The 144,179-nt window shown below is 43.2% G+C and overlaps 1 protein-coding gene across 1 annotated transcript; it reads left to right on the forward strand.

Annotated features, from left to right (window-relative positions):
- The first annotated feature begins 9,777 nt into the window (after nucleotides 1–9,777).
- On the forward strand, nucleotides 9,778–111,716 carry FNDC1 (fibronectin type III domain containing 1). The gene is made up of 23 exons (XM_055268595.2): nucleotides 9,778–10,101; nucleotides 37,681–37,875; nucleotides 40,244–40,330; nucleotides 40,762–40,830; nucleotides 55,184–55,390; nucleotides 62,212–62,310; nucleotides 64,129–64,246; nucleotides 66,151–66,338; nucleotides 67,083–67,190; nucleotides 70,439–70,627; nucleotides 72,210–74,807; nucleotides 76,531–76,631; nucleotides 78,875–78,986; nucleotides 79,831–80,274; nucleotides 86,914–86,982; nucleotides 89,077–89,220; nucleotides 91,335–91,565; nucleotides 96,456–96,564; nucleotides 101,122–101,201; nucleotides 104,881–104,910; nucleotides 105,991–106,152; nucleotides 107,704–107,826; nucleotides 110,933–111,716. Exons 1-23 carry the CDS (start codon nucleotides 9,975–9,977, stop codon nucleotides 111,046–111,048), a joined length of 5,706 nt encoding a protein of 1,901 aa, XP_055124570.2. The 5' UTR covers nucleotides 9,778–9,974; the 3' UTR covers nucleotides 111,049–111,716.
- The last annotated feature ends 32,463 nt before the right edge of the window (nucleotides 111,717–144,179 follow it).

Below are 144,179 nucleotides of genomic sequence, written 5' to 3' on the forward strand. Positions count from 1 at the left end.
GTGTGCCTGTAATCCCAATTACTAGGGAGCTGAAGCAGGAGAATTGTTTGAACAGGGGAGGCAGAGGTTGCAGTCAGCTGAGATCGCGCCACTGCACTCCAGCCTGGGCGACAGAGTGAGACTCTGTCGAAAAAAAAAAAAAAGTTAAAAAAAGATTTGAATACGTGTTGTAAAACATTGTTGGAGTAAACCGATCAAGTGAGGGAAAAATGAGTGGCAGCCTTCCAGGCCAAGGGAAGTATGTGACAGCATGCAGAGGAGGGGTGATCTATCAGAGCAGTAAAGAGGGAAATCTGCATTGTTTCCATCTGCAAACACTGCACAGGGGGTCCCACTAAATGAAATGAGGCTGCAAATGGAGTCTGTCCTGGATGGGCCGCTGCATAGGATTTATGAGCTGCAATGTATGTCATATTTTATGAACACAGAAGGATGCATGCTATAAAATCAAATAAGGTTATAATCTAGTCTTATGCATTTATGTATTTATTTATTGAGACAGAGTCTCACTGTCATCCAAGCTGGAGTGCAGTGGCATGGCCACTGTTCACTGCAGCCTTGACCTCTTAGGTTCAAGTGATCCTCCTGCCTCCACCTCTTGAGTACCTGGGACTATGGGTTTGTGCCAACATGCCTGGCTATACTCTAGTTTTAAAATATTCTCAGGGACACAGAACAGGGACACACTGACAGAGAGGCACCACAGGCCAGGGTGTAAATAAGAGGGAAAAGGCCCTAGAGGAGCAGAATTGCCTTCTTGCAGAGGGCAGTTGTATTAGTCCATTTTTGCACTGCTATAAAGAAATACCTGAAAGTGGGTACTTTATAAAGAAAAGAGGTTTAATTGACTCACAGTTCCACAGGCTGTACAAGAAGTATGGGTGGGGAGACCTTAGGAAACTTACAATCATCATGACCCACCTGGAGCAGACCTGAGAGGGCTGTGCAAGCGTGTACCTTCCCCAGCAGCAAAGCCTCAGCTAGAACAAAGGTGAGTGAGCCCAGAGGAGAGTCAAAGGAAAACAAATCATTTGGTTCAGTGAGCCGGAAAATATGCAAGAAAGCAGGGGTCTTGTTGTGGTGTCAGCCTGTGGCAGTAAGTCTCCATGTTCGTCCTCTATGATCCACCAAAGGTCTTCATGCCATTTGTATAGTCCACTCCCATGTTGAATCAAGGCTGGTCTGTGTCACCAATAGAATATGGTGGTAGTGACAGTGGGTGACTTCTGAGGGTGGTCTGAAAAGGCATTGCACTTCTGCCTTGGACTCCTGCATTACTTGCTCCAGGGAAAGCCAACTGCCATGCTCTGAAGATATTCAAACAGCTTTGTGGAGAGCCACTGAGGCCCCATCTTGCAGCCAGCACTAACTTGCCAGCCCTGAGTGAGTTAGCCAGGAGGTGGATCCTCCAGCCCCAGTCAAGCCTTCAGATGATGACAGCCCAAGCCCATGCAACTCATGAGGGACCTCCAAGCCAGACCTACCCAACCAGGCCACTTCCAGCTTCCTAACACATGGAAACTGAGAAAGATAATGTACAATTATTGTTTTTAGTCACTACGTTTTGGAGTAAACAGAACACAAATTTTCTGAAAACAAACAAACAAAACCTGTCACATACTTGGGTAATTGTTTAAGCATGAACTAGAAGAGAAGGAGATGGTCTGAGAAGTCTCCCTCAGTTGGTGCCTTTCTAATATGACCTGTTGGCCAAGGTAATTGATGACATTATACGAGTTTAAAGAGTTTTTCCTGGGAGCGATGGTTAATACTGCATTTGCCCAACCAGCTGCACAATCTGATTAGAGAAGTTATGATGTCAGCAAATTGCAAGGCATTCACTGTCTAACTGTTGAATGAATGAAAGAAACAACAAACAGGGCAAGTGTCACTAATTAATAAAAAAAATTTGAATTTGCTACAAAATTACTTGCATTTATCCTCCTTCACCTTAGAAACAATATATAAATATCCTTTTACAAATTGCTAGTCTCACTACCAGTAGCCCAGAATGAGAAATTTAACATTTTTAAACTGTATTTGCCAGAGTGTCTCTCAGCCTGAGGACATCTGCCCGCCGAGTTGCTGCTTACGCATGCTGGGTACAGCCAGGGTCTGGGTAGGAGTGGGCTGCAGCAGGGAATAGGTCCAAGCTTACACTGACTTCTTGCAAAGGGCAATTGTATTAATCCATTTTTGCACTGTTATAAAGAAATACCTGAAACTGGGTACTTTATAAAGAAAAGAGGTTTAATTGACTCACAGTTCCACAGGCTGTACAGAAAGCATGGCTGGGGAGGCCTTAGGAAACTTATAATCATAGTGGAAGGCAAAGAGGAAGCAAGCACATTTACATAGCAGGAGCAGGAGGAAGAGAGTGAAGGGTGGGAAGTGGGGTGCTACACACTTTTAAACAACCAGATCTCATGAGAACTCTACCATGAGACAGCCCTAGGGGATGGTGCTGAATCATTAGACACCACCCCCATGATCCAATCACCTCCTACCAGGCCCCACCTCCAACACAGGGGATTACATTTCAATATGAGATTTGAGTGGGGCACAGAGCCAAACCATATCACCAATTCTACCAAGCTTGTACTACTGAATAAAGAAGATCCTTCATGTATGCATGCTGTACACATCAACTCAAAAATGTTTACTGAGTTCCTGCTATGATTCGGGTCACATGCCAGGCTATAGGGATACAAGGTGAGCAAAAACAGATGTGATCCCAGTCCTCATGGAGCTTACAGTCAACCTGGGTGATGGATGAGTAGCCCTGGAGATAAGCATGAAAATTCAGCCATGGGAAGGGCCACAAAAGCAAATTCTATGGTGCTGTCAGTGAGTAGAAAGGGGAGATTTTACCTGGTCAAAGGGTTCTAGGGAAACTCTAAAAAAAGTTGAGCTTTGAAGGATAGGTAGAAAGGCAGAAAGGAACAGGGGAGGGGATCAGTTGGTGCAAAAACCCTGTGAAGAGGCAGCAAGACCCCAAGACTGAAGGGGCAGGGTGACTGGAGTGACCGTGGATGGGATCTTCTATGGAGAAGGGGGAAGGAGACTTGAAAAGGGCTCAGCACTGCAGAGGAGATGGAGGAACAGAGGCAGGAGAAGCAGAAGACAGGTCAGGACAGGCTCCAGTGTCAGAAGTCAGGGAAAGATGCTTCCAGAACAAGGAAGAGGCCTGTAGGCTGAATGTGCTGAGGGCTCACAAAATCATGATTGACTCTAGACAGAGAGTAAGGTCCCCTCCCAGAGTGGAAGCTACCTATAAAACAGCTCAAGCCTGCTTTTTCATTTCAGGAGCATCATATGAATAACAACTCGATACTATCTGTGAGCTGTGTTAGGGAAGCACATTGATTTGGATGCTACAGAATCACAGAATATTTTCTCATAGATGCTTTTGTGCAGATTCTAAAGAATGTAAGGAAAATCGACTTCGCTTCTCAAGTGTGGCCAGAGAGCAATAGTTATAATGTGGATGCAGAAGATGGTGCTTTTTCTTAAGTCAGGGAAATCTAACTGTAAATAAAAGAGGCCCTCATCCTAAATGCCTCCCTGTCAACATTTTATTACGTACTAATTCAACACTGGAGAATTCTTGTTTTGATGGCCTATTGTGCAAAGAGCACTGTGTTTGCAGGTTGAGTATCAGGGTTTGCCTCCTAGCTGTGCTATTCCTTAACTGCATGAACATTGGCTGGACACAGAACCTAAGTTTCTGCCTCTGTGAAATGGGCATAATAAAGTGTCATCCTCCGTGATGGTTCATGTGGATGAATGAGCGCACACGTTGTGACTATGTGAGTTGCAAAGTACCACATCCTTATGGAGAAAAGACCACAAAGCCTTACTAGTCACTTATTTACATCCTAGTTAGAAGGAGGTGATTGGATCCTTGAAGGAAGGCTTGATGGGTAGTGAGAAGGGGGCAGTATGAAAGGGCATGATGTGCTTGGGTAGGTGCCTTAGAGGGAGACATCAGCCAGGAGGGAAAGGGGCTGGGATCACCACCGGTGAACTGTCTACTTCATCAGTTCCTCCAGGCCAGTCACAATGCACAGATGGCAAAGCCCCTGTCAGCTGTCAGCTGGTGCAGATGCCATTTCACAGGTGACCACTGTCTGTGCTCTGATCATGGGCCAGGCACACAGATGGGGTTCATTATGGGACTACTGAACAAATGATGAATGTCCCCATCTCCACAGTGAGTGCCTGTCTGTCCTCATGCTATCTGAGGCATGAGCGGCTTGAGTGGCACGCCCCGTGCACACCAGCATGGGCTCGGGTGGGCAGCTCTGCACTGCTCATGGACTAGCAGTTGTGGTCTGCTCTTGACAAGACGCTGGGAACCAGAAAAATGCAGCCTGGGAAGGTGGCCAGACATATGTTTTCTTAGCATAATGCTGGGCCAGCTTTTCAAACTGCCAATTGCAACTTCAAGACTACATTTTGAGCTCTTGTTCCACTCAGATTTACTAATGTCTCCTTTCCAAACTGTGCTCTTTTTAATTCCATAGGATTAGTGTGATTAGAGTGAACGTACCCCTGTGTCTGCCTATGGGAAGTAGACATAGGGTTAAAAATCTCCTTGGTGGGAAAATAAGTAAAATAAAGGAAGTGTTGGGCAACATTTATAAAAATTCCTTTAAGCTCCATGGCCTGAAGATTACAGCACTTGTCACGTTGGATTGTGATTGTTTTCAGTTGTTTGTTTGTTTATCTGTTGCATTTGATTGTGAGCACTTCGAAGCATGGGCTGTGTGTTTCTTAGTCACATTTGCACCCCTAGATTCTGCAACATGGCATGGAACAAAAATAGGTGTTCAACAAAGGATAGATAAAGGAATAGATGAATGAATGATTTATCTTGTCCTCATTGACAAGCAGTAGTTGGCAGAATTGGAATATCTTCTTCCATGTGTGGAATGTAGGCTGGGTTGACCTGGGCCATTCAACAGAAACTTAGAACACAAATCCGTGAGTTTTTTTATTTAATCATGCCAACCATGCACATGTGAGGCTGGTGTCTGACACCTTAATCATTTATGTTTCACTAATTCCTAGTAGATTTGTACAACAGAAGAGAATTGCCTTGGCACTGCCTTGCAGTGGAAACACGTTAGAACTTCTATGCAGAGGAAGTGTGTTTTGGGCAATGATAGATTCATGGCAGGGTTTTTTTTTAAGAAGCACCATTTCTTGTCTGCATCTTTGAAACTCTAAGAACATGAGTGATATAACATTGGGGTCTCATGTAGTTGTTTGCTAAGAGGGATTGGTCACTATCTGGATGATAAGGAAGTGTCTCCGATAAATCTGCAGTGGGTATGGGGACACGGGGTGTGCAAAACAGACCTTTATTTGTCCTGTCTCCATTAATCCTCATAGTTTTAATGAAAATGGGAGAGAGGGAAGGACCTTCTGAGGGTCATGTGTGGCGGAGAGAGATGTGCACTTGGGGTCAGAGGCTCAGACTGGACTCCCAGGCTCACCAGTTAAAGGGCCAAGCACATGCCACACAACCTCTTGGAGCTTTGATTTTCTCCTGTAAAATCAGAACAGTGCCCCTAAAGTTGTTGTGAGCATCGGAACAAAAGGAATACTGTTCAAGAAAAGTAGTAAAGCATTATTTTATTATTTTATTTTATTGCCAGTTAGAAGCTGTTTCTATCATACTACTCCCAGGTCAAGGTGAAATTGAGATGGCAGCGTCGACTCGGCCTGCCTCTATTTTCTTTTCCCTTTTCCCTCTGTTCATAGAATGCTGGGGACTGATTCCTCCAGATCTTCTGTGTCTGATTTATTGAGCTCCCCACAATCACAGCAAGTGCTATAGGTGCACACTCTCTTTTGTTCTCCTATGTAGTCTTTTAAAAACACATCGCTATTGTGTAATGGGTATTGTGTAGTGTCCTGCAGCGGTCACAATATGTGCATATATTCAAATGTGGTGCTTAAAAAGGAATTAAAGAGCCACACGAGCCAAATTGAAGACTGAACAAGATTTGATGTCAGATGAATAATATGAGACACGCACTTTCAACGCTCTACTTGAGTCCTAACTGGAAGGTCATTTGAACTTGCTTCCCATTTATCCATATGAAACACGAGAATAGCAATTTAATTTACCCTATCACATAGGAATGCCATGACAATGTGTATGAGGAGTGCGGAACTCCTTGGATGTATGGTTATTTTAAAAACAACTAGAACCAGAAATAGGGTATATGAACACAAGCTGATCTGTAAAGCCAGATAAAACCACAGAACTAAGGCAGACTGATAAGGCATTGATTTTAATGACTGGCCATCCATCTAGCCCCAGAGCAACCTCCACTCTGCTTGGTTTTGATGAATAAAATAGAAGCAACAATCAGGACATTAGGAAATTATGTGGAAAAATCTTAAAATCTTAAAATCTTTCACAGGACAACAGTATTGACATTGGACTCAAAACTGACAAGAAGGAAGAAAACTTCTGTGTGCTCATATTTTTGAGATGACCACGTTCAGAACAGATGACTGACTCCTAGTTCCAGTTTCTTTAAGACCTTTTAAACCTAAAGGTAATAATTCCTTTTGATTAAACACACACTCTCAAATTTGTAATGAAATCAGAATCAGAACTTATAAGTGTCAGTAATTTCATTTAATATCAAACAGCCCATGGTTGAGGGTTCTGAAACTCTAAAATTGGAAGTAATTTTGCATTGTGCTTCACTCTGAAATGTACCCCTAAGAAAGTTGCTCTAATAAGTATCATTCTGGGGAGGAAGATAAGTGCACAGGCATCTCTTGAGGATGCAGGGAAGGAAACTGGTGTCTGATGAGCTTTCACTGTGTGCATCTACAGATTATGGAATATGATTAGTTCGTTAAAATGAAATTAAAGAGTGACATCCTGAAATTACAGAAGTCACAATGGAGAGTTAATGAGCAGCATGAGAATAGTGTGACTTGGTATATTGCAAATCCTCTTTTTCTCCACATCCAATGAGTCAGAAAATCTCCCATGCCATACTTTTAAGATGCATCCAGAACCTCGTTGGTTCTCATGCCCCACTGCTGTCCATCATGTCCAAGCACCGTCTTGCCTCACTGGGATTGTAAGAACCTGCTTACCCATGTCTCCTCTGATCAGAATTCTCCAGTGTCACCCTTCACCTCTCAGAGTGAAAGCCTAAACCCTTCCTGTAGCCTGTAAGGTCCTCAGTGCTGCCTCCCCTTCTCTGCTTTTAACTTACCTCCTGCTATTCATCTGCATTTAGTCACTGCTAATCCCTGGGGTCTACAGCAGTGTTGGGGACAGAGTAGATCACAATAAGTATTTGCTGAATAATGAATGTATGGCAATTAACCTCAGCATTTCCCGGATGTTACTGTGTTTTGTTCTGTGATGGCCTCTTTTGGGTGACAGATGAGCAATAAAGATAAATCTTGGTTCTTGTCCTCTTAAGAACAGCGGGGAGTGCACTAGTCAAGACTCATTGGTTATAGAAAATAGAATTCTCATTCCAAGTTAGCAAAAGGGAATGTGCTTTCCCCAGAACCAGCGTTCAGAAAGCGCAGGGGTGAGGCTGGAGCCCGGGACTCTCGCACCTGCCCGGCACTTTTCTACCCGCTTGGCCGTTCTCCATGCGTGGCTTCCTTCTCTCTGGCTGGTGTCCCTGGAGGCTGGAGCCAGAGCCACAGGCCCATCCTGGCTACTGCATTGGTATCCTGTGGCCGCTGTAACAAATAATTACAAACGGGGAGGGTGGCTTAAACAACAGAAATTTGCTCTCTCACAGTCTTGGAGACCAGAAGTCTGAAATCAGTTCCACTGGCCTGCAGTCTAGCACAGGCTCTGGAGGAGCCTCTTCCAGCCTCTAGTGGCTGCCAGCATCTCTGAGCGGTGGGTGCATCACTCCCATGGCTGCCTCCGTCCTCACCTGGATTTCTCTTGTGTGTGTCAATCTCCCTCTCCTCTGTTTTATAAGTCACATACATGACTGCATTAGGGCCCACCCAGATAATCCATGATAATCTCTCTGTCTCAACATGCTTAATTGCTTTTTAATAAACCATGTAAGGTGACATTCACAGGGCCAGGGACTGGGACGGGAATGCCTTTTTGGGGGGGAAGGCTGTGTTTCAGCCTGCCATGGCTACCATCCTTCCAAATCCACGAATGATGGGAGAAAAAGACCTTTCCACCAGCCCACGTTAGAAGAGTCCCAACTCTGAGTGACCCTGTCTAGGCCACTGCAGAGCCCTGAGCCAGTGGGGAAGTGGGGCTTTGGGAAGGAGTGGGAGTAAGGAGGGGGCCTGTCACTTGGTTGGAGTTGGGGAGGGAGCTACCATTCCCCCAAAATAGGCAGAGCCGGGTGGCTGCTGGTGAGACAGAAACCACACAGCTCCATTAAATGGCATGTGGGGAAACATGGTAACATAAGGGAGTAATGCAGGAAAGTGTGTTTAGGCTGGGCGTGGTGGCTCACGCCTGTAATCCCAGTACTTTGGGAGGCCAAGGTGGGCAGATTGCTTAAGTTCAGGAGTTTGAGACCAGCCTGGGCAACGTGGGGAAACCCTGTCTCTACAAAAAATACAAAAATGAGCTGGGCATGGTGGCTGAAACCTTTAGTCCCAGCCACTTAGGAGGCTGAGGCAGGAGAATAGCTTGAGCCTGGGATATGGAGGTTGCAGTGAGCCAAGACTGCACCACTGCACTCCAGCCCGGGCAGCAGAGGCAGAGGGAGACCCTGTCTCAAAACAAAAAGAAAAAGAAAAAGAAAAACAAACAAACAAAAAACCTTTGTTGGGAAGCAGGAGAGTTTCCTGGAAAGGAAGGCGGTAGGTTTACGCCTTTCCTGGGTGCTCAAATTCAAAGAGATACTGTATTTCCAGTTTTCATCTCTTTACAATTCATTTACCTTTTTTTTTTCCTCTCTGCAGAACACAAATCCGGTCAAGTTTTGGGTTGTCATGAGGGAGAACTGACATAGCGCTGGGCGGTGAGTTCAGCCAGGTTATCTCTGCGAGGACACCGGTCGGCGGACAGCAGCACGCGGCGTCCAGGACCCGGCCTTCCTAGAGCTCGGGTCGCTGTAGCCTCCAGGGGCGCTCCGAGTCCATCTGGAGGGCCGCGAGGCTTCCAGGTTGGAAGGAGGAATAGGGAGACCTGGGACAGTGTTAAAATTACAGAAAAGGGAAAGGCGAGGTCCGCTGAGTCCTTGGCCTGGGCAGCAAGGCACACTGAAAACTGGGTTCCTTTTCGACCGGCATCGTGCGCGCCCTAGAAATAACAGCCAGACGGAGCAGGGTCTAAGGACGCTGAAAACCCCTGACGTGGGCGCGCTGGGTGCGGGTAGGGACGTGGAAGGACTGGGCTACCACAGGAACTACAGCGCTGCGGACCGGGTGAGGGGTCCTGGCCCGAGTCCCCACGTGGGGCGCAGAGGTGTTTCTGTAAGGGGACAAAGGGCATTCCTCGGCGCGATGGGCGACTTCCCCAGTCAGAAAATGAGAGGGTTAGACGAGGGGAGGAACTTCCTCAGCCACTTGGCCCAGCACAGCGACCGCCGCAAGTTCAGAACGGCTAAGTCAGTCCGGGGCGCTCCGGCCCCTCCGTCCCGCGCCCCTCCCGCCTCCAGCCCGGGCCCCACCGCCCCCGTCGCACCCGTCGCCCACGTCGCCCCGGTCGCGCCCGCCGGCCCTGGCCCCAGACCCGCAGGCCGGCAGGGGGCGCCCGAGTGCAGCTAAAAGGCTCGGCGGGAGGTCGGCGGCCTCAGTGGCGGAGCGCGGCTGCCGGTGCGCGGCCGGGAGCGATCGCCGCGGGGCAGGGGCGCGGCGGGCACCGCGCAGAGCGCGCAGAACAGACAGACGGCGGAGGGGACCCGACGGCGGCGCCTCCGCACTCCCCAGACTCCGGCCAGCGCCCCCCTGCCAGCCGCGAGCACCCAGCCCCGGCCCACCCCGGGCTCTCGATGGCCCCCGAGGCCGGGGCGACCCTGCGCGCGCCGCGCCGGCTGCCCTGGGCGGCGCTGCTGCTCCTGGCCGCGCTGCTGCTCCTGGCCGCGCTGCTCCCCGTCGCCTCCTCGGCAGGGGCCCCAGGTACGCGCCGCGCCCGGGCCCCCGGCGCTCCTCCGCTCCCCGCGCACCCTCCTGCGCTCGGGCCCCGTCCTCCCGCTCAGTGCTGGCTACGGATCGTGTCACTAGCCTGTGCGTCCTCGTCACTCGCGGGTCGGGGCACTTGGCGCCCTGTGCGGGTGGCGGGAGCGGGGACGCCTTGGTGCCCGAAGACCGCAGCACGCTGGCGTTTAACTTTGCCGTCGCTCGCCCTGGGGTCGGGAGGCTCCAGCCGTCTAAGTGTCCCGGGAGATTCAGGCACAGTGGGGAAAAAAGGAAAAGAAAGGCGACTTTCGGCGTGCGGGCTGGGGTAATGCCTTTCTTTGCCCAGAATTTCCCGGGAGCGTAGGTGGTCATCCTTTCTCCGCGTTCACCTCTCCCGAGGCAGGATGACGGGCGCACTCGGGAGACCGGAGGGAGGCAGAGCGGGGCTGTTCTAGAAGGTCGTGGGGAAAGGCTGCGAGCTGCCGCAGGGCGTCGGGTGCCTCTGCGCTCCGGAGGAGACGCGCTCCAGTGCCAGCTCGGCTCCAGGCGGCAGGAGGCCCGCGCGCCTGGGGGGAACGTTCAAGCTGGGAGAAAATGTTTGTCTTGAGAGGAGGGACAGGGAAATGAGAAAGCTGATTCCAGAGAAGCTCGCCCTTCCGCGATGGCTGAGGCTGCAGCCAGGATGGATGCTTCCTTTGAGAGCAATGCTTTTCAGAAAATGCTAGCGCGCTCTTGTCAGATTTCTTGCAAGTTTCCTGCAGAGAGAGACAAGTTTGTGGCGAGGTTTTCATTCCTAAGCCTTCGGCTGCCCTTGTTCCCACCTCCTGTGCAGGCATTTTTACACTTGAAACTGGCTTTTAGGTCATTGGTTTGTAGAAATCCAAGAAGCAGACAATGATTGTCAGATACTATTCCAACGAGGGTACCAGTTTTATGATGCTATTTAGTGTATATATTGTTCTCTTACTTCAGCGGTAAAGGAAGAAAAGTTGGGGATCACATTACTTTGTGACTTTTTGGTAGATACATCATTCCAATGCTTGGCTCAGGTTTATGCGAGGTATTCTGATGCCAATGCCACTTTCTCATAAAAGGCAGTGCCTGCCGTAGGGTGTTTTTCTTCCCATTAGTGATCTCTAGGAAAGTATTCACTGAATATTTTGCACAGTATTTGAGAGGAATAAAACTAAATAAAGTCTTCCAACTTCCCCACCTACAACTCCTGGCTTTTGTTTTTCTAAGTGAAAATTTTCCGACTGCTGAAAGAGTTTTTGTTTCTGAAAATGGTCTGAAACTGGAACAAGTGCTGCTCTGGCTTTGTGGCGATTCCAGCCTCCTGCCTTTCCGATTCCTCTGCCACCTGCGCGTGGGTTGCATGTGAGTGGGTCCGAGCGGGGTTGTTTGTGAGAGCTCCTGGAATCCCACCGCGATCTGCACTCTTGCTTCTTTCGCCTTCTGCTCTGTGAATCACTGTGCTGAGGAATGCTGGGGCTGGACGGCTTCCCAGCCCTTCTCTCTACTGTGTTGACGTGGGATCTACAGTCAAATGTTGACCAGACTAGAAGTGGACAAAGGAGGACAAGCACATTTCAGAATGAAATCTACTAAATTTAAATTAAGTAATAGAAGGATAGAAACAGACATAGCAACCTATATGTAGATAGCTCCCCATGCTGTGGATGAAATTATGGGCTACATAATTTCTTTCATGGGCTCCCTTTGACAGCAACGCCACGGACAGACTGCTCCCTCTCTCTGGTTGAACTAATGCATGGACCAAGCAAGCTGCTTGTGTCAAGCTCTCCCCCTCACCACCCTTTTGGGGCCAGAATCTCTGTAAGGAAATTACCCACGGTCACATAATAGTGGCTCCGAGGGACTTTGCTTAAAGCAGGACACATTGAAGATCTGGATAAGCCCTTCAATGTAGGGTCAATTAAACATAAAACAAAATAAGCAAGCAGTGCCCCCTCCTCCACACATATCCATCCCTACAATAGGATACTATGCAAAGATTAAAATTATGATGGCCTTGACAGTCTGGCATGATATATTTTTCTAAACATATGTGGATGTACTCACACATGCACATATTTACAGTGGCTATCTTAGGGTGGTTAGGGATGATTTTTATTTTCTTTAAAGATGCTTTTAGGGAATTCTCCGTGTCAAAACTGTTTTCAAAGTAATACTAAGATTACTAAGATGCTATTTTCCTTTTTCACAGTTGACATTTGCACTCAGGGTGCAAAAGCTTGATGGGTAAACTGCGGTGCCTTACTGAGAATCAAGGCAGGGACATCGCCATGCACTAGAAGTCATTGAATTTTGGGGGGCCTTTGCAGTTAAAAAAATATTTGCCAGTTTCATTAAGAATGTTCTTGATGCCACAGTAAAATTATTAATTTTACCAAATCTTTCTATCTTTGAGTGTATGTCTTTTTAATAGTGTAAATAAATGGGAAGGACACATAAGTTACTACTGCTGATGACCAAGTTCGGTGGCAACCCCAGGGGGAAGCACTGGTGTGATTGTTTGAGTAGTGCATTAAGCTAACTGATTTTTAAAAATGGAATGTGGTATTTACCACAAAGAATGACAACAGACAAACTAGAGTTATTCTGACTTGGGTATTTGGCCGATATTTTCTCAGAAATGAACAAAGAGAACCTGCTACTTCTAGTAAAATAACTGCTATTATTGCTTGCCAATGATAACATTTCAGCTTTCAAGTGAAAATTAGAATTTTGCCAAGCTGTTTCCACCACTGTAAGCTTGAAAATTTCCCAATATTTAAGTTTTTTTTCTAGTGAGATCAATGGTGATATAAATTAATGGGATTTGTAAATGTCATCTTATAAAATGTGTCAACATTTGGATGATCTGCATAACCAAATAAACCAATAGATCCAAATGACCAGTGTATAGCCTTACAACAATCTTGCATGGGTAAAAGATCTTTTCAAAGTGCATGATAGCCCAATGGATTTTTAATGTAACAAAATATGAAAAATTCTTCATATGATGTCCAATTCTAAGAATTGGCTACTTGATGAATTTTGGTGTAATATCAAAGATTTTTCAAAATTATCCAAAAAGGCTATTGAAATAGTTGTCCAGCCACACATCTGTGTGAGTTTGGGTTTTCTCCAACCAAAACAACATACTGCAATAGATTGAATGCATAAGCAGATCGGAGATATTCTATTAAAAAGATTTGCCAAAATGTAGAAACAAAGCTGCTCTTCTCACTCATTTCTCTTTGTTTTGGAAAACAGTTACTTCTCATATAAATATATTTGTATGTCAACAGGTAATGGTTTATTATTGTTTTTTAAAATAAATAAGTACATATTTTAGTTTTAATTCCCAGTAAAGTCAATAAGGATAGATAAAACTCACAGAAACACAACCTCCTTGGCATCCTCATAAATTTAAGAATAGAAGATAATTCAGACACCAAAATGTTTGAGACACACTGGTATATACGGAGGGAAGTAGGTTAGAAATCAGGATGCCTGGGTGTGAGTGGCAGTGCTGTCCTGCACTCCTGGGGGCCTTGGGCTAGTCTCTGCTTCAGAATAGGTCAATTGAAGGAGGCGCCTTCCATCTCTGGAAGCCTTTAGAAGCTTGCCTGTGGCTCAACCTGCATGTGGCTTTATGGGGTTTCCCTGTTACTTCAGTCCTCTTTGAGAGAACGTGGTGAGACCCTCTCTCCTTTTTTGTGCACTGGAACCTGCCAATGGCAGATGTAAGAGCTGTTTTGTTCATCAACTGATCATGAAATTTATTCGTGTGGACTCAGAGGTTGTAATAGGATTGCAGGGTGACAATTCGCTTCCCTGGAAAGTTATCACCAGACAGTTCCAGAGCATGATCAATATACCCTACCAAGACCATTCACATCATACTTAAGTTCTAAAGGCCCGTTCCCTGAAAACAGGAGGGGAAGGAGAGTGTATTCATTTCCTATCGCTATAACAAATTGCCACACACTTAATGACTTGAAACAATACAAATTTATGATCTTTATTATAGTTATAGAGATCAGAAGTCTGAAATGTGCCGCACTGGGCAAAAATCAAGGCCTGCATTGAAACTTTAGGGGAGAATTTATTTCCTTGCTCTTTTTACCTTCTAGAGGTGCCCACATCCTTGGTTCTCGGGATTAGGACAAGGACATCTTTGGGGGACCATTATTCTTCCTACCTCAAGGGATGAGGGGGGGCAGGGAGCCTGGAAGCAAACATTTCGGGAGAGGCTCCATCACCCTTGCCTGATTAAGGAGCAGACCTCTTTTCATTGCCCCCCGTGGAACTTAGGGATTTCTTGAGTTATAATTAAACTGTTATCAGAAGCTTTTATTTCAGTTAAAAAATAGAGGTATTTAAGGGTATAAAAGTAAAGTAGAGAAAGGAATATGTACGTGTATGTATTTACTTGTAACTGCACAGGACGTTTCTGTTAGAATACCCATGAAACTACAAACTTTGGTGCCTTTGGGGAGGAAAGCTGGGTCGCTGAGGGACAGTGGTGGATACTGTTTCATCCATCTCTTTTACCAACTTTTGTAGATGTATGTTAGAACATTTGGAATCAGGGAGGTATGTGAACTGGTTATTCACATTCGTGAGCACCCTGTTTTCCTCCCTCCTAAAAGTTATCTTTGCCTATGAAAAACCTGCGTCTTCCTCCCTCGGCCCGGCCTGGGCAGCGCTTGCGCTCTGAGGTCCTTAGAGGGCGCTCCTGGACTTCTGGAGCCGAAGTCACCACCCGCAGGCCTGTCCGTGCAGCCCTAGTTGGACTTAGCTGTCTCTGTGGCTTTATAGAGATAAGCAAATTAGGACAAACATCCAGTTATCTGTCTTGTTTCTCCCTTAGTGCTTGCCTTTTGGCAATTTTTCTACTCATTGGCGCTTCCTTCATTTATTAAATGGGAAAGGACAGATCACTCATTAAGGGTCGAAATGGCTGCGTGTTAGCAAATTCAAATAAGCACTGGTGAGAAAGGAAATTGCCTGGACCTGCAGCTGGGGTCAGAAGCCCGCTGGCTGTTGGGGTGCCGCTGATGCCTCTGCAGGCCTCCACCAAAGATGCAGCAGCTGGAAGATGGGGTGAGAGTAAGGGATGTCGCAGGGGTACCAGCCTTGGTAACTGAGTAACTGCCTCCTTGGCCCTGATGGGTCCCGTCTCAGCCTCTCCCCTCCACCATCAATGTTAATTTTTGTATCAAGAGAGGATAATATTACAATTATAATGTCTAATTATTATAATTATATACTGTGTATTCTAGTTATTATAATAATGCTACACTTGTGATGTAGCAAAATAACTTGAGAGGTGTTCATGTTAATTACAAAGTAGGTGCTGCTCACATTTCTTTACCACGGTCTCCTATATGTGGAGTAAATGACTTAATTATGGCATCCTTATAATCTATAAAGTACAATCTACATAATTCTATTTTCAGTTTTATGAGGAATTCCTAGGTGTACATTTTTACTTCCTTTTAATAATAACTGGCAGTTTAAAGTGTCACGGAGTTCACCATTTCTCTCTGTTATTTAATTTAATTTTCACAGTGACCTTGTGAAGTCAGTAACATCCTCATCTTGCTACTGGGGGAACTGAGGTCAGAGAGGTTAACTGATTTTCCCAAAGTCTGTAATCTAATACTCAGTCTTTGGGGTTCAGATCCCACACTCTCCCTGCAGACACCCCTGTTCTGGTTGGTTTGAGCGTTTACTCTATCTCCTTGTTTTCTTCTCTAGGCTGGATGTGAGTGCCAACACTCACATCTTTGATCTGCTAAGAATGCCTTCCTGAGTTTACTTTTGTAACATTGCTGTCGGCTGTTGAAAAATGATTATGTGAGGTACTGAAATGTGTTGAACTCCAGCAGGGCTTAAGACAAAGTGGCAGTGAATGTAGCCTCTGTTACAAGATGGATTTGGCCTGTGGATATGAGCAGGGTCCTCACAGCAGGAAGACCCTTTCCTTGGTGGTCCTGTTAAGCTCGCCTGTCAGCATCTTGAAGCCGGGGCTCAGTGTCTAACCTGTTACCCAAACTCTTCGCCACTCTCTGTGAGTGCTTGATCTTTACCGTGGAAATCACAACTTTGAACCTTTGAGACTGTATTTAACCAGAAGGCTCCCGGAAGTGCTACCACCTTGTGCTAAGACATTCAGTTTTGTTTACTGGACCATTGAAGTCAAGGAACAATGCTGAGAAACATTAGTGGCTAATCTATATGGTTGACAAGTCCCTACATCTCACAGAGGTGGTGAGGCTGATGCTCACAACGTTAAAGTGTCTTGAACTTCTCAGGAGAAATGTGCCATTTAAATGCTGGGCTCTGCTATTTAGGGACTGTTTTATGGTGTCACGTCCCTTCATCTGGTTTATTAGGTCCTAACTGAGCCACCAATTTGGCTGTGTGACCTTGGGTGGGTCATAACTCTTCAGGCCTCAGTTTTCTCATCAGCAAAGTGAGGGGATTGACCTAGATATTGTGAAGGGCCCCCCAGCTCTAACTTTGTGTGAGTCTCCATTTGAAGGATGTCCATTCATTCATTCATTCATTCATCCATTCAGCAAGGGTTACTAGGAGTCAGACAAAGACACAAAGTCAGATGAACATAGTGCCTGCTGTCAGAGGACACACAGGCAAGGAGGGCTGGATAAGGATAATGCAGACAGGTGATACATCCTAGGACAGAGGTGGCACAGGTGTCTTGGGGGTGAATTGACTGGGAGGTCAAGGCCAGCTATATCTGAGCCCTTGTGAGACGGGTATAGGCATTAGTTGGAGAAAGACGCCGAGGAAGGACATCTCTGGTCGAGGAACAGACCCTGCTGCACATGTGAAGTCACATGCAAGGAACCAGGAACGTTCGGGGTGGTTCGTGCTAAGTGCTGCTCTGGGTCAATGGTGGCATTCAGGGTTGGAGGTGTAGGAGGCACCCAGCTCAGGAAAGTCCCGGGGTCCGACCTTGATCCATAGTGTTGGTGGCCATCAAGGGAGTGCCATAAGTTGGCACATCGCTGGGTCAGTGGGAGGTCAGGTAGCAGCCAATCCCAGTACTGCATGGGCTCTGGCCAGAAAGGGCCATTGAGGCTTTTGTTCATTGTTTGGGGCTTCTTCTATATTTGTTTACTTGTTTGGGGCTTTCTTCATGACAATATAGACCAAATACCTACTTGTATCACCTCCAGTCATATCTCATTTGAAGAATCATCTTTGTTCCATGTTTTCTGAAATGGCTTATATGTTCTGGAACAGTCCTATTTTGGAAAGGGCTCCAGGGTAGCATGAGTCTCATGTATTTATATGTGGGCAGTCTGGTAGGATTGATTTATAGTGCAAGTCTTGAACAGTTGAGTATATTGGCTTTGGGGCCAGGGGTGCTTCTGTGCCGAATTCAGTGTGGTTCCCGAGGAAAGACCCTGTGTAATTTTAGGAGTTCATGGGCGGGGAGTGGTAAGTAACTTGGCTTAAAGGGAAATGAATGGACACAATTTACTGAGACTTCCACTAAGTCTGCAAACAGAGTGGAGATGAGCATGTGCCGCTCTTGAAGAAGTGTGAATAGCGGGTACCTTAAGCCCTAGTGCTGTGGCTGGAGTTAGCTAGCATTTTAATAAAGTACCTGAGAAAGGTGTGCAGTGATGTCTCCTAATTTTTCATGACCCCACATTTATCTGGAGATGGAGTCTCATCCACAGTCACCCATGGTGGAACTCACGGGGCTGGATGGGGTGTGACAGGTGTGGTCAGGTGTGGTATCCTAGGAGCTCAGGAGAAGCTGCCCTAGCCAGGCAGGGGAGGGCAGGACCTGGGGCAGGCGGGCTCACTGTGAGCCCCTTCTGAAGAATCAGGAGGAGAAGCTGCTTTTGACAAAAGCGCTGTGAAATTTATGGGTGCTCTGGGGGATGGTGGGGAAAACTGCCATGGTGGCACAGAATCACATATACAATAAAATCCCTGTGCAGAGAGGGCTCGGCCTCCTCTGATGGATGTGTTCTCGTGATGACGCATCAGTCACACTTAGAGAACAGAAAGCTCAGTTGTGCCCTTCACAGAGAAGCTGGCGTGGCTGTGTTTACATTAGCACAGTGTTGTGGGGTGCTTTCAGCGATCATTTCTTATGGCCGATTCTGTTGTGCCCATTCCCCCCCCTCAGACATAAAGGTCGGCGGTTTGGACTTCACTCTAGGCATAAATGCTATTTTTCAAAAAATGTTTTAAAAAAGTTTTAATTTTGAGATAGTCATAGATTCCTGTTCAACTATAAGAAGGATGAACGTTGTCAGAATTAAAATGGAGCCACTTGTGCTAAAACCCCTGACAAACAGAGCCATGGAAGGCCAGGAGGGGAGGGTTCTCACTCACGAATGCCTGATAACAAGAGCTCTCAGCAAAGACTACAAACATTACAAGCTTGCAAAAGGCCATGACAACCTGACATCTGCCCAGCAACTTCCTGTCCATCCTCAGACTGGCACTATCCTCTTCATTGATCCTTGTAGCCAAGGATAATTATCTCAAGACAGTTGCTGTCTTCCTTATTTTTGCTTTAAAAGCCTTTGTCTTCCTTTCACTCCTTGAATACGCATATAGTTCACTGTGGCATACAAATTCCCATGGCAATATATACTCCTAAATCAACATCATTTTCTCCTGGAGTCTCCCTCTCTGTTGTTTAGGTCGACAGAAGTAAGGTGGACGTACCATGTACCCTCCACCCAGTTTCCCCTAAAGGCGGCATTTGCGTAGCTGTAGTGCCGCATCCCAGCCAGGACAGCGAAGACGCGGAAGAGTTCTCTGAGAAGGCCCTGGTGCTACCTAATGTAGCCACATTTACCTTCCTTCCTCCCATCCATCCCAGACACAAATCTGTTCCCCCATTTTATAATTTTGTCATTTTAAGAATGTCATATAAATGCCGTTCTACAGTATGTCACCTTTTGAGATTGTCCAAAGCCTGTTTTGAAAACTATTTTGCCCATTCTGCTTGTGATCACTGCAGTTAGCTTGCAAGTGTTGTTTTTTTTTTGTTGTTGTTTTTTGTAAATGGAGAAATCATGGCATGCAATTTGGCATCTCAGGGAAGTGCGGCTACCACCCTGGTCCAAGCCATATTACCTGGATTTTTGCAGTGACCTCTCCATAGTCTCGCTGCTCCTGTCCTGTCCTGCAACATTCCAGTCTCAGGACAGCAGCTGCAGTGATTCTCGTGATGCACAATGTCACAGAACCTTCCAGTAGCTCCCTGACTCCCTCAGATACAAACCAGAGTCCCAACAAGTTTTCCAGACTGTGCATGATCCTTTCCACACCACGCCCTCCCTCGCCATCTGCTTTGGCCCCTGGCCTCCTGGCTGGTCCTGCGATGTATGAGGCCCCTTCCAGCCTCAGGGCCTTTGCACTGGCCGTTCCCTTTGCCTGAGCAACCCTCCAGTGGGTGGATTGCCGGGTGCGGTGGCTCATGCCTGTAATCCCAGCACTTTGGGAAGCCAAGGCGGGCAGATCACCCGCCTGAGGTCAGGAGTTCGAGACCAGCCTGGCCAACATAGTGAAACCCTGTCTCTCCTAAAAATACAAAAATTAGCCAGGCATGGTGGTGGATGCCTGTAATCCCAGCTACTCAAGAGGCTGAGGCAGGAGAATCGCTTGAACCCAGGAGGTGGAGGCTGCAGTGAGCCAAGATTGGGCCACTGCACTCCAGCCTGGGTGACAGAGCGAGATTCCGTCTCAAACAAAAACAAAAACAATCTATGGGTTGACGCCTCACCCTCTTCAGGTTTTTTGTGCAACATCTTCTCAGGAGGCCTTCTGGACTTCTCTCTGCCTTTAACAGGGTAATCTTATCCTTACCCCCAGCACATCTTATCACTGCCTTATTTTGCTCCATGCCCTCGTCAACATCCGGCATTTCATATATTTTACTGGCTTATTTGATACTTGGCTATCTTCCCTTGCTGGAATGTAAGCTCCATGAGGGCAGGACATTTTGTTGGTTTTATTCCCTGCTGTAGCCTCCATGTCTAGAATGCTGCCCGCAAATAGCAGAGGCTCAGTGACTACTTACTAAATGACTGGATGTGCTTTCTTTGGTATTAGTTACATATGATATACCTAAATATATTTATGTATGTTGACCGGCCTCCAGCAGAATAAGGGGGTGGTGCCGAGTGTGGGACAGTGTCCTGCTTCCCTCCCACCCTAACTGTGTGGTGTCAGCATATGCATTAGTGACACAGTTGCTTTGTGTTGGAAGTCCATTTTCATTTGGAGAGAAGAATTGTAGTTACACAGTATGTGAGCGTCCTAGGGCTGCTGTAATAAAGTACCACAAACTGAGTGGCTTTAAACAACAGAAATGTATTATCTTGCAGCTCCGGAGCTGGAAGTCTGGAATCTGTAGGGCCAGTCATGCTCTCTTGGAAGGCCCTGGGAGAGAGGCTTTCCTTGCTTCTTCCTAGCTTCTTGTGGTTTCCTTGGCTTTTAGACACATCAGTCCAACCTCTGCCTCCACGTCATATGGCATTCTCCCTGCATCTTCTTTTATAAAGACACCGGTCATATGGGATTAGGTTTGGCCATCTTAACTCTGTAAGACTGTATTTCCAAAATTTCCCAATAAGGTCACATTCACAAATACCAGGGGTTAGAATTTCAATATATTTTTGGAAGGGATACAGTTTAACTCATAATGTGTGGTGTGCTTACCAACATGATTCCTTTTCTTTTTTAAACTTTTAATTTAATTTTAACTCTAAGTTCCAGGGTACATGTGGAGGATGTGCAGGTTTGTTACATAGGTAAATGTGTGCCATGGTGGTTTGCAGCACCTGCCAACCCATCACCTAGGTATTAAGCCTGGCATGCATTAGTTATGTTTCCCGATGCTCTGCCCCAACTCCCTGTCCTCCCCTGACAGGCCCCAGTATGTGCTGTTCCCCTCTCTGTGTCCATGTGTTCTTATTGTTCAGCTCCTACTTATAAGTGAGAACATGCAGTGTTTGGTTTTCTGTTCCTGTATTAGTTTGCTGAGGATAATGGCTTCCAGCATCATCCAAGTCCCTGCAAAGGACATGATCTCATTCCTTCTTATAGCTGCATAGTATTCCATGGTATATATGTCCCACATTTTTACAATCCAGTCTATCATTGATGGGCATTTGGGTTGATTTCATGTCTGCTGTTGTGAATAGTGCTGCAATGAACATATGTGTGCATGTATCTTTATAATAGAATTATTTATATTCTTTTGGGTATAGACCCAGTAATGAGGTTGCTGGGTCAAATGGTATTTCCAGTTTTAAATCTTTGAGGAATCACCACACTGTCTTCCATCATGGTTGAACTAATTTACATTCCCATCAACAGTGTAAAAACATTCCTATTTCTCCATAACCTCGCCAGCATCCATTGTTTCTTGACTTCTTAATAATCACCATTCTGACTGCCATGAGATGGTATCTCATTGTGGTTTTGACTGGCATTTCTCTAATGATCAGTGATGATTCCTTTTCAGTAGGCGAAAGAGTTCGTCAGCTTCCAGCACTGGGCCATAGCTCAGATGAGGAAGGGATAAGCCCCTGAGATGCATTGTGTGCCGAACGGTCAACCTGGAGTTCCAAAGACCTATGGACATTCAAGTGGTCTTAATTATTTGATCAAGCCTGGCTAGGTCCTTCACTGATAGATTAAATAATAAGTAATTAACTCACATCTTCTGTGGGCAAGGCACTATGCTAGGCTCTGGGGTTACAAAGATTTAGTAATAAAGAAGTTGGGATTGCTGAGGCCATAAATGACAACCAAATATGATAAATGTAGCAATATAGGATTATCTTGGACTTTCTAATCAACTTCTACTTGCCAGATGTAATGTTTTTACATTGAAACATAGAGAATTGTAAGATCAGGAAGAGGAACCACCAACTATGTCTGAGGACTTTGCCTGGTGGGCACACTTTGGCGTTGACTCAATCTGAAACTCAAAAAATCAGTACATTTTTTTTCCTATTCTGTAAAATTTGGAATGTGCCTTTCTCTTTTTTTCTGTCTAGATTGTATTTTCTAGCTGAGACTTCCAGGTCATGAGATGAAGCAGTCTTGTTTTACCACAGACAGTCCATGGGCCATGGATCTGACAGCCTTCGACCTTCTTGATGATATGGAAAACCACCACGTTCTCTTTTCCTGTAACATGTGCCCTGGCTCCAGTCTGTTTTTTAATACCACTTTCCACTCCACCCAACAATTTCCTTCTATTGCTTTCTGATAGACTGGGAGAATTGAAGCATCTTGTTTTGGCCAATAATTCTCAGAATCCACATATGTACCTGCTGATATTCAAACAAACCACACCCAAAAGATGTGAGGCCTTGGGGTGATCTTATTTTCACAGCTGCATCATGACTGCACTTTCAATGCTAGCACCTAGGGAGGATGAGATTCAGGAGACAAACACCAGATATTATCTGAGCAGATTGTGTGTCCCTTTTAACAAGCATGCGGAATCTGACTTGGGGTCCTTGGGATGAGTTCCGTGGGGTCCACTGGCACTCTGAAATTGTAATGCAGTTTCATTACAGGAAACAATTCTCAGCATTTTGAGGAGTCAAATATAGGCTAGGCCACAGCCACAGAGAGGGACAGACTATGTGTCCTCTTGGAATTCAAGCCCTGGAAAGCAGTGAGTGACCCGGGGCTTCCACACATGGGGAAAATCTCTAGTAAAAGCGCTCCTTGAATTCCATTAGTGCCATATTCTGTTCTCTGATTATCCTAGCTTTGGGAGGACTTCCTTTCCCCTGGGCCCTGATAATGTTTCTTGTTAGTGGCACTCAGCTGATAGTAAATGCCTGATACCCTCACTCTTTCGTGTGCCAATGTAGTGCTTCCTTCAGTAGATTGAAGCCCATTGCCTTTCTTACATATCTCCAGATTAATTCACTTGTATTCCCAGGGGAGTGGCTTGCTTAGTAACTCTATGTCACCCAACTGAATAGCATATTCAAAGATGTTTACCTTTGAAGGTAGGGAAATGTGTTGGAATTTGACTGGGTCTGTCCAGTCATGGAAATCATTGAAGACTATTTTGGATTTACAATCAATAGGCAGATGGAAGAGGAGAAGCTGAATCAGATTATCTAAGTTTTCTTTCAACTGTCAAGATTTAAAAATTCCAATTAAAAGTATATTTTTGAGATGGAAGGAAATGAGGACCAAATGCCAGTTCTGCTGTGTGTGGTGGGAGAATTGGCCAAGAGCTGAGATACTGGGAATCAGGCTGGGTCTTTTGTATTGGGTTGTGATTGGGGATATCAGGTGTTCTGTGGCATTTATTCCTCATATTGATGTTATCTCACTTGTGTGGAGTGTTTTATGATTTTCTTTCATATTTTATTCTTGCATCAATCCTATGAGGTAGGTAGGATTAGCTACATTCATAGAAAAATGGACTAAGTTTGATATTTGTAGAGAGAAACTTGAGTGGCATATTTGCTTCTTTGAGGGCCTTGAATGGTGGTGGACACTCTCTTTCAAGAGGAGAAAAATGGGCTCTTTTCAGCCTTGACTTGACTTGACATGACACTGGTGGACATTCCCTTCTTCCTGAAAATCTCTCCTGCTTCCGTGATGCAACTTTTTTCTGGTTCTCCTACCACTAAAATTTCAGATTTAAACTGTCATCCCCCAGACCTCTGTGTTCTTTGGGTGTAGATGTCGAGTAGACAGTTGGACACACTGGAGCTCAGAGGAGAAGCCAGGGCTGGAGTTGGGAATTCAGGAGCCTTCCACTTATGGATGGTCTTTGCAGTCATAGCACCAGGTGTGCTACATGGATGGAGAAGGAGGGAGTGCAGTAGAGAAGAGGGAAAGCCAGAGCTGGGCTCTGCAGTGCTCTACCATTTAGAGTTCTGGCAGAGGAGCTGACAAAGGAGACCAAGACGGAGTGGCCAATGATATGGAAGAGAAACCAGGGAGTGGGTGTCCCAGAAGCTAGTCTAGTGGTCAGGGAGGACCTGAGAAGAGTTGCTTCTAGGAGGAGACACTCACTGTTGTTGGACATAGAGTAAGCTGAGGAGCAAGAGATGAAGATTTGGCAGCATGAAATCTTGCATTCACAAGATCCATTCAGGGCACAAGCTCATGTGTCCTTATGAATTCAGCTGCCACTGTTGGCTTTCAGTTTTATATCTTTGGTTCTGATTTATCTCTAGGTTTATGCTTATTGCCTTTAATTATAATTACAGCTGAGAGGAAACAAAGTATAGTAGAAAGAACATGGTCCATGGTTTCTGATGGGTCTGAGCTTGACTGTCACCTACTAGGTGTGTGCCCTTGGGCAAATCACTTAACTCTCTGCGACTCAGTTTCCTTATTTATAAAAACGCGAACACCAAAGTGCAGTGCACAGGCTTTGAAATGGGGATCAAAGAGAAAATAGTTATGATAACACAGCTCATTTTAAATCACTTCTATATTGCCAGTTCCTTGCTTAGAATCTGACACATAGTAGGCACTCAGTAAATATCTGTTCCATAAATGAATGAAATGGCTGGCACTAAGTAGGTGGTCAGCAAATGTTCCTTTCTTTTCTTTTTTACTTCCTTAAATATTTTTTTCTATATTACAAATGGATCCAAAACTTAATCTCTTAGCTTCTTAGGTGTGTAGTGTGTTTTCCCCTTTTTATTGATAATTTACCTATGCCCATTCATAATCATTAAATGAGTTTTATTATCTGAAATGTTTTAAAAACGGCTCATTAGCAAGTGGGGTTGTCACTGGGTCTATGTGGTAGCTGGCTCTGGGTCATGTCTGTTTCATTCACTCTGTTTCAAACCTACCTCTCCGGAACCTTTGCTTGGCCTCTCTTCTAAGGGTGTTTTTCAGGGAGCTTTCTGAGTAATATGAGTGGTGATTTTGGGTACAGTAATGCCCAAGTGTTTAACATAGTTAGACAATGACTTTCACATTTTCGGAAAAGGAATAAATTTTCAGGGAGTGGTTTTTGGTCTGGCATGCCAAGCAGTTTATAGTAGGCTGAGACTAGCTGGACTAGCAAACAATGGTCATTCTTTAAGAAACTATTTCTTGGTTACAAATTGAATTTGAAGAATGTGCGAAAAAATTCCACAAAAACCTGCAAGGTACTGGCTTCTAGTTGGGTCTCTGACGCCTGCCAATGGAAGGCATGAGCCCTTTCCAACTATAGGCATTTGCTCTTTAGGGCCTGTTATTTCTTATGATTGTTATAAATAAATATATCTATGGAATTCCTCCAGTTCCATTTCCCTAAACCATTCTGGAAAGCTGGTGGTTTATATGGAGGGTGGGGGGGAATCTTGTTTTTGCTCTGAAACAGTAGCTTTTGCTTACACTGGATCCGAAACAAAATGACCAAGAACTTTAAAACCTCAAATCCTAATGATTGAATTCAGCCAGATCTGATGGTGAAGTTCAGTCTGATTTATGGCTGCATCATTCTCTGGGCAGATGTAATTACTCAAGTCAATGGCCTACTGACAAATAAGCATTGAAATTGTCAAAATTAAATTCCCAGAGGGGATCCCTTAAAAATAACAAACAGAAAGTAATGAAAATTAAACCAAAGCAGCTCTCATTTAAACATCAGGAAGATGATTTGATTTTACAAATCCAGAAGTGATGTTAGGTAGCAGTGGGTTGGGCTGCTGACAACATGATATCTGATTAACAGTGGCTAAACAAGTAAGAGAATTGTTTATTTCATTCACCAGTAAACTTGGGAGCAGAGAGACCAGGACTGTCCCATGGTTTAACAAGGTTATGGACACATAGCCTTGTTCCATTTTTCCACTTTGCTGTCATCATTCTCAAGATTGTCACTCCATGTTTTAAGTTGGCAGCTGCATCACCAGGTATCATGTTGACATCCCAAGGGGTAAAAAAGGAGGAAGGTACAAAAGGCCACCAGCCCATAACAGCCAAACCTAACCCCTTTAAAATGCTTTCTGAGAAATGGCAGGACGAACCTCCCTATGTCTGTCATTGGCTAGAGTTGATCATATGGCCATCCTAGCTGCAAGGGAAGCTGAAAAGTCATGACTGAATGTTTAGTATTCCAGCCTCTGTAGTAGAAGGCAAGGGAGAAAGAAGCTGGGAATAGCTTTTGGGTAGCCAATCCATAGTGTCTATGGTGGTGGTTTCTGAATTTAATGCAATCTGCCAGACTGTTATATATTAGTTGGGAAACTGGACTTGAATGGGACTAATAACAGACTGTTATATATTAGTTGGGAAACTGGACTTGAATGGGACTAATAAAAATCCAGCTTAAAATGTCTCAGAAACATCTTGAGGGATAAGGGAGATTTATTTTAAGAATATTCTCTGAGCAAATTACAGTCAGTTCCTATTGGCTTGAGAGTTTGATTTTAGTTTTGCTGCTTGCAGTTTATTTTGAAACAGAATTTCATCATGTTTCATTTTACTGTTCCATTTTTGTATTTTTCTGCTTTGTAGATCTTTTCCAAGTTGGTGGGTGGTGGGGAAGGAGGGAGTAAAGTAGGAAGATAATGAAAGGGAATAATGAAAGATGAACTATATTAATGAATATTCTTTCTCTTTGCTCCAATTTCTCCTGAAATGCAAATATAGAAACAACCTAGAATCTAAGACATTCTAGGCAAACTTTGTCCATAAGGAGCCATTGACCCTTGAGACAATGAGAGTGCTTCTGAATGAAAGGCTTAGTTTGCCCACATTGTGCAATGGTGCAGGAGAACTTGTCTGGAGGTTGGGAGCCAATTCCTGAGGTCCCTAGAGGCAAAAATGAGCCGCCCAGGCACCATGGAAGCTCTTTCCATGGGACCTTTTCATGTGTGGCAGCATGACTGGCAGTCGCCTGCATGACAAGCTGACATGCAACCCCAAGCCAGAGCCCTGCACAGGATGCAGTCTACTGAAGCCCAGGTGTGAGGATCACCCTGACATGCAGCCACTTGAAACTCACCAGAGGTGGAAAGCGCTGGCACAGAAATGGGTGGAGGTGGTGGTGGTGCTGACAGTCTGGAGGGGATAGAAATGGATCTGACAAATGCTATTTAAAGATTGGCCAGTGGTTCCCCTTTGGAGATTTGGATGGCTTCACCATTCGGCTTCTTTGAGATGGTGAAGAAAAAATGTGATTCACAACTGTATTCAGTGACTATCCAGTGTACCCTTATAAGTACATTGGTATGCATGCATGAAAATTTGGCCTTTTCGTCTGAATAAAATGATGTGTTATTATCAAAATGCTGGAAGAACAGCTGGTGACAACCACAGGGAATTTAGGTGGGGCTGGGGTAGCTGGAGAGGTGAGCCCAGGGGTGCAGCTGGCTCTTCTTCTCAGGAGTGAGCATTGGCTGCGGCCAGCAATGGGGACCTGCAGCCTAGGGCAGAGCTCCTCACTCCATCAGTGTCCACCCTCCCCAGGTGAACATAACAGGGCGCTTTGGGGCCTGGAGTAGAATCCAGTAAGTTAGAGTTTCATGGGGAAATGGATTGGGCAGTGAGGAATGTGAACCAGGGATAAAGTCTGTAGGACATGATCTGCTTCCATTGCTGTCCTCCATCTCCCGTGGGACCTGGGACACCTGCTTGCCTTGATGTTCCTCTCTGACCTGACAAAGCACCGGGTGGTGTCAGAGTTTTGTTTGTAAAGCTCTTTCCATTCCCTAGTGTGTTTTATAATAAGTTCAGACTCCAAAGAGCTAGGGTTTGATTTTATTTTTTGTACAGTTATCCTTAAAGAACCCAATGCCAACTGTGGAAAACACTTTTATTGAACCCCATTGCATATTGAGAAATGTCAGAAGGGGACACAGGTGGTTATTTTCATACCCAGACTGTGTCTACCCAACAGCAGCCTCCTCGGGGAAAATTCAGTCCACCATCTGCAAATTTTACTAGTATTAGTTTTACATCACAGAACCACAAAACAACCTGGACTTCCAGGGTTTTTTTTTTTTCTGGGTGGGGTCTGGGTCATAAATATTTGCCAAATATAATTCCAACATCCATTTGAAAAAATATTTAAAATTTGGTCAGTCATTTGACTCGTTCTAGTATTTTGCCCATGTGTTGTCAACCATCTGATGTTTCTGAATTTCTGAATATTTCTGTGCTGTCTGGTATTGTATGAATGATAGCTGAATTTTTCCACCTTTCCTCTGAATCCTAGTCTCTATGTCGTATATCACATTGATTCCTACCACCAAGCTATACTGCTATTGTAGTACATCCTAACCTTTTCTGGCTGATTATCTGTTGACTTTTTGGTCCAAGACGTGTGGTTACACTCAGATCTGTGTTTTCTTCATTTCAGAGTCTGAGAATTATTTGGCAGTTTCCAATGGAAAGTAAAACTTGAACTTCAAACAAAGATGAAGTAGGGAGACTTACATAAGCATGAAGGGTTTGTTGCATTAAAGAGCAATCTTTGGTATACTTAAGAAATAACCAGCATTTTTGGGGTTTTATTGGACCAGTGTATTTCCAAAGCCCTTAACATTCCTTTGGGAGTTTCTTTGTAACTTAGGCTGTCCTCACTGGCTCCTTGGCATTTGCTGCAGGCTGGGTGGGCTGCCATGAATGCTCCACTAGGAATGGCAGTCGTACCAGGTGGTATCTGCCTCAGTTTCTTTGAGTGCGTCCAAATACACTGGCTGTAGAGGTAGTTTCAAAAATGTTAATTTTTACTTTTTTCTTTTTTTTTTAAGATGGAGTCTCACTCTGTCATCCAGGCTGGAGTGCAGTGGCGAAATCTTGGCTCACTGCAACCTCCGCCTCCCAGGTTCAAGCTATTCTCCTGCCTCAGTCTCCTGAATAGCTAGGATTACAGGTGCCCCCACCATGCCTGCCTGGCTAATTTTTGTATTTTTAGTAGAGACAGGGTTTTACCATGTTGGCCAAGCTGGTCATGAACTCCTGACCTCAGATGATCTGCCCACCTCAGCCTCCCCAAGTATTGGGATTATAGGCATGAGCTGCTGCACCTGGCCAATTTTTATTTTCATAGAAGATCTTGATTAATAATGTCCTAGCCCATCAGGGTCTGACTACGGATGGCAAAAACCCAACTTGAGCTCATTTAAATTCCAGAATTCATTGGTTCTTGGAGCTATACCATGGGATGGGCAGGGGGCCAGCTGGCCTTTGGAATGCCTAGAACTAGGGCTGTAAGTATCATTGGAACTCTCTCCTCACCTCTGGTCTCTTCTCAATGTGACAGCAAGAGCTGGTCACTAGCAATGCCAGGATTCTTCTTCCACAGCCTCATGAGTAGAAAATACTGGCCATATCTCCAGTCCAGCTCCAGTTAGAACAATTCCTGGGAAGTTCCCTGGGCAGTCTGGGGTCGCACGTCCATTACCAGAAGAATCAGGGGAGCTTTACTGGATAGACAGAAATGATGTGTATTCTTTCCACAGTACAGTGTGGATTAGCTTCCTTATGGAGATTTTGTGGAGGACTCTAAGAATTTAGGCAAGCAGGATGCTTTGGATTCATTTATGCTTACTTCAGGGAACCCTGAAGAAATGGCACCCATTTCAGTGAATGATGGCAGCGGCCACAGTTGCTGAGGGAACTCTCACTCCTCCTGGGTATTGGAAAGACTCTTCCCTGGCTGAGGCCGAATAGTATAAGAAGTAAAGGAGGAAAGCTATTTGGACTTTAATTTCTTTTGGTTTTGAGCTATAAGACAAAGAAAGCACTAATTTTGGACGTTAAATTTCCCCTGGGAATTTTGTGATGGGAGGGATTTCTGTGAAAATCCGGGTGTTTTTATATTGCTTGTATTGTGTTATGAACAGATTGAACAGATTGTCATGCTGTTATGTCATCTCATTCCTGGGACTGTGCTGGGCTCTTTTGGACAGCATAAACTGGGCAAAATTTGGCATTGGAATAGGTCAGGACAGCAGTAAATTTTCAGCCTGGAGGTCAGCTTGACTTTGGAGTTGGCTAAAGAATGAGTTTTACCCATGTCAAAGCCTTCTGTGGTCCTGATAGGGGCGGTATTCCCATCTTTAATCCCAGGAAGATACACGGCAGGTCACTGATGAATCCAGGGCATCTCCTGAGGGTGAGGCAAGGTCGTCCTCATCCTCACCCTGAGGGGCAGCCACAGCTTGACCACAGGTTGACCGTTGCACCCAGTGGGGTCAGGGACAACCAGCTGGGGATGTTCAGGGAGCTTCCAAGGAGAGGAGCTGTGGTGACAAAGAGCACAACAGAGGACATTTCTGGCCTGTCCCCTGTCCCCTACTCCATGCTGCAGCCGAGGGCGATTGGGAGGAGTACAGACTAGTCGGCCTTCTTTCTTTACCTGGTGGCATGAATGGATTAGAAGCCACAGGCATATGAGAACACATGGACACAGGAAGGGGAACATCACACACCGGGGACTGTTGTGGGGTGGGGGGAGGGAGGAGGGATAGCATTAGGAGATATACCTAATGCTAAATGACGAGTTAATGGGTGCAGCACACAAACATGGCACATGTATACATATGTAACAAACCTGCACATTGTGCACATGTACCCTAAAACTTAAAGTATAAAAAAAAAAAAGAAGCCACAGGCATGAGTGTCTCCTCTCAGGTCTGCCTTCCTACGGGAAAGTTCCATTTGGTTCCACTCCCACGTCCCTGTGGGAGTTCATGGGGTGAGGTCTAGGCCGGTTGCTCTCTGTCCACAGCTGGGAAGCTGCATGCTAAGTAGTCTGCCCTGCAGGCTCCTTCTGGGTCCTCCAATGGTCCAGAGCTGGAGCAGGGAGACGAGGAAGTAGGAAGCACAATGGTGACCACACGTTAGAGCCCACATTCTCCAGTTCAGCTTTGTCAGCAATAAACTTGATATTCTGCTTTCTGACTCTTTTATCTGTTTGTTCAATTTTGTTTTGAACTCAAATGTTCATCATGAGCACTTTTGTGCCCCATGCTTCAAGTTCAGGAACAGGTGCTTCATACATTTAGCCTGGGGAAATGGAACTGAAATGTAATTTGTTATTGGTCAGCACACTAGAAATATATAGGCCCTTTTATTGCTTGGCCAAATGTATTTCATTTGGTATTTGTATCAGTTCGTTCTCACGCTGCTGTAAAGCACTACCTGAGACTGGGTAACTTATGAAGAAAAGAGATTTAATTGACTCACGGTTCTTCAGGCTGTACAGGAAGCAAGGCTAGGAGGCCTCAGGAAACTTACAAGTTTGGTGGAAAGCGAAGGGGAAGCAAGCACGTCTACGATGGTAGAGCAAGAGAGCGAAAGGGGAGGTGCCACACACTTTCAAATAACCATATCTTGTGAGACTCCATCATGGGACAGCACTAGGGGGATGGTGCTAAACCATTAGAAACCACTCCATGATCTCATCACCCCCTACCTCCAACACTCAGGATCACAATTCAACATAAGATTTGGGTGGGGACACAGAGCCAAACCATATCACTATAAGAGATGGGTCCTAGGAATCTATGAATTGTCTAAGTACAGTGGGACCAGGAGTTTTGAGATCCAAAGATAACTCAAATCTATTATTTGAAGACTTGACTTTCAAATCAAATCAAATCAAATGGATTTTTAGTTACTTGAATAATTTTCTCCAGGGAATACTTGGTAGAAAAATCAAAGAAGAAATAGCGTTTGTTTTTCTTGCAACTGTTCCATCACTCATTATCTCAGAAAATATTTGGTTTTACCTATTCAACATTTTATTAGTAGATTTTTTTTAACCTCAGCTGTGTATTTTAACTTCATTATCTACAACGATTATGTGAGTGGTAAGCTCTGTTTCAGTGCAATCACAGAATTAAAAAATGTAAGCATGCTTATCAGTTGCTGTTTTGTTTCTAAATGGTTGACTGACTGTAAATCAAACTTAAAGTATTCATTTATTCACCAGTATTTATTGAATGCTGACTCTGAGCCAACACTTTCAGTGCTGTAGCGCATTTGGCTAAAATCCGTGCGTTTCAAAGTTAAAATGGAGCATATTCAAGGGAATTATGCCTGATAGAAGATGGTTTTATTCTTTGTTTCTCCCTGGATTAGTCGTGCTTTTTTTGTGTGTGACAGGGTCTCACTCTGTCGCCCAGGCTAGGGTGCGGTGGTACAATGATAAACCATAGCTCACTGCATCCTGCCCTCCCAGGCTCAAGCAATGCTCCCACCTCAGCCTCCCATGTAGCTGGGACTACAGGTGCACGACAGCCATGTCCAGCTAATTTTTTTGTATTTTTTTTAATATATAGAAATGAGGTTTCACCATGTTGCTCAGACTGGTCTCAAACTCCTGGGCTCAGGTGATCCACCTGCTGCAGCCTCCCAAAGTGCTGGGATTACCTACGTGAGCCACCACACCCAGCCATGTCATGCTCTTATAACCACCCCTGCCCCCACCTCTAAAATCTACCATCCATTCATCTTTTTTCCTTTTACCTACCTTGAGAACTTAATGAAGTAACTATATGTCATTAAAAAATTGAAACAAAATCAAGACCAAAAGCAACACTTTCAATCCAGAAAGATTCAGTTACTATTTCAAATCACAGTTTTCTCAGCATATTCTCTACAATTTGTGTCATTATGGCATTATTTTTACCATTGATTCACTTTATTCACTGATTCTGAACCTTCCTTCTCTTTATTCTGAGAAACAGTGCTTGACAGAGTTCCCTTGAGAGGAAGCATATTTATTTTTGTCCACCATGGATATGCCTGGACACTGAAGGATGACGCTGAACATCTAATTCAGGTGCTTGGACAGGTGGTGTTGTCTGAACCAAGATTTTGGATAATTGGATATTGAATTTCATTCTGAAAGTGTTCAGTTTGAAACTCATATTGGACCATACAGACAGTAGGGGAATATTGGTCTGGAATGGTTAGGCCAGAAATAGACATGCAGAAGTCAACAGTTTTCCTGGTAGTTGAAGCCTGTGTAGCATCCCACACTCCTCTCCCTGAAGGCTTCCTGGGATGCATCTCCCTACTTCTTGGAGCCCAGGACAGCTTTTTCGGTCTCTTGAGGGAGGGAGGGAGGGGAGGTCTGGGGGTGTGATGTGATTCCTTGGACAGATCTGTACCTGATGCCTTCAGGGGCTGGGATTGCTCTACTTCCTTTCCAGACTTTAGCTTTCATCTTGATTCATAGACTTTCCTCACGGACCCAGATTCACAGAGTCTCTGAATCGAAATTGGACACGAGGAAGTTGTCCGGGTCAACAACTAAAGGATTTCTTCTGGGGTCAAGGTAGAGGTCACTGACTGGCCGCCAATGGACTGAGTCTGGCAGCTCATGTGTGTATGTGTGTGTGTGTCTCTACATAGTGTTTTTTTTTTAATGGAGTTAATCACCAATTAATATACAATTGGGAGTTTTCACACAAAAACCAGGTTTTAGCTTCTTAGAAAAAAATCCCAGAATATCTGACAATGTGGAGCTAGACACTTTGTCTGAATTTCTTTTCGTCAGCAGGAACCTAAACTGAATTGTGCCTTTAGATGGAGCATATATTCTCCATAGATGTCACTTGCTGGAGGTTCATGATCCTTGTAGGCATTTCATGGTCTTCATTACTTGTAGGTATGGTCCTTGGAGTGTCCTGGATTGATCTTGTTGTTCTTACATCTTTTCCTTCAACCATAAACCATTTAAGTGAGCACCAAGTATGTGGGCAGCCCTGAGTGAGAAGATGAGGTATGGTGCCCCATCTACTATGATGAACAGACCCTGCAGATATTGGTCAGGTTGGCCCAGAGACCTGCCACTGGACTCAGGCTTAGTTCTGGACTCAGCATGTCAGCAACCCCAGGGAATCTCTGGAGGCCTGTCTGTGCAAACTGAAGACTCTTCAAGGACAGACATTGAGGAGCCATTGGAATCTTGGAATCCATCTATCTAAGAGCAGTCATGGATCCATACTTTGACCCTTGAACCAAACTGGCCTCTTTGGGCCTTTTTGGATAAGTCCTGGCGTTGGTGCTAGACCAAAGTAAGAAATCTAGGTGCTGATTGTGCCCTTATTTTTCATTCTCCAGCAAACCAATAGAGGTCATATTCCCCATGGGAGCTATGGCACAGAAGTATCTAGCCTGGCAATTGCTGGGTATCTGAATGGCCACCAAAATATTATTTTGCTACTCAGTCCCCAGCAAAATATTCTTGAATCTGAATAAAGTTTACTGGTATGAACTGTGGAAGTGATTTTGCTGTGTTATGAAATCTTTGGAGTCATAGCAGGCTCTTACTGGCTTTCTTCTTCTGTCTGGAGCACCTTACCATCTGTCTCCACTCAAAGACAGTCTTGAATGAGGAAGGACACAGACAGGAAACTCTTTTCATTTAACCCAATTCCCTTAGGCTGCAACTTAAGCTCATTTCCTCATTTTGCATCCTGTGAGTATGAAAAAACATCTTGTCATGGCCCTACCTGTCATGCATGGACTGTGAAGTTTCCTCCCAATGTTCCCTCTATCGGACGATATGATTCCTGCTGAATTGATGTTTAGGTTTGTCATTTTTCTTTAGAGACCCAGTGCATGGATAGATAGCTTTAAAGAATGTATCCAGTATCATCTTCATTAGATGAGAATATTGTAAATGATTGCAAAGATTCTATGATTCATTTGTCCAGCAGAGAAGATGGTCTGTTTCAAGTTTCTAAGAATACTTAAAAATAAACAAGGACTCACTTTGTCATATTTCATCTCTATGCTATCAGAGTGCTGATTCCACAACACAGAACTCAGAATGCAACCAACAGAACCCGAAGCCACATTCACGCTCCTTATAGCTTTATTTCACGTTGAAGGATTGCACTCATGAGACCTTCAAAACAATGATCAGGAATAGAACAAACTGTCATACTTCTAGCTGGTGTGATGACTTCACTGAGAGCTGAGGCACTGCGGGTGAGAGGCAGGGCTGGAATGATGGGCGGGATTGCTTTTTATCTGGGTCTCCTGTTTGTCTTTTTGTCCATTTCTCTCTGAGTTAGGTATGGACGAGTTAGGTATGAAGCACCAAAAATGACATCAATTTTAATATCAAAGTCGATGGGAATCCAGGAAATGAAAATATCTCATCAGGTCAAGCATTTTGTTTAACTGGCCCAGTCTGTGTGTGGTGTGGTGGGTGGGAGGAGGAGGTCCCGATATTTGGCCTAAGGCATTTTGAGAACCTTAAATTCAGAATTGATCTTCTAAGGAGATTGACGGTAAGATTGCCTGTAGGGTTTTGTTTCAGGGTCCCCAAAAGGCCTTTATGTTAAAAACAACCTTCATCAGGTAACTCTCTAAGGCTTAAATCGTCACTATTAGAAAGTCACTCCTCTGCTTTAGTTTTGTCATAAGAATGCAAATGTCCTGAGAGAGAACATCACTTACTTATTCCATTCCTTCCAGAAGAGAGAGATCGATGAGGACGCACAGCACAAGGTGAAGTGATTGTGGTGGAAAGGGAGGAAGAGTGCTCCCAAGAGAGGAAGATGGTGGGGGAAGGTGGGGTGGAGGGTGGTGGGGTGGTAAATAGCTCTGGAGGTCTTACAATTTGTTTTAGGATAGTATGTTTCAGTGGATATGGTCACTGATCATTGATAATAAGAGGACAATTCCAAGGGAGGATGAGCTTCTGGCAGAGCTGGGCTTTGGAGTTGGGAAAAGCCATGTTTGTAGTTGGCTCCATCCCTGGTGTAGCTGTGTGACTCAGCACAGAATAATTTCTGTGCTGTGTCCAAGGATAAATACAAGGTATCACAGAGAAGAACAATGAACATATTTATAAATTGCTCTTTTCATGTGTCAGTAATAAAAGTAAATCATGTTCTGGCCTAGGTAGCTGTGTACTGATTGAATCACTAGTGCCTGGTAGAAAATGTGACAGTATTTAGGTTTTACAGTTCTCACATTTTAGAATGTCTATTCAAGATCTCACTTTTCTTGAGGGAGATTTGCTGTAAAGAAAAGTGCGATATGTATATTCATTCATTTATATCCTTCCTTGGGAGAAACACTCAACCATGAGCTTCCATTTGTAGTTTTTGGATATCTTGTTTTGCTTCTACACACCTTTTGGTCAGTGTGAAATGTTGGATTCCTGGGAATGATTCCTGCTGAAGTTGCTTGTAGGTAAGGAAAGGTAAATGAAAATTAGAGAAGAGTAACCACTATTGCTAATTTTAAATGCCTAGAAAATGATTGGTGTCTTCATAGTCTTCCCAACTCAAAATTTCCCAAAAAGCATGAGGCTACTTACCTGTGATTGCTCCCTCACAGGTTTACAGGAACCTCATCTCTGGAGTTGGGGGGGGGAATGCTTTGTAGATTTTTGTCCATACCCTAACATCATGCTTCTGTCTCCAGAATAGACATTCTTTCTCTAACGCTTCAAAATCCTCAAATTCATACTCTTCTTTCATCCCTTGAATTTCTCTAAGGAGTTCTTTCCCTTGCTCATCATTTTACTCCAGAGGCAATGGGCAATTTTGGGAGGAGTGATGTGTGTTAGAATTATCTATGCTTATTCTGTTCAGAATTTTCATCCAATATTAAAATCACGTACTAACTCACGTATGTGTCGTCACTAAACATGCTCCTTTTCTTTTCTTCTTCCCTGAGACTCCAAATGCGTTTTTCTTAAAGTTACTGTTTAAAGGTTGTTGGTTTTGTTTTTAGGTTACTTTTTTCTTTCTTGCAGCATGCCTTACTCAATAGTCAGTTTCAGTTCCAGGTTTGCCCTAGATTTGTTTGACTGTTGCTTGAATATTTCACACACATTTATATTACGTTGCATTACAGTATCAGTTACATAGTGAGTAGAGAGATTTTGTTTGACAAAATGTTATGTTTCACTTTAGTAATTTTGAAAATGAAGTGAATTTCTTTGGAACCTCGTAAGTCAAGATAAAAAAGTGATTGTACTTGGTACTAACTTGTTTTTCTTCTGGAACACAATATGGAAACATTTAAATTAGACATATGCAGATAGAACCAGAGTTTTACTTGCCCTTTAAGCTGTTGATGATCTTGGTTTGTTTTCTTTGTGGAAATGAATGCTTCTGTTATCTCACTTAGAATACAATGGATATTTTTCTTAATCAGGACAGTTTTATGCTGTTCTCTCAGAGATGTTTAAAGATTGTCCAACTGTATCACACAACATACTAATAACTTATTTACTATATAAATGCTACTGGAGAGTATGGCAAATTACTAATTTGTTATTCTGTCACTAGCAAGACAGTGTAATCAAGCCAGACAATGCTAGAGTTTATATTGATTTATTTCCCTTTTGGTTTAAATTTACCACCCACAATTATCCAAAATACACGAAGGCCTGTGGGTTTGGTATATTTGTTTTGTAGTCATACTGTAATGCTGTGCAAATACATGACTGTCCTTAAAGTCTTTCGGATCATACTGATTAAACATCATTTACTGTTTTCCTAACAATATCAAAGAGGATTAAAAAAATTCATTTTCCCAATCTGTTATTGCCATGAGTTGATAGTTGCGCTGTTTACATAGTTGACCACCCACTGAAGCCAAGGCACGTGAAACTGCTGTCCACTAAAATGGGCCTGAAAGTCATGTGGGACCCACCCAAAGATGCTACCAGTAGACCTGTGGAGCATTACAACATTGCCTATGGGAAGTCACTGAAAAGTCTTAAATACATCAAGGTGAATGCGGAGACATACTCCTTCCTTATTGAGGATGTGGGTAAGTGACACTCTGATCTTGTTCCCAGTCAGAATTAACTGTGCACCAACATTCTCAGTTGCATTCTTAGGATGACTGTGAGATAACCCATGGCTGGGCTCAAGGTCCTTTATGGTTCTTTGGGATTGGAGAGCTGAGTTCTGAGATGCTTGTCAGAGGCTGCTGTTCGACAGCCGGCGTGGGGCACTTGGGCTTCCCCATCCGCGCATGTGAACTCAAGTGTTCCTGTTTCCAAAAGGATGCAGCAGATGATTTTTAGCTTCTGAATGTGCTTTCAGAAAGTAGACTGATCCTTTTTTGCTTCATAGAAACTTGACTGCTAGACAACTGAGTGGGCTCATCTAGAGACTTCGAACTTATATGCCATTTTATAATCAGGGACTGAGCAAGTCGTATGTCCCTGTAGATGTGGAATACATTATGCCTAGCCACGTCTGGTTAAAGATGTAACACTTTGCCCCATTTAAATTTGATTTTAACTTGATTCTGGAGGTTTGGAATATTTGAGATCTTGCCTCAATATATTTTGTCTTATAAGTGCAAATGTAGTTGGTTTTGGGCTTAGGCTTCGAGCTGCCTCTGAATCCTCTGTCTTCTATTTTTGATTCCAGTAACCTAAAGCCCCATTCATTCTTGCACCATGTCATGGCCCAACATTAAGATGGATCATAAGGAAGGAAGAGAAGTCAGCATTTAGGAAATAGGTCTCCTCTTGTGCCACCTTAGCACTTTGATCCTTTAGGGGATCATGGGCTCCTCAGCTTTAGTTCCCTGACCACAGCTGACCACACTTACTCCTTCTCCACCTCCTGCATTTGGCATCACACTTCTGGGTAACAGAGCAGAAAGTGTATAAAAGGGAGATGAAGGAAGACAGACTCCCTTCCTCATGGCTTCAGCTAAATATCCATTTCCCTTAATCTCTTCCACATCACCTTGGCTCCCCAAGTCCAGCTGTGAGGTTAAATGGAGATTCTATCAGATCAAAGGCATGAGCGGATCATATCTGCTTGCTCAAACTTTGCATTGTTATGATGGCTGCAGAGAAGAAAAACATGTGAAAAGAGAGTCGTAGAGCTCACTGAAAAACAAATAGTATCTCCCAGACGACTTTCTGATGAGTTAACTGTATGGGTATCAAACACATGTGGATTAAGTTTCTTTGAAATACAAACAAGCTCAGAGTAAAGAGAGAAAGTGTCTGGCAAAGCATGATTTTGCATTCTGCTTGACCCCCGGGCATTTCCCAATTAGCCTGGCGGGTCATGCCAAACCCTGAATGCCACCAGGCCCTGCCACAGTGAGACAGAAGTCACACCAGTCTTGATCACAACAGGCGTCCCAGGGGGCATCAGCCAGGCTTCTCTGTTCATGGGCCTCTGGCTTGAGGACTGTGTGAAGTTTTGTTATAGTAATGCTCCCTACTTTGAGAAATGTCATTGTCATTATGACCTTTGACAGAACTAACCCTCGCCTCTCCAGCTCTCCTCCCCTGAAATACCCACAGACTTTCATCTCTTCAAGGAATTGGCACCCCACTTACCTGTTACAAGAGAGTGATTCATTTTCAGGAAACCAGTACTTAGTAGGGTTTTACTTTGCAGAGCTACACGTTCGCGGTGCCCTCCCCCGTAACACGGGTCTTCATTTCCTTTCCCATCCCATCAACTTTAGGAGCTCAGCCTAAGAGACCTCTGCTGTTGGGCCTTGACCCCTAGATGAAAGTCAAAAAGTGAAGCCCAGTTATGTCAAGATCAGCATTTCCAAGACTCCAGGATATATATATTTTTCTAGCTTTTTGTTGGAATGGTCAAAAACAACATGCAGACATAGTAAGGGGAATATTTTATTGTGAAAAGGAGAAAATTTCATGAAGCTTTATGTATTGCAGTGAAGATTTCCCATGTGCTACATTTTATGAGTTACATTGACATTTCTTATTATTTTCTGGAGATTTTCATTTGGAGCCTCTAATGGGGAAAGATTACTAGTAGTGACTGACAGTGTATGTTCAAACACGTATTTAGTGGACAAGGAGTTCCTGTTTCCTACATGAATTTCACATTAAAATCTTCAAAAGCTCTTTTTGTTGAGTGTTGATGAATCCAAGTTTATAACACATGGCATGTACCTTGTATGAAATAAAGTTTATGTTCTTTGGGTCATGTGTTTTTCAGTTGCATGAGAAGAATGTTAGTGATTTTAATTTAAAAAAAAGAGACATCTATCATTATGCTTGTCACTGAATTTGGATTTTTGTATTTGGTTATAACTGGTATATTGAAGATGGTTATTCTTGGTTAGTGAGTGAAACTGTGTCATTCTTGGAGATCTGAATCGGTGGCTTGATATGAACCGTATGTTTCAGAGCCGGGGGTAGTGTACTTTGTGCTGCTTACTGCAGAAAACCACAGTGGAGTGAGCCGTCCTGTTTACAGAGCTGAAAGCCCGCCGGGTAAGTCCTATCTAGAATCAGAGGCTGTAGTGTTGTTACTTAGATTGGGAGAGACATCCCTTCTTGCTTCTTCCAGTAAATATAAATTGAGAGTTATTAAATAATTTTTGAACAAGAACTTTTTAGACTTGTATAGCAAGCTGACAGATTGAAAAGTCAAAGAGACTTATCCTTTCTTTTAAAATAGTTTTAATGTAGGTTATTAGCATTTCATCCAGACATTTTGAATACTTGCTAGAGTAAACCATGTGTAAAAGACCTAAAATATGTATTGTCTGTAAAGCTGAGGTGTCGAGTCACTAATATGGGCTGAGCAGATCCTTTTGAAGATTGTTGAAAAGATCATTTAATTATACATTATGGATGCACTGTAATGTGGAAAACCCAACAGTCCTCATTTCTAACTATCAAGTTGCATTTCCCTAATTTAGGAGGTGAATGGATCGAGATTGATGGTTTTCCCATTAAGGGTCCAGGACCAATTAATGAAACCGTCACAGGTACTACTTCCTCCTTCATGTCAGATTCATGTTTTCACTGAAGCATCGTCTCGCAAGAGAGTTGTGCTTCCGTCACACACATGTGCTCACAAACCTTCACTGAGTTCCCATCGCTAAACTAACACACACGCCACACAGTCTTGGTCAATCTGTTCTGCACCCGATGAACTAGACTGTAACCAGTGTTGCTTATTGTTCACCATTCTTTCATGTTCTCGCGTGGGGAAGTGTCTGTGTCTACATCTGGGGATATTGTTGCCCTCTTCATAGGCAAATATGGTGGTTGAGATGGCAGTACTGACCAGATTAGGATATTTATAGCTCTTCTACCAGTGAATCAATGAATGGGGTCCCCCTAAAATAGTGGCTTTTATGGGCTAACATGTTGCTTCAAGTCTTGCTTTTTTCTTACGACCTTGGGGTATTTTGTGATATGTTAGATGGCCTACCTTCCATCTCTGCTCCATATTTGTGTATCTGTCTGTTTTCTCATTTGGATGTTGATGTTGTCTGGTCATATTGTTTTACTTACTGAGAAAAGTGTTGACATTTCTTGTGTGTTTCTTGAATATATTTAATTGATGGTGAAAAATAATGTAAAATGAATGCAGTTATTTCAGAATGTGGTTGGGTAATATCTCAAAAGCACTGTGGTGAGGAGCTATGTTTTATTTTCACGTGCCATGTGTTTAAATATATCAATCTGGCGTTGTTGTTGACAGGAAGGTGAGTATGATGAAACCAATGACACTTATCTGCTTTTCAGACCAGATTTGATGGTGTAGGCGGTCTTCACAGTGCATGCTATATGAAAAGGGGGTGGAAGAACAAAACATCAGAAAAGAAAACCGGCTTTTGGGGAGAGACTAAGTGTTCTTGTTTGAATGACTATGAGGTGTTGCAACGGAAATGTCTTGTAGCTGATTTGAGAAGAGAGAATGGAAGTTGGAAGAGGGAAGTAAGAATGAGACATGGACTTAGGAGTCATGCTATAGGGCAAAAGTTGAAGTAGAGAGCTCATGAGTGGCTGAGGATTAGCAGAAAGAAGAGCAGGAGGCTGGGAATCAAACCATGGAAATACTGACAGTTCAACAAGTTAGTACAGCTAGCAAGTGTGCAAAAGAAGAAAAGGTGTTTATTTTCAGAGGATGTTTACCTCTGAACACACATGTAAACAGACACGTATGAACCTTTTACTGATGGATGTTTGTGCCTTGCATTTGAATCTTATATTTTGTATTTTAAATAAGCGTTTTATTTTTACATCCTTCCTGATAAAGTTTTTTGAATGACAGTAGCTTTAGAACAAGTGATTTTCTTGCTTTTTCAGAAGTAGTTAATTTCTTATGCCCTTTTTAATAGTGTGTGTGCACATATGTGTATGACCTTTCTGAGTAAGTAAGCAGAAACCCTGGGGACTAGGGATCAGACAGCCGTGTTCCAGCTCATTATTGGTTGTATGTATTGTGAGATTATTTAACTGCTCTCTGCAGGAGGCTTTGCAGGCCCTGGTTGCCAAACCACTCTGCTATAATACATGATATTTCATTTGTCATACATGGTGATTAAAAAAGATACCAGAAGAAACTGCTGGCTCAAACCACTTGAAGCATATAATATAAAGCAGAACTTAAAAAAACAAAAACAAAAACAACCTAGGAATATCCAGAATGCACAGACTAGGTTAAAGTACTTCACAAATTACATTTCATTGTTAATAAAAAATAATAATTTATGTGAAATTATCAGTAAGTGATCACCATGTATCTATATCTTTTGACAAGGCTTGGAAAATACGATCTGCTATTATTCTGAGAAATTGTTAAATATATTATAATCTTGTCAAACAAAAGAAGTATTCAGAATTCCCTGTCTTCATTCAAAGAGGAATTTGCCTTCAAAAATGCAGACATTAGCATGGGCACCTGGTGTAAGGCCCAAAGGGATTCACTTTAGTGCTTTGACTGATAGGGTCTCACGTCCTTCCTGTGTTTTATTAGAAACCAGAGGAATATCCATTCTCTTAAGCTGCTAGAAACGATGGCTGCAGTTCTGACTCCAGAAGGCGTCCTTTTGTAGGGCTTACAGCTATCTCAATTGTTTTTACCTAAAAATAGGACTTTAATTATTTAATTCATTTATTACAAGTGGAGGTCTAGGTGTTAGAGATACAAGCTAGACAAGGGATCACCTCAATGAAACTTATATTCTAATGAGAAAGAAAGATAACAAACAAATATGCACAAAATGATGCAGATAATCTATTAATTTGCTGGGGCTGCCATAACAAAATGCGGCAGACTGCGTGGCTTAAACAACACAAATTTATTTCTCTTGATTATTGGGTCTAGAAGCCCAAAGTCCTGATGTTGGCAGGTTTGATTTCTCCTGAGGACTCTATCCTTGGCTTGTAGGTGGTCACCTTTTTGCTATGTCCTCGAATGGCCTTTTCTTTGTGAACATGCATCCTTGGTATCTGTGTGTCAACATTTCCTTTTTATAAGGTCACTAGTCAAATTGGATGAGGCCCCAGCCTAATGGCCTCATTTTAACTCACCTCTTTGAAGACCCTATTTCTGAATATGGTCACATCTGAGATACTGGGGTTAGGACTTCAACATATGAATTTGGCAGAGGGGGCACAATGCAGCCCATAACACAATCATAAATTATTTTAAAAATAAGCAGTACTGTAATATAGAATAAGCAGATGGGAGTGAGGGTTTGGGAGCCTAGGAGACCCTGGTAAGATGGTGGCACCAAGTTGAGATTGTAAGGGACTGTGAGGGTGAAGCCATGTGGGGAGGAGGAGGAGGACCATGCCAGAGAGTCCTGGAGGTTGGGCAAGACTTAAACAATTCCCAGACTGGTCAGTCGTCCAAATATGAAACCTCTCGGGACTCAGGAAATGACAGGACAGAGCGAGAATGCAGCGCCAGGGCAGCAGTTTTGGCTCCTCTCGTGTTGCTCATCTCACTTCTCCCAGCCGGAAAGCTTTCTTTGTACTTAATGCAGAATCCCTCTTGCTGGGATGGAAACCTGTATCCTCTTGTTCTGTCCCCAGGGAAGAGATGTCACAAGTCTGTTCATTTATTGGAATACTGTTACGGAGCTTTTCTGCAGACTTCTTTTCTGCAAGTTGTTTTGGCTTTTTTCTGTAACAGGATCTGGGTAAACTGGCAGTGCAGAGCCAGGCCCTGGGGGTCAGGACAGGGACACAGACACGTCCCCACTTTGCTGCCCGCCAGCCTAGGGCCTCAGCCCAGCTAGTTAGTCAGCTTTTGTCAAACTCTTCATCTGGGAAACAGTATTAGGTCCTGGTTAAGTATAGTTCTGAATACGATCATATCTATGTAATCATTTTTAAGGTTTTTCTAAAAATCAAGTCCTCTGTGCTTTTCTCAAGTTTTGGAGTCTAAACTAGGCCTAGTACTGAAATCAAAGTCTAATTTCTGCCTCATTTTTCTTTACATTATATTTTAGTTCACAATGCTTGCTCATTTTTTTGGACAAACAATAGCTTGGACTCAAGTTCAGCATAGAGTCCACGATTACTCCTTGGCCATTTCCAGACGATGCTGCGTGACAATCGCTTATGGACCAGACATTCCCTTATCTTGGTCACCCACTGACTTCTGGGTTGCTCCCTAAATCCAGCACCTTCAGGCATTTGGCGCATAGTGGGTCTCTATTCCAGGCATCCATGACAACGACCCATTTGATATTCTTACCTCCTGGCTCTAACTGCCACCTCCCCTCATGGAGTTAAAGTTACAGATAGAGTTGATCCCTTCCAAAATCTAGACTCCTGGAATCCCCATCTGATCACCATCATCTCACTTCCTCAACGCCCTCACGTCAGAAGCTTAATTTCAGACCATAGTAGACTTTGGACCTGTAGACCCTTCCCAGCTGCGGGGTCCAGAAGCTGCCGCTGTCCTGTTTCTTCTTTACTTTATCCAGGTCCCATCATTCCAACCACACTCCACATGCAGGTCTGCCCCCGTCATTTCAGCAGCCTCACTGCTGGAGCGCTGCCTCTGCCCGTCGCTCCACCAGGACCCCCAGCTATCGAGCTTTCTCCGTCTGCCATGCTGATGGCTGGGCTTTGTGAGACAGATAAAGAGCTGATCTGATCTGAGTTAACAACGGCTTGTCAGAGCTGGTTTTCTCACTTCACCTAGGCCCTCAGTGCTGCTTGGCCACTTCCTGATTGTCCTCACACAGTTTCCTTTCTTTATGCCACAGTGGCTAGTCCAAAATATCACCACTGTGCTCCAGCCCATTTCCTGGCCTGGGTTCCTTTCACTTCTAGTAGGTGACTTGCTTCCTGCTTCCCTGGGGGGATGAAGGTTTCAGCTGACATTGCTCCTCTCCCTTCTTCTCCCTCCTGAACCCTCACTGCTTGCTCCCCTCCTGCTGGCTCTAAGGAAGGGCTGTTGTCACCTTCTCTTTAAGGCTGACTTCATCTACATCAGTTTCTTGGAAAGCATGGTAGACCTGAGGGCAGATCTGGGGTGGGATTCATCTTTGGATCCCTCCCAGTGCCTGGCTCAGAAAGTTGATACCTACTGTTGAACTAATTATTTGACACCGAAACAATGAAACTATGAAAACACGAAAAACCAAAGTTTGACATTGTAAACATTTCTTATCCAGCACTCTTTTCATGGGCATAGCTACAGATTGGTGGGATATATATTATACCCCAGACTTGTATTTTGGCCTTTTCCGTCAGTATTTCATCAAAATGAGCACCAATTTTCAGGCATATGATCTTGCCGGTTTATTTAAATATGACTGATGTGGAAGTTGAAAACTCTAAACCTAGTGTCTTGAGATGGCTCTCTCTCCAATCTGCTAATTCAAGAGCATAATTAATCCACCAAACCATGATCTCGACACTGTTCACCTCTGAACACCTGTCTCCGGCTCCAGGTTCAGGCCCTGACTAGCCCTCAGCCATCAGCAACCCCTGTCTTCCAAGCACCAGATTTCTCAGCTATGAAATGATGGGATTCAACAAGAGGCTTCTAGTTCCTTTCTAAGAACTTTCTTAGGCACCAAAGTTCTTTCTAAGGTTCCAAGTTTCCTTTTAGTTTTGAAATGTCATGAATCTATGAGGCTGAGTGGACTGATTCCACTTTTAATGAATGATGCTAAGCTTTGTGAGCAGCAGAAAACCATTTGTTATACTGAACAAATGGCTGTTTTCCTATTTCTTTACCCTACTTTGAATGTTTCAGGTCAGTGCATTCAAAAGTCATATTAGTGAAGGAAGAAATGCTAAATTGTAATTTCCGCATTTTGAGAATGTACTTAAACACACCAAAGGTACACAGAAGAAAGACTCATCCCCAGTGACAACACTGGAAAGCACCTCTCCCAGGGCCCGCTTGTTGGGTGTCCTCCCCTCTGTTTGCAATGGCGGAATTCTGCCGAATGAACCAGTGGAACTGGTGATATCAACTTATTTAAACTGACATGTGTCATTGGCACTTGGTGCAAAAGGTGCCGGCACAGTAAACCAATAGGCAAAGCAAGGGCTCCACCAGATATTTCTGCAGCCAGGCAGTGGAGCTGCTGTGCACCAGACTCGTGCTTAACATGTACCCCAATTCAAAATCAAGGAATTAATTATGAATCAAAGACTGCCTTCTTTCCAAGTACAATTTCAATCAAAGCCTTTGGCCAATGGGGAATTAATACTGTCTGTGGCATTACTTTCCCAGTAGCTTTCTCATGCAATTATTAGTTCTATTTAGCGTGCACTTCACAGGGCAAAAGTCCATGGCCTGGAAGGTGAGCTCCTCAAGGGCAGGGTGCTTTGATTTACTCATCTTCTTATCTCCAGAGCCTGGGGCAATTGCACAGTGGGTGCTCAGGAGACATTTGTTCAGTGGAAATGCATTTGGCGGTTGCTTCTGCCCCATACCTGTGCTTGGTAGAGGAGTGGGCATTGACAAGAGTGTTGACAATAGCTGGAGCTTGGATGTTGCAGAGGTGCCTGTGAGAAGATTGGGGTCACTTCTGTCTAGTTCAACGTTGATTCAGGGGCTTCTGGGCAAGCCAGTTTGTTGAACTCAGATTAGTGCTACCATTAATCAGAGATTCTATTTCTTGCCTTTTGCTACTTTGAGGGCCTGGGCAAAAATAAAAGATGTGTGCATCTGTAAACTGGAATTCTTTGGGCTGGCTGGTCTATGAAGATGAGGTGTTTGCACAGCCAGATCCATGGGCTGTGGGGTGGCCTGCCCACTACTCCCTCCCAAGGAAGTACTACCCCAGAATGAGCCCTTCCATCCTAAGGGCTTGGATCTCTTTATCTGAGTGCTCATTTCAAAGCTGCCTCTCATGTTAAAATATAGCTAGACTTTGCTAATTGTAGAGCCCATTCTTTAGGTAATAAAAATGTGGGAGACAGAGGTTTGTGTGAGAAGCTGTTTGACTCCATTTAGTCAGATGTCCCTGGGGAGAAGCAAAGGACTCAGTAGTCCCTGCTGGCACCGTCCCCCCACCCAACCCAACAGAAATGCCATGGAAGGGAGGCAGGAAGGAGCTAGCTGGCCAGAAAAGAGATTGACTGGGCACAGCCTTCTCCTAACTTTGAGCTGAAATCACAGGCATTTCATGTGGGGATGCAAGCAGTGGGGGTGACGCCCTTTCTTAGGACACCAGGACGTGTGCTTATTTCAGAGGCTGATGAGCAGCTGTTCCGAGTGTGAGGGGCAGGGGCTCTGGGAAGGTGGGAGATGGGTGGTCCCTGCCTATGCGGCCTTGCATGAAGCGCTTGCCTTCAAGTCCTGGAAGAACCTACGGTAGTTTAATAAAACCTAATACTTCTGATGAGGCCAGCATCTTGGGGTTCAGCTGCTGCTTTCTGATTGATATCTGTGCTTTTCTCCAGATGTCTGCGAGAAAAAGAGGACAGGTGTGGGTCTGTGATACCTCTGAGAGGGGAAGCAGCTTTTGTGGGATCCTTGCAAATTCAGATATTAATCCTGAAGGGAAGCACTTTCTTTTTAAAATTATCAACCTACTCATATATTGTAACTGGATCTTTCATTTGCAAGTGAAGCCAATGTGTGTGTGTGTTGGAGAAGAGTTAAAAGTTGAAGTAACCAATAGCCGTTCAACAAAACAAGGTCTTTGATTGCCAGAAAACAACTGCATTACTTACCATTCTATTCCCAAAGGAAACACATATCAGAAGAACTGTAAACTAAAACAAACAACCCCCGACAAATCAAAACTTTTTGAACTGACCTCTGGTGTTAAATTTTCCTTAGAATATTTAACACTCCTTCTCTTCGCTTAGAGGCTATGAGGCCATCTCTGTGTTATACTGTGGGGATTCAGCCATTAAGATTGGAAAAAGATTATTGCTTTCTTTGCTTTCTGTGGCCCTCATGAATCCTGTAGGGGAATGGCTGAGAACTAAAGCACCACGAGATGGATCTAGAGTAGATGCTTCTAATGACTCTATACACTCACGCCAATAATGGAGGAAACTTTCATATCCAGTCCCCGAGAGAAGCTGCCTGATCCTTCCACACTGTGTTGGTGGGGATTGGGCTGGGGATGGGGAGTGAGTGGGCTGGGCTCAGGGTAGGGCTGACCCCAAGCTGCTGTTGCAGATGGCACAGCGATGTCTACATCAGAATCATGAGATGGCTGAAGAGAGCAACTGGTATTGGTCTTCTGGGTCTAGAGATAAGCTACGGCCACAAATGGGTCACAGAGATTCTAGCCTTGCCTATGCAGTGGTAGGATAAGGGAAAGATTCCCCTCAAAAGGCTTATGATCTATACAGATTGAGAGCCATATCCACACAAGCAACTGTAGAACCTCTTAATTCTTGTGGTCGTGGGAAGGGCTTCATGGCCATCCTGTGTAGTGCTCTTCATTGTCACTAATGCAGGGGATGACCACTGTCTCAGGGCCACTTGCCATTCTGCAGCCCAGCACAGCCTCAGACCTGTACCATGAAACTAATGGCACAAAGTAGGTTTTATTGAATTCATAGCACTCCACAAGGGTCAATACCAAAGTCAGCTATTGACTGACATTTTGGGTGACATCCTGAAGCCACTGCCATACCAGTGATTCTCAGGGCTTCTCAAACTGGGGTCCCCAGAACTTGGGAAAACGTGACACAACCAAGATTCCATGAAGGCATAAGGTCAATGGGCCATGTCCAACAGGGAGAATTTTCCTGATGGACAGGCATTCAAATGTTATTTTTAATTTTTTTTTTTTTTGAGACAGAGTCTCACTCTTCTCACCCAGGCTGGAGTGCAGTGATGCCATCTTGGCTCACCGCAACTTCTGCCTCCTGGCATCAAGCAATTCTCCTGCCTCAGCCTCCTGAGTAGCTGGGATTACAGGTGCCCGCCACCACGCCCAGCTAATTTTGTATTTTTAGTAGAGACAGGGTTTCTCCATGTTGGTCAGGCTGGTCCCGAACTCCCGACCTCAGGAGATCTGCCCGCCTTGGCCTCCCAACGTGCTGAGATTACAGCCGTGAGCCACCATGCCCAGCCTACTTTTAATTTTTAAACAAGCACCAAAATATTATGGAGTAGTCTACAAAATGTAAATGCAATTTTGAGATAAAAATGAAGATTAGGAATGAATTTCCATGCTCCAGGCTTCTGGGGAGGGGTTCATTCTCTCTGCTGTTAGATAGACTTTGGTGAGAAGTTGGAAGAAAGCTTAGTTAAGAGACAGAGTGATTCAGCAGTTCTTCTGTGAAACAAACAACACAAACTCTTTGAAATGGAGTGGCCCTAGGATGGCTTAAAGAGTTTACTTTGCACCTGAGATGGTCCTGATGGATTTAGGGTACCCCGGTTGGGGGCATAGATGCCGGCAGCCTTGCACCAGCATCTGACAGCAACATCCCTTTCTTGACTCCATATCAAGTGGCATTTCCTGGGGCTTCCTGATTTGATGACACCCAGGATGTCAGGCAGGATCCTGGAAGGCAGGAAGCCACAGTCTCTGAAATATTGGATGCTTGCTGTGGGCAGCAGAAATCTCGAACTGAAAGTGGTGATGTTGTCTGGTTTGTTTTGAAAGTTAGTGTAAATGCTTTATAAAGGCTCTTTGGGCTTCCACGATCCATGACATTAATAATTGGCATTGATTAGCTCAGGGGAAATCAAGGTCCTTTCTCTTTCTTTTTATTTCTCTTTTTCATCCTTTTTCCCCCTGCTTTTTAAGACCTCTTCTCTTCTTCCAACCCCTGAAAATGCAGCAAGAGTTTACTGACTGCAGGGGTTGGCCGAGGGGTGCTCCTCTGGCGTCTCTGGAGGAAGCAGGGTGTTGCTGTCCTTAGTGTGCTGGCCAGATGCTTGACTCTTCATCAGGCGTCTTTCCCAGAGCACTAGACACTTACACATTTAAGAGGAATAGTGCAATGAGCAGATCTTGATGGGACAGATGGCGCTGACGCCCCCTGAAGAGCAGTCAGGTCCTTGGGAACTGTGCCAGCTTCTCTGTAAGTGGGGCACATGCATGTCTTGCCAGGGCGTCCTGGTGCTGCCCACCACATCCTTTACCAGTGGGATTTGGGAGGCACCAAGAGGACCTATCCCTGGAGAAGGCGTGATGCTCGTGCCACACATGGCTACTGGTGACACCAACTCTGCAACCACCATGAGCTTCTCAAAAAGAGCTGCTAGGGAGAGAGCTAGGGCTACCGATCTGACAGATGGGGTGCCAATTCTGGCTTCGGCTTCCTGCTGTCTTGGTTTTGAGATGTTCCCTTAGCCTTTCTGAGCCTCACTTCTTTGGTTGGCAGATGGGCTGTGATTGGGTGACTTCAAGGATGGCTGCCAAGTGCCCTTTCTCCTCATTGTTAACTAGCTGGGCCTAACCAAATATCACAGAAAACCAGTACATAGTTATAAGTATTGAGGCTGCTTATGGGAGAGAAAATATGGCATTAAGGAGGGACTTTACAGTAAGTATCGCAAATATTGGGTATGCAGAAGAGTACTGTAAATCAATTTGAAGGTGTTTCAGGAGGGTTATGGGTCAGAACTTGCACAGGAAGAACGAACCTGTGGTGGATGCAGGCTGGGGAGGCGTTTGCTGGAGCTCACCAACTTTGGAGATGTCAGGCAGCACCAGGCCTGGGCATGAGCTGGGGTCAGGGAGTTCAGATGCAGAGTGTGGCCAACAAAGCTGATGTCCTGCCCCCATCCAGCTATCAGCAGCTGACCTTCACTGCTCCCAGACACACATTCCCTCCCCTTTCTCTGCTCCCTCTTTCTTCTTCCTCTCAGGCTTCTCACCTCTTCGTTATCAAGCTTCTTCATCAGGAGTGTGCAGAAGTCCTGGTCCTGATGGAGGTGGGAGGCCAGATGTGTTTTCACCTGGCCAGGTGCTTCTGGTGCACACTGAACTTTGAGCACCATGACTCTGGCCTAAATGGCTGGACACCCCCTGACCCCCAACCCCCGTGTGCAGATTGGTGTCCACAGTTGTACTGAAGGCTGGTGCTGGGGATGGTGGGTCAGCTGCCTGGGGTGAGGTGGGTATTTGAAGGCCCGTGAGCATCAGGCCTGCTCTTTCAGGTCACAGGGATAGAGATCAGGACCATCTTTGTGAAGTTGGGGTCAGCGCAGTGGGGTGTCAGATTGGTCAGTGGGACAAACCAGACAAATTGAGGCTCTTCAAGGCTGTAGTTGGAGTGAACCCTCACATTCTGCTGGGAAGCGAGCACGTCCTGCCAGGCAAGACCTGGGCCAACAGAAAGTGGCCACCAGACAGCTGTGGTCATGCATTCTTTTACACCAATGAAGAGAGGGATTTCGAGTCACTGATAATTGCTAGATGTTGATGAAGATGAATAACGCTCTTCATCTGGCTATAGGCAACCTCATTTTGAAAAGATTTTCAATGTAAAGGGTCCTTGGCAATAAGCCTTCTCTTTTGCTCACATTTGGTTCTTTGAAACACTTTTTTTTTTAGTGCCCCTGTATGCAAGGCATGGTGGTAAGCTCTGTGATACATTCACGGCTCCCATTCTGAAGTGGGCTACCCACTCAGGTAGTGAATCTAATAAGTGAGGGATTTCATTTTTGTCAGGGCCACAAACACAACTAGTGTGCTTGATCCAGCATATGTCAGGTATGGCACCGAATGCTTTACATGGTTATTATATTACAAAGTCCATATGCTGTGCACTGTTTTACAAAAGAAACTGAAGTTCAGAGAGAAGTCTAAGCCACATAGCCTGTAATAGATTCGATTCAGACTTTGACTTCAGAGTCTATGACTTCAAGCCCCATTCAGAAGCTACCAAGTTTAACTAGCATAGAATGGGTAAAACTTCATATTGAATTTTAGATTTTTTTCTTTGTAAAAAGAAGAGATTTTGATTCTGTACAACTTCAGAATATTTGCCAATTTGCAAAGCTGGTGGCACAAATCAGGAGAAATACTTGAATCCTGTCTGGTTTCTGAGGTCTACTGCAATCTGGATGGTAATTGTTTCACCCGGGTGACCTGCCAAGTGGGTGACGTATAATTAGTTGCCGCAGGTCTTCTGTTATCAGCCAGTTCTGAGTGCAATTCACCTGATTACGTTGTACCAAGAGCAGCTGAGGGAATGTGTCCAGCCAAGTTTGAAGTACATTCAGCGCTGGTGGATGCGAGCTCCATTACCCTTGGCAGTTGTGACTTCCTGTTTTCAAGATAAAAGACTTATAAAGATTTATTAGAGAATTTCAGAAGGCTTTGGTGAGGCTATCACATACAGCCCAGAGAAAACACTTAAATAGTTTAATTGCAAATGAATTTGAACCATATGGCTAGTTTTCTTAATATGCACATCAGTTTAAAAGAGGATTACCAGATGATCTGTAAAAGATGTTTGATGGTATATATAACCCAGAGTATTAAAGAAAGGAAATTTTCAAAATACTTGAAAAAAATGGGGTTGGTTTTTCTAAACCCAAAGATTTGAAAGAGAGACAACTGTGTTTAGAGGGAGGACATTCTCACTTCACTCTGGTAATTACCGAGACAGCGAGCTCCATGTTGTCTAGGGAACAGTTCTTCCTGGGTGGTCTTTGGTGACAGTCCTTCTCTTGTCTGTTTGCTACCTGCTGAGAATACTTTTTGTCATATGTAATGCCTACTGGGCAAGGCAGTCATGTGTTTATACTCTGAAGTGAGCCTGTTGGCTCAAAACCCTTGTTTCACATTCATTAGAAGAGGTTGGGAGGTTGGTGGGATGGCCCATGGGGTAAGGGGGTGCTTAAATGAAAGGGGCATCATGGAAAGGGGATGAAACTGGGAATCAGAATGGCTGAACTCAGGTCCCTGCCTGGCCCCAAACAGCTATGTGACCGTCTGTCAGCTACCACTTCCCTCTGTGAGCCACAGTTTTCTCATGGGGGTGATGAATCTATCCTACTTACGTTGGAGCTGTTCTAAGGAAAGCTAGATGAACTATGTGAGAGCTTGCTGCAGAGCGAAACATTCCATAAAATAGGGGGATTGCAAGAGCCAGCCTCAGCCCTGTCCCCAAAGCTGTTCAGTGGGCCTGGTCTCATTCCAGGATGGACACCAAGGCCAGAGCCTGGAAGCGGGAAGCGTGTGCAGTGAGCAGGAAGCTGTTGTCCCTGCTGTTGGGGTGTGTGGCTCATGTTTAGTGAACCTGGCATGGTGCAGGACAGAGCTACCGGCAGACACTGCAGGCAACGAGCTTGTACCATCTGTGACCAGGCTCCTTGTCCTTGGATCTTCACTCCTGACTCCTCAGGGACCCCGCCCTTCAGGAAATTTCAAAGACCTTTTAAAAAATTTTTATTGCAGCTTATTACTGTTGAGTGTCAGGGATTGCCGAGTCAGAATTGGTTTGTCCTGGAACAGAGACCTGCCATCCTTCCCAAGGCCCAGCAGGGACACTGTGACCCGCAGTATCAGTTTCCATCCCCAGACACATGGCTAGGAAGGTCTCAGGACTGGAGCAGAGCTCAGGGCAAAGGATGCTGTCTCTGCTCAGTGATTTATGTTTCAGCTGACTCACATAAGACCCGTGTGTGTGTTCTCAGTAGATCTGCTCATTTTACTGGACTATACTTTTGGACTAAAAACAAACAAAAAAAACTTTAAAACAATTACTACTTTGATTATTGGGGAAAGTATTTGTTCAACATGCCATGGTGTTCTCTTAGTGGCCTATAGGAATGGGGTGCCCGGTGACTGGTTGGGTAGCTCTAGCTAATCTACAAGTGGATATTCCTTTTGGTTAGATTCAGGACATTGGAACCAGGTGTCTGCCATTTCAGCATCTCCAAAGGCTATTGATTTATGTGTTCTTGAAGCACATGCTAAATCGTGATATTAGATTTTGTTTTTATGTCTTAGTGTTGAAATGTTAGCCTAGCTGGGAATTTTCCAGTCTAATAAAATTAGTCAGAATTGGTGATGGGGTTAATGTATATATGGAGGAAGAATGATTGGGAACTAACTGCCTTACACAATTAAAGAGGTGCTCCTTAGCCTAACTGGATCCCCAAATGAGGGATTGCAATGTGGTTAGTGGCATATTCTAAAAGAGGGCAAGGTGGTAGTCACATGATCCATAACCCTTGTTTCCAAACATATCAGCTCTTATTTGATATACAAGCAAAATTTTAAACACTAAGTATTGACCACCAGAATACACCGCTTTGGGAAATTTACAGTGAGGGCATTTCTTGAGATTAACTGGCTTAGCAAGAGATTTCTCAAAATTGATTAATGTAGCAAGTAAAAAAAACTACAGACACAGAGGATATCAACGATGGTGCAGCATGGCCAGGCTTTGTCTGGAGGAGCAAGGCTTAGACATGGAAGAAAAATTAGGACCCAAAATAGAAATCAGTTAGTGATTCATTGTAAAGGCAAGGAAAGCCTGTCTTTTCAACATTACAGTGAAAAAGCTTTCTGGAGGAGAGTTATAAATAGCACATAATGTCTCTCTGCTATATTTTTATACTGACCTTTAGCTCTTGCCAGAGAATATACAGTTTTGGCCTAAAGGGGATAAAAGGAAATAGATAAAAAGGGACACTGTAAAACATCCAAGATTTCTGGCGGGCAGTCTCACAACATGGAATGTTTTATTTTAATTTCTTGAGACCTTTTGGTATGAAACGTGGGGAGGAATATGTGGATAGAGTATTGATACCCTTAGGGGAAAAATGTCCTTACTAGAATTAGTTACCAAGAAATGCATGTTTGAAGCTCAGCAGCTAATTGTTGAGGCTCAGGGTCTGGAGACCTCATGTGCGTGATGGCAAACTCTAAGTGGTCTACTGTCTAACCACTCTTGTGTCCTGCCCTCTTTAAGAAAAGGAAGTGCCCAACAAGCCCTTGCGTGTGCGTGTCCGGTCCTCAGATGACAGGCTGTCTGTTGCGTGGAAGGCACCACGCCTGTCTGGAGCCAAGAGTCCACGCAGATCACGGGGTTTTCTCCTGGGCTACGGGGAGAGTGGCCGGAAGATGAATTACGTTCCACTGACAAGAGATGAACGGACACACGAAATTAAAAAGCTAGGTGAGTTTCATATTCATTGGTATTCAGTGTTTCCATGGTCTTTGAGATCCTTTCAATATTCAGAAGCTCATTCATGACACAGCATTATATTTTAGTTGTAATGTCCACTTGCCAGGTGTTACAATGATTTCAATCTCTACTGTTTCTTCCACCTCCATCCTGGATGCCATCATTTTAACCTTTTGTTAGTGGCAGCCCCAGGCTGCCTTCCTAGTGCCTGTCAGTTGCTTCCTGATCCGACAGCACAGACTCCTTGAGTCAGGCCATCTTCCTGGACTTGAGAGTAGGACTAATCTTGTCATCTTGGCTGTTTTTGTCATTTTGTTCTTTGAAGCTTTGTCTTAGAATCCCAGGACACTGGGCCTTGGGTCCCATTAAGATGAGACATGGTAGCCAAGTGAAACTGCAAGTCAGGCTTTATTAGGGTTCTCTAGAGGGACAGAACTAATGGAATACACACACATATATAAAGGGGAGTTTATTAAGTATTAACTCACACAATCACAAGGTCCCACAACAGGCCATCTGCAGGCTGAGGAGTAAGGAGAGTCAGTCCAGGTTCCAAAACTGAAGAACTTGGGGTCTGATGTTTGAGGGCAGGAAGCATCCAGCACAGGAGAAGGATGTAGGCTGGGATGCTAGGCCAGTCTCTCTTTTCACATTTTTCTGCCTGTTTATATTCTAGCCACGCTGGCAGTTGATTAGATTGTTCCCACCCAGATTGAGGATGGGTCTGCCTTTCCCAGTCCACTGACTTAAATGTTAATCTCCTTTGGCAACACCCTCACAGACATACCCAGGATCAATACATTGTATCTTTTTTTTTTTTTTGAGAGGAAGTCTTGCTTTGTCTCCCAGGCTGGAGTGCAGTGGCGCAATCTTGGCCCATGGCAACCTCCGCCTCCTGGGTTCAGGCGATTCTCCTGCCTCAGCCTCCCGAATAGCTGGGATTACAGGCACGTGCCACCACACCCAGCTGATTTTTGTATTTTTAGTAGACACGGGGTTTCACCATGTTGGCCAGGCTGGTCTTGAACTCCTGAATTCATATGATCCACCCACCTCAGCCTCCCAAAGTGCTGGGATTACAGGTGTGAGCCACTGCACCAGGCCAATACTTTGTATCCTTTAATCCAATCAAGTTGACGCTCAGTATTAACCATCACACAGGCCATCCTCCCTTTTGTCCAGCCCCTTATTGGGCAAACGAAGCACTGGCCAGGGAATGCTGATGTGAACCTTTGCTGTGACTGGAAGAGATTATGTGCTCATTCTGGCCTGGAGGGAGTCCTGATCCTTGCAGGCCTTATTGATCCATAAGCCTGGATAGCGGAGATAGGCTTGGCGCTCTGAGGGGCATGACTTGTCGACTTATCCCTCGGGCCTGATGCTTCCTGCTTGTGGAGATAGTGCCAAGAGCCGTCTCACCCTGCTCCCTGCTTCTCTCATTGGTGAGTTGGAAGGAGCATGGGGTAAGCATGGCTGGGCCCTTTCATCTCTGCCCCTCGTGGGGAAGCCGGGCCACAGAGAGCACACGCAGGGCCCAGGGCTGCTTGAGCAGAGAGCCTAATTCTGGGTTCCGTGTAAAGTACACTTGCCCCATGTTCTCCAGCTTGATTCTTACTTACTGTCAGAAGGCTTTCAGCCCCCACAAATGACTGTTCTGGCATTTCCTAATCAGCTCAGTATTCAAGCAAGGAAAACGATGTGATTTATTGGGTTTTCTGGAAGACTCCAGTAAGACCCAGGCTCTCTTCTCTTACCTGGAGGGGCCTCTTCCCTTACCTGGAGGGGCCTCTTCTCTTACCTGGAGGGGCCTCTTCTCTTACCTGGAGGGGCCTCTTCCCTTACCTGGAGGGGCCTCTTCCCTTACCTGGAGGGGCCTCTTCTCTTACCTGGAGGGGCCTCTTCCCTTACCTGGAGGGGCCTTTTCTCTTACCTGGAGGGGCCTCTTCCCTTACCTGGAGGGGCCTCTTCCCTTACCTGGTCTCTTCCCTTGCCTGTAGGCAGCGTCTCAGCTTCCTGCCCCGTGGTGTGAAGGCTGGAGGTGGGAGCGGTGGGGAAGGTGCGTGTGCTATGTGGGGATGCGCTGCTGAGAAGGCAGCCTGGCACCCATTGCGTGGCACCTACTTAGTCTTAAAAGGTAAAAGCCTTCAGACAAGGAGGGGGATGGGCAGTGAGACTGAGATGGATGAGACCAGACAAGGGCGTGGTAAAGGAGGAGAGGGGAGAGTTGCCTAGGAGGAGAGATGCCGGCCTGCACAGAGAGAAACAGGGGCTCAGGAAACAGCCAAGGCGGGGGCGGAAACAGAGCACTTGCTTGGACGGAAGCCCTGCGAGCCCACACTCCTAGGCCCTCTGAGAGCTCCTAACTCTGAGGAAGGCACAGCCATGCATTTCGGAGCCTGGATAAGCAGCTCTGTGCTCTTCAGGACCTCCGAGGCCAGCCCCCTGGGTCCAGGTAAGCTGACTCTACTTTGTGTGACGCGGGCCAAATTCTACCCCGCATATCAGCAGTTTGGATTTGATCTGGTGGAGACATTGTGTGGATGGTCACATCAGATCCCTTCCCTGATACAGCCTAGGACGTCCCTGTTCTGTTTGTCGCTGTTCAGCCACCTGCTGAAGACTGTCTTGGAGGAGCTCTGCTGCCTGGTGGGTGTTCCAGGTACGGGCTGGCCGCATGGCATTTTGTGTGTTTACATGGTCTCCACATGGTGGCATAGGCAGCCGAGAGAGCCAGGCGCAGCGTCAAAGCCAGCCCAGTGTACGGACTCCAGACCTATTCAAGCAAAAAGGAGACCAGCCACCCCTCTGCTGCAGCAGCACGTGAAATGTCAAGGGAATGCAGGAAGCAAAAGGAGAAACTCTAGCGTGATGTGCTTTGCCAAGCATGACTTTAGCATTAGCAGCAAGACCTCGAATCAGAGACTCAACCCCCTGACGCCACAGAGTAATTTGTATACCCTTCAGTCATTCCTTCCTGAGCCACCCCTACACAAGTAAGCTGGCTGTACTTTGGTGATGCGGGCCAAATTCTGCCCGGCATGTCAGCAGGAGAATAGAGTCCCTGTTTTTGCATCTCCGCTGCTGCAGGGGAGCTTTGTTTCAAGGGACAGCTTGCTTTGTTCTGAGCCTTTCGGGAACCGCACACACTGAAGTGTCACTTAGCATCGACAAGTGTTTCAACTGGCTGGATCTGTTGTTGTCGTTGTTTTTATTTCTTCAGTAGTGAACTGCTGGCTCACCGGAACATAGTGGAAGGATGTTTTTTGCTGCCTGAACGTGAGCCAATATTGGACCTGAGATCGGGGTGGGCTCCACTCCCCACCTGGGTGGACAGGACAGCCTCTTGGGCTTCTGGTAAAATGAGTTAGCTCTTAAATTTTCACACATAAAAAGCACTAGACTTGCTACCGTGAATGATGTAAGAGGTCACCGTGAGGAGGAGGGCTCCTGGAAGCTTGCCCCATCATGGGGAAAAGCAGGTGCAGGATGGGGCTGAAGTGGATTCTCCTCGCGGTGTTGGAATGGAGCTGCTGTGTCTTGGGAAGCCTGTCTACCCACTTATCCTGCATGGGATTTTTCAAGCCGTTTATACCAGAGAGGCCACAGAACCCTTGGTACTACAGAGAGTGGTCACGTGCTAAGGAACCTTGAGGGGTGGGCCTTATTTCCTGCAGCGGAGTGCCATTCTCCGAGTCACTCTCTGTCACTAAACACATCTTACTGGGCATCTCATGCATCAGACGCGATCCCAGGGAGGCACCAGTGTTGAACTGACTGTCAAAGGAGGCCCCGCAGAGAAGGTGGTATTTGGGCAAAGACTTGCAGCTGGAGGGGCTGTGGAACTGTCAGGGGAGAGGAGGCTGCAGGATGGGGAGCTGAGAGGGAGCAAGGGACTTCCTTCTACAAGTCACCAAGGAGCTGTGGGAGTGGGGGAGGGCATTTGTGCCGCGTCCATTACAAACTTGAGGTCGGGAAGTGGGCAAATGTGGTGGCACTGACTGGGGGTTCCTGGGGTCGCTGGGCTGATGATGTGGGGGCCATTTTGGAAATTTCAGTTTCCCCTCTTTTTTTTTTTTTTGTGACAGGGTCTTGCTCTGTCACCCAGGCTGGAGTGCAGTGGCGTAATCTCAGCTCACTGCAACCTCCCCCTCCCGGGTTTAAGTGATTCTCCTGCCTCACTCTTCCAAGTAGTTAGGACTACAGGCACCTCCCACCATGCCCAGCTAATTTCTGTATTTTTAGTAAAGGTGGGATTTCACCATGTTGGCCAGGCTGGCCTCGAACTCCTGACCTCAAATGATCAACCCACCTTGGCCTCCTAAAATGCTGGGGATTGCAGGCATGAGCCACCTCACCCGGCCATTTCCCCTCTTTATCCAGTAATCAGGGGCACAGAAAGAGGTCATCTTGACACCATTGCATGTTCATCATATCTCTATGAGGAAGAGACAGCTTGCTGGGTGGCCATGGCCTGGTCAGCTCTGTGCCCACCCCTCTTCATCTGCAGTTATTGAGAGCCAGGCTTTGGTGCCCTCAGATCTGGGTGGGCCTGTTTCCTTGTCTGTGAAGTGAAGACAACAGCAGTAGCTTCTGCGCGGGGCTTTGTTAAGACTCAATGAAGAAGTGCTTGTGAGAAGCTTAGCACAGGGAAGAGCTGTCATTGTGTTTACTGCAGAATAAAACTTTTTCTTAATGATAACCTTGGGCCAAGTTTAGTTTCAAGAGTGCAGCAAATCAAGAAATCTGGGCATTAAAAAAAAATCTCAGAACTTTAAGAAATACATTGAAGGCATATAGAAATTTCAGTTGTCGGAAATTATTCATTTCTTGGTGGTTCTTGAGAAATGATGGGACACCACGTTTAGTTACTTACATGCGTCCCTGGACTGTGAGGTTGAATGGCCATTTTTGTTTGTTTGTTTGTTTACTTTTGACGAGATTCTGTCATCAATAGCACCGAGTAATGAACAGATCTGAAGTGACTCCTCCAAATAGAAGCTTAGTTTGATGTTCTGTGCATTCAAGTGTTACAAACTATTCCCTCCCTTTTATAAAACACACATTTTAAAATCTTCTGATAGAATAAGGGGTGAGTGCCGAGTGCCTCCGTATAAATAATTTACTCATTTATGGCTAAAGTATCACCTGCTTTCTCTCTGTAGAGAGCAGGCTGTCAAATATTATCCTCTTCCCTTGAAACCTCTGATTCTTCTACAGCAGCTCACTCTCCATAAACAGTCCCTCTGTGTGAGAATTTTAAACACAAGTCTTCTTTCATGTTTAGCACAACATGCTTGTAAAGACAAAAGAGTGATTTTCTGCTGCCATCTGAACATGTTCAGTGCCTGAAGGAGAGTGTGTGCTCTCAGCTCCCCTTAGGATCTTAGTGTCACTTCTGTTAACTTACTTAGGTCCTACCTGATATTATAACTATGGGCACTAGAAATAGGCCAGATTACCTCATTTTTATTCTTGAAATGATTAAAGCTACAACAGGAGCCTTGGTCAGAGAGTCTGGAGTGAGGCATTAGCAATTGTGGATTCAGGATAGATTGTAAGTTATTAAGTGTGACCCTGGGCAAGTCACTCAATTGTTAGGGCTTTATGTTCTTATTTGTAAGATAAGAAGGTCAAATAAAAAATAAAAAAGGTTTTACCTGGGTCTCAGACTTTATGATTCCATAGTAATCGAGAGGACAACTTTTGTTCCATCATTGCATTTTTTTCTCCAAATATAATGGCCCCTGGTATACACTGGATTGGTTCCAGCATTCCCTGAGTATACCCAAATCCATGCAGACTCAAGACCCTGCAGAATCCACATACAGTAAAGGCTGGCCCTCCCTGTGCCCGGGTTTGGCATCTCTGGAATACAATCCTATCTGCATCTGGTTGAAAAGAATCCACGTATAACATGGATCTGCACAGTTCAAACCTGTGTTGTTCAAGGACCAACTGTTCAAATTTCAAGTTCAGGCTAAGTTGCATGCTAGTGGGACCCTCAGAGGGTGCGGGCAAGAACTGACTGAAAGACCCATCCAGAAATAAGGGGTACATTTAAAGTCTTCCATTTGCTGTTAGCAAATCTTCAGAGACTCTGTTTTGAGGATTTTAGTTTTGAAGGGCACAGCATTCCACAGGGAAAGAAAGACCTGGGCTACTCATGTTGCACATTGGCTATTCTTTTCTTTTCTTCTTTCTTTCTGGTGACAGATTAAAAACAGAGTAACCCCCTCTTCTCAATTTTGGAAGTAGAAAGAAATTGGTGGAATTATGTGGGTAAATGTGTTATTCTTTTCTTTTTTAAAGCATTTATCTCTTTTTGATGATTTTGTTTTTGTTTATCTCTTTTTGATGCTGATGAGGTAGAAACCTATTTTTCAGGAATTACTGGTAAAAATCAGTTCCCTATTTTCTAACATAATAGTGTTCTTTTTGAGTTTAATTCCTGCAGTTCTTGGGCTCACCCTTCATGGTCCTCAAGAAGTGGGAATGTTGTGGGGTGGGGGGAGGGGGGAGGGACAGCATTAGGAGATACACCTAATGCTAAATGAGGAGTTAATGGGTGCAGGAAATCAACATGGCACATGGACACATATGTAACAAACCTGCACATTGTGCACATGTACCCTAAAACCCTAAAGTATAATAAAAAAAAAAAAAAAAAAAAAAGAAGTGGGAATGCCTCCAGAAAGAGGAAATGGAAAAAAGGGAAGGGGAAGAGGAATGCAGAACCCCCCCTCCAGCCCCAGGGGATGTGTGTTCCTGAGAAATGGAAGCCAGAATCTCATCCCTCACTCCCTGGTCCACAGCCTCGGAATCCGTGTATGTGGTCTCCCTGCAGTCCATGAACTCTCAGGGCCGGAGCCAACCAGTCTACAGGGCTGCCCTAACAAAGCGAAAGATTTCAGGTATGTTTCTAAGGATGCATTTGGTCAAACCATAGTCTGGTATGAATGCTATGTTGTTTCCAAATGATGCTGGCTGAATGATGAATTACATGAATTTTATTGAGGCTAAAAGAAATAACAGGGCAAACGTGGTCACATTTTGGGTGTAAGCGTGCTGCTTTTATATGCAAAGGTTAGAGTGCTCTTGTGATGGAATACATTTCACTGTTTATTTTGAGCCACTTCACTGTGCAGTCGATTTGCTGCAATAGGAGCAGCCAAGCGTTCATTCCAGGAAAGGTGCAGCGTGACCCAAGCCTAAATTGCCCTGGGTGATGCACTGAATGACATGAGAGTGAAGGAAGAGCAGGCGAGAGGTGGTGCATGCAAGATAAGTACACACATGTTATTTCAGCTATATTTGCATTAAAATGGCATTGAGAATCCTCAGAAAAAGTATCATAGTGGTTTGCTGAGAGCCTGATCATTGTCCACATGGTTACATTTTCCATGTCCCTTCACAGGCATTTTCTATATTCCTGATACATTAACAAATGACAGGTACCTTTTCTGGACCATATATCTTAATTTAAAGAGGCAATCTACAACATAATTATTTTCATGAGTTCACAACAGAAAATGAAAATTACACTGTTTTACATTGTATGAAGTTCCACAAATACAATGTTTCACTCTTATTATTGATGAATTGCTGCCATAGGATAAGTCCCTATATCACTTTTCTAGCAGGCTAAATATTTTCACCTTCCCCTGCTGGTGGTAAAATCCACATCCGTTTGAAACATGGTCCCTGAAAAGTGAAAAGAAAAAATGAGACAAAAAACTAAAACAAACAAAAAACCCAACAGATTACAGAGTAATATGAAGACATCTTGTGAGTCTTTTGAACTGACTATAAGCTTTGTGACTGTGATATGTTCTATTGATAACAAAGATAAATCTCTGTAAGAAATTGGCAAACTGACTTCTAGTTCATATCTGAACATGTTTTAACCTGTCTTGGACTCACACCTTCTAAAATGTGAGGACATCAAACCCAATGTAAATCTTGCAGTTGTTTGAACCAGAATTTTCATTTCTTGCCATGATCATCAAGGAAATGGGAGTTGAGCTTTCCTTCTCCTAAACTTTTGCTTCCCATGAAAATGTTATTATTTTCCAGAAACTTACAGTGTATATTGAGAAAGCACTGAGTTACTTGGACCATCTTTCACCCAGGCAAAACATCCCCTCTGTACTGTTTTATATGTCGATTGGGCAGCTTTTAAAGTGAAATACTCATTTTTTTTTTTTTTTTTTTTTTTGAGACGGAGTTTTCCCTCTGTTGCCCAGGCTAGAGTGCAGTGACACGATCTCGGCTCACTGCAAGCTCCGCCTCCCGGATTCACGCCATTCTCCTGCCTCAGCCTCCCGAGTAGCTGGGACTACAGGCGCCAGCCACCACGCCCGGCTAATTTTTTGTATTTTTTAGTAGAGACGGGGTTTCACTGTGTTAGCCAAGATGGTCTTGATCTCCTGACCTCGTGATCCGCCCGCCTTGGCCTCCCAAAGTGCTGGGATTACAGGCGTGAGCCACCGCGCCTGGCCGAAATGCTCATTTCTTAGCCTGTGTTAAGAAATGCAAGACGGAGATTTTTGTTTTTCTACACTGACCAATCAAATAATTGTTTACCTTTCTATCAATTTCATTTTGTCTACATTACACACTAGCAATCTAAAACTTATGCAGGGTGAATAATAGCCTGTCAAGGACTGAGGAGCTCAGAGCAGGACCTGCTGTGAGAGAAAGCCTTTCTCTGGGTCTCATTGTCATTTCAGAGGAGGAAGAATTGGATGTACCTGACGACATCAGCGTCCGGGTTATGTCATCTCAGTCTGTGCTTGTGTCCTGGGTGGATCCTGTTCTGGAGAAACAGAAGAAAGTTGTTGCATCAAGGTACTTTTGCTTATTTGTTTGTTTTTATATATGAGAGATGGGGTTTTTCTGGCCCTGAAAAGACATGTATTTAATGATTTTATTTTCTGGCTTCCATGAATGCTGGTCTCTTTTGTAGCTGAATAGTTGAATGGTAAATATTCTATAAAACAATCTAGTTAATCCCAAGTGTGCTAACACGTTTCCCACAAATCAGATGTTAGCAGGGCCTCGTGTGTAGTGCACACAGCAGGAACTCACATCTCACTTGCTCAGTGATTTATCTTGTGTCTGGAAATTTCCTAGATTCTATTTCTTTCTTTGCCTCTGTTTGTGTTTTGCTTTCTCTCGTTGATGTTCTGTTCATGCACAGGCTCAACTTTGGGAAGAGTCTCACCGTTCCTCCTGTGATCCAGGAAGCGTCACTGTAGGATGGACTTTATGTAGAGTGGTGGCCAATGTCTGATGCCTTACACTTAGTAGTTCCTCGTTAGACTCAGCTGAACACTGGCTTGCTTCATGTCTGGCTCATTTATACATAACAAAATGCACCTTATCTTCTCTTAAACCATGATGTTATGCTATTCTGCCTTTTATATTCATTTGCAACAGCAATAAAAGGCAAACCAATCATAAGGTTAAAATATTTTTATGTTAAAAGTCCACTAGTGAATATCATTTCTAGTTAGTGGTAGATTAGTATAGCCATGAAAATTTTAGTTCTATGACTGAATACATTAAGTAACCAAGAGAAAGCCACAGATGTGGTGGCCTGGTTATTATATATTAATTTCTCAACCTCTCTGCAACCAGGAAAGGGGAATATAGTTTAAAACGAATGGGATATGATGACATTCTATATATATATACATATATAAATGATTATTCATATTAGATATATAGTTTCCTTCACTGTCTGCTAGTAAAAAAGATAGCTGCTTTTTTTTGAAAGACCTCAGAAGATTCGTAGCGATTCTCTCCCTAGCCATATGGTCTTCTTCAACATGAAGTGTTCCTTTTACCATTGGACTTTGATTTCCAACATCTTGCTGAAACCAGAGAAGGCTTGAGTTTTCTTAGCAGAACTGTTGTGTTAATTGGTGTGCTGTGTCTTCAACTGAAATCTTCTCTTGACATATTCAGTATAACAAATAGCACATTTTTAACGTATCAAATGCTTTCTACTGCAAAGAGGCCACAAAGCCAATTTCTTTGAAAGGGAATCTAATAAATGGCGTTTGCAGCTCTTAGAGTGTTGAGGGTGTCTGCTGTCAGGGGTTGCTGAACTGTCCATATTTGGTCATACTGTATTTCTCCCCCGATAACCACGCACCACAGTTCCTTTTATAGGCGCCTCTGTCCTGCTCTGTTTGTTTCACATTTTCGCTCCTTTTCACAGTAGTAAATCTACTCAAAACCACATATTCCTGTTCCTCTTGAACCTATGGAAAACATGCCTGATTTGGGATGCAGTGAGTCTTTTTTGTCTTTCTTTTCTGGAGAGCTGAGATAACCTTGGGCCAGGTCCCTACTGGTGCCTTGAGTAGACACAAATACAGACAGACAGACAGACACACACACACACACACTCACTCACACACACAAACACATATCCCTGATAAAGTAGTTGCCTCATAAAAGCTGTCTCCCTTCTCTCCCTTCCCTTTGTAATCTCTGCTTGCTCTTTTGGACAGTAAGATTTTTTGGTCTTGAAAAGACACTAAGCTCTGTTTTTTTCTCCTACTATAGACAACTTTGCTTGGAACTTTGAGCCAATAACGTAGTCAAAAGTTTAGATTTTTCTCCTCTTTGATTTTCTTACTTACCTCCCAAAGTCATCACTTATGAGGAAGGAAAAACAGCAAGACATCTAGTGTTGAGTTGCAGAGAATTTGGGTAGATCATTGTGTTGTGTTTTCTTATAGACAGTACACTGTGCGTTATCGAGAGAAGGGGGAATTGGCCAGGTGGGATTATAAGCAGATCGCTAACAGGCGTGTGCTGATTGAGAACCTGATTCCAGACACCGTGTACGAATTTGCAGTCCGTATTTCACAGGGTGAAAGAGATGGCAAATGGAGTACGTCAGTCTTCCAAAGAACACCAGAATCTGGTCTGTATTTGAAATGGCCTTTGAATTTTCAATTTGGGAATTACACCCAAAATAAGATTTAAAGACAATGTAAGATGCCAATAGTGACAAAGGCCAGCATGGGCATTTTTGAAAGTCACGTTAACCCTAAATTTTGGTAGTTTCTATGCATGCATGCAGAGAAGTTAAGAAACTGTTTTTTGGGTCCATGTTTTACCGTTTGTTGGCCTTTTCCACTAGCATGTTGTTCATGTTGTTCTGACAGTGGAGCACATTAAATCCCAGTATGTAGCATGCATCAGTCACCATTGTATGCATGAATGCCCCGGGTGATGGATGGCCCTTGCATGTAGGAGAGCCTCTGCTTTCCTGAGGCTGAGGTTGCATTTGATTCTGGGAAAAATTTTGGTCTGTATCCAAGGCTACCATTCTTTTCTCCTAAACTATGTGTTTCAAAGTTTTATTAAGAAGAAGTTAGAACTGGATCTTAATCTTCTTTGTATATGTCAATATTTGGCAATGAAAGAAATTCTGAATTACTAAGACCATTTCCCTAGATATGTCTAAACTCACTAAATGAACTGGTTATAGTGACATAAATCACTATATTACACAAAGAACCAGTGTGGAATTTTCTCAGGTATAATAAAAATTAACACAGTAGCTCTTCAATTAAAAAAATGTGTACCTAGAGACCACGTGATATTTGCATCTAGAATGTCCACTAAGGCATTTAAAAATGTTTCTTTCCTTGTCATTTTGTAGCCCCTACCACAGCTCCTGAAAACTTGAACGTCTGGCCAGTCAATGGCAAACCTACAGTTGTCGCTGCATCTTGGGATGCGCTACCAGAGACTGAGGGGAAAGTGAAAGGTAGGAATCTCACTCCCTAAACTGTAAGATGCATTGATTCTGATGAACATGGCCTCTGCTTATGGCTTTGCTGACTGAAAAAGAAATAGGGAAGCAACATATGTCTAAGAGGTGCTCACCCAAGGGACGAGGATATTTCATGCAATATTTTCCTTGCCCAAGATCCAAGCAGTCATGAAAGTGACTGTTCTTTTCATCCTCCTGTGAATGCTTTTTGCTGTTGCTGTTGGGAAGGATGTTTTTCATTTCATGGGTGTGACAACATAACCTTTTCACATCTGAACATCATCCTGGCTTCCATGCTATGGGTCTTTTCATTGTGCTAGGAAGATCACGAAAGCAGGTGTCAGCAGGAATCCTGCAGAGCGATCAGCATTTTTCATGGGACCATAAATACATTTAATGGGTTTGAAAAACTCAAGTAATAATTGCTGGAAAATGGATTTATTCCCTATTTGTCACCATTTGTTTATGTATTTACTGATGTCAAGGAAAACATAACACCAAAATAGCAAAAAAACTAGATATTTTAAAGAACAAAAATAGAGTAAAACATTCACAACAAGTTAAATTTTAAAATAGTCTGTTGAGAATACTAAATAAACACAAAAATCTTTTATTTTTAATGTAAGAGCATTTAAGAACCTTTCAGAATCTGTTTGGAGACATTTTAAAGAGACATACTGAAGTTTTTCCTGGCACTGCCTATGCAAATGTACTCTAAAGGTAGGAAGGAATGGAGGTTTTGTTCAAGAAATAAATAATTTTTATTGTTATTAGATTTGAGGGGCAACTTTAAGTCTAATATGTCCCGAGACTATAAAATGTTTGTGTAAGCTTAAAGAAATCCAGAAAATTACTACTAGTCTCCTTTGAGAATTTCTTAATTGAAAAAATTGAATAATTCTCTTTTATATTTGTCCAAAAGTTATGTTTGCTGACATGTAGGATGTCTTTTCTTGGAATAATAGAAGTTAAGGAAGGTCGATGTGGAACTGTGTATTTTCTATACTTAATGCTTTTTCACTTTTCGTTTTTTTTTTTTAAGAATAGATTGTACTATTCTTCTTTCTCTTTTTTTTTTTGGCCATTGGAATAAATCCACAACAAGAGAAAAATATTAATTTGGTCCCTTTAAATCAGGGGTGCCCAATCTTTTGGCTTCTCTGGGCCACACTGGAAGAAGAATTGTCTTGGGCCATGCATAAAATACACTAACACTAACCACAGCTGATGAGCTTTAAAAAAAAGGTCCATGCATAAATCTCGTAATATTTTAAGAAAGTTTATGAATCTGCGTTGGGCTGCATTCAAAGCTGTCCTGGGCTGCTTGCAGCCTGTGGGCCACGGGTTGAACAAGCTTGCTTTAAATCATTCTTTTTACCACAATTTGAACTTTAACTCCCTCTGTATTAAGTATTATGCTGCTGAGAAAACCTCTGAAAATTGAATAAAGACTTTTTTTGCTAACTACTTTTTGTTAGTTAAAAAATGAAAAGGTAATTATTGCACCTCTAGTGACTTTATTCCCATGCTACTTATGTACTCTTCCTCTCTCCCTCATCTGGGTTGATACTTACAGTTCCTTGGCGAAAGAAGTGCCATGGTAGTCAATTAAATATTGCAGAAATAATAACAGCTACTGAGTTTTTATGTCCAAAAGAACTCGTGTATCTTAAGTCTGCTTAGGTTGTTTTTGTAAGGGTGTAGTGGTGAGATTAAAATTAATAATTACACTGGGGCATTTTCTGTGTACAAGAAATATAAAACATAATAGAAGAATATACTTTGACAAGGCTAAATTTATTCTCCAGATGGGTTTATTTTAAAATTTGAATCACAAATTTTTATAGACAATGGGTTCTCTTAATTCTTACTTTTGACCACCACAAATGACAAGTTTGTTGATTTTCAATGAGAAATGAATGCTGTGTTTTTTTCCAGACAAATGCTGCAAAAGCATTTTTGGTTGAAACTTTTTTTTTTTTTTAAATAAATGTACTTTTTAAAGATTGGAGCTAAGGGAAAAGAAAAGATCATCCGTGCTCCTGATAATTCTTGACTTTTCTGTGATTAAAGTTATTTTTCCTTGCTCCTACTCATTTCTTTTTCTTTTTCTCTTTTTTTTTTTTTGAGACATAGCCTCACTTCATCGCCCAGGCTGGAGTGCAGTGTGCAATCTTGGCTCACTGCAACCTCTGCCTCCGGGGTCCAAGTGATTCTCCTGCCTCAGCCTCTCGAGTAGCTGGGACCGCAGGCACACACCACAATCACTGGCTAATTTTTGTGTCTTTACTAGAGACGAGGGTTTCACCCTGCTGGCCAGGGTGGTCTCAAACTTCTGACCTCAAGTCATCTGCCCACCTTAGCCTCCCAAAGTGCTGGGATTACAGGCGCTCACGCCCGGCCCCTACTCATATTAATTTGATGTTTTGTAAATCTTGGGTTCACTGAGAGGAAAATAGGCATGAGAGTTTTTAGTTGAAGGTGAAAATTATTTTTTAAAATATTATTCCCTTATGTTATAACATTTCCATGTGAGCATAGACATATTTTAGTTCCTTGAACTGAATTTGCTATGGTTTTCCAAATTCAGGGCTATTATATGACTATAGAGTGAGCCAATTAAAGATGGAAACATGAGCTATCACATAAATCTATTACTTAGCAACTTTTCTTCACAGCTTTAAAATACTGTGAAATATCTTTATCATCATATACTGAGAACTTTTATAATTCCTACAATAATGAAATTATACTTCAAATATGGAGTTTTTCTGGCTAAATATGCTAATAAAAATAACCGAGGTTAATAAAGTAAAACTCTTGAAGATGTCAGATGCTATTCAGGATCCATTCCTAGCAGTTGTCATTTCTTTTTCCTTAGTTTATTCTATCAGGACATATCAATCATAGCAAATTAGTAAATAAATACAATTTTAGAAACCCAACGGTGTGTAAATTTGGGGGGAATTGTATGAAGACTGGCCTCCTGGCTTTCATATGTTTAATTTGCTTAAAACAGTGAAGTGTCAGCTAATTAAATACATAGCCCTGTCTGGTTGCCCGAATGAATGTGAGTTCACCTTCTGCTGTGTCTTTGTGCTCCAGCTGGTGACTTGGCGTGCATTGCTAGTGTACTAATTTTAGTAATGCACGTTCTAATTCGTCCTGCCCATACAGTCTGTCTGCTGGACACAGGACTGTTTTCAGTTTCCTCCTTCCAACCATCTGCCAAATCATTTCAGAATACATTCTTTCATACGCCCCGGCTCTCAAACCATTTGGAGCAAAGTCCCTCACCTATCCTGGAGACACTACTTCTGCCTTGGTGGATGGTCTGCAGCCTGGGGAACGCTATCTTTTCAAAATCCGGGCCGCAAACAGGAGAGGCCTGGGACCTCACTCCAAAGCCTTCATTGTCGCTATGCCAACAAGTAAGCATTATGTGTCTGTGGCTGTCTTCTCTCTCTCTTCATTCCTGCTGTTTGTTTTGTGTTCCTTTGAATCATGCGCTTGAGTTTGGAACTGCTCAGCAGATGATTTTTCCAGGCTAAGTTGCATATTGATTTTTAAAATATTTTTGTGTTTCCTTTAGAAATTAGTCTTCTCAAAGATTAAAATGTTATTGATTATTGATAACATTATTATTTCAGTATTATTAATGTATTAATTATATGATTAATCTGACATCATTATTTAATTTTAGGCTTGTGGTGACAGGGAAAGAACATTTTTACAAATGGTAATGTGATATTTTTCATTGTCAGCTCTCTTCAATTTCTATGTAGCTTTAAAAATGTTTAGTTTGCAAAAGCAGAAAGGACAGGAGATGGGTGAGGGTTAAAAAAATTACCCACTGGGTATAATATTCACTTGCTGGGAGATGGGTTCACTAGAAGCCCAAGATTCACCACGATGCAATATATTCATGTAACAAACCTGCACATGCAATGCCTGAATCTAAAATTTTAAACAAGTAACATTTAAAAATAAGATAAAAGTAAAATTTTTGGTTTGTATTCCATTATTTAGGAATGCAGCTGTACGCAGAAGGATTTCAGTTGTCTAGCTTACCTGATCAATATCCAAACCAAACAGGTTAATAAAGATCCACAGCTGGAGGGGAGCGTTTTTGGACCGTGTCTTCTTTTCTACCTCCTCACATTTATGCTGGATATTGGCAGCTTTTCCTTCATTATGTGCTATGAAGACCCATGGTAGACTGCAATATTAGACAATTTTGTCATGGAAAAATCTGTGAGATGGATGACATTTGCCCCTCCGGCGCTCTCACTGCAATACAGGTTCCTCCCCCCTATAGAACCTCTTCCCTCAGTCAGTCTGCTCTGAAGACAGGGTGCTTATAGTACATTTAACATAATGTTTGCCTATCCCAGGAGTTTTTTTATTTTAAGCCTTATTTTAGAATTATAAATGTGTCCACTATTAATGGAATTTTAAAAAAGATGGAGGAAGCAGGTAAGGACATGCTATGGGAAGAGGGAACTTTTTGTAATGCCTTAAAAATTACAAATTGGTTGCTCGTCACACATTCCCCATCACTTTGAGTATAGATTATTCAGCAGTTTGCACCAGGTGTATTCGTGTTTCTTGTCTATTAAGGACAGCTGTAATGCATTTGTAATACACCGACAATTAGTTTTATTAAGAAAATCCTATATAAGATTTTGCATTTATAAAATAAATGAGTTACTTCAAAGTACTCATTTCAGAATTTCTTCAAATAGTAAGATGTGGCATAACCTGGTTCAATAGATAGAGATTAAATTAACTTATATTTTCTAGGACTATATTTGTTACTTAAAGCAAAATATAAGTTTTAAAAAGAATGCTATCATTGAGAAAACACGTTTCCAGTGTTCTAAGGAATTAAAAGTTAGTCATTATAACTATGATTTGAAATGCCTCCATATGCTGTTTTTAATACTGTGTCTCACCTCCGCTTTCGCTTTTGAGTTTCTTCTTTGACAGGCAATTCTTTAAAATCTGTTGCAGCCAGTAAGGCGGATGTTCAGCAGAACACGGAGGACAATGGGAAACCCGAAAAACCTGAGCCTTCCTCACCTTCTCCCAGAGCTCCTGCTTCCTCCCAACACCCCTCTGGGCCTGCTTCTCCCCAGGGGAGAAATGCCAAGGACCTTCTTCTTGACTTGAAGAACAAAATATTGGCTAATGGTGGGGCGCCCCGAAAACCCCAGCTTCGCGCCAAGAAGGCAGAGGAGCTGGATCTTCAGTCGACAGAAGTCACCGGGGAGGAGGAGCTGGGTTCCCGGGAGGACTCGCCCGTGTCACCCTCGGACACCCAAGACCAGAAACGGACCCCGAGGCCTCCAAGTAGACACGGCCACTCGGTGGTTGCTCCCGGCAGGACTGCAGTGAGGGCCCGGATGCCAGCGCTGCCCCGAAGGGAAAGCGTAGATAAGCCTGGCTTTTCCCTGGCCACGCAGCCCCGCCCAGGGGCGCCCCCCTCGGCTTCGGCCTCTCCTGCCCACCACGCGTCCACCCAGGGCACCTCTCACCGTCCTTCCCTGCCTGCCAGCTTGAATGACAACGACTTGGTGGACTCAGACGAAGACCAGCGCGCTGTGGGCTCCCTCCACCCCAAGGGCGCCTTCGCCCAGCCCCGGCCAGCCCTGTCCCCCAGCCGCCAGTCCCCGTCCAGCGTTCTCCGCGACAGAAGCTCCGTGCGCCCCGGTGCAAAGCCGGCCTCGCCGGCGCGGAGGACCCCCCATTCAGGGGCCGCAGAGGAAGATTCCAGTGCCTCAGCCCCACCCTCAAGACTTTCTCCACCCCATGGGGGATCATCTCGGCTGCTGCCCACCCAGCCACACCTGGGCCCTCCACTCTCCAGGGGCGGGAAGGATGGTGAGGACGCCCCAGCCACCAACTCCAATGCGCCATCACGGTCCACCATGTCCTCCTCCGTCTCTTCTCGTCTCTTGTCCAGGACGCAGGTCTCTGAGGGAGCGGAGGCTTCTGATGGTGAAAGCGACGGTGATGGCGATAGGGAAGACGGCGGAAGGCAGGCGGAGGCCACGGCCCAGACGCTGCGGGCCCGGCCTGCCTCTGGACACTTCCATTTGCTCAGACACAAGCCCTTTGCTGCCAACGGGAGGTCTCCAAGCAGGTTCGGCATCGGGCGGGGACCTCGGCTGCAGCCCTCCAGCTCCCCACAGTCCACTGTGCCCTCCCGAGCCCACCCCAGGGTTCCCTCTCACCCGGATTCCCACCCTAGGCTTAGCTCAGGTGTCCATGGAGACGAGGAGGATGAGAAGCCGCTTCCTGCCACCGTTGTCAATGACCACGTGCCTTCCTCCTCCAGGCAGCCATTCTCCCGGGGCTGGGAGGCCTTAAGGAGAAGCCCGCAGAGAGGGGCCAGCCTGCTTCGGAAGGAACCCATCCCAGAGAACCCTAAATCCACAGGGGCAGATGCACATCCTCAGGGCAAATACTCCTCCCTGGCCTCCAAGGCTCAGGACGTTCAACAGAGCACAGACGCGGACACGGAGGGTCATTCTCCCAAAGCACAGCCGGGGTCCACAGACCGCCGCGCGTCCCCTGCTCGTCCTCCCGCAGCACGGTCACAGCACCATCCCAGTGTTCCCAGAAGGATGACACCCGGCCGGGCCCCAGAACAGCAGCCCCCTCCTCCCGTCGCCACGTCCCAGCACCAGCCGGGACCCCAGAGCAGAGACGCGGGGCGGTCACCTTCCCAGCCCAGGCTCTCACTGACCCAGGCCGGGCGGCCCCGCCCCACGTCGCAGGGCGGCTCCCACTCCTCCTCGGACCTTTACACGGCGAGCTCTAGAGGGATGCTCCCCACGGCCCTCCAGAACCAGGACGAGGATGCCCAGGGCAGCTACGACGACGACAGCACAGAAGTCGAGGCCCAGGATGTGCGGGCCCCCGCGCACGCCCCGCGCGCCAAGGAGGCAGCTGCGTCCCTTCCCAAGCACCAGCAGGTGGAGTCTACCACAGGCGCAGGGGCAGGTGGCGACCACAGGTCCCAGCGCGGACATGCGGGCTCCCCCGCCAGGCCCAGCCGACCCGGCGGCCCCCAGTCCCGCGCTCGGGTCCCCAGCAGGGCAGCGCCCGGGAAGTCGGAGCCTCCTTCCAAGCGGCCCCTGTCCTCCAAGTCCCAGCAGTCCGTCTCAGCCGAAGACGAGGAGGAGGAGGACGCGGGGTTTTTTAAAGGCGGGAAGGAAGACCTTCTGTCTTCCTCTGTGCCAAAGTGGCCCTCGTTCTCCACTCCCAGGGGCGGCAAAGACGCCGATGGGAGCCTCGCCAAGGACGAGAGGGAGCCTGCCATCGCGCTTGCCCCTCGCGGAGGGAGCCTGGCTCCTGTGAAGCGACCTCTCCCCCCACCTCCAGGCAGCTCCCCCAGGGCCTCCCACCTCCCTTCCCGACCGCCGCCTCGCAGCGCTGCCACCGTGAGCCCCGTCGCGGGCACCCACCCCTGGCCGCGGTACACCACGCGCGCCCCGCCTGGCCACTCCTCCACCACCCCGATGCTGTCCTTGCGCCAGAGGATGATGCATGCCAGATTCCGTAACCCTCTCTCCCGACAGCCTGCCAGACCCCCTTACAGACAAGGTAGTTTATTTTTTCAAAGGGTCTTTCTTTAAGGTGTTCAGTGGTGTTCATGGCAATGCCCAAGAAGTTTTTTATTCTATTTTATTTAGCACCTACTATGTCCAAGCACTGTGTTAAGAGCTTTGCACATGTGACATAATTTCATTCTCTGAACGGTCCATAGGGTTTGCATTGTTATCCCTGTTTTCCGGAAGCAGAAGCTGCGGCTCAGGATCTGAGGGGCTTGCCCTAAGGCAGACAGCTCAGAGCTGCCATTCCAATCCCAGATGGTCTAATTTCACAGCCATTACTAACTCACATTGCCTCTAATTCCACAGTCATTTCACTGTCCTACATTGCCTCTTTGAATCCCTTGGCATACACTCTTAACCTGTGAAAATGTGTCACAAGCATGATGCCCAGCTCAGGTTCTTCTTAGTTGTTCATGTGCCGCCATGCGTTTAAGGGATCCATAGTAGCTGGTTAGATACATATGTAGGCTTATCTTGTTCTTGTTCTTATCTTGTTCTCATCTTCTGCATGCAAAACTCTCAACCAAACAAACCCTGAGACAAACTCAAATATCTTGGGTATGAATTGCTCAGACAGTGCAATTAGTGAATGTTGTCTAAAACCTCCAGAAAATGCATGTCACAAAGAGGAGTTACAGGCAGATGTGTGCTTTGTATTTCTATAACAGAGGGTTGAACGAAGTCAGCTATGAACTGGAGTTTATGTCCAGGGTGGGGTCTGAGGTATTTACCATAAATTTGCATTCAGTTAAATGGTGCTTTAAACTCTCCTTGTGTGTAATTGGGGCTTTATAGAACATTCTTGAATGAATGTATTATTTTTTTTTTGAAGATCTGTACAATGCATTGTTATTTTAGCCCAATGTAAAGACATAGAACAATGCCCCATATCAAACTCAGTTTTCCACTAAGATTGACTGTTTTAATCAAACCTAGCACCCTGATAGTAGATGTAAAACTCAACATTCCCTTGTACATAGCAGGAACTCAATAAATATTTAATAAATAAATGAAGGAATGAGAGAAATAAGTGTCTGACCTGCAAGTAGCAGTCAGAAAGCCCAAGCACTTTGCTGAGCGGTCAATGCTGAACCAGAGCAGACTGCAGCTGGTGAGAAACATCTCCATGTGAGGCAGAGACAGACAGAAACAACAAGTGTAAGGGTGCTGCTGCATCTTCTTACTGTCTGAGCAAATACTTCTCAAGCAGCCCCACAGCGTTCAGCAAGCTTTGAGACAGCATTGTGCACTTATACTTGGCATTGGTGATTGGGACCCGAGTCAGCTGTGAATAGCTGTGTTTAGTTTAACATCCCTAGAAAAGTGGGACAGCATCTAGTACATTTTAGACATAATTTTCTCTATCCTTCCAACCCTTCCTTCCTCCAACTTCCACGTGGCTAAAATAAAGCTACAGCTACTAAGGTCTTAAGTTTTCTATGGCAAATTTACTTATGCCACACACTCTCATTCCCACAGTATTGTCAGAAAGCTGTGACTTTACTGTATTCTTAACTGACATTCATATCTGTTATGGAGAAGTCATAATTTGAGACTATCATTATCTAATATATTTGAGCTATTGGTTTAAAATTCTGTTTAGAGCTTCTATTTGAAATGATGTGTTACTACTTATAGTTTGGTATGAAGCCAACTTCCCGGGCATGTTGAATTTACCAGGCTCTGTTATTTTTATTTTTGGTACTGTGTAGGTTATAATGGCAGACCAAATGTAGAAGGGAAAGTCCTTCCTGGTAGTAATGGAAAACCGAATGGACAGAGAATTATCAATGGCCCTCAAGGAACAAAGTGGGTAGGGTAAACTTCTTTACACATCCCCGTCGTTTTCATGCTGTTGAGAAGAGAAAAATGGTGGACATTGTGTAGTGATAAATGAAGTGGTCTTTGTTTGTTCTTCTTCTCTAGTTTTAACTACTTATATGTACTTGTATAGAGTTTCTTTTAATACTCAGAAAAATCTTTGGTTCTCCTGGTAACTAGCTTGTTTTCTTCTCATAGCCAAGATAAGGCATGGGCCTTTGTTTTTCATTTGCCTTGACTGGTTAGGAAGGTCAAATGAATGCATGGCCCAACCATAGTAATTATAGACCCAATGGATGGCCGTTCAAAGGAACTTATATTTTCCCTGTCCTGGTAGCTTCATTTTTTTTTTAGGTTTTGTTTATCGTTTGATTAAACATTACACATATTTTCTGTAAGTCATGTCAAATCCTTTCTCAAAGGACACAGGGTAAAAATAAACAAACAAAAAACCCTGAATGATACTGGAAATTTTTATTAGATCATCTTTTGAATCTTCCAACAAGTGTTGTACTAAAATTATATATTAGTACTTCATGTATGTCTAAACAGCTTTAATTGCTTGAGGTTAAGATAAATGTTTAGGAGGTTTTGGTGGGTTGAGGGTAGTAGAACACTTTACCATATTCAGGAATTAAAAGTACTTTTTCTAAGAATAAAAAAATTATTTATACTGTAATTCCCAATCAAAATTTCCCATTTATAATGATAAGGTTTAGGGAAATGTACTAAAAGACTATGACATTTTCAGTCATAGGTGATCTAAAGATGCATGTTATCATTGCTTAAAGGAAGAGAAATTAATAGTAGGAAGAATGCACATTGAAGCAAAATGCTATTGCAAATAATTTTGAATGGAAACAGCATGGGGTAGATTTCAAAATAGAGTTTACATAAATTTTATTTTAATGCCAAAACAATACCCACCGAAGTGGCTTGTTTGCAAAGCTTCCTCCAGTAGCCTGAGTGTCTAAAGCAGCGGCTCTCAAACTTAAGCCAGCTCAGGATCACTGAGAATTTTATCAAATACAAGTCTCAGGTAGGGCTGGGTGATTTGAGTATCTGACAAGTTCCTATGTGATGCTGAGGCTTCAGGTCCAGGACCATGCTTTGAGAACCACCAGCAAAGAGCACGAGCTTGTTCCTTAATAGAGATAATTATAGCTTTCTTCAAGTTTTACAGTTCCTTAGAATGTGACATTTTTTACATGCATACTATATTAGGCAATGTGATTACAAATTATATTGTTTTTGTTATAGCAACTTTGATTTTTAACATTAACAGCAAAATGGAAAGATTTTATGTCTTTAATATGCTAGCAATTCACATTCATTGCAAGAAGTTAAAACAATTTGTATTGAAATATATGAAACAGAAAATAAACATTCTTCACCCAAACTACTTCTCAAAGATAACCACTGTTAACCATTTGCGGTATAACCTTCCGTAATTTTTTTCTCTGCATCTTTAAGCTTATATATGCAAATGGATATATTTTTATTTTTGCAAAATAATCAGCCCTGTGATCTGAGTTCATATATATGTAGAATGTATGTAGAATTGTCGGCATAATATTCTACCATATGGATGGGCCACAAATTATTTAATCTCTCCCCTCAACTGAGAGACACATTGTTTCCTTCTTTCCAGCATTAGACACAATGCACTTAATGGTAAAAATATTTTGAGCATCTTTTGTGATTTGAGAAACTTAAAACAATTTACATGTTATATAGGTAAGCAATTATAATATGAAAGATGACTGTTTTGTACTTTTTTTTTCTTTTTTTTTTTGAGACGGAGTCTCGCTCTGTCGCCCAGGCTGGAGTGCAGTGGCGCGATCTCAGGTCACTGCAAGCTCTGCCTCTTGGGTTCACGCCATTCTCCTGCCTCAGCCTCCCGAGTAGCTGGGACTACAAGCGCCTGCCACCGCGCCTGGCTATTTTTTTTGTATTTTTAGTAGAGACGGGGTTTCACCATGGTCTCGATCTCCTGATCTCGTGTTCTGCCCGCCTCGGCCTCCCAAAGTGCTGGGATTATAGGAGTGAGTCACCGTGCCCGGCCTGTACTTTATTTTTTAAGACTTTATGAATGATATTGACAAAAAGAATGTCTTCTACTCACATTATGGTTTCCTTCTGGTGGAAGCTTCAGGGGTATGTACATATATAGTTGGACTAATGTGACCATTTCAAAATGTCCAATATATTCTTTAATTTATGTCATGGATTTAGGTTGTGGACCTTGATCGTGGGTTGGTATTGAATGCAGAAGGAAGGTACCTCCAAGATTCACACGGAAATCCTCTTCGGATTAAACTAGGAGGAGATGGTCGAACCATTGTGGGTAAGGGAGAATGGTTTTTAAAGAATAAAAGCCTACTGAATTAGCCATAGAATTACAGCTTCTATCTTCCTTGTCCCCCTCATTTATAATGATTGGTCATGGTTTAGTTACTTTTACCCACGTGAAAAGAAGAGCCTCCAAAGAGGCAGAACTTGGTGTTTCCCCCAGAGAGTGGTAGTTCCCTTCCTGCAGGCTGCACCCTCTAGAAAATGTGGCCCTTTACTTTGTTCTTAAATTTCAGAGGAGGGTTCCGCAAACTACAACCTGTAGGTTGTAGCCCGCTACCTATTTTTGTAAGACCCATGAGCTCAGAATAGTTTTTACATTTTTAAATGGTTGCCAGAAAAAAGAGTATTTTGTGGCATGATAATTATATGAAATGCACATTTCAGTGTCCATATGCAAAGTTTTATTAGAACACAATACACTCACTTAATTATGCGTTGTCTAACTCATTTTTTATGTGTTGTTTATGTATTGTCTGTCTTCTTTTTTGCACTCTAAAAGCTGATTGAGTAGTTGCAACAGAGACCATCTGGCCTATGAGGCTTAACATATCTGCTTCCTGGCCCTTTACAGAAGAAGTTTTCCACCTTTAACCCAAAGTAACACTTTTCCCCCTTAGGCATAGGAATGAGGCAAAGGAAAGTATTTCTTCCTTTGCCAGACACAAGAGTTATCTCAGGATCGTGGAGCATACTGATGCAACATTCATTTATCCCTTTGCCTTTTACTGATTAAAACACGATAATACATAAGCTTTGAGAAGACACTTATTGCTTGCTTTTTGTTTTCTCTAGATTGCTTCACCTTGTTGCATAGCTATTGGTTGATTTTGTTTCAGATCTGGAAGGGACCCCCGTGGTGAGTCCTGACGGCCTCCCACTCTTTGGGCAGGGGCGACATGGCACACCTCTGGCCAGTGCCCAAGATAAGCCAATTTTGAGTCTTGGAGGAAAGCCGCTGGTGGGGTTGGAGGTCATCAAAACAACCACCCATCCCCCTACCACTACCACGTGGCCCACCACTACTACGACGCCCCTGCCTACCACTACAACCCCGCGGCCCACCACTGCCACCACCCGCCGCACGACCACCACCCGCCGCACGACCACCAGGCGTCCAACAACCACAATCCGAACCACTACGCGGACAACCACCACCACCACCACCCCCAAACCCACCACTCCCATCCCCACCTGTCCCCCTGGGACCTTGGAACGGCACGACGATGATGGCAACCTGATAATGAGCTCCAATGGGATCCCAGAGTGCTACGCTGAAGAAGGTAACTGGCTTTGTTCTAATGCTAACCGCTTACCAGGCACACTAGCACGCTGCAGCTCAGAGCAGGGTGGCAGAGCCTGCAGGGAGGGGATGAGCACCGTGCACAGCAAAGCAGCAACTCGATGCATTTTTGGTCCCAGCAGGTTTGTTTGACAGTACCATGCCACATTTAAGGTTGGAAGACTTAGCAAATAAAAATATTGCATGGGGCATATTTACATGAAAAAATTATTTCCTGTTCACTTAAAGTCAGATTTAACTGGGCATCTTGTGTTTACCTGGCAATGCTTTTCACAACCCAAGTCAAGAATTTAGCTGAAACTTGTGACATAATTTGTTTGGACTTGCATTTCCCAAAGTGTGTTCCAATGGATATTGTAGATTAGTGGTTGTAATATATATGTATATACTTAAAAGGTTCTGTGATTAGCTATGTGATTTAAACAAGGTTGGATAAATTTCTTACTGTTGTAACACTTAGATCACTGAATAGTCTTGTTGAGAATCTCCAAGAAAAGGAATGTTTCCCCAGCATGTTCGGCAGCTGAGCACTTTTTTGATCAGCCCTCCTTTGGAGAATGCCAGTCCTTAGGTAGCTGGGCTTCCTGTGGGAGTGTGGGCTTTCCACTGGGTAAGAATACGCCATTTTCCCTTCTCTGCTGATCTGCACTGTCCTGCTGCCCCTGATGTAAGTCTGTCTTCCTTCTGAAAATGGCTTGTTCTCCCTGAAGAGCAGGGGCTAGGACACCTTTATCCAGGTCATCGTGGAGACTGTATATCAATATATCTCCATTCTTTCTGCTCAGTCCCCTGCTCAAGCTTCTTTGGAAGAAGTCATTCTAGATTTGCATCAGGTGTGGAGGAGATAGATTCATCTTCTTTCCCTCAGTTTGAAATGAATTGCAATGTCAATTATAAAGCTTAAGTCTTTTTAAACCAAGGCAGAGTGAAGATGTTTCCTTTCAGGAATCAAGCTGGAATTCTTATGCAACGTTATTGACTATGATAAGCCCAATCAGTTTGAACATGAATACTGTACCCAAAATGGGAATTCTGTTGGAAGTTAGTCTTTCTGTGAAAAAGTTACAAATAAACAGGAAAACTTGACACATCTAAAAAATTCACACCAAAAAAACATGGAAACACATACAGAGGGAGAGGAACAATGGGAAGAAAGTTTCTAGTCTGTCCATTGACCCAGTGAGTATAAATTTGAATTTACCTTTGAATTTCTAGTATTGACGTCTTACTTTTGCATGCATTAATGTGTTTAATTTTAAAGGCTGAAATATAATTAAAACATAATTACTTAATAATTGGTTGTAAACAAAAATGACTATTTTGGATTTGATTTTCATTACGGTTGCTATTATTTCACATTTTATTTTGTCTGCTTTTATTTAGGCCTTCTAAAATGTTCTCTTCATTTACCTTATATTTTTGGACTTTTATTTGGCATGAAAGTCAATATTTTTCCTGGCATTTTTGCCTCTTATTTTCTTTGCAAATCATGACATATATACATTCACTCCTGTCCAGTCTCCTGATTCCCTAGTCCAGGCTAAAGAATAATTTTCCTCTGGACAGCCTTTGAAAATAAGTGCAAATCAATACAAAGTCTTAGGGAAAAGTTAAATGTGGGGACAGTAACGTATCATCCTCATGTCACATTTTAATGCACTATAATTTGTTAGTTTGAAAAGACTTCCATATGACCTTTCTTATTTCTACTGTTTCACTAACAACTTCATTAAACATTTTCTTCTTTATTAACTGTAATCATAGTTATTTTTATCTTTTAATCTTTTTAAACCACTTTCTTGATGTATGCATAGAAAAAGTTCTGCATATTTAATCCATACACGTTGATGAGTTTGGGATAAGAATACACTCACAAAATCATCATCCCGCTAATGCCACAGACACATCCATCACCTCCCAAAGTTCCCTCCCGCTCCCACTCCTTTATTGTTAGTATTCTTCTTTTTTCTTTCTTTATGGTAAGAGCACTCACCATGAAAGTAGTCTTTTTTTGTGATAAGAAATTAAATTTTTACTATTACAAAGATACATGCACATGTATGTTCATTGCAGCACTATTCATAATAGCAAAGAGATGGAATCAACTCAAATGCCCATCAACGATAGACTAGATAAAGAAAATGTGGTCCGTATACACCATGGAATACTATGCAGCCATAAAAAGGAATGAGATTATTGCTTTGCAGGGACATGGATGGAGCTGGAAGCCATTATCCTCACCAAATTAACACAGGAACAGAAAACTAAACACCGCATGTTCTCACTTATAAGTGGGAGCTGAACAATGAGAACACATGGACACAGGGAGGGGAACAACATACAATGGGGCCTGTCAGAGGGTCAGATAGGAGAAGAGAGGGCATTGGGAAAAATAGCTAATGCATGCAGGGCTTAATACTTAGGTGATGGGTTGATCTGTCCAGCAAACCACCATGGCACATGTTTACCTGTGTAACAAAACTGCACATCCTGCACCTGTACCCCAGAACTTAAAAATAAAAATTAAAAACAGAAATTAAATTTTAAAAATGTATTAATACTAGCTCTGTTGAGATAAAATTCATATACTATAAAGTTAATTCTTCTGAAGTTAGTGGATGTTAATATATTTACAGTTGTGCAATGATCACCACTATTAGATTCCATAATATTTTCATCACCCCAGGAGAAACTCCGTACTCATTAGCAGTCAACCCTCATTCCTCCCTCCTCCCAACCCATGGAAACCACTAACGTACTTTCTGTCTCTATGGATTTACCTATTTGGGACATTTTGTATAAATGGAATCATGTCATATGTGGCTTTTTGGGTCTGGCTTCTTTCACTTAGCATAATTGTTTTCAAGATTCATTCACATTATAGAATACATCAGTACTTCCTTTTTTTTTATTCCATTGTATGGATATACAGCATTTTTTCCATTCATCAGTTAGTAGTCATTTGGGTTATTTCCACTTTTTGGTTATTGTGAATAATGCTGCCTTGAACATTTGTTTTGTTTGTTTGGTTTTGTTCTGCTTGATCTGACTTCTCTATTGGATAATAAACTCCTTGCAGTTGAGACAATGTCTTCTGCTTCATTTCTAATTCCTTGTGGTACCTAAGTATGTACCTTTGGATATTCAAGCAAGACCTTAAGGCATAGGTATTTTCCATGTCCTAAAAGCCAGTGCTCTTTTTTTTTTCAGGTTCTGTATCTACAGCAAATCTGATAATAGATGGTGTATATGGAATGTGATGAGCCAGATGAACATCTTCAAGAATTTGTAGCATGACCTTGTTAGAGGTTGCAGAAAAACATCAGTCATTATGGAAAACAGATCTTCCCCACCATAGCTGGGTCTCCAGATAGAAAATACTGAGAAATTCAAAAATTCATTTGAGCTGGACCAACTGTACAATGTGCAAATATCCCTGAGTTTCAAATGGCTGTCATTTACTTTCTGTCTCTAAACTTCTGCTGAGAATAATTTTTAAAAATATTTTTTAATATCTCTGGAGCAAAGGCCTTACTTCTTTGGTGACATTTTTCACTTATTTTTTTCATGGCTACTGGATAAACTACTGAAGAGAATCAACGACACAACTATGGTTGATGGCTGGCAACTATGTTTATGTGAAGAGGCTGAAGCTTTTCACATTGATGCTGAGTTGACTTGTAAAATATATAGTTTTACATAGTTCTGAATGGTTTAAAATGACATTCAGGTGGGCCAAAGTAAGGTGGTCAACTTTTTTTTTAAATTGTAAATATATTTCATTACATCTGGAAGTTATTTTTACTTGGAGCCAGGATGGTTCTATTTTAGAAAAATTATGCCTATGTTCATTTGGTCTTAAGAAAAAGAACACCAAAATCACCCAGTAGATTGTTTACTTAATGCCAGGGGACTTAACTGTCACTCATCTCAGGAAGTGAACTCATTTGGCAGTAAAAGCATCATTTCTGTGGCCTGCTGCATGCACTGGAGTATTTCAGCACCTCAAGGAGTTACCCATAACACCATAGTCCGTGAAGGAAATGATATACTTTTCCCTTTTCTTGTTCACTCTGGGATGCAAAAACCTTACAATGTATTTATTTTTTATCTGGCGAAAAACAATAATGAAAAGAAATGACACTGGACTGATAATGAGGAAAAGCAAGAGGATATTCCTAAAGGTTAAATTGACAAGGGAAAGAAAATGGTAGGCCAGGAAACAATGGCAAGATAATCCCAAACTTTACAGGGTGTGAACCTGAAAACTGATTTGAACAAGCTCAGAAGTAATTTGTCTTGGATCCCAGGCATATTGACATTGGAATGACCAAAGGAAAGTTTGTGTTTAATAGTTTTTCATGAAATGGCAATTCCACCCCTAAACGGATGGATAATGTACAGCTTCTCTCTGCTTAACATTCATTGGCTGCATCAGCACACACCAGAGTCATTGCCTCAAGGGCCATCTCTTGGGCCTCCGAATAGGAGCTGGGGGCTTCTTACTGTGATCCCAGGAGGGCTGGACAGACCACTCAAGGTTGCCATTGCCCTTTGTGGGTGGAGTTTGTTTTTACAATGTAATATTCATGTCATTCAAACTAGGCTAAAAAAGGCTGGTAGAATAATGACATAGGAATGTATATACCTTCTACTTCAATTTCCCCTTAATTACACTGTGGAATGGTGATTCTAATAGAGCATCTTCACATTTACAAATAATTTTATTGGTTAGTTCAACTTTTAAGAAGTGGAGGCAGTTTTATGTAGTATAAAGTAAGTAGTCCTTGGAGCCAGAGTACTTGAAGTTCACATTCTCTTTTTGCTGTCTTTTACCATCTGCATGTCTCAGGCATGCTGTAAATCCTCCCAGAGCCTTGGTGTTCTTGGCTGATGTATTAGTCTGTTTTCATACTGCTATAGAGATACTACCTGAGACTGGATAATTTATAAAGGAAAGAGGTTTAATTGACTCACAGTTCTAAATGGCTGGGGAGACCTCAGGAAACTTACAATCATGGCAGAAGGGGAAGCAGGCACATCTTACATGGTGGCAGGCAAGACGGAGAGAGAGAGAGAGCGAGAACAAGAGAGCAAGTGTGCAGGAAAAACTACCATTTATAAAACCATCAGATCTCATGAGAATTTACTCACTATCATGAGAACAGCATGGGGGAAACTGCCCCCATAATCCAATCACTTTCCACCAGATGCCTCCCTGGACATGTGGGTATCATGGGGATTATAATTTAAGATGAGATTTGGGTGGGGATACAGCCAAACCATATCAGCTGAGAAGTGGGTATTTATAAGCTCAATGTATCTCAAGGGTTTGTTGTGAAATTATATATGCATAAAAGTGGCTGATACACAGAAGACATCTGGGAAACCACCCGCTAGTCACTTCTTCCTGTTTTCCCCACCTTGCCCCCTTTTGAGGGTACATTAAGTTTAGAGAGTTCTATATAATTGCTGTGGGATTCAGGTCAAAGGGAGGAAAGGAATTCCTTACAATTTTTTTTTTTTTTTTTTTAGCTATAAAACCTTTTGCCTCAAGATTTTATCAGCTACAGTGAGATGTTCTCCTTTTTACAGCTACATCTATATCTCCCAAGTAGAGAAATAGTATAATCGATTCCATCACATCTTTTCTAAAAGACTTCTGCTTAAACTGCCCTGATAATGGAGGTGAAGATGCCTTTTATGCTTAAATCACTCACCTTTCTTAAGTCACTCACATGTTACTTATGCTCATAATATCAGTTTAGTCATTACGGTAATTTTAATAGTTCTTCTAACCAGGGTTTCCTGGCTTTTCCAAAAATCACATCTGAAATTTTATGTTACATTTAAAGTATAATTCTGTAGTGAAAATAGATCTATTGGTTAGTACGGCCCAATCTGTAAGGAGAAATTTGCAATGATTGGCATATTTTTCCAAATTTCCTATGCAAATTAAGAAATCTGATTTATCTCCTGAGTTGGTGAGAGAGGGTGGGAAGTCAGTAGGAAGTGGAGAAGCACAGGGAACGCTCATTGGTAGAGTTTGCCAAGTTGGGATGTAGAAGAGGTAGGAAATTACCCTGCTTCTAGAATATTCCAGAAGCAAGATGGAGGAGGTGGAGGAATGAAGACTGATGAACAGGGGAGTTCACATGTTCACAGGGGCTTTTTGTCACCATCCTGAGCACCAACCGCGCACTGTCTTCTGTCTCTCGTGACTGCTTCCTGAGAGCACCTGCTGTGGCATGAGGGGCCAGAGGCCTTCCCTCAGCATCAGAGCCCTGCAGGCATGCGGGCGAGTGGGCTGAGGTGGTGGGAGGGAGGTGAGAGAGAGCTTGGTGGTGCTGAGGAGTCTGGGAACGTGGAGTGGGGTGTTTGCTCCTAATGGGGCGGGTATTTGTATCACCCTTTCCTGGGCCCAAAGGAGAGGAAGTCTGGGTTCCATTTCGGTGCTTTGATGATTTTCCTCCTGAAAAAGTTGTGGAGACTCTGGCCTTGGGGACTTGTTTTCATGACCTGATTGAGGTGAATGAATTGTCACGCTCTGGGGCCTGCTTCTGAGAGAACCGTGGAGAAGGAGTGCTGGATGACTGGTCCTTTTCTCTGTCCTCACTAGATGAGTTCTCAGGCTTGGAGACCGACACTGCAGTACCCACAGAAGAGGCCTACGTTATATATGATGAAGGTACAAACTGGCTTTTGAAAAATTATTTGCATACTTTCTTTCCTAATCAAAGGATCTGATTGTAACTATTGAGTGGATGATCTTGATGGAAGTTTCCTTTAGAGCTTTGGGCCGGTGGCAATGCTGAGGGCTGGCTTAGGGAAGGGTGGTTGTACCCCATGCTTCCATGTCACCCCCAAATGCATATTTGATCTAATAAAAACAGTGTGCTTAACACGCAGATGCAGCTTCCCACCTGGTGCCTGTGCTCCCCGTTCCCTCCCTCCCAACCTTCCTTGGGCCCAAGGAATTCTGGAGTTATCCATCTGGGCTCCCCTTCAACCTTCATTTATAAAACTTACTTGTTTAACCAAGTCCAACTTCCTTACTTGGCTCTTCTCTTTCTTATTCCTTTCTTTTTTCTCCTTTTCTAATTACATAAAATATGTGATGCTTAGATCTGTTGATTTCTTATCATAGAATCTTTTCAAGGGTAAGTTTGTAAGATTAGGAACATAGGCCGGCCGCAGTGGCTCAAGCCTGTAATCCTAACACTTTGAGAGGTCAAGGAGGGAGAATCACTTGAGCCCAGGAGTTCAAAAGCAGCCTGGGCAACATAGCAAGACCCTATCTCTACGAATATTAAAAAATTAGCCAGATATGGGAGCACACACCTGTAGTTCCAGCTACTTGACAGGCTGAGACAGGTGGATCGTTTTGAGCCCAGGAGTTCGAGCTATGATGGCACCACTCACTGCACTCCAGACTGGGTGAGAGAGCAACACCCCATTTCAAACAAAAAAACACTTTTTTTTTAAGATTAAGAATACAAAGTGCCTTGGACAGCATCTGGGAGAGTCATTCAATAAGTGGTAACTAATGGTATTATTACACTTAGGACCTTGTGATTGTTTTGTGTGATTTGGAAGTTGCCTCTGCAGTTGAAGAAGTAATTAAAGGAATCTTGTCCACACCCAGTGCTGGCCTTTGACACCAGGGCTTAGGATTTTCACTTTTGAGGTCCACCTTTTCTGCAATTATTCATAGCTCTAATTGTCTTAAATCACAACTGTGCAAACAATGTCACCTTTGGTGTGTTATTTATTCATAATAAAGCTCAATGTAGTGGTTTAATCCCAAGGTTTTCAAACAAAAACTGACTTAAAAGAAAAACAGCAGATGTTGGAAAGCAAACGAAGATTTTTTTTAGCACCTTTGAAAATACTAAGCATCTTTCTTATCTTTGAACAGTTTGAAAAAGGAGCAGTTTTATTTTCTTTTTCAAATGTTAAAGGATTAGTTGTCTTGGCAGGATTAATCCCACCCCCCATGCCTAGAAAAAGTTCATACACGGAAGAAAAAAATAATTTTTTTTTTTGAGATGGAGTCTTGCTCTGTTGCCAGGCTGGAGTGCGGTGGTGTGATCTTGGCTCATGGCAACCTCCGCCTCGTGGGTTCAAGTGATTCTTTTGCCTCAGCCTCCCGAGTAGCTGGGACTACAGCTGTGCACCACCACGCCCAGCTAATTTTTGTATTTTTAGTGGAGATGGGCTTTCACCATGTTGGCCAGGATGGTCTTGATCTCCTGAACTTGTGATCCACCCGCCTCGGCCTCCCAAAGTGCTGGGATTACAGGTGTGAGCCACCACGCCTGGCCAAAAAAAAATTTTTAAGAAAAAACTTCAAGTTTATTTTTTGATGTTACCTTTTATTCTCTAAAAGGGAACATTATGCTGGTAGAGCATGACTTTGGGCCAGTGCCATGAGCTACAGTGCTACAATGGATGGATTCTAAGCTTCTCTCCAGCTCTGAGTCTAAAACCCCATTTTTCTGGTCATATGTGTTTCTTTTTGCCCGTTCTCTCTTCTGTCTGCAGCTTCTTTTCTGCAGGGACAGAAATGGGAAGAAATAGTATTTTAGTAGAAACAAATTACGTTCGGGCGTAGCATTTATTTTAGGGTATGTGTGTGTGTGTATGTGTCTGTGCATGTGTGTCTGGGTTTCAGCCTACAGTTGAATGTAAGAAGGTATCATTTGACTATAGACAGTGCCCCTTTTCTGACAGTGCCCCTTTTCTGGCGGTGCCCAATTACAGAGCCTTTATATCATTTCAGATTATGAATTTGAGACGTCAAGGCCACCAACCACCACTGAGCCTTCGACCACTGCTACCACACCGAGGGTGATCCCAGAAGAAGGTGCTATCAGTTCCTTTCCTGAAGAAGAATTTGATCTGGCTGGAAGGAAACGATTTGTTGGTAAATATAACGTCCTTAATCAGAGAAACATGAGTTTTTAACTTTTGGTCTTTGAAGAAGAGCATTACTAATCTTTTGGCCTGGCCAAGGCAGTGCATTTTGAGTTTTCCCAGAATGAAGTTTCCACTGGGGATAATTGAGTGAGTCAGTCTTATGTAGATATGTATTATTTTGCTTTCTGCCAAAATCAGAAGAGGGGAGGATTTGGTGTCCAACAGAGAAGAGCTGAGAGAGGCTGCCTTGCATAGACTAAGAGTAAGACACACTTAAAAACCATCTGGACCAGGGAACATGAGTGTTTTTATTGTAGCCAGTTTTTCTACGACAAGACTTACCACTGGGCCTTGTGTGTGTACTGTTTGTTAAATTCTTCCTAAAAGGTTAGCCACTTACTGAATTGAGCCACTAGTGCCTATAATGTCATGGAGAGGAAGCTTTTTTCTTTCATTATTTCCTATCACTTTCATTAGCTTCAAGGATTTGAGATCTAGAAATTCATTTTACTCTTCTTTCTCAGTAATTAAAACAGTTTCAACAGGAAATTCTGTGAAACTAAACTGCATTAAGTCTTGCAAGTCTTCTTTTCCCATGCCCTTAATGAACCTCATTAATGAGACAGCTGGATTAATAGATTACTAAGTGGAGACAAGCAACAGCTTAAACTAATATCACACTTTTCTGTTTCCAAAACAACTGTTCTGCCATGAGCAGAGAACAGCTCTTGCTAGCCAAGATGTAGTGACTGAGTGTCTAAACCACACATACTTGAAGAACAAGAATATTAATTTGAGGTGGCGTTCCTGAGGCAGACACTAACACGGGTCTCTGGCATGCAGCTGCCAGGCTGCGTTTACCACATGCGCTGACTTCTCTCCCGGCAGTTCCATGACGGGAATTGAAATGCTTTCTGTGCTATTATTAGCTGTTCCACAGAACTCGAAACGCTAAAGGCTTACTATTGTCTGGCTCTTTTCATAAGTCTACAACTCTCCAAAGCATAGGAGCCCACTCCCCAAACTTCCTGATAAGACCCATGGACAAGTTCTAAAGGCCTAGCTTCAGACAAATTTTTGGAAAACATTGCCTTAGCTGTGTCCCAGGGACTCTGTATCTTTGTTCTCATTAGTTAAAAAGAACTTCTTGACTTCTGCCTTAGTTTCATTATTTGCCCAAAAGTCAAATAGAGCAGCTAAAAACTGCGTTCAGTCCAAATAGCCACTGAGAATGACAACCTAGCACCAAAAGATACAGTGGAATCTTCAGAAATTGCTAGACATTGTTACTGGAGATCACTTGAGAGTTTTGCATGTATAAAGCCCCAATCCCAAGTCCTTGGCATTTCTAATTCAGTGGCATATAATAGAAAGAGTTAAGGGCTGGGGGTGACAGCCTCCTGTCTGATCCTTACATAGTGGGCACTCTCAGCGTTGGCAGGCGAGATGGTAACATGAGGCCATCAGTTCATATCCTGCCTTACTCCCAGGACCTTGTATCCCCTGAAATAATGTATGTAGAAAAATCTTCAGCCATCTGTAAACGTGAGTAGCTATTGTTATACCGAGCAGTAATGTTGTAGACAGCAGTTCAGGCCCGGCCTTATGCACAGATGCTCCAGATTGCTGTGGGGGTTTATGAAGCTCTAGGGAAGGCCACCCAGGGCTGAAGCTAAAGGCTGCATATCTTGATCAGTATACATTTTTTCCTGGTCCCAAGATAGTCAAGGAAATGAACTGTGTTGAGAGAATGCTAGTAAAGTGTTGGGTGGGCCTGACTCACCCTTTTCCAAATGTGGGGCACAGGAATGGCAGCGAGCTGCAGGCTTATATTACATTTAATTATAGTTTCATGATCTCTCAAAACCACTTTGAGGGCATAGTCATTGATGTCGATGGGGCAATAGGATCTTTTGGAATTACCAGATTGAAAGACACAAACACATGGATCCATTAAGGAGAGCTGGGGGTGTGTTTCTGAGCTTGGTATCAAGGCTGATGGAGCCTCTGTCCAGCAGGAAGAGACTGAATGGTGGGTCTGACTCTGTGGAGCAGATGCTATGTTTCTGCCTCCAGAAAAAGCCTCCAGCAATCCAATTGGATATCTCTGTTCTTTTCCAGCTCCTTACGTGACGTACCTAAATAAAGACCCATCGGCCCCGTGCTCTCTGACTGATGCACTGGATCACTTCCAAGTGGACAGCCTGGATGAAATAATCCCCAATGACCTGAAGAAGAGTGACCTGCCTCCCCAGCATGCTCCCCGCAACATCACCGTGGTGGCCGTGGAAGGCTGCCACTCATTTGTCATTGTGGACTGGGACAAAGCCACCCCAGGAGATGTGGTCACAGGTGTGTCCTAAGCAGATATCAGAGTTCCCATGATATGTTGGTGGGAAATGTGGACAATAAAGAATGATAGATGAGTGGATGGGTGCATGCATGGGTGAGTGGGTTGGATGGGTTGGATGGATGAATGGGATGATGGGTAGATGTCTTCCTTCAACTGGATGAAATATAGGCAACAATGGAAGCCTCATGGGGTAGGGTAAGGAGTACTGGATGGAAGTCAGAAGTCCTAAATCCTCTTCCCAGATTGATTTGCATGATCTTGAGCTCAGTACTTCATCTTTCTGGGCTTTGATTTCCCCATATGCATACATCTCTAACATCCTGTAATCTTGCAGATGGCCAGGGGGTCCAGCTAGCCCCTTGCAGGATCAGATCCTGCAGTGAGCATGACCATAAGCTCCCACTGGGCCACACAGCTGTCCCTTGTTGGAGTCAGCCCTGGGCTTGTGCCTCTGCCTCTTTCTCTCCTTTCACATCTGCTGGGTGCTTCCAGACAAATCTGGGTGCTTCTCAGTTCCTTATGTGGGAATTGGAGGTGATGAAAAAATGCCCAAGGATCTTGAGCCTCCTTGGCCTCTGAGATGTTTGAATTCACTCTGCCAAGGACATATTTGAAGATACATCTTGAAATTTAAGTTCTTATGGAAAGAGAATTGATATTTTCTGTGAATAGTTGCAAATGTTTTTTTCTGGGCCTCTGAGGTGTGTAGGAGGAAGAAGTATGGCTGTGGCTGTGTGTGTCTCTGACTGGGAGGTAGCAGTCGCATTAGAGGTCAGAGTTTGACATTCTCTGCCATTATTGTGCTAGTGCACTTCGCACAATTCAAAATTTCTAGTGCTTGTCTTGGTGTTCCCACTATTATATCTTACAATGAAAAAATGTGTCCAAGAATATCCAAAGAGCATCTTCCCTTGTGGAATTTGTACAGCAGCTCAAAAGCTAGACTAGAATAAGGGACACAGAAAAGAAGGCTTCTGGGTGTCCTGCCAGGTGAGACTGAAGGGCCTGGGGTGCAGGGAGGGTGTGGGATTAAGGAGTTCGAGTCTTTAGCGGAAGTAAAAGTGCAGTACTGGGTAGGTGCTACATGGACCGCCATGAAGTCTATGGTGTTCCGAATAGAATGCAAATCAATCAATGGAAGGAGGCAAGCTTGTAATCAAACAGCCAGAAAATCTTTTTATTAACTGAACACACTTCTGTGAATGGTAATTTTTATTTATTTATTTTTATTGTACTTTAAGTTTTAGGGTACATGTGCACAATGTGCAGGTTTGTTACATGTGTATCCATGTGCCATGTTAGTGTGCTGCACCCATTAACTTGTCATTTAGCATTAGGTGTATCTCCTAATGCTATCGCTCCCCTTGTGAATGGTAATTTTTAAAAGCAAGCAAGAAAGCATACAGAAAAAATAATTTAAAACCTTTAAGCTGTTTAGCTTTTGACCTCTTGCATAACAGATATTACTTAACATAAATATATCATTGCGCCCTGATTCAAGGGGCTTCTAAGAAACATTGGCTGCAGAATGAGAGTGTATTGGCCCCACTAAACATGCCTCAAGGGTTCTTGCAGTGAAGAAGGAGCTTTCAGAGAACTCCCAACAAATGTCTCTGAGACGTAATTCAGATGTGATTTCTGTATTGTCCTGTAGAGGTCGGGCTTCTGAAACACCCATGCCTGGGCATTCCAAGACATTCAAAGCTCCCTAGAGCCTTAGCGTCCTCACATGCCCCACCCTGCACCTCATCCGAAATGAAACCTCAGAGCCCTAATCATGAGTACTCACGACACTGGCATAAATAATATGGATGAGGTGTTTATAGGGCACTCCCAATACAGAGCCGTGCCAACTCCTGTCAAGCTGATTACTGTGGAACACTGCAGCACATGACACCCTGTGGTGTGGGGGAAAACACCAGACTCCACAAGGCTCAGAGAGAGAATAGCTGCAGCTCGTCATCCATTAGTGAACCAAACACCGGCTCTTTCACCTGCAGAACAACGAAGCCAAGTGGATACATCCTAAACTTAAATGAAGCATCACATTATCGGGCCCTGCAGTTGAATCCTGCTGGCTACATGGATGTTGTATGCTCTGCTCATTTTCACCTGCCATTCTTTCTTTCACAAGCAGTCAAGTCAATGTGTAATGAGGGGGTGCCCAAACAGTGTGAAACTCCTGGAATTCCTGCCTACAACCTGTTTGCTTTCCCAAATCTCTCGTGATGAATGAAGTTATTACTTTATTAGGAGTGATTCTGTAGGAAATCACCAATGTGATGACCTCTTAGTTTTCCAGGACCAGCTTATCAGTCACTTTCAGGACTGGTTTTGATGAGAACAACAGAGAGATCAGGAGTTATGCTGTGCCCAGCAAGCACCTTATCAAAACCCCAAAGCCCTCAAAACCCAGACACAGGATCAGCCGAGAAACCAGTGCCTTACATGGGAACCGCAGGGTTCTGATGGAAGCCAGAGGTGCAAGAGTCTAAGCTTTGCCAACTCCATTAGAAGCCAGGTTTCCGTGGCGCACATGTAACCTCCGTCCCCTCTGGGGTGGGCCATTGTGTGCAGCACCAGTGGAAGCATGCAGGGCTTGACAACACTGTGCCAGAGGGGAAATGCCGTGGGGAGGGCAGCAACTCTTCCTAAGTTCAATGACTCTCCTCCAGGTTACAGTGTGGGGAGGGCTCCAGGGTCCAGTTCACCTGGCTTCCAGGCCCAGCTTGCCCATTTGTTAGTTGTGTGACACTAATCAGTGATCATAGGGTGCTAAATAAAATCACGTGCACCTCTTAGGTGCATTCGATGTTATTGATCTTTTCCTTCTTCTTAACTTGTGTGATCTCTCTCAACCTCTTCATCTCCTTGCCAGCTTGTACAACATTCAGTGGTGGAATTTCTCAAGGCTTGGTCCTGGGCCTCTTTTCCTCTTGCTCATGCACATGGTTTTAATTCATCTCAGAAATGAGTCATTGATTTATATCTCAAGGCCAGGCGATCCTCTCCTCTGAGCCCCAAATAGTAAAATCAGATGCAAATCATAAAATCATTTGATGTCATCACTGGGATGTCTCCAGAGCATCTCGGACTTGGTGTATAAAAAATTAGACTCATCCTGGCTAACATGGTGAAACCCCGTCTTTACTAAACATACAAAAAAATTAGCTGGGCGTGGTGGTGGATGCCTGTAGTCCCAGCTACTCGGGAGGCTGAGGCAGGAGAATGGTGTGAACCCGGGAGGCAGAGCTTGCAGTGAGCCGAGATAGCACTCCAGCCAAAAAAAAAAAAAAAAAAATCAGACTAACGATCCTTCCCATCCTTCCCATTCCCAAATCTGGCCCTCATCTGTGTTTCCCATTTCAGAGAACTGTCCCACTTTCTACACATTTGCTCAAGCCTGAAGCCTTAGAAGCATCTTCAAGTCTCCTTCTATCTCACTTCTATATTCAACTCATCATTAAATCTGGTCAATGTTGCCATCTGGATTCCTCTTGAACCCATCTATTTCTCTCCATTAGGTGCCGTGCTCATCTATGCTATTGCCATCTCTCGCCTGGTTACTGTAAGAGCTGTCTAACTAGACTGTCCCATCCACATCTGCACTCCCACACCCAATCCATTTGGCATTCTGCACAGGAGAGATGTGTTGAATATGCAGACCTAATTGTATAGGTTTAATGTCTTAACTGTCTTTCCCTTTCTTTTAGAACGAAAAGCAAAAGCCTAGTGTGGCCCAAGGGTGCTGCCTAGTTTTCCCATCTGTGCTGCTTCAGCTTCAGCTCATGCCACCCATTCCTGCCACTTATGGTTTCCAGCCACACTGCCTTCTCCTGGGTCCTCCCTCTTCAGTGTCTTGCCCAGGATTCCCACTACCTGGAATCCGTCCCACCTCCTACCACACAGCTTATCTCCAGCACTTAGTATAATGTTTGGCAAATAGTAGTTGCACAACAAATATTTGTTGAATGAATCAATACTTGTGAACTTAGACATTTAACCTATTGCTAAGACTCAGCTTCCTCATGTGTCAAAATGAGGAAGGCAATACCTACATACTAGGATCATGAGGATTAATCAAAGTCAAATTCAATTGAGAGTACCTAGTTGGCATAATGTTTGGCTCAAAGGAAGTGCTTGACAAATGTTTTCTCCTTCTGTGTACACATAAGAGACCTAGGATATGGGATGCGCTGAGCTGTGGGATGAACTTTACTTTGCCTCCTGGGACAGCTGTAAAGGCTGGGCAGGTGTCAGGGCCAAGGATGCACCCGCTGAGGTCTGTTATTAGCAACAAGACAGAGCAGGTTGGACAATAGAAAGAAGAGCTGCCTCACTGCTGTGATTAGACAGTGAGGGCAAGGGCAGCACAGATACTGAGCAATGAGAAATTGCAGGACAGCCTTCATCAAGTGGGCATGGGACCCCTGGGTGTGTGGGGTCTCTTAGCCCCACACACACACACAGCATCCACCAGCAACATTCTTCGTTTCCTGTGCAGGGCAATGGTGTACTATCTTACCAGGAAGTTCTTAAATACATGTGTGGAGGGCACTGCTTTTTTCTTCTGCTTTTGTTTTTCTGTGTGATCAAGATGAGACGTGATTAGTTCTGAGGCGATGGGAAAGGCTGGGGAATGAGCAAGAGAAGTAAGGGGCCAGCAGGTCATCAGGAAGTGTCTTAGTTTTGTCATCCCCATCTGGATTCAGCAGAAGGTACCAGCGTTACATCCCATCCTGTCCCACGGTGCTGCGTTCCCTCCTTCCTGTAGTTCCCACATGGAGCTGCATCTGCAGCTTTGCCTCACTCCTGTCCTCATGGGTTACATCTTGTGTGTGACTTGGTTCCTTGGTGTCCATTGGGCTCTTTCCTGTTTCCATTTTCAGGTTACTTGGTTTACAGTGCATCCTATGAAGACTTCATCAGGAACAAGTGGTCCACTCAAGCTTCATCAGTAACTCACTTGCCCATTGAGAATCTGAAGCCCAACACGAGGTATGATGTGTCAGTCATTTAGAAAAGATGAGACCCGTGTGGATGGTCACTGATTTGCTTTGGTTGGAAATGAAGGGGGGAATCAAAATGTTTTTGTGATTTCTTTGAATACCCTGTTTGGTTCTAATAGAATGTCAGTGTGTGCTCACCATATGTCCTATAAGTTTCTTAGAAGAAATGACTGTATGTATTGTCATTGTTAGGCTATTGTGCTTATATTTTCCTCCCTGTTTACCTAAACACTACCTGCCATTAGGGAAAGAAAAGTTGTTATCTGTGTTGAAAGAATTGGTCCATTTTTAGTCCCAATATTGTGACACTAGGCATCATAACCTTCATATGTAAAAATGGAGCCGCAATCACTAAACACTTTAATGAACTGGTTCCCAAACTCTGTGATGTAGAAGTTCACATCATTCAAGAAAGATGCATTTTACACATTTGTAGAGGTTATAAGCATGTCTTCATAAACTAGGCGTGGCTGGCCAGAGAATCATTTTGGAAGCCAGAGTTTATGGCCCTTGGTGTGAAATTGGCAAAACTGGTTCCCAGGGGCACAAAGAAATTGACTGTTCATTACCCTTTTATGCCATCTTGTTTTGGTGGTAATGACCCCCAGAAAGCTCCCGGGTGAGTGAGCATGGGAAAGCACCAAGCACTTGATGGTCAAGAGTGGTGTGCTGGTAAACTGGCTCTCTGGGAAAAAAATTCCCTGGTTGATACCATTTGCCAATTTCTGTGGTATAAATACTCCCATTTGGGCCAATTTTAAGCTACCATGGGCTTGCAGACTTCCTGAATACTTAATGACTGGCTCTCACAAGCTGGTACAAATGGGTCCAGTAGACTGCTGCTGTGGGGAGCCACCATATTTGCTTAGCAAAGAGCTCGAAGTGAGGTGAGGGTGCACCCAAGGCCTCTCATTTTCTACACAGGCCAAGGAACATGGAGGAGGTTGGAACAAAATGGCCCTCATTAGATAGGCATGTGGTAAAGGGTGTAGAATCTGGACACTAGCTGTGGGCACCGAAACGCTACTGAATGAGCTGTGAATTTTCCTCAAGACATTTTAATGTGCCATTTGGTCCCGCTTGAGCTGAGCTTTCATAAATTGTTATGAATTTTGGGGTTTGGCAAATTAAAAGCAAATAGTAAACCAGGAAACTGAGAAAGCACTTTCTTTTTTTAACTTTTCCCTAATAGTAATGTCAAATTAATTTTTTAATCAATTAGAGAAAACAAAACCAATGAAATTAGAGAAAATGGAGTCAATGTCTCTTTTTTTTTTTTTTTTTTTGGTCGTGTGCAGAGTGACAATGCTTTTGCAGCACAGCCTCAGTATCAAAAAGCTGAGAGGCCTTCCAGAGGCCTTGCCACAGAGCTACTTACAATAGAATCTGAATCACAGCCTCCTGACTCGCCGAGTCCAGCGTTCTTTCCACAACTTCTGCTGCCAGACTGATGTTGAGTTTTGAGTCATGTCAGGAGGGTTATGTAGGGCGATGGTTTACTTGTTCTTTCAACATGAGTGTGCATGGCTCATTCAGTCAGTCCTTACTACACACTTCCTGAGTGTGAGGTGGAACATCTGGGCTGGGCTGGGGAGAATACACATGGCCCTGCCCTCAAGGAGCTTACAGTCTGGTAGAAGAGGCAGATTTTTAAAAAAACAACATAAATATAAACCTCCCCGTGTGGGTGTTGTGAGGGAGAAGTACATCATGCTTTGAGAGTATATAATGGGGGGATTTTTTTCTTTGTGAGCTTGGGGATAGAGAGGGGAGTCAGACGAGGTTCTCTGGGAAAGTAAAATTTGAACCATAAGAATCAGTTATCCTGCAGAGAAGGCTGTGCTCCCAGCAGAGAGGATGCCTCAAAGAAGTGTGTGTCCTGGGAAATAAAGGAGGCAGATTTGCAGGAAGGGTGAGGAGAGGTGGGACAGACAGTGCCAGGGTTCCTTGGGTTGGCCCCACACACACTCAGCGCCTTGAGGCAGAGGAGGAGCAGCAGCTGCTAATCTCCCTCTCCTGAGGTGCCCACCTGCTTATGTGCTCTTCTGGTAGAGATGCTGGCAGCTCCTCCTGCATTTCCTCAAAACCCTTCTGAGCAGCTGCTAAATTTTAGATCTAGGAAAGTGCAAGTGTGATGTAAGGACACTCATTTTCCCCTGTGTCACTGGAATGCAGATCATCTCTGGGGAACTCACTTTGGTCATCTCAGTTCTCATGGGGGCTCTCTTGAGAAACCAGCTTCTGAGTCAATCTAGGGGAGACCAGAAGTCAGTCTACCCAAAAGATGGGCCAGGGCATAAAAGTGAGCTTTGGTTATTTACAATTGGATCTTGCTTTTGACTTTAAGTGAGCATTGTCTACCTTAGTCACCAGACAGAGTCCCAAAGAACTCTTCGGAGTCTGCATGTTTTAAATCCATACTTAAAACACACAGATTTGTCACGATTGACGCTGTTCAAAAGAAGGTGCCAGAAGCTTATATAAGAAGGCGAGGCATGGATTGCTTTTGTTACTTGGCTGAGGCAGAGACTATTCAGAGTATGAAATGTATACTTTAGCCCATCGAAAAAGTTTCATGCGGGTTTTAAAAATGGAATTCTACTTTTTGCATAATTTCATGTTGTTTTTCAGCTCAGCATATTTAAATTTACTTTGATAGCTTAGGTGAGGTTCTAATGGGAGTATGTCTTTGGAATGGCCACACGTGAGTTTCTGGAGGCCTAGGATCATTGTGTCAACAGGGAAGGTGGATTTGGAGAATATTTAGGTTTCAGTGTCAAAACAAAATCGATACAAACAGATCCATCTGAATAGTGGTTCTCAGCCTGTCATTCACCCTTCTGCCACCTCCTTGATGGCATAGAGGCACTTCCCTCCGTGGGGTTGACTACTCAGCAGAAGTGCCCCGTGGAGCCCCTGAGTATGCATCCTTCCTTATGTTTTAATTTCCTTTTCAAAAAAAGTATCTGTAAAGTTTGCCCAGGACTGCAAATGTATGCCAAACCCACTGCTCAAACTGCCTGCAGAGTTTTGCCTTAAATAACTCCACAACCACTGCATAAAAGTACGTGTAACTGGGAAAACATGAGCTGCTGAGTGAATTGAGATTTGGAAACTCATATGTTCTTAATTGTGCATATCTTTTTATTTAAATTGCAATAAAAAAGAATACTCCTAAATAAGACGCAAATGGCTTAGGAAGACTAATTTTACCCAATGGCTTTTCTTTGCTTTCTGTTTAATCAAACTCAAAGTAAAGTATCTCTGTTCTGAGGCCAGATACTGCCTTGGTGATCCAGCAGCTCAGAAGGCTTGAGGCCAAGGCTGTTGGTGCAATAGGCCTAATAACCCTTTGCTCTCTGAATAGGAATAATTCGCTTTTTAAAAATGTGCATTTTAATTAGTACATGGAATCTGTGTGCCTGACTTAATCAAATAAAGAATTTTATAACATTTAAGTGTGACATTCTTACTGGCCAAAAGCCAGAGAAGAGGTCCCTTATGAGCTCTCTAAAATGACAGAACCACCAGGATTCTTTACCTCTCTCTTCATCTGTAAGTAGCTAAGCACTGAAAGAGCACATAAAATATCTAGAATCAAGAGGTGAGGAAAGCACAAAGATTAAGATATAGTGGGACACAAGTGTGGTGTTGGTCTTTATTACTTCTCTAACCACCATTCTTTTTCTCTTGCTTGTAAGAATGCAAATAAGATGCTTCGAGATTCAGTCTCCCTCCAGATGAGCTAGTTGACTCAGGCAGCGTGCTTTCCAGCACATTCTCTGTTCCAAGACAAAGTTTAGCCCTACAGAAAAGCCTCTCTCTCCAGATCTTTCCCCCTTCCCCTTCTTGGACTTGTTTGTCTTTCCTTGAGGCACAGAAGCTCATAACTCAGTGACTTTTAAGGTGGTCCCTTCCCAGCTCCAAAGCCAACCACAGCGTTTCTCAATGCACCCAAGACACCATTGTCATGTTAGCTTCACTGAAGAGGCAGCCTCCAGCCAGGTTCATCCTCTCTCTGTATCAACCATAAGTTGCATGGTTGCTGGAGCAAACACCCCGCTCTTTTACATGGACTCCAGGGATATAATTAGGTTGTAATTTGAATTTTGCTTTGTAGTGTTTTGCTCCACCACCCTCTCTCTCTTAGGCTGTGGGACTGAAGCGGAGACCAGAGTCTTAAACCTGAGGGAGAGCAGGGCTAGAGGAGCGTCTCACCAGGGATGAGCTCAGGAGAGCCTGCGCAGAGCAGGGACGGTCCTGATGCAAAGGAATGCATGCTCAGCAAGAAACCTGTGTTCTAATATGTCCCTTCTATTGCCATTAGCCATGTGTCTCTGCTATGTTAATTGTATTATTTAGAGAATTTATTCAAAACTGGGAAAGTTCAGAAAAAGACATGAAGAATCACTGGTGCTGTGTGCATTTGTAAAAAGTAGAACTCAAATCCTGTCATGATTCAGCTGTTCAGTAGTTTGGGAGTCTGTTTTGTTACATGGAAACCAAATACATGTCTCTTTCAAAATATATTTTCTTCCAACTTCAGGTATTATTTTAAAGTGCAAGCACAAAATCCTCATGGCTATGGACCTATCAGCTCTTCAGTCTCATTTGTCACTGAATCAGGTATGAATGACTTCACGTTCTGATTTGTTTTACTTTTCTAGAAAACGAAATAAATAATCTAGCATAATGGCTACAATAGAATAAATCCTTACTTTTCTATTTAATGAGCTCATGTTGGATGTCAGTTTCTAAAGTAAACATTATTTGCTTTGTGCTAGGTTAAAACTTGGATAATAAAATTAAAAGTAGTTTTCATGGGCTCTCTGAAGAACAGAAAGGTCAAATTCCAATGAAAGGAAAAAAATCTAGATTTCAACAACATAGGAAAGATAAAGTTGACTCTATCTGTACAAAATTTAGTTGCAGAGTTTTAAAAAAATTATTGCAAGCACCTGAAGAACACACATGTCATGTGGCTGACAGGAAGTTGCCTCTCCAATGAGCCAAGACATTGGATGCCCCCTTTAGTAGAAGGCAGAGATATCTTTAATTAATATTGAGAGGTTAATTACAATATCATTCAGTCTTACTTGCATTTTGGGGTGCTGGTGGGCAGAGTTCTCAGTCCCTTCAAGGAAATGTTCCTGGTCAGGAGTGGTGGCTCATGCCTGTAATCCCAACACTTTGGGAAGCCAAGGTGGGAGGATCTCTTGAGACCAGGAGTTCAAGAGCAGCTTGAGCAACACAGGGAGGTCCTGTTTCTACAAAAAAAATTTTTTTTTAATTAGCTAGGCATGGTGGTGCATGCCTGTAGTCCCAGCTACTCAGGAGACTGAAAAGGGAGGATGGTTTGAGCCCAGGAGGTTGAGCTGTAGTGAGCCGTGATCATGCCACAGCCCTCTAGCTTGGGTGACAGAGTGAGACCTTGTCTCTGAAAACATAGTTCCTATGACCTATGGTCTAATGTAGCACATGCAGAGCCAGCTACTGTGACAGTTCTTGGCCTAGAGACTTTTCCATGTAGGAAGCCAGGCTGAGTTCAGGGCAACCCAGCTGAGCCAGCCCTGCACCCAGCTTCCATTTGGCTAGATTACCTTCTACATGCAGCCTGATCCCAGCAAATGGGTCATTGGAAGATATTTTTAAGTGTAATGATTTAAAAATCTACTGAGTCAAAATAAATGAAAACATAAAATCTTCTCTAAGAATATGCTTTATGCCAGAAATGTAGGCAAAGGACCTCAAACATGTTTTCATTTATTTATTTAAGAAATACGTTTCTGTTAGTAATTAGGAAAGAGCAAGAGAAAACTATTATCTGTGGTTAATTTGCTAAAGTAAGGGATGTGTCTGTGATTATGGCTGCATTTCCTAAAAGCAAGGTGGACCTTGGCAACTATCAGAATCAACATGAGAAAAGCATAAAAAAAAATTCAAATCCAAAAAGCTATCAAGAAACCCTGATCTGAAATCTTTCTGAGAGTAAAAGTGATATACATGTAACTTCTGGAGCTGCAATCTAAAGTTTTGATAAAACAGCTGTCTTCTACCTTCTCCCCCAAGAAAAACTCCTAACTCATTCTTTATGGCCTCCAAGGGGTGGGTGAGGAAAATTCAAGGCCCCACCCTACCCTCTGAAAAAGAATCTGTCTAGGAAACACTTTCAATGAGCTCCCAGAGGAGGCTCACACACAAGAAAATTGGACGGTTAACTCGCTCTGGTCATCTTCCTTTATTCCGTCAGTTTATTCAAGTTTCTCCTTCGTTTTGTGCTACCCTGCTGAAAATGGTTAGGCGAGCAACAGGAAAATGATCAAGTCAGTGAATTATGGCATTTGCCAAACATAACAATCTGAAAATTAATATAGAAAGTAAACGTAGTGTGTGACACAGGCTGTGCCATGAGGTCAGGTTTTGTCGTCTGTGCTGGTGTCATTTTGTTTGTTTCACTCCACCTGCCCTGGGGTATTTGGGACTTTTTTGGCAGACTGCTGAACTTCAGTTCAGAGCAGGAGAGCAAAGCAAGCATTTGACACTTATGGCTATGGTGTGTCCCTCTATCTGGTGGATAGCAGAGGACATCAGCACAAATGGTCTGTACAAAGCGCAGCCTAGGGAGATTTGGGGGTGATGGAAAGAAACATTTTGCATGCTGATTTTGGCAGGATTCCATGAACCTATGCAGGCGTGAACATTCGTAGGATATATACCCTAAAACAGCAATTTACTGTATGATAATTTTTCAAAAATAAAAAAAGAATGGTCCAGATTTACCTAGTTCATGGCATTTTATAAAAATGAACTTTTTTGGCCGGGCATGGTGGCTCACGCCTGTAATCCCAGCACTTTGGGAGGCCGAGGCATGCAGATCACGAGGTCAGGAGATCGAGACAATCTTGGCTAACACAGTGAAACCCTGTCTCTACTAAAAATACAAAAAATTAGCTGGGCATGGTGGTGGGCACCTGTAGTCCAAGCTACTCGGGAGGCTGAGGCAGGAGAATGGGATGAAGCCAGGAGACGGAGCTTGCAGTGAGCCAAGATTGTGCCACTGCACTCCAGCCTGGGTGACAGAGCGAGACTCCATCTAAAAATAAAATAAAATAAAATAAAAATACAATAAAAAATTAGCCAGGCATGGTGGCACATGCCTATAATCCCAGCTACTCAGGAGGCTGAGGCAGGAGAATCACTTGAACCCAGGAGGTGGAGGTTGTGGTGAGCTGAGATCATGCCATTGCACTCTAGCCTGGGCAACAAGAGCGAAACTCTGTCTCAAATAAAAAAAAAAAAAAAAAAAAAAAGAACTTTTTCTAAAGCAGAATTCCTTAAAAAACTAGTGTCATATTCTCTTAAGTGCTGTTACTTGGGCTAAGGTAGAGACAGGTTTTGCATTTGTTGAGGTATAAACGGCATACAGTAACCTGCACCTACCTGAAGTGTACATCTTAATATATTTTGAGTTGTGCTTATATCCATGAAGCCATTGTCACTGTCAAGATAGTGAGCATATCCATCTCCCAGACAGTTTCCTTCTGCTACTGTGCAATGCAGCTTTCCCAGGCCCCTTGTCTCTCCAGTTTATAGGCAAACATTCATCTGCTTCCTGTCACTATAGATTAGTTTGCACTTTCTAGATTTGGGTATCAGTAGACTCATACAGTATAAACTCCTTTGACTGGCTTCTCTCACCTAGCATAATCATTTTGAGATTCATCCAAACCATTGTGTGTATCAATAGTTCACCCTCTTTCACTAGTGAGCAGTATTTCCTTGTATGGCTGTGCTACAGTTTGTTTACCTAGTCGGATCACCTGTTGATAAACACTTGTGTTGTTTCTACTTTTTGACTATTACAAACAAAGATGCTATAAACATTTATGTGGAAGTGTTTGGATGGACATATGTTTCCATTTCTCTTGGATAAATGACTGAGTGGAATGGATGGATTGTACAGTAGGTGTACGCTCACCTTTTTAAGAAACCACCACACTGTTTTCTAAAGGTAGACAATTTTTTTAAATGAGTACTGAATTATTTTGTAATACATAATATCAAAAACTTATTATTTTCAGGGATCCACAGCATCTAGGTAAATAGCAACACACTCTAACTAGAAAACAGTATTTCTCAAAAGGAAATGTTTAGAAAATAAAACCAAGGAAAACGTTGGCATCTATCAAACCTTATCTTTTTCTTTATTCTAATTTGGTTAGCTATTTCAGTTACACTAACCATTTAAAGAATTGCATGATTGTGAAATATGCACAAAGTCCATTATTTCTTTTCTATTCTACAGATAATCCTCTGCTTGTTGTGAGGCCCCCAGGTAAGTTTATCTTCTTGATAATCTGGACATTCTGGTAATCAAGTTGAATATTGAATATGAGATTGTTGTGATTACTCACAATTAGAAAGTCTGCACCATTTTCACAATTTTCTGTCAACTTGTATGCTTTCCTTGCACTCTTCATCCTGATCTTCTTTATTCTGTGGGAAATAATGACCTGGGAATTTTAAAACAGAGCCATAGCAATCAACATCTATGAAAAAACATTATGGAGTAGCCAGTCCTATGAAACAGATACTTTATTTTCATGACTCATTTGAATATTTTAAATCACTGAAAATGTAGCAAAGTGCGATAAGTAAAACAGCAAGTTTTACGTTGTTTTTCAAGGAAATTGAGAAAGCCTTGTTGCTTAAGGGCAAAACAGGTCTTCTGAGTGGCAAGAAGTGGAGTCTATACAGAGGGACCTGGGGACAGGACGGCATGCCCCAAAAACCAAATCTGCCATCACAGCTTATTTTCCTTGCCGTTTAAGGACTTCCTAACTCTGAGAATCCCTTATTGAAATGTGAACACTTTAAATACGTTCGGGTAAATGGAATGACCCAAATGTACTTTAGTACTAAAAAAGACAGAGAAAGAGAAGGAGGGTGGGAAAATTTTGCTCAAAAAAGCCCTGCAAGGCCAGGTGCGGTGGCTCACTCCTGTAATCCCAGCACTTTGGGAGGCCAAGGCGGGCGGATCGCAAGGTCAGGAGTTTGAGACCAGCCTGACCAATATGGTGAAACCCCGTCTCTACTAAAAATACAAAAATTAGCCGGGTGTGGTGGCATGCTCCTGTAATCCTAGCTACTCAGGAGGCTGAGGCAGGATAATCCCTTGAACCCGGGAGGTGGAGGTTGCAGTGAGCCGAGATCGTGCCACTGCACTCCAGCCTGGGTGACAGAGCGAGACTCCATCAAAAACAAACAAACAACAACAACGACACAAACAAACAAACAAACAAACAGCCCTGTAAGGAAAGGAAGGCCCAGGAATGAAGTCTAATTTGCTGGCACTTTGTGTGAGAGACACACTGTGGAGTGCTTGCCGTTAGCAGGTGTGTTTTGTGTTGTCAAGGCGGTGAGCCTATCTGGATCCCATTCGCTTTCAAACATGATCCCAGCTACACGGAATGCCACGGACGGCAATATGTGAAGCGCACATGGTATCGAAAGTTCGTTGGAGTTGTTCTTTGTAATTCACTGAGGTATAAAATCTACCTCAGTGACAACCTGAAAGGTAAGTCTTTGTGCATGGTTGGCTATGGAAGGTATGGAACATTTTGATTTATGAAGTACTAACTTGGCACCACAGGTGCATCAGAAGGTTTATGAGGGCTGGAACTATGATTATGGCTCACTCTGCCTCTAATACAAACCAATTTTACAGATTCTACTTTGAGGATACTAGTTTTTACACTGGCAACCCAAAAATATTTTAAAAGATTTACTCTGTTGGCCGGGCACAGTGGCTCACACCTGTAATCGAAGCACTTTGGGAGGCCGAGGTGGGCGGATTACTTGAGATCAGGAATTCAAGACCAGCCTGGCCAACATGGTGAAATCCATCTCTACTAAAAAGAAATGAAAAATGAACAAATGAAAAATTCACTATGTCTTAGGAATGACATAGTGGCTGGCTATGTCATTCCAAAATTCTGTTAGAAATCTAGTTTTGTTTTTTTTTTTTGCCACTAATACAATAATAATGAGTACGAGCACGAGCTGGAATAATTGAGGAAAAGTTTTCTCTCCAGCCCCTGCCATAGCCACAACTTTACAGAGAAAAAATGTAAATGGTGGAACATATATCAGCAGTAATATTTGTTCTGTGTCCTAATAAAAACCACATTGTTTTTATCATGGTAGGAGATTGAAACAAAGAATAACTCGAGTGCTTTGAGCTACCAACACTTCCAAATGTGATTTCTATTCAGCTGGCTTTTCACTCACCCATCTACACAGCAAACTTGTTTTTTATTTTTAAACTTGCATAACTTTAAATTTTTCAGTGTATACATTGTTAAAACTTTACCTCAGCTGGTCTACATTTTGTTATTGGTCAAAAATATATTTTGAGTGTTTTTTGTTTTTCTTTTTCTTGTTAGCAGTGATCATTTAAAAACTATCAAAACAAAGTCCCTCCTTCGACCACAACCCTAGCAATTTCTGTGTATATGCTTCTCCCAACAGGCACGGTCTGTCTCTCTCTGTCTCTCTCTCTCTGCTCTTTTCTTTCTCTTCCATCACTGTCCTTTTCCTCCCCTGCTTCAGAATTCCTAGGAGAGGCTGCATAACCATTGTCATATCCCAGGATTGGGAGAAACAAGTTTGTCCTACTGTGCAGCCATGGCTCAGGACCATGGACAGCGTCTCATGCCACAGGCCCGCCCCCTCCTAGTTATGCATGAAAATAAGTTCTTCTATTTGTATAGACCTTCCTGCCTTTCATAATAACTTCATGATGTATTCTCCAACTATCATAGTTTTCATCATCCCTTTTTTTTAGAACTAAGGAATAGAAAGGTCTACTCGAAACTGCCTATAGTGTTAATGCTGTAGTTCCAACTTACTGGACATTCATTAAGTATTTAGCATACTTTGATCTTGCTGAATTCTTACAACCTTTATGAGATTGGTGCCGTTATCACCATTGTCAGACATGAAAAGCATAGCACACACAGTTTAAGTAATATGCTCAATTCAAATGGTCTCCAAAGCTTGTGCAAACTCCTAAACCAGTTGTGACTTTCTGTACCTAGTCACGGACTCAATCAATTCCTTCATGCAGATACATTCTACAGCATTGGAGACAGTTGGGGAAGAGGTGAAGACCATTGCCAATTTGTGGATTCACACCTTGATGGAAGAACAGGGCCTCAGTCCTATGTAGAAGCCCTCCCTACTATTCAAGGTAATACAAACAAATGCCTGATATATTACCCTGGGAGGTGGGAGAGAAGGATTAATAGAGGGGAAAAATCCACAGTAGGTCTGCCTTTGCCTTGTCATTTGAAGATGGATGTTGGGAGCACTTAAGGTCATAAAAATAAAACAAAATAAAGAATCAACAAAATACTTCCATTATGTATGGGTGAGGGGGTGAGTCTCAAGGAGGTGGGGAATGGCATGAACAAAGGTACAGAGAAGGCAAAGTTAAACACACATGCAGACCCACCGTGATATGTTTCAGGAGGTAACGTATAAGCTGTTTGATTGTGGCATTATAAGGTGAAGACAAATACGCTAATCTCAAAGGTTAACAACTTAATGTTACTAACTCTCTCAGCCTCCAAATGAATAAACAGAACAACTGAGTACAGTCTAGCACCCTTTTGATTATGCACTCAGCTCTGAGTGATCAGGCATTTTCCAGACATGAGATGTTCTGATTTCCTAAATTTTTAGATTGGAAAAAATGCTGTAGGTAGCTACATGAATTACCCTTTTTCAAAAAATAAAATCTAGTAAAATACAGAAAACAGTAAAATAAGCATATTGGTCAAGGTTCTCTCATCCAAAGAATCAATAGGATCTATCTATCTATCTATCTATCTATCTATCTATCTATCTATCTACCCATCCATCTATCTGTCTCTCTCTGTCATCTATCTATATCTATCTACTCATCTATCTACCTATCTATCCATCTATGTATGTATGTATGTATCCATCTGTCTCTCTATCCATCTATCTACCCATCTATCTGTCCATCCATCCATCTATCCATTTATGCATCCATCTATCTATTGTCTATCTATCATCTATCCATCCATCCATCCATCTGTGTATCTATCTATTATTAATCTATCTACCCATCTACTTATATATGTATGTATCTATCCACCCATCTATCTATTCATCTATCTATCCATACTGTCTATCCTTATATTTATAACTGTCCATCCGTCTATCAATCCATCTATTCATCTGTTTGTCTATCTCTCTATCCATCATCTATCTATCCATCCATCTATCTATCCATCTATCCATGCATCTATTTATCCAACCATCCATCCATCCACCCACATCTATCTATCTATCGATCTATCTATCTATCTATCTATCTATCTATCTATCTATCCATTTATTTATCTAGGTATCCATCCATCTGTCCATCCATCTATCTATCCATCTGTCTATGTATGTATGTATGTATGTATGTATCCATCCATTATCTATCTATTCACATCTATCTATCTATCTATCTATCTATCTATCTATCTATCTATCTATCTATCTATCCATCCATCCATCCATCCATCTATCCATGCATTTATCCATCTATCTGTCCTATCTATCTATCTATCTATCTATCTATCTATCTATCTATCATCTATCTATCTATCTATAGTTTTATTTTAAAGCACTATCTCACACAATTGTGGAAACTGGCAAGTCCAAAATCTGCAGGGTAGGTTGTCAGGTTGGAGACTCAGGGAAGAGCTGATGTTGCAGTTCAAATCCAAAGGCCACTTGCAGGCAGAATTACCTCTGGTTAGGGGAACCTCAGTCTTTTCTATTCAGGCCTTTGAATGATTAGACAAGGCCCACCCACATTATGGAGGGTCACCTGCTTTACTCAGTCTGGTGATTTAAATGTTAATCTTGGCCAGGCACTGTGGCTCACACCTGTAATCCCAGCACCTTGGGAGGCTGAGATGGGAGGATTGCTTGAGCCCAGGAGTTTGAGACCAGCCTAGGCAACATAGTGAGACCCCATCTCTACAAAAAATAAAAAAATTATCCAGGTGTGGTGGTGCATGCCTGTAGTCCCAGCTACCCAGGAGGCTGAGATGGGAAGACTGCTTGAGCTGGAGAGGTCTAGGCTGCAGTGACCTAGAGGTGACCTAGTGATCTAGAGGTCTAGGCTGCCTTTTGGTCAAAGAGCCATTTGGTCTGTCCTATAAGCTTGTCTTGGTTTTGTGGCCCCACTGCAAGAGGACAACAGCCTGGGCAACAGAGCAAGATCCTGTCTCTGAAATAAAGAAAAAGAAATAAAATAATAAATGTTAATCTCATCTAAGAAATAGTTTACGAAAACATTTAATGTTGGATCAGATATGTAGCCTAGTCCAGTCGACACATAAAATTAACTATTACAACAAATCTACAAACTATATCACCTTTCTTCATTTTTTCTGGGTCTTACAGTCCCCCAGGGTTACTAGTGCCTGCATTATCCATATTCCATGGTGTCCCTGTGACTGTGGTCATGGGACTGGCCCTGAACAGAGCTGCTGGGTATTCAGCACACTCACTGGTGGAAGGACAGGCAGCTATTTATTTGGCAAAAGTAAACAGAATGTGAGAGCAGTTACTGAGTTTCCAGAAAAATTTTGAGAAGGTTGGAGCATCCCTCCTACTTCAAGGGAGAAATGGTCAGAAATGCTACAGGATTTCTTTGAGAGATTTCCTTGAAAGGTCTAAAAATCTACCCCAGAGTCCAAGAATTAAGCCTTGGAGGATAGAGGTAAGTTGGGGGCCCTGAGCTCTGTGAGGATGGGGCAGGAATCTGGCTCAATGTCATCCATCCAGGTCAGGGCCTGCCTGGTAGTGAGTGCTGACTAGCAACTGGCTAAAATTATCCTCTTCTGTGGGGACAGAGATCACGCCATCCTAGCTGTGTCACACATGTGTGGGGACTGGACGATCTCTACAGATCTGTTTGGGATAAAGAAATACTTTACACTTAGTCACTGGGTTCCTAGGGAGGAGGCCTGAGCTGGTCCCCAGCTCCAGCATGGCCCCCGAGTTACAGCTGGGCTTTCCCAAAAGGCATAAGAGACAGGTGGGAAAGACCCCACCCCAGGCTGGAATTGGGGCTGGGCCCGAGGTTCTGGCCCTTCCCCAGGGCTACGGCAACTCCACACAAAAATGGTTCAGTTTATTTGAAAGTAGCATTTTGTCACAAGAACAACTTACCAGAGGCCTTCTGTCTGAAGGAGGCTGTAAGGATGAGTTCTACCTGTTGGTTCAGGGGCCTCTGATGCTTTCCCCCTCTCCTGTTGCCCTTCCAGGCTACCATCGCCAGTATCGTCAGGAGCCCGTCAGCTTTGGGAACATTGGCTTTGGAACCCCCTACTACTATGTGGGCTGGTACGAGTGTGGGGTCTCCATCCCTGGAAAGTGGTAATCACAGGACCGTCATGCTGCAAGCTTGCTCTGCCCAGCCCCACCAACTAAGTCGCACTAGGGGCTGTGAGCAAAGACAGACAGCGTGCTCAGCCCCACTGCCCTAGGTGCCAGGAAGGTCACAGATGGACACTGGCCATTCTGGTCATCTCAGTCTGGAACTCAGTCCCACTTCTTGGCCTGGACAATGAACAGGATTCAGTTTTGCTGTTAACTTTGCTTCTCCGCTTTTTTTTTTGTTTGTTTGTAATAGCACATCCCAGAGACATCAGAAACCAGCAGCTGATTCAGTGTGATTTCTAGACTTTTTAGGCATGAAATTCGGACACTTCAGTATTTCCAGGAACAGCATATGCATGCTGTTCTTGCTTCATGGAATGCTGCATGCTTTCTGTTTTTCTCATTTTGGATTTCTCCAAAACTAACTGAATTTAAGCTTCAGGTCCCTTTGTATGCAGTAGAATGGAATTATTAAAAACACCGCCAAAGAAAATAAATATATCCTGCTTGAGGTTTACTTTATGGACTTACCCACTGCTAGACTAAATGTATCAAATCTTATTTGTAAATTCTCAATTTTGATATATATATGTATATATGCATATACATATCCACACTTGTCTGCAAGAATATTGATTAAAATTGCTAAATTTGTACTTGTTCACCAGATAAATGTGTGTGGGACTTTTTGGGCAAAAGTGTTGTGTATTAACATCTTTTAGAAGCATCCAGGGATACATACTATGCATACTCTAGCAACGGTGGAAGGTATGCATTCTTTCTGTGGGTGCTGCGGGGCTCTGAAATGATGAGGAGGATGAGATACCATCAGTATCAGTACTAGAACTGGCCACACCATTGACCACTGCACACCAAATGCTTTCCACCTGAGGCGATGATCTTTCCACATCCACGGGGAAAATCTATTTGTTGCCACCATGGAGGCATATCCAGTATGTTCCAGATGGATAAAGATTTTAGATCCTAAATGATTTAAAAGTCTTGTTTTTAAGAATTCCCTTTGTCTTTCCTTCTTAGCTCAGCATCTGCTCATTGAAATAGAAGCATCTTACCTCTCTTGACTGTAGCACAAGAGGGTTTATTTAAAAACATTTCATTCTGATTATTATTATTATTATTTATTTTTTTTTTTTTGAGACAGAGTTTCACTCTTGTTGCCCAGGCTGGTGTGCAAAGGCATGATCTTGGCTCACCACAACCTCCGCCTCCTGGGTTCAAGCGATTCTCCTGCCTCAGCCTCCGGAGTAGCTGGGATTACAGGCATGCACTACCACACCCAGCTAATTTTGTATTTTTAGTAGACGCGGGGTTTCTCCATGTTGGTCAGGCTGGTCTCGAACTCCCGACCTCAGGTGATCCGCCCGCCTCAGCCTTCCAAAGTGCTGGGATCACAGGCATGAGCCACCGTGCCCAGCCCTCATTCTGATTATTTTTAAAACATGCTGTCCTTTCCATAAGCATGGGTGGTCCCTGTCCCTAAGGCAGCACAGTACCATGAAGGGCTTACCTTCTTTCACAAAGCTGTCAGCAGAAGAGCAGCAATGGTGGAAATGGGCTGGAGGCAATTGCTTTTCTGTGACCTTTGGACTGCACCCCTATGCAACCCATTCAACTGCAGAATGCAGTTCCCGCTCCTGGAGTTGGTTATTATCAGTGCCAGCACTGAATTGAGGTGAAACCTAATGTGTCTGGTAGGTTTGAAGGTGAAATGTACAAAGACGGAAGTAACTTGTCAGAGTCTTTGTGACAGATCCATGATGTCTGATATTTTCCACATATTCTACAATCTCCTTTCTACAGTCAACAACAGTAAAGAAAATACAAGCGTTCTGACCTCCTGGAAAAGTACTAGAATTCCTTAGGGAGACAGATCATCTGTTACCCACATTTTAGTTTGGAAAATAGGGTAGGAATCTTTAAGCAGCTTTGGGGTCTCTTATACATAAAAAGGGACTTCAAGAAGGAGATGCCCTATTTTTCACACTAATCCACATTCAAATATGCTTGCAATGCCAAGCCAAAGATAAGATCTTTAAATATAATTGAATTTCTTAATAAGCACATTACTTGCTTCCTTTACCTCCTCTCCCTCCAAATTTCTGTGTCAGCATCTGTATTAGTCAGTTTTCACACTGCTGATAAAGATACATCTGAGACTGGGTAACTTACAAAAGAAAGAGGTTTATTGGACTTACAGTTCCATGTGGCTGGGGAGGCCTCACAATCATGGCAGAAGATGAAAGGCATGTCTCACATGACTGCAGACAGGAGAAGAGAGGTTGTGGGGGGAAACTCCGATTTTTAAAACCATCAGATCTCATGAGACTCATTCACCATCACGAGAACAGCACAGGAAAGACTTGCCCCATGATTCAATAATCTCCCACAGGGTCCCTCCCACAACACGTGGGAATTATGGGAGCTACAAGATGAGATTTGGGTGGGGACACAGAGCCAAACCATATCAGCATCCACCAGCAGATTGCTCATTTCCTGCAAATGTTTTCTTGGGTCTAAATAAGTCAGAATGCACAAGAAAAGAGCCATTTGTTCTGTCTAACAAGCCTGTATTGGTTATGGGGCCCCACTGGAAGAGGTGGGCATTAGGGCTCAACATAGAGACACAAGTGACTGCTCCTCTGTGATTTGCCACCCCTGAGAGGAGTTTATGCTCACTTCACAGAAATACAAAGAATTCACTGGCATGCACTCATGCAATGATTTTTGAGCTCGGCCTGAAATCTTTAGGCTGTATTTGATTACAGAAGTTTGAACTTTTATTAAAAATAAATGTTTGCAATTTTAGATGAAAATTACCATAATTCCCAGATGACAAGAGCTGCCAAAACAAAAGCAAAAGCAATGCATCCAAGCATAGGTGGTAAGATTATCAATATTCTGCCCAAATTAACCAAATCTCCAGAACCGTGTAAATTCTGGAAGCCACATTTTAGGAAGGCTATTTGCAGGGAGATGCCAAGAAGGAGACATTCAAGTTAGTAAGAAGTTTGAAAGCCATTTCATATCAAGTTAGGAAGAACTTGATGGGAATGCTTACCTAAAGAGGGAAAACCTCATCTATTTAAAAAGCCTGTGAGGAAGAGGACAGTTTGCCAACTCTTGAGGTCAGAAGTAGATACAAGTGGGAATCAGGAAAACAAAACTTGGCCCAATATGACAAAGAATTTTAGAAGGATCCAACTATCAGTGAGCCTCATTGGGAAATGGTGAGATGTCTGTCCCTGAAAGACTAAATATAACTGGAAATGTCTAAACTTGCAACTTGAGGCCCCTGGCTTGTTTCTGTGGCCTGTGAGCTCAGGATGGTTTTTTTTTTTTTTTTTTTTTAACCTATTTAAAGGGTTGTAAGCAAAGCAGCTAAACAGTGTTCAACAGGGGCCACGTGAGGTTCACAAGGCCTAAAATATTTACTGTTTGGTCCTTTAGAAAACAGTTTTTGTACCTGGCCAGGCACGGTGGCTCACGCCTGTAATCCCAGAAATTTGGGAGGCTGGGGTGGGTGGATCACGAGGTCAGGAGATCGAGACCATCCTGGCCAACATGGTGAAACCCCATCTCTACTAAAAATACAAAAAATTTAGCTGGGGATGGCGGTGCGTGCCTGTAATCCCAGCTACTTGGGTGGCTGAGGCAGGAGAATCGCTTGAACCCAGGAGGCGGAGGTTGCAGTGAGCCAAGATCGTGCCATTGCACTCCAGCCTGGGAGTCAGAGCAAGTCTCCATTTCAAAAAAAAGAAAAAAGAAAAAAAGTTTTTGTACCCACAGATTAGCATTTTCTTGAGGTTTGAAAAAAGTTTAAGCTATGTCCTAATTTAAAAATGAGCACAAACTACTTAACAGATGTCTGTTCCCTCTTCTCTTACTTAAATTATCTTTATTTTCACCATGACCTCCCAGTGCCAAACACCTGAGCTCTGTGTTTCGTGGTTGGATCCTGGGTTGCCAAGTTCCTATTTGGTCAGTCCCTGGCCTGTGGGGTGGTCTCAGGAAGTGGCATCCTCTTCACGAGGGATCGTGCATCTCCAATATAACCATTTTGTTAATAATAGTTGATAATTTCCAGTTTTTACCAGATGAGTTTTGACTTATTTTTCCTCCTTCAACCTATTCAAGCCACATATCTTGGTTGGTTCGAGAGGGTGGGGGATTTGAGAATGTGAGGAGGAGTGGGGTTTGCCTCACTGGGCATGGAAAGAGTTCCTAGTCGATTGGGCGCCATGACAAAATGATTCCACGGATAGAATCCTCCCATGTTGCTGGAACACCCCACGTGTTGTGAATGCCTTAAACTCCTGCCATCCCTTCTCTGATTCCCCAACTCCCCGTAGTTTCCACAGGATTTATCTCTCTGTCCCCCCGTCCTCCAACTCTACTCTGTCAGCCTCTCCTCCAACCCTTAATTCCCTTCTAAATTCCAGGAGATGATCTCACTTTGCAAAGCAAATTGGAGCCACCAAATTGTAGCTCTCCTCGGTGGAACCTGCATCTGTGCTCATCCGTGCACCTTCTTGCAGAAAGCTGCCCCCTCAGGCCAAGATGAGTACCTGGCCCCCATGGGAGACTCAGACACTTTGACCCCTTGTGACTTCAGCATTTCCCTCTTTAAAGATTCTCTCCCAACATTCAGTCGTGCTCGAGTCTCCCCATCACTCCTGCCCCTTCAGCTCCCATCACGCTGCCCTCCACTTTGAGCTGAGTTTCTGGAATCATCACCTTCGTTTTAGCTCCGAGTCTCCTCCACATCCCATTCATTTCTCACTTCACTGTGCCATGGTTTCCAGGGCCACCTCCTCACACCCTCACTCTCCCAGGCTGAATCCGGTGGCTGCTGGGCAGTCTGTTCTGTCTCGATCTTTCAGCAGCACTTGGCAGCGTTCACCAGCTTGTCCTCTTGAGCTTTCTCTTGCCTGGATTTTTCCCTACCCCGCTCCAGAAGAGCAGCGGGCCTTCTCACCCCTTGTTTAAGGAGATGTGGTGCATTGGGGTGAAAACAGATGGTACCTGAATGCCACTTTCTCCTCGGACTTTTCTTTCAAAAGCCTGAACACGCTGAGGAGAATGTGTAAAGGCAGAAGTGGGGGTAAGTGAGTGCTTTTGGGGTTGTTGTGGGGTTGAGGCAAGACTTGAGAAGAGCAGTGGACGAGGAGACGTTTCCCTGAAGTCTGCGCAGTGGACGCCAGGCTGGGCTTCCGGGGAGGGGGCCCTGCAGACCACTCCTTCCCGCCTCTCCGGGATGGGGCGGAAGCAGATGGCTTTGGTGAGCCCATGAGGCTCTCGGCTTGCCCGACCCTCACTCTTACTCCCCACCCCTTTGTTGTGGGAGCAGGAGGGTGGGGTGCCTGCCTTCCTTCAGGGGGCCATGGAGGCTCCGTCAGTGAACACAGAGTTGGTGACACGTGACTCGTCTAATTCACCGAGCAAGTGTCAACTGACTCCAAAATATATGCCAGACACATTTTGAGATACCGTGGGGCAGAAATACACAGGGCCCCTGCCTTCATGGAGACTGTGTCCAGGTGGGAGCAGACAGAAAACACGAAGCCAGCGTGCCAGGGGTCAGGTGGTGAAAGTGAATGAACATGAGTAGAACATGAGCAGTACCATAGGCAAGTGGGCCCCGAAGGCAACAAAGAGGACCGTCAAATGCTCGGTTCCTGCAGAGGCCTCAGACACTGTGTGGCTGGGAGAAGGGAGGCGAGCATGGCTGGAGCACCAAAAATGACTGGGACTTAAAAACCTCAGGCGCAATTTTCAAAACAATGATAAAGTAATGCTCACTTCCTCACCTCTGCACTCAGCAGGACTAGCCCGCTTTCCATTGTGTTGCTATGCCTTGGATACCTAAGGGAGGGGGTCCTACCCACAGGGTGAATCCAATCCAAATCCACTCACCCCACCAGTCAGCCACCTTCAAGCTCCAGGCATGGAGAGGACAGGGGAGGGACAAGACCCTCCCACCACAGGTGGCCCGATCAGGCTTCAGCTCCCTCCCAAACAGTGTCTGGGATCTTACCATGTATTTGTGTGACTCAAATGTGTGATTTTTCCTGAAACAAAGTGTACCTACCTCCAGTGACAGAAAACTGCTGGCAATTTTAGAAAACATAAAAATTAATAGAAAAACTTTTATTTTTATTTTTTATTTTGATCATTTTTAAAACTTTGCCAGACCAATTTTTACTGCCTACTAAATTGTAAAGATCATGAAGACTGAGGTCAGGCTGTTTGTTCACTGTCCTGTCCCTAGCATCTAATCCAGCCTGGCCCATAGCAGGTGCTCCATACATGACTCTTCGTTGGAAGGACGGATCCTTGACCAACCTGCTGCTCGCCTCCCTGACTGCATTTCTTCTATGTGTGCTACTTCGTTCAGCCTGCTGGCCCTGCTTACATCCGTTCAGAGAACAGAATGAAGGAGGCCAGGGTCATTTTCTCCAGGAAGTCCCGCTGACATGCAAAAATGCCTCCAGTGTCTGACAATAGACTTCTGTTTGTTTCCAGTTCTGTGATCACGTTCTTCATTTCCTATAATTTTTCCATTTAGAAATTTGAGACCCAGCAGCCAAGGTACCTTATATGCCTTTGTAAAGTAGAATCTGGAATATAAAAGTCTGGTAGCTCAAGGCTATTATGTTTCTTTCTTTCTGTTGGAAAGAAGACTTGGAGTTGGGGCAAAAAATGGGACAGCTGAGGAAAAAACCATGCAAATGGTTCTGAGCCATCATGGCCCCCAGAAGTCTCCTCCTTTCCGTAGTCCTCCAGAATCCAGATTGACACCAGCAGTCGGGGGATCTGTGCTCAGGCTAAGGAAGGGGTGGCCAGAAAAGGGATCAAGATGGCTCCCTATATTGACTGCTTCCTTTCTCCCTCTGCTTCTAGCTTGTTTTTCACGTCTTTGCCATCCCCTTGCACTGGCCAGGCCAGGACTCCTCAAAGTGCCTGAAAGTTACACCTTATTCTATTATCCTTTCTGAGAAAAGCAGCTTTGGGAAGGAGCAAAGGTAGGCTGCCCTGCCACAGATCATCAGACAAGAATGATGCTGCAAGGTGACCACGGGAACACTCCAGATGGGACCCTAGGATGTCCCAGTAGGAGGAGATAGGGGGAGAGATTCTCTCTATCTAATATTTATATCTATCTATTTATCTAGCTTATCTATCTAATCTATCATCTATCTATCTACTCTATCATCTATCTGTCTAATCTATCTTATCTATCTAATCTATCTATCTATCTATCTATCTATCTATCTATCTATCTATCATCTATCTACTCTATCTATCATCTGTCTGTTATCTAACTGGTCTTTATCTTATCTATTTTATCTATCTAATCTATCATCTATCTTATCTATCATCTGTCTATCTACTCTATCTTATCTTTTTCTATCTAATCTATCACCTATTTTATCTATCTACCTGTCATCTACCTATCTACTCTAGCTATTATCTATTATCTATCTATCTATCTATCTATCTATCTATCTATCTATCTATCATCTATCTATCTATCATCTATCTATCTATCATCTATCTATCCATCTATCTATCACCATCCATCCATCTAGTAATGCCCACCAAGATTTCAACAGTGATACCAGGAGAGGGTTGGAGAGCAAGAGAGACACCGGAAGAGCCAAGCTGGTCTGGGAGTGCCCATCCTTCTGTTTGCTCCTGGAATGTTTGTTCTCACTCAGAAACCTTGGTTTCTGCTCCACGACTCTTCTCTATCCTTGTTTTCCACAACCTTAGTCACACTTCCACAAAGACAATAAAACCACCTAAACAGATGTGGATCTTGTATGCATAAATTAAGCAAACATTTATCACTTACTAACTACATAAGGCGCTGTGATGGGAGATGAGCAGCCCAACAGTAAACAGATGTCCCATTCACATTAGGGAAATTCAAGGAGATTTAATAAAGGAGAGCCAACCGAAATAAAGGCTATTGAGGCAGAAACCATTTGATCAAGGTTTATTGGAAACCAAATGTGAGAATTGACCTAGGAAGACACACCAACAAAGGGGTATGTCCCCAGATCTGTTACAAGTTGGAATGTTTTTATAAGAAAGTTTAGGAGAGGGGAGAGGGACTCCTCTTATCAGGGCTGTCCATTGGAGGGTAGGATGCATAGGTTACAATCATTGGCTGCAGATGACAACATATACGCTAAAATGCTTCACGAGCAAGATAGTCAGCAAACATTTATCATTCAGAAACAAATATGTGTCTTTTTCAATGTTAGTTGGCTGCATATTAATCGGTATGTCTCATGATACAACTTGAGGGACTCACGATAAGACTCTACGCAAGGACAGGATGTAAGCAGTGATTCATAAGACCTTCCCCAGGCGGCTCATTTGGAAGTCTGCCAAATGTGACCTGCAGGTTATCAGAAGCTATGTATGCAGGCGTGGACAGGTACCATAGGAATACCACAGAGCCCAAAGGGCCAGAGGAAATAGTGGTTGGCAGAATCTAGGAGAGTCTTAACAGATAAGTCCAGTTTTAGAGAAATAATGATCTCACTCAAGGGACCGCACCAGCCTGAGGCAGCCCTGCAGGGAGGGAGCTTGGGCTTCCTCAGCCCCACACCCCTCCTGGCCTTCCTTTCTCCCCTCCCCCTCCTATTTCCTGCCAGAGTCCCCATTGGTCAAGTCCATCTGGAAGCCAGGTGGCAAGGAAGCTGATGGACGAGGCTGACGTAGATCAGCCCCTGCAGCAGAGCAGAGTGGAGAAAGGAAGAAAGCAGATCGGGAAGAACAAAATAAAAGCATCTCCCACATCTGGGAATTGATAATGCATTTCCCACAATTGTTAGTTACATCTAGCACATTATGATACTGTGAGCAAACACAAGAACAATTTTTAGAGAGCTCATTTAAAAAGAAAAGGGCTTCAGAGTCCCTTCTCTTCCTAGAGATGGTAGAAAGCTTTAAAGGGTATTTTGCCTTGTTAATCGTATATAATTAGGGAAACTGAGACCCAGAAAGCTGAAATAACCAGGGGAAGTCACAGAACTAGTTATAGGCCTGGGAAGAGAACTTCAGGCTCCCGCTGTTTCCACCAGAGAGATGGCAGATACGGCCCCGGGGCTCCACTCCTCTTTCCCTGAGCAGGGACACACATTGCTAATCAGTCAAGGCATTTTTCTCCACGGAATTTGCCCTCCCTGTCAACACTGACTTCTTGGCCGTTCTCTCGTTGAAAAGCACCTGCGGTCAAGTCCAAACCTACTCGCTAACTCTGCACTCTGCTGCTGTATTCACTGCAAATGTCTCAGTTTCGATTCCTGAAAAGAACTAACCCTCTACACTCAGGGACCCATGACATGTGATCAGAATAGAGGAGAAATGATATAGTTTCAAGGAAATCAGTGTTTTCTACCCAAGGGGGTTCGACTTTTTGTTTAAGTTGACAAATTTTGGCTCCCTTGAGAACTAAGTTCTCATGTGGTTCTATTCATCAAGGATTTGGTCAGCCTCTATTGTATATTCAATGCTGTCTAGCTGGGTATTTGTTGCCTGCAAAATGTTGAATGAAACTTAGGGAAAAAGACATCCATGCTATCCTCCGCAACCTGGGCTGATCAGGGTCGGGGGGAGGTGCTGTTGCCCGAGGAGCTCTGAGATTCCCCCTCGTTCCCGGCCTCAGTGTGGATGTACTTTCTTTCTCTCCAAGGCCACCTCGCAGCCCTAGACAGCATAGCTTGCATTCCATCTGCTCAAACTAACAAGACCCTAATAAGGCCACCCCACTGTCACCTCCTTGGAAGGTTTGGAAATTTGTAGATTTGCGTCAGGATGAAAAGTACGTGAATTTGGTAGGGGGATTTAAAGATGGGTGTGGAAAGTCTAATGTGAGAGCTAGTCCTGCTGTGGTCCAAGTCTGAGGTTCAACCCCTCCCTGGGCTGAGGAGCTCCCTGGGGTGAGGTGATGGCATCACCAGCTCCTCACTCAGAGACAGGTCTTCATGGGCCCCAAGGTCAGATTTAAGGTGATGTTGGGAGTATGGATGGACACAACCAAACTTGTCCCCTCAATATTTGAGGATTTTCAGAAGCTTTTTTTTTTTTTTTTTTTTTTTTGAGATGGGGTTTTGCTCTTGTTGCCCAGGCTGGAGTGCAATGGCACAATCTTGGCTCACTGCAACTTCTGCCTCCTGGGTTCAAGCGATTCTCCTGCCTCAGCTCCCAAGTAGCTGGGATTACAGGTGCCTGCCACCATGCTCAGCTAATTTTTTGTATTTTTAGTAGAGGCGAGCTGTCACCATATTGGCCAGGCTGGTCAAGCTTGAACAAGCTGTCTAGAGATGAGTCCAGGTTCAGAACCACTCCACCATGCTGCCTCTCTGTTCAGCCAGAGCTACAGCTTTCCTTAGAGTACTTGGGGTGAAGGCGAATGGGCAGGAGTGGGCCCCGTGATGAAACCCATGAGCCTAGGAGCTAGACGGCACTGTGTAGGCACTGTGAGTCAGAGAAGAATTTTGGCTGACATGATCAGAGTTTGCCGTAGAAAAGTCTTGAACTCATGACCTCAGGTGATCCACCTGCGTCAGCTACCAAGTGCTGGGATTATAGGCAAGAGCCACCGCACCCGGCCCTGAAGGGCTTTCTTCATGGCTCATCATTTACCCATCCTTCCTTTAACACAGCAGATGCTGAGGGTACCGCATGAGCCAGGGAGTGCCATGGGGTGATGAGTGCATCCAGCTTGTGCCCATCTCATGGTTCATAGCCGACCTTAACACAGGACTAGCAAAGTTGGACTTTCCTATAAGATTGGGGAATTAGACCTAAATGTTAGATACTTTTTGTTTATTTGTTTCTCTGTATGCTGGCATCTCAATTGTTCTATTTTCATGTGAATTGCAGCTGCTTTGAGACTCTAAATTCCATTTACAACATTTTTGGGTTGGCCTGTTGTATAGGAAATATTTATTTGGTGACCACAGCTCCTTTCTCTTTTTGATGCTAAATCGGAAAATGCTGTCTATCCATTGAGAATGCTCTAGTTAATGAGAAACAAATGGTGGTCTGAGAGGTACAAAGCTTGTTGACCAGTTTTAGTGAATTTTTATAATTTTCTGTTGCCTTCATTTTGAAAACAGGTTTAACTCTCTCATACCCAAAGCAGGGCTCAGCTGTGTTTTTGGCACAGTTTCCAGCTCTACATCACAGCCAAATGGCTCAAGCTGGTGGCCAGAGATTAAACAAAGAGGCACCTCTCTTGGCCAGCAGACAGGGCTCCCTGCATTCCCACTGCTTCCGGAAGGCATTTACTGGAGAACTTAGCGTGGCCCACACCCTAGTCCCTTATACATGCAGCAGTCCGTCTTACCCACGGTCGTGCTTTCTGCAGTTTCAGTTACCTGTGGTACATTATAAGATATTTTGAGAGACAGAGAGCACGGTCACTTAACTTTTATTACAGTGTATGGTAAAAATTGTTCTGTTTTATTAGTAGTTATTGTTGCTAATCTCTTACTGTGCCTACCTGATATATTAAACTTTATCATAGGCTTTTATGTATAGAAAAAACATAATGTATATATATGTGTGTATATACACACATATATACACACATATATACCATATATACACATATATGGTGTATATATATGTGTATTTATACAGATGTATACATATGCATACAGCTATGGTGTATACATATAGGTATATATACAGCTATATACATATATATGTATATATCCCTATATGCATATATGTATATAGACACCTATATACACATACATATATATGTATATAGACACATGTATACATATGTATATAGACACCTGCATACATATGTATATAGACACCTGTATACATATGCATACAGCTATAGTGCATACATATATATGGTTGTATATATGTATGTGTGTGTGTATATATATATATCTATATCTATATATATATGTAACCGTATATATATATAGATTTGGTACCATCCATGGTTTCGGGCATCCACTAGGGGTCTGGGAACCTATTCCCCAGAGATAAGGGGAGACTACTGTACTGCTAGTTGTCACTCTGTCTGCCTGACTCTTCATTCTTGACTTGCATGAATCTTTGAATTTTTTCCGTTGCGGAGGTGTACTGAATTTGTACCTTCCGTCTGAACAACCAAGGGCTGACCCAGGTCAGTTTTTTTTTTCTGAACACCAAGGAGAACACAAGGCTGGGTTCCCAGTGCCACAGCAATGCCAGACAGGCATAAACTAGACACAGGTCACACAATGGCCACAAGGGCATCTGCCAGCATAAATGGGTTTCCCATGTAAGGGACCCCCGGTCTCAAGTCAGATGACTAGGGACTAGACAGTCCTTCAGGAAAAAAAAAATATCCCTTGAAAGGCACACTGGAGATACACATGGTCAGCTCCCCTTCCTTTTCCACTAGGGAGCTGTTGGCAGCTGCTCTGGTACTAAAATTCCAGTTCGGCTGGGGGCTTTCAAAACACTAGCCCTGGAGATTTTCTTGGTGAAAATTCAGGGCTTCATCTGTAGTCAGGATATTTCAGAGTTAATTTGTAATTACTGAATTGGAAAATAGTTTGTATCCTGGTTCACAGCTGAAATACAAGGTAAGTATTATTAATGTATTCATCAATACATCAATAATAGCCAATTTCCATAAGTGCTTACTAAATAACAGGGACACTTCTTTTATTATTATTATTATTATTATTATACTTTAAGTTCTGGGGTACATGTGCAGAACGTGCAGGTTTGTTACATAGGTATACACGTGGCTTGGTGGCTTGCTGCACACATCAACCCATCAACTACATTAGGTATTTCTCCTAATGCTGTCCCTCCCCTAGCCCCCCACCCCCTGACAGGCTCCAGTGTGTGATGTTCCCCCACCGTCTCCACGTGTTCTCATTGTTCAGCTCCCACTTATGAGTGAGAACATGTGATGTTTGGTTTTCTGTTCTTGTGTTAGGTTGCTGAGAATGATGGTTTCCAGCTTCATCCATGTCCCTGCAAAGGACATGAATTCATCCTTTTTTATGGCTGCATAGTATTCCATGGTGTGTATGTGCCACATTTTCTTTATCCAGTCTATCATTGATGGGCATTTGAGTTGGTTCCAAGTCTTTGCTATTGTGAACAGTGCCATAATAAACGTACATGTGCATGTGTCTTTATAGTAGAATGATCTATAATCCTTTGGGTATATACCCAGTAATGGGATTGCTGGGTCAAATGGTATTTCTAGTTCTAGATACTTGAGGAATCACCACACTGTCTTCTACAATAGTTGAACTAATTTATACTCCCACCAACGTATAAAAGTGTTCCTATTTCTCCACATCCTCTCCAGCATCTGTTGTTTCCTGACTTTTTAATGATTGCCATCCTAACTTGTGTGAGATGGTATCTCATTGTGGTTTTGATTTGCGTTTCTCTGATGACCAGTGATGACGAGCATTTTTTCATGTGTCTGTTGGCTGCATAAATGTCTTGTTTTGAGAAGTGTCTGTTCATTTCCTTTGCCCACTTTTTGATGGGATTGTTTGATTTTTTTTTTTTGTAAATTTGTTTAAGTTCTTTGTAGATTCTGCATATTAGCCTTGTGTCAGATAGATTGCAAAAATGTTCTCCCATTCTGTAGGTTGCCTGTTCACTCTGATGATAGTTTCTTTTGCTGTGCACAACCTCTTTAGTTTCATTAGATCCCATTTATCCATTTTGGCTTTTGTTGCCATTGCTTTTGATGTTTTAGTCATGAAGTCCTTGCCCATTCCTATGTCCTGAATGCTATTGCTTAGGTTTTCTTCTAGGGTTTTTATGGTTTTAGGTCTTATGTTTAAGTCTTTAATCCACCTTGAGTTAATTTTTGTATAAGGTGTAAGGAAGGGATCCAGTTTCAGTTTTATTCATATGGCTAGCCAGTTTTCCCAACACCATTTATTACATAGGAAATCTTTTCCCCATTGCTTGTTTTTGTCAGGTTTGTCAAAGATCAGATGGTTGTAGATGTGTGGTGTTATTTCTGAGGCCTCTGTTCTGTTCCATTGGTCTATATATTTGTTTTGGCACCAGTACCATGCTGTTTTGGTTACTGTAGCCTAATAGTATAGTTTGAAGTCATGCAGTGTAATTCCTCCAGCTTTGTTCTTTTTGCTAAGGATTCTCTTGGCTATGTGGGCTCTTTTTTGGTTCCATATGAAATTTAAAGTACTTTTTTCCAATTCTGTGAAGCTTGATGGGGATAGCATTGATTCTATAAATTACTTTGGGCAGTATGGCCATTTTCAAGATGTTGATTCTTCCTATCCATGAGCGTGGAATGTTTTTCCATTTGTCAGTGCCTCCTCTTATTTCCTTGAGCAGTGGCTTGTAGTTCTCCTTAAAGAGGTCCTTCGCATCCCTTGTAAGTTTTATTCCTAGGTATTTTATTCTCTTTGTAGCAATTGTGAATGGGAGTTCAATCATGATTTGGCTCTCTGATTATCTGTTATTGGTGTATAGGAATACTCATGATTTTTGCACATTTATTTTGTATCCTGAGACTTTGCTGAAGTTGCTTATCAGTTTAAGGAAATTTTGGGCTGAGATGATGGGGTTTTCTACATATACAATCATGTCATCTGCAAACAGAGAGAATTTGACTTCCTCTTTTCCTATTTTAATACACTTTATTTCTTTTTCTTGCCTGGTTGCCCTGGCCAGAACTTCCAATACTATGTTGAATAGAAGTGGTGAGAGAGGGCATCCTTGTCTTGTGCCGGTTTTCAAAGGGAATGCTTCCAGTTTTTGTCTATTCAGTATGATATTGACTGTGGATTTGTCATAAATAGCTCTTATTGTTTTGAGATACCGTCCATCAGTACCTAGTTTATTAAGAGTTTTTAGCATGAAAGGCTGTTGAATTTTGTTGAAGGCCTTTTCTGTATCTGTTGAGATAATCATGTGGTTTTTGTCACTGGTTCTGTTTATGTGATGTATTACACTGATTGATTTGTTATGTTGAACCAGCCTTGCATCCCAGGGATGAAGCCGATTTGATTGTGGTAGATAAGCTTTTTGATGTGGCTGCTGGATTTGGTTTGCCAGTATTTTATTGAGGATTTTCGCATCTATGTTCATCAGGGATATTGGCCTGAAGTTTTCTTTTTTTGTTGTGTCTTTGCCAGGTTGTGGTATCAGGATGATGCTGGCCTCATAAAATGAGTTAGGGAGGAGTTTCTCTTTTTCTATTGTTTGGAATAGTTTCAGAAGGAATGGTACGAGCTCCTCTTTCTACCTCTGGTAGAATTTGGCTGTGAATCCATCCAGTCTTGGACTTTTTTTTGGTTGGTAGGCTGTTAATTTTTGCCTCAATTTCAGAACTTGTTATTGGTCTATTCAGGGATTTGATTTCTTCCTGGTTTAGTCTTGGGAGGGTGTATGTGTCCAGGAATTTATCCATTTCTTCTACATTTTCTAGTTTATTTGCATAGAGGTTTTTATAGTATTCTCTAATGGTAGTTTGTATTTCTGTGGGATCAATGATGATATCCCCTTTATCATTTTTTATTGTGTCTATTTGATTCTTCTCTCTTTTCTTCTTTATTAGCCTGGGTAGTGGTCTATTTCGTTGATCTTGTCAAAAAACTAGCTCCTGAGTTCATTCATTTTTTGAAGGTTTTTTTTGTGTGTCTCTGTCTCCTTCAGTTCTGCTCTGATCTTAGTTATTTCTTGCCTTGTGCTAGCTTTTGAATTTGTTTGCTCTTGCTTCTCTAGTTCTTTTAATTGTGATGTTAGGGTGTCAATTTTAGATCTTTCTTGCTTTCTCTTGTGGGCATTTAGTGCTATAAATTTCCCTCTACACACTGCTTTAAATGTGTCCCAGAGATTCTGGTACATTGTGTCTTTGTTCTCATTGGTTTCAAAGAACATCTTTATTTCTGCCTTCATTTCATTATTTACCCAGTAGTCATTAGGAGCAAGTTGTCCAGTTTCCATGTAGTTGTGTGGTTTGAGTGAGTTTCTTAATCCTGAGTTCTAATTTGATCACAGTGTGGTCTGAGAGACTGTTTGCTATGATTTCCATTATTTTGCATTTGCTGAGTAGTGTTTTACTTCCAATTATATGGTTAATTTTAGAATAAGTGTGATGTGGTGCTGAGAAGAATGTATATTTTGTTGATTTAGGGTGGAGAGTTCTATAGATATCTATTAGGTCCGCCTGGTCCAAAGCTGAGTGCAAGTCCTGAAGAATATCCTTGTTATTTTTCTGTCTCGTTGATCTGTCTAATATTGACAGTGGGGTGTTAAAATCTCCCATTATTATTGTGTGGGAGTCTAAGTCTCTTTGTAGGTCTCTAAGAACTTGCTTTATGAATCTGGGTCCTCCTGTATTGGGTGCATATATATTTAGGATAGTTAGCTCTTCTTGTTGCATTGATCCCTTTACCATTATGTAATGCCCTCCTTTGTCTCTTTTGATCTTTGTTGGTTTAAATTGTTTTATCAGAGAATAAGATTGGAAACCCCTGCATGTTTTTGCTTTCCATTTGCTTGGTAAATATTCTTCCATCCCTTTATTTTGAGCCTATGTGTGTCTTTGCATGTGAGATGGGTTTCCTGAATACAACACACGGATGGGTCTTGACTCTTTATCCAATTTGCCAGTCTGTGTCTTTTAATTGGGGTCATTTAGCCCATTTCCATTTAAGGTTAATATTGTAATATGTGAATTTGATCCTGTCATTATGATTCTAGCTAGTTATTTTGCCCATTAGTTGATGCAGTTTCTTCATAATGTCGATGGTCTTTACAATTTGGCATGTTTTTGCAGTGGCTGGTACCAGTTGTTCCTTTCCACATTTAGTGCTCCCTTCAGGAGCTCTTGTAGGTCAGGCCTGGTCATGACAAAATCTCTCAGCATTTGCTTGTCTGTAAAGGATTTTATTTCTCCTTTGCTTATCAAGCTTAGTTTGGCTGGATATGAAATTCTGAGTTGAAAATTCTTTTCTTTAAGAATGTTGAATATTGGCCCCCACTCTCTTCTGGATTGTGGGGTTTCTGCCAAGAGATCTGCTGTTAGACTGATGGGCTTCCCTTTGTGGGTAACCCTACCTTTCTCTCTGGCTGCCCTTAACATTTTTTCCTTCATTTCAACCTGGGTGAATCTTACGATTATGTGTCTTGAGGTCATTCTTCTCAAGGAATATCTTTGTGGTGTTCTCTGTATTTCCTGAATTTGAATGTTGGCCTGTCTTGCTAGGTTGGGGAAATTCTCCTACCAATGTCTTGCTATATTGGGGAAATAATATCCTGCAGAGTGTTTTCCAGCTTGGTTCCATTCTCCCCGTCACTTTCAGGTACACCAATCGAAACCTAGATTTTGTTTTTTCACATAGTCCCATATTTCTTGGAGGCTTTGTTTGTTTGTTTCTTTTTATTCTTTTTTCTCTAATCTTGTCTTCTCACTTTATTTCATTAAGTTGATCTTCAATCTGTGATATCTTTTCTTCCACTTGATTGATTCAGCTATTGATACTTGTGTATGCTTCACGAAGTTCTCGTGCTGTGTTTTTCAGCTCCATCAGGTCGTTTATGTTCTTCTCTAAACTGGTTACTCTAGTTAGCAATTCCTCTAACCTTTTTTCAAGGTTCTTAGCTTTCTTGCATTTGGTTAGAACATGCTCCTTTAGCTTGGAGGAATTTGTTATTACCCACCTTCTGAAGCCTACTTCTGTCAATTTGTCAAACTCATTCTCTGTCCAGTTTTGTTCCCTTGCTGGCAAGGAGTTGTTATCCTTTGGAGAAGAGGCATTCTGGGTTTTGGAATTTTCAGCCTTTTTGCACCAGTTTCTCCACATCTTCGTGGATTTATCTACCTTTGGTCTTTGATGTTGGTGACCTTTGGATGGGTTTTGGTGTAGAAGTCCTTTTTGTTGATGTTGCTACTATTCCTTTCTGTTCGTTAATTTTCCTTCTAACACTCAAGCCCCTCTTCTGTAGGTCTGCTGGAGTTTGCGGGACGTCCACTCCAGACCCTGTTTGCCTGGGTATCACCAGAGGAGGCTGCAGAACAGCAAAGATTGCTGCCTATTCCTTCCTCTGGAAGCTTTATCCCAGAGGGGCACCTGCCAGATGCCTGCCAGAGTTCTTCTGTATAAGGTGTCTGTTGGCCCCTATTGGGAGGTGTCTCCCAGTCAGGAAACACAAGGGTCAGGGACCCATTTGGCGAGGCAGTCTGACGCTTATCAGAACTCAAACACTGTGCTGGGAGATTTGCTGCTCTCTTCAGACCCATCAGGCAGGGTCATTTAAGTTTGCTGAAGCTGCACCCACAGCCACCCCTTCCCACAGGTGCTTTGCCCCAGGGAGATGGGGGTTTTATCTGTAAGTCCCTGACTGGGGCTGCTGCCTTTTTTTCATAGATGCCCTGCCCAGAGAGGAGGAATCTAGAGAGGCAGTCTGGCCTCAGTGGCCTTGCTGAGCTATGGTGGGCTCCACCCAGTTTGAATTTCCCAGTGACTTTGTTTACACTGTGAGAGTAAAATCACCTACTCAAGCCTCACCAATGGCAGACGCCCCTCCCCCAACCAGGCTCGAGCATCCCAGGTTGGCTTCAGACTGCTGTGCTGGCAGGGAGAATTTCAAGCCAGGGTACCTTAGCTTGCTGGGCTCTGTGGGGGTGGGACCCACCGAGCCAGACCAGTTGGCTCCCTGGCTTCAGCCCCCTTTCCAGGAGAGTGAATGGTTCTGTCTCACTGGCGTTCCAGGCGTCACTGGGGTATGAAAAAAAAAAAACTCCTGTAGTTAGCTCAATGTTTGCCTAAATGGCCACCCAGTATTGTGCTTGAAACCCAGGGCCCTGGTGCTGTAGGCACTGTAGGGAATCTCTTGGTCTGTGGGTTGCAAAGACCGTGGGAAAAGCACAGTATCTGGGCCAGAGTGCACTGTTCCTCACAGCACAGTCCCTCACAGCTTCCCTTGGCTAGGGAAGGGAAATCCCCCAACTCCTGGTGCTCCCCAGGTGAGGCAGTGCCCCACCCTGCTTTGGCTTGCCCTCTGTGGGCTGCACCCACTGTCCAACCAATCCCAATGAGATGAACTGGGTACCTCAGCTGGAAATGCAGAAATCACCCACCTTCTGCATCGAACTCGCTGGGACCTGCAGACTGGAGCTGCTCCTATTCAGCCATCTTGCCAGTTGATCTACCAGCGACACTTCTAAGTGCAGGTTTATTTCTTCTTTTTATTTCCTTTTGAAAATTAATGTAGAGTAGAATTCACTCTTTTGGTGTACTGGTTTTGACAAATGCATAGTCATGTAACTACTGCTAAAATTTGAATAGAGAAGTTACCTCACCTGCAAAATCCCTGTTCCCTAGCCCTTAGCCTGTCAACCACTGGTCTGTTTTCTGTCTCTATAATTTCCCCTTTTCCAAAATATCATATAAAAGGAATCACACAGATTTTCAAGTCTGCCTTCATTCTGAGTTCTGAGTCACATAGATTTTCAAATCTGCCTTTGTTCTTAAAAGCATAATGCATTTGAGATGCCTACGTATTGTTGCATACATCAGGAGTTTATTTGTTTTAATTCCTGAGTACTATTCCATTGCACAAATATGCCACAGTTTGGTGATGGATTCGCTAGGAGGAAGACATTAGGGTGGTACCTAGTTTTGAGTGACTATGAATAAAGCAGCTATAAACCCTCATTTACAGGATTTTGTATGAGCATAAGTTTTTCTCTTGGTAAATATTCAGGAGTGGAATTTCACATGATATGTGTATGTATGTTTAACCTTGTAAAAAACTGCTAAATTGTTTTCCAAAATGGCCGTATTATTTTGCATTCTTACCAGCAATTTATGAGAGTGTCAGTTTTTCTGCATCCTTACCAGCATCCGGATTTGTCAGTTTGTTTTTTAAAATTTAGCTATTCTAACAGATATGGTGTGGTATCAAATTGTGGTTTTAGTTTTCATTTCCCTAATGATTAATGATTTTGACCATCTTTTGTGCTTATCTGCCATCCAGGTATTGTCTTTGGTGAAGTGTTTTTTAAAATATTTTTCCAATTTCTTTTAATTGGGTTCCTTGTTTTCTTACTACTGAGTTGTAAAAGTGTTTAATAGAGTTTGGAAACCAGTTCTTTGTCAGACATATGATCAACATATATTTTATCCCAGTTTGTGGCTTATCTTTTTAATTCCTTAACAGTGTCTTGTATATAGCAGAACTTTTTGTTTTTTGCTTTTGTTTTCGTCTTTTTTGAGACTGAGCCTCACTCTGTCATCCAGACTGGAGTGCAGTGGCGCGATCTCAGCTCACTGCATGCTCTGCCTCCTGGGTTCAAGCCATTCTCCTGCCTCAGCCTCCCAAATAGCTGGGACTACAGGTGCCCACCAGCATGCCCAGCTAATTTTTTGTATTTTTGGTAGAGATGGGATTTCACCGTGTTAGCCAGGATGGTCTCAATCTCCTGACCTCGTGATCCACCCGCCTCAGCCTCTCAAAGTCCTGGGATTACAGGCATGAGCCACCATGCCCAGCCTATAGCAGAAGTTTTTAATTTTGCCAAGGCCCAGTTTATCAATTTTTTTCTTTCATGGATTGTGACTTGGATGAAATATTTATGAAATTACAAAACTTTCTTCTATGTCTTCTTATAGAAGTTTTACAATTTTGTCTCTTACTTATAGGTCTATAATCCATTTTGAGTTAATTTGTTTCTAAGGTATGAAGTATAAGTTGAGGTCATTTTTTTCCTGCGTGTGAGTGGTGTTGCAAGACCATTTGTTGAAAAAATCAATTGATCATATAAATGTAGGTCTATTTATGGCCTCTCTGTTCTGTTCCACTCGTCTATTGGGCCATCTTTATGCCAATACCACACTGTCTTTTTTGTTTGTTTGTTTTTGTAGCTTTATAGTAAATCTGAAAATCAGGTAATGTGAGTTATCCAGCTTTTTTCTTCTTTTTGCAAAATTATTTTGGCTATTCAAGTTCTTTTGCCTTTCCATGTAAACTTTAGAATCAGCTTGCCAATTTATAAAAAGTAAAAATTCCTGTGAGATTTTGATGGGATTGCATTGAATTTTTAAATGAGTTTGGGAAGATTTCACATCTCAACAATAGTGTATCCCAATCCATTAATATGGTACAAAATATCTTTTGATATTTTAGCTCTTGATTGATTTCTTTCATCCATGTTCTTAGTATTTAGTATACAAATCCTGCATATATTTTGTTGAACTTATGCCTAAGCACCTTCTGTATTTTTTTGGCACTACTGTAAATGGTACTTTAAAAAAAGTTTTGATTTCTAATAGTTTATTGCTAGTATATAGAATTAGAATTCATTTTGTATGTGCACTTTGTATCCTCAACCTTGCTAAACTTGCTTATCAGTATGAGAAGATTATTATGTTGTTGACATCTTGGGACTTTCTGCATAGACAATCATGTCAATATAGACAGCTCTATTTCTTTCTTTCCAATCTATATACACCTCATTTCTTCTGGCTTATCACTCTATCTTGAACTTCCAGGATGATGTTGAATAGGAATGGTGAAAGAAGACATCCTTGCCCTGCTCCTGATCTTAGGAAGAAAGCATTCAGTCTTTTACCACCAAGTATGATGTTGGCTGCAAGCTTTTTCTCTAGATTCTCTTTATTAGGTTAGGAATGCTCCTTCTTATTCCTGGTTTCCTCTGAGTTTTTGTCATGAGTGGATACTGAATTTTGTCAAAAGCTTTTACTGCATCTATTGAGATAGTTAAATACATTTTATTACCCAGTTTATTGATATCATGAATTACTTCATGAGATTTTCAAGCTTGAAAACAGTCTTGCATTCTCAGGGTAAACCACACTTGGCCATGATGTATTATTATTATTAATTATTTTTATTTTAATAATGTATTGTTAGCTTTAATTTGCTAATATTTTTGTTAAGCATTCTTGCATCTATGTTCACTATGTTCATAATGAACTTGGGTTTTCTTTTGGTACCAGTGAAATTCTGGCCTCATAAAATGAGTTGTTAAGTGTTGCCTTCTCTTCTATCTTTTTGAAGAATTTGTGCAGAATTGCTTTGATATCTTCCTTAAATGTTTGGTAGAATTCCCCAATGAAGCTTTTCAGACGTAGAGATTTCTTTGTTGGAAGACTTTTTTTACAAGATATTTTAAACTACATGTTCAAATTCTGTAATAGACATAGGGCTATTCAGGTATGTCTATTTCATCTTAAATAAATTTTGGTAATTTGTTTGTGTCTTTAAAAACATTGGTCCATTTCATTTAAGTTGTTCAATTTATAGTATAAAGTTTTCCACATTATTCACTTATTATTGTTTTAATATCTGTATGGTCTGTGGTGATGTCCCCTCCTTAATTTCTGACATGAGCAACTTTTGCTTTCTTTCTTTTGGTTAGTCTGTCAAGATGCTTAGCAATTTGGTCGACTTTTTCAAGTGTCAGCTTTGGTTTTAATTTTAATTGTTTTGATGTTTTCAACTTCATTGATTTCTGCTCTAATCTTTATTATTTTCTGTCTTCTTCTTGCTTTAGGTTTAATTTATTTCTCTTATTTTAAGAAGGTAGAAACTTACATCGTTGACTTGAGAAATGTTTCTTTTTTAATATGAACATTTTAATGCTGTAAATTTACCTCCAAACACAGCTTTAGCTGCATCTCACAAATTCTGATATGTGTTTTCATTTTCATTTAATTTATAGTATACGTTAAATTTTCCATTGAATTTTCTCTTTAATCCATGGGTTATTTAGAAGTCATTGGCTTAAATTCCAAGTATTTCCTTAAAACATGAAATTATAGTATACTACATGGATTTCAAAATCTGGAGAATGTGGGAGGAATCCTACAGAAGAAATAGCTGGAGAAGGGGCTTCCTTATTTCCCTATAGAAACTTGTATAAGTTCCAGGCTCATCTCCATGATATACACGCAAAAGACCAAAGCAACATTGTAAAGGCTTTGAGAACTGACCTAAGATTTAACCACCATCTAAGTCTCAAGCTAACATCTGAAGCTGAGCATTCATGAACAGACACAGAGTAGCATAGCTAAGGTTTCAGAAGCTGGCATAAGATTAAGACCATTGACTGCAGAAGGAGAGAGAGAATTTTCTGTCTAAACCTAAATAGGTTAATTGACTTACTCTAAAATATCAACATTCTTCGGAGGATATAAAGGGACATAAGAATGAAAATCTCCACAACACAATCCTCACAGTGTCCAGGATACAATCCAAAACTACTTCACATACTAAGAAATGTCCTGAAGAAGGGCCACCGAAAAACAAAGCCAAGCCCAGAGAATTCTGATCCTAGGCCACTGTGCTATTAGTGGTTCAGTCAGGAGATGCTGGCACCCCACCTCCAGCCTTCTCCATCCTATGCTCCAACCCTCAGGGAATCAGAAGGTAGCAAGGGGGTTGGGGAGAGTAGGAGCAAAGGCAAGAAGAAGCAGAGAAAAGACATGAAATGCAACTCCATTTCCAGGCAGGAAGCCTCAGATATGATTTGAATGTTGGGAAAAGATTTAACTCTAAATCAAGCTTGAAACTGAACATGGTCATTAATAATTGAGGCTTCTTTTCCTAGGAGTAACTTAAGGCTTTTCTGTTACTTAAAAGTGACTAGAGATGTCATGAAGTCTGACGCAGTTTTTATCCAAGGAAAGAGAAAGATCTAGCTCTATTAAATAAATGTCAAGGTAAAAGAAAAAAGAAGAGAGTTTCTCTGTGATTTTATCCCATGAGTCAGGTTGCATCTGAGTTCCTTTAAAAACTGCAATTATACTACACTTGAAGCTGTTTTGTAACTTCTTTTTTTCATTAACAGTATATTGTCAATGTCTCCTCGTATACTAGATGGTATCCTGATACATGGGTGCAATGCAATTTATTTACTTTTCTGTGGTAGGAGAGTTAGTTAGTTAGAGACTTAGTTCCACTCTCTCACCATAATAAATAAAACTCTTAATGCATCTTTTTTCACTTATCTGTTTTTTTCCCTATAAAGTCCTAGAAACGTAATGGAGGAGTCGGAGGGTCTATATGTTCCTCTACAAAATTTTAATGGCTTACTTTCCCACCCACAATATGTGAGTATTCTCATTTCCTGAAAATCTTACCAACACTAGATTTTCTCAGTTTTTATAAAACTTTTGCCAATTCTGTAGGCCAAGGAAGTGCCGGCCTACGGTTTCAATTTTCAGTTCTTCACATCATAGTGGGGTTAAGTATCTTCTCATATTATTTGTCTTTGGGCCACAGCCTTATATGCTATACTAAACTCTCTAATTCAGAAAATAGAAGATGAGTTGTGAATTCTGGCTGTACTGAAACATTGTTGCTGATATCTAGTTTTTATCTCGTTTCTCTTGACTGGAATCATATCAATTCACTGAAAAAAAATCAGGCAACCTAAGAGATGGTCTCTAGTTTCTAGAAAGTAGAAACTCCGAGAAGCTAACATTTGTTAAAAGAGGAAGGCATCCCCAGAAACTAACTAGTAAAGAATTTCTAAAAAGATGGAATTTGTATTTGGAACACAATTCTTGCAAAATATCTTTTCTTCCTTCTCTTAATTCCTTTGGTATCCAGGAAGTAGACTTGATGGTGCTATTTGCCCGTTAACCCCAGTGCTGTATAACCAGAATGACCAGATGTCCTTATTTTGCCTTGAGGGGTCCTGGTTTAAGCTTGTTGCCCCAGCATGATCATTAAAAGCATCCACTTTTACTCTCATGAGTGTCTCCTGATTTTAATAATTTTAATAAAAACATTTGAATACAAGAATCTGTAATAATTTATTAAAATGTTAAATGATTGAAATATATGGATTGATTTTAATAATAATTAATGTGTTTGAGGTACTTACTTTGTGCCAAGCACTGTTCTAAGTACTCTTTTTTAATCCTCACAACACAGCTTTAGATAGATGCTCCTAATCTGTTTAGTTTACAGAGATGAAAACTAACAGTGACTGCAGAATGCTAGATGGCGAAGGGGAGACTGAGGATTTGAACCCTGGAGGCCCGACCTCAGAGTCCAGGCTTTTCACTCTCTTGCTGTACACAGGATGCAGCAAGGATGGATGGAGCTTTGGTAACATTTACCCGCCCCCCCTCTTCCTTTAGCAACAGCACTCCCAGGTTTTAGCAGGGCACATGCCTCCCTTATGGCCATCTCACTGAGTTATGGCCAATGGGATAGGAACAGAAATGATGAGTACCTCCAAAGATCGTGACCTTACAAAGAATGGGTATTTGCTTTCCTTGAAACTTCCACCTTCTCTTTAGCTGCAATTCAAACATGATGGTGAATTCAAAGCAGCTTTGTACTCTAGAAGCTGGTGTAGAGGTTGGCAGAAGGGCCCTAACAGCCCTGGTTGCTGCCTTTGGACTGCTGTGTGAGGAGAGGGGAGAAGTCCTGTCTTGGTTAGCCTGTTATATTTTAAATTCTTTGGGGCATAGTAGCTTACACTGTGCCTTAAGTAATACAGATCTCATCTGACAAATAGGGTGCTGTCCAAAGTGCAGAATTCACTACCATTATTCTTCTCCACAAAATGAAAGCAAATGAAGAGACTGGCAAAAAAGATATTTAAAAAAATCTTGACTATGGATGCTCAACAAATGTACATATTAATGATTACATACAATTTTTTAAAATATGGTTTTCATTCTCTGCATCTATAATAGTTTTCTTCAGATGCTATAACAAATTACCACAAACTTAATGACTTAAAACGGTACAAATTTATTCTCCTACAATTCTGGAGGTCGAAAGTTTGAAATCAGTTGCATTGGGCTGAGGTCAAGGTCTTGGCAGGCTGGTTTCTTCTGGAGGTTCGAGAAGAATCGATTTCCTTGCCTTCTTCAGTGTCTAGTGGCTGCCTGTGTTCCTGGGCTTGTGGCCCCTTCCTCCATCTACAAAGCAACCCACTCTCTCAAGCTTTACTTCTGCCTTTTCCTTTGACTGTGAATCTCCCCCACACCCCTTTGATAAGCACCATTTTGATTACATTGGGCTTACTCAGATAATCCAGGAAAAATCACCCTGTCCTAAGACCCTTAACTTAATCACATCTGCAAAACCCTTTTTGCCATGTAAGATAACATTTGCAGGTTCTGAGGATCAGATGTGAACTTATTTGGGAGCCGTTATGCACCGTAAAGCAACATTTATGGAATTTATTGACTTCATCTGAGGGTAAGAGGCTCGACATTTTCTCCTTTGATTCTGCCTGTGGTTGTAAGTTGATGTATGGCCAAGGCAACTCCTATGTTCCTTGTTAACATTCCCTGAAGAAAGATGTCCACAGTCTTTAGCTGGACTAATTTAAATAGATCAACAAATAAGAACGATGGCATCAGACTAAATGGGTGAATTCTGGACACTTGGGAATGTAGATCCTAAAGAAGGATAAAGGCACAAGGAAGGTTGTTCCATGAATATTGGTTACAGGGAAAAGCTTGAGACTGCAACACCTCTCAGTTTATGCTGAAATTCTATTAAGACATCTTGAAGGAATGAAGTTAGTTGTGGAATTTAATAATCTTATAATGTTTTATTTACAAGATATTATTCAGAAATACTTACAAAACAATATTTTATAAACAACGAACCAGTTTAAGAGCAGAGCAGCTATGCTTGTGATTTGAGACCCACTTACTGGACTGGGTACCTTGTCTTCATTTGTCAATATGAACCCTCTCTGTCTCCTTTTCTCCATTCACAAAATCAGGATATTGACATAATAGCTAACATTTGTTGGGAAGTCACTACATGCCTTGGAGTCACCCTTGACTCCTGTCTCACACACGACATCCAATTTGTCAGGAAGTCACTTTGGTCTACCTTCAAAATAATTCCTGAAGCTCCATGGCTACCACCTCCCTCAGAGCCTCCCTTCTGCTCCCCTGGGCACTGCAGGAGCCTCCTAGCTCATCTCCCCACTTCTCCTCCTGTTCCTTGTGCTCTCAACATGGCACCCAGAGTCATCTTTTTATAACAAAAGTCAAATGCTGTCACTTCTTTGCTCATCAGCTTCCAAGTGGCCTATGTTGTATCAGTCTGTGGCCTGTTAGGAACCGGGCTGTGCAGCAGAGGTGAGTGACAGGTGGCTGAGCATGACCGCCTGAGCTCTGCCTCCTGTTGGATCCGTGGCAGCATTACAGTCTGTCTATTGTGAACTGCACATTCGAGGGATCCAGATTGTGTGCTCCTTAGGAGAATCTAAAGCCTGATGATCTGAGGTGGAACAGTTTCATCTCAAAACCATCCATCCCCATCCATGAAAAAATTGCCTGCCATGAAATGGGTCCCTTGTCCCAAAAAGGTTAGCACCGCTGGCCTACATGACCTCCAAGACCTCTTGAGCGTCAAGAGCTGGCTGAGCTGAGAGCAGAGTTGACAAGTGTCAAAGTGGCTGGTGGAGACAGCCAGCTGCAGTGAGGCTCAGGCGAGCCTTTCGCTGCCCTGTGCGATGGCATAAGCAAGGGCCACACCAGAAAAGCACTAGTTCCCTCCTGTCCCATTTGTCCCCACGGGACAGCACCAGGTCAGTGGGTCAGCACAGATGTGGAGACTCACCAACGCAGAAGGAGCCTGTCTCAAAAGGCTCCTGAGATTTTATGGAGTGAGGAGCTGGGGGAAGAAGAGGAGGAAGGACCAGGAGAGAAAAAACTCTGAGTACTGAGTCAGAGTGGAGAAAAGTGTCCACAGAGCCCCCTTCCCTGATGAGGAAGCTCAGCAAGGATGCTCAGGAAGGCCCCAGTAGTTGGGCCTTCATGGAGAGGGGCCTGCGGATGTGCCTAAGAGCACGATCTGCTGGGGCCGGAGTCCTGACTGCAGCTCCCTTGGGAGACTGCAGCATCTGGGCTGTGCACCAAGTCTGGTGTGGGGAGGGTCAGCTGACCCCACGCAGCCTGCCAGGAGGGCCTTTGCCATCCTCTATGATCAGGCCTTACCACCCAGTCTCAGGCCAGGTCCTTCACAAACTGCCAGGGGGCCCCCGGGAGAAAGCAAATGGAGGCCTCACACTAGATGTCTGAATGTGAATTTACAAATCAAGATAACTTTGATAATCAGCAAAACCTCTCCTCTCCTCCTACCTTGACAGATATACCTCAGAACTAAAAAATGACATAGAAAAAGTGACTAGAATACATGTAAAAATAAGTATATGTACATAAAATAAATGTACAAAGCTATGGTTTTGCATGACCAAATGTCTGGAAAATATTAAAGATGACTACATTTCATAATTATTCTGACCTCTTGGTGTGCTGTTGATGGACTGGAGATGTTTGGATGAGTTATAGAGACATTCATAAATTATTTTGTATTTATTCCATGTTTTTGGCCCACATTTCAGAAACATTATTGTTATAACAATTTTTACATAACTTGTGTTCTGTTGACAGTTGTAATCTAAGCATTAAAATTAAAATGTAAATATAGTCAAAGTAGACAAAATTTTAAGATAGCTTCCTCAAAATTTAAATTAAATGTAGATAATTAAAAATTAAAAGATTTTTCACATTTCTAAAAGAGTGTTGTTTTAAATTATTTATAATTATCTATTAAGATATAGAGAAAATATAAAATACAATTATTCATATACAGTTTAAAATAAATATGATTTACATAAAGCCAAAAGTATTAGTTTGGGATATTAATTAAAGCACAATAAATATTTTTAAAACTATTGAATGATTTTGCAACTTAAGATCTAAAATCCATTTAGGTGCCAATGGAAAGAATTGGTACCGTTGTCCATGCATGCTTTGTTTACACCTAAATATGTGTAAACCTGAGTCAGGTGAATTGTCTAATATTGCAAAATATTCCTCAACCTCCATGTGTAACTGTGGGAAATACCACACTAATTTGTGACACCCTTCAAATCAAGAATTAGCATATGAAGAGAAGGAATGACATAGACATTTAACACGACTAGGAAAAGAAAAACAATTAATTATGCAAGAGTCTATGCATTTATGTTGCGGATTTGGTAAATTCATTAATTTGTCTTTTCTCTTGCCTACATGCGTCTGCTGCTCAACTCTCTCTGCGCTGATGTTGGCCCAACGACCAACCTTTGGGCTTTGGAACAGTCACCTCAAGTTTCCAGGACAGCGGGTGAGAGATGCAGAGAAGTGTTTCTGGAGGAGTTACTTAGAAGAGCGGATGTTTAGGGCTCCGGTCGCACTGCACCAGGTCTGAGCCCCAGATTCTCAATGCGTCTGAACACCCACGCATTGTGTCAGAGAATTTATTCTGGTGTGTGCACTTGTGATAGCTGAGGGCCTCTAAAGCATGGGTCCTTGGGCAGGTCAGTCCTGCCTTGCACTGGCTGCTGCCTTTTCCTGGAACATTGTTCTTTTTGATATCTGCAAGGTTAACATTCTCCCCTCATTCAAGTCCTTGCTCAAGTGTCCCTTCTCCTGGAGGCTTATTCCTGATCTATGCCATTTGTACGCACTGCCTCCTGAGATCTGTCTGTTCTTATTCCTGGTTCACAAAAACCAAGGCATGAGAGGTTAAGTAACTTTCCCAAAGTTATGCAGTAGGAGGTGGTAAAATTGTGATAATAACCCATAAGATCTTTATGAGGGCTGAGTGAGATAATCTGTTTAAAGGGATTAGAACAACGTCTTGTGTGTGGTAAATATTCAATACATTGCAACAATTTTTTTTTTTTTTTTTTTTTTGAGATGGAGTTTCACTCTTGTCGCCTAGGCTGGAGTGCAATGGTGCCATCTCAGTTCACTGCAACCTCCGCCTCCCTGGTTCAAGCAATCCTACTGCCTCAGCCTCCCACGTAGCTGGGATTACAGGCATGTGCCACCACGCCCGGCTAATTTTTTTTGTATTTTTAATAGAGACAGCATTTCACCATGTTGGTCAGGCTAGTCTTAAAGGCTGGTCCTGAGCTCCTGACCTCAGGTGATCCACCCGCTTTGGCCTCCCAAAGTGCTGGGATTACAGGAGTGAGCCACCACGCCCGGCCACATTACAACACTTTTATGTGACAAACAGACTGCTCCTTGGTTCTCTGGTTGCTGAGAAACAACCACACTCATAAGTGCATGTTGTTTGCTAAGTTGTTTTGTGACGGCATGGTGGCTGAAACCCTGGCATTGTTCTGGGCTCATTAATCACACAGAACCGTTGCTGAAAATACTGTGGGTTTGATTAAAACCTCAAATGCATTTGTGCAGCTCCCTTTCCTCAATTTTGAATCCCACCCACATGTTGATGGAAACGTGATCTTATGTTGCTGATCCATGCTATAGCTCATTGACTAAAATGGTATTCAGTCGGAGCCAAGAAGACTGCCTTTTTCTTGCAAAAAAATGCCTAAAGTCACATTTTTCAAGTGGGAAATAAGAAAAACCCTAATTCAATCTGAAACACTACATCACTAATTTTCCACAGATTCTGATCTGGACCAATATGAGTAATCCTCAGCTTGTGAAAGATTCATAGTGAAGAACTCATCTTCCCTGTGTGTGTGGTGATCACCAGTGCAAACCAAACATTCCTAAATTCATTTCTCCCGAAGAAGCCATCACGGCCTTGTAAGAGTTTTCCAAAAGTCTTGTCAAATATTCCTGATACAAATCTCCTTAAAGAAAACCACCTGAATTTTGTGACTGTCATCAAATCATTTCCTAAATGTCTTACCTATTTATAGAAATAAATTACATGTATACAAGATAGAAATTATGAAGAGCTATCTATGTCTGTTTCTATGGCAAAATCAAGTTAGTTGTACGGTGTATTTTAGAGGAAAACCTTTCTCAGTGCGTATGGCTCTAGAGCTTTATTCGGCATTGTAAACACACATGCAGAGAGCCTGCTCCCCCCTTGGGTAACTTTTCTGTGCTTCTATTTAATGATGCCTGCCTCAGGGGGTTTGTAAACACTGTCGAAGAACACGAGGACAGAGCTGCTGTAATTATGCATGTCATATTGTATAGGCTGCACAGAATGTGGAAAAACCTATTTTAAAAAAGGATTTTTAAACAGGATTTTTAAGATCTCAGTCTCTGCTTTATATTAACTTTCTTCAATTTGAAACAACCAAAACCTGTTACCGAATTTGAGATAAAATTAGACTGTTAATTTTCACATGTATGAGAAGATACAGAGTATTTCGCTTATTAAACATATGAAGTAACTCAAATATCCCAGGAAAAGTGATTGCATTTGTCTTCCCTGCTGAGCACCAGGGCCCTGTCAGCAGTAGCTATAAGGGGCACACAGGCCCTTCCACGCATAGGCATTGCAAAGAGCATCTTAAACTGCATCCACTCCAAAGTTTCTTTTCTCTTTTGGAGTTAGGAGAAAAATCAGATATAATAAAGCATGAGAGTCTTCTTAGGAACATGGGAGGGAGGCTGCAGGTGGAAGCAAAGGCAAGGAAAGAGGGAGGGTTGGAGGGCTTTGGCCGCTGAGAGTTGTCATGCCCTCTGAGTTGGGTCTGCAGCTGTGAAGGTTGACCTGGTCTGTCAGTAGGATGTGAATGCCCTGTGTACCAGAAAGACGTCCATGGTGTGCAGAGCTCTTCCCTGTGGGAGACATTGCTGTCTTATTAATGGATGGGTACGGGATGTCACTGGGACTGTCATCAAAGATTCTGGTTCTCTCTTTTTTTTTTTTTTTTTTTGAGACAGAGTGTCTCTCTGTTGTCCAGGCTGGAGTGCAGTGGCATGATCTCAGTTTGCTGCAAACTCAGTCTCCTGGATTCAAGCGATTCTCCTACCTCAGCCTCCCAAGTAGCTGAGACTACAGGAGCGTCCCACCACACCTGACATGGTTTCACCATGTTGGCCAGGCTGGTCTTGAACTCCTGACCTCTAGTGATCCGCCCACCTGGGCCTCCCAGTGGTTCTCTTCTTTCCAAGCACTCTCTGTGGCTGAAATTCCTGTTTTTCCGGTGGAAGTGATGTGCACCAGCTCCTGGAAGGACCGCCTCACTGCCAGTGGGAAGCACTCCAGCACCCCGTTTTCCTGCTTTGGAGGTTGTGAGGTGAGTGTGGTGTGGCTCCCTGACCATCTGGGCCCTGGGTGAGCACCGGGAGCAGAGCTGCCAGCCGGCTTAGTGTGCCCATGCACAGGAGCACAGTCCAGCCCTGTTGTGTTGCTCCTGTGATTCCCCAGCCTGTCCTGACTGCCATCTGCTGTTTTGGTTTGCCCAGCCTGTTTCTCCCACTCAGATAAATGCTCCTCCGTCTTCCCTGAAAAAGAACCAGAGGACCCACCCATTCCAGTCTGATTTGGGTGGAGCTGCTCTGATTTGGATCCTCTAGCCCCAGGAATAGATCCACAAAAAGGGTCAGGCACCTGAGAGTACCCCATCCTTTTAAAATTCAGGATGTCCATGATTCGAGGTCAGTTAATGAGCATCCCCCCAGGACTCTTTCTGCAACATTTTGTAAAGAGGTGCTCCCTGTGCCCCTGGGTTGGTAGGCTGATGCTCCTAGTGGTCACCTCACCACCAACTTGAAGATATTAAAGCAAATACAAAAGAAAACAGACCGAATATATGAGAGAAAATGAGTTCCCGGAGCCATAATTTGAGTCCTTAGGTCCAGCTATGCCTGAAATAATGCCCTCAGTAACATCACAGTTACGTAAGTCGGTAATGTTGCTTTTACGGAGAAGTCAGTTTGAGAGGGTTTCTGAAACTTGGACCTGAAAGAATCCTGACTAATACATTTAGGAAAAAAATAAATGACGGGGAATTCATAGACGTACCCATCTCTTAGACTTCCCCTAAGACCATACTTTTGCACCATAAGTGCTAAGTGAGAGGGGAAGGGGGCGGACCAAAAGTTAGGAGCTCTTGTTCAGTGAGGTAAGGAAGAGGTGTCTGGCTGAGGAGGGGTGAGGGAGGAGGGGTGAGGGAGGAGGGGTGAGGGAGGAGGGGTGAGGGAGGAGGGGTGAGGGAGGAGGGAGAAGGGAGGAGAGGTGAGGGGTGAGGGAGGAGGGAGAAGGGAGGAGAGGTGAGGGGTGAGGGAGGAGGGAGAAGGGAGGAGAGGTGAGGGGTGAGGGAGGAGGGAGAAGGGAGGAGAGGTGAGG

Source organism: Symphalangus syndactylus, chromosome 2 (genome assembly GCF_028878055.3).
Source record: "Symphalangus syndactylus isolate Jambi chromosome 2, NHGRI_mSymSyn1-v2.1_pri, whole genome shotgun sequence".
Taxonomy (NCBI): domain Eukaryota; kingdom Metazoa; phylum Chordata; class Mammalia; order Primates; family Hylobatidae; genus Symphalangus; species Symphalangus syndactylus.

Excerpts from the sequence above, each read along its gene's own strand:
- FNDC1 (XM_055268595.2), top strand. The coding sequence starts at position 9,975 with ATGGCCCCCGAGGCCGGGGCGACCCTGCGCGCGCCGCGCCGGCTGCCC. Across the intron at positions 89,221-91,334 it reads TGGAAGGAAACGATTTGTTG|CTCCTTACGTGACGTACCTA; the intron begins GTAAATATAACG and ends GTTCTTTTCCAG. Across the intron at positions 107,827-110,932 it reads AGCCCTCCCTACTATTCAAG|GCTACCATCGCCAGTATCGT; the intron begins GTAATACAAACA and ends TTGCCCTTCCAG.